At 39.2% G+C, this 144,179-nt stretch overlaps 1 protein-coding gene across 1 annotated transcript; it reads left to right on the top strand.

The window, feature by feature from the left end:
• The first annotated feature begins 24,897 nt into the window (after positions 1–24,897).
• LRP5 (LDL receptor related protein 5) lies at positions 24,898–130,690 on the top strand. Its single transcript, XM_018082033.2, has 22 exons — positions 24,898–25,288; positions 38,233–38,430; positions 41,892–42,088; positions 43,927–44,058; positions 59,781–60,177; positions 60,648–60,819; positions 100,578–100,794; positions 102,373–102,662; positions 104,640–104,866; positions 105,196–105,380; positions 106,998–107,321; positions 108,403–108,605; positions 110,956–111,167; positions 113,049–113,239; positions 115,060–115,269; positions 116,887–117,012; positions 119,703–119,939; positions 120,492–120,602; positions 123,158–123,394; positions 125,513–125,652; positions 128,493–128,590; positions 129,175–130,690. Exons 2-22 carry the CDS (start codon positions 38,237–38,239, stop codon positions 129,434–129,436), a joined length of 4,362 nt encoding a protein of 1,453 aa, XP_017937522.1. The 5' UTR covers positions 24,898–25,288; positions 38,233–38,236; the 3' UTR covers positions 129,437–130,690.
• Positions 130,691–144,179: the final 13,489 nt, after the last annotated feature.

The following is a 144,179-nucleotide window of genomic DNA, read 5'->3' as shown; positions in this document are numbered from 1 at the left end:
GTTGTTGAATAATTCTTGGCACTTTGGCTTTCTGAAGTGCTGTGCAAATTTTAGCTAATTCTGAATATTCTGCTAGGATAGCATGTGTTATTTATCTTTCATACATAAGAGAATCGAGCTTCCACAGTTAAAGCTCACTTACTTTAAACAGTAACAAAAGTTGTCTTTGTGGCAGGCAGAATTTTTGAACTCTCGTCTTCCAGTTGAGACTACGGACGGTAACCAGAAAATTGGTCGTTGTATCAAGTGTGCTGTTCCTGAGCTATGGTAAAAGATGATGCATCTGGAGAAATGAAGTTGCAAGTGTGTTAGGCTGTAACTCTTCCCTCTACTATGAAAAATAGAAAGATGGAAATTATATTTCTGACTTTTATTTGGTTACACAAAGGTTTTGATTTTAATTTTTTTCTCATGGATTTTTGTTAAAGGATGTGTGATGTTCTGTGAAAGTGTAGTGCTCTTAATTTGGTGGTTCTGTCCTTCTTACAGGACTCCTGTTGGCTTGAGTTTTGTCTGAGAGGGAGATGAATGATTGAGTTCCTTACCTTGACATCTCTTCATTTGATTCAGAATTTGGCAACATTTTGCGATGGTGATTCCCGAGGTTCTCTGTTGCCCTTTCTTTAGGTTACCTTGACTGTATATTTACTTTATTTCACTGTGTTGTTGCATTGAATGTGATTCATTCAACATTTATTAATACTGGTTTTTGGACGTGGCTTTTTACACGATTGTAAAGATGATAAATTAGTCCTGGGGGAATGTTGATCCTCAACCTGCAAGAATTAGATTGAAGGTAGGAGGGGGCAGTCAGTAAAGACAGAAGTTTGATCTCTTCTTTTTATGGTATTTAAGAGTAAAAGGAAGCTAGAGAGTGTGAGCAAGTGTTGTCTGCTTTGTGTTTCTGAACCTCTGGGCAGATGAGGAGTAGCAGTGGATTGAGTGAACCTGCTTAGTGAACTATTTAGCTTTTGGGTTTGGGAATCAAATAGTGTTACTATAATGTGATTTTACAGATGTTCTTTTTCTTTTTTGCTGTTCAGTGCTGGTTTTGACTAAATCAAAAGGAAAAAGAGTGGATGATCTTAGAAGACATGAAAGTGTACAGTGCTGCTGTAATCTACAGGTTATTGATAGGTCATTTGAGAACTTTTATGGAATGTTGTATGTACTTATGGCTTAAGCCATATATTCTAGGTTTTGAATTAGGCACAGATTACCAGCAGTAATGTAATTAAATCCTTGTCAATAACTTACATGCCTTCTGCAGAAATTGCAGTTTCATGGATTTCAGTGTCATGGATGCTTTGTCCAGTCCTTGTACTATTTTCATTTATTTTGCATGAACACATTATTTTCTGTTCTTCCAAAATGAAATTCTTCTAGCTGGACTTAAGACAGGGAAAAAAAAAATCTGTAGAAGACTAGAAATGTAATTAAATGGGTGGGGTTTTTCTATAGAGTATGGTTATCCAAAAGGTGAAGTTGCTTCCTTTTATACTTTTATAAATTGAGAGGGAGATACATCCCCATGCCTGCTTGTTGTACTTGTCTTTATATGAATTAAAACACCACAGAATGCCTAAGTGGCAATGTATATTGTGGATCAACCAAAACAAAATGATTTCCTGAGAGGTACTGCTTTGAGCTAGTCAGCATGTAGGATGTCCTCACCTGCAGCTGCACTTTATGATATGCTTCTGCCATTCTCTTTTCTCTAGATAACTCTTAAATACTTGGTTTTGGCCTTGCTTAAAGAGATGAAATGCTTTTTTAGTGAACTCTCTATGACGGCAGTGATCAGAAGTACCTTGTTTTTGTTTAGTATGTGCTCCTGAAGTAAACAACTGGGTTGTGCATAGTATAGGTAAGTGTTTTGCAGGTTTCTCACCATGACACATCTTCAGGAGCTTTCTGGCTTATGCCACCTGAAGCTTTACTTCTTTGTAGTGTGGATTTTTTCTTCTTGTTTCTTAGACTTTCTAAATAACGTACTTTTTACATCTGTCTTTACAGGTAAGACTGAGGGGTATTTTTTTGTGATGTTGAGTGAATATTCTGCCAGCTACTTTATTGTTATGAGGTTTTCCTCTGCCTTGCACCCTGTGAGGTGCTTAGGCACTCTGTCATGTTGTTTTCCATCAGCCCATCATTTCTAGGATGCTTCGTAGGCTGTGGCATATTCCTGTGTAATCAGACGTTGTCTGAAGAAGCTATCGAGGGTTGAAATCTCAGTGTGTTGAATTTTAGAAAGTCTTCTAACCTGATTTCTCTAGTTTTTGTTTTAAGAGTGGAACATACTTGATATTTGAGGCAAGGTGAAAGGCCATAGGTCTTTACTGTTATGTTTATTGTTCATGGATTACTTCCAAATAATTAGTAAGGGACAGTTTCTACAAGTATTTGTACAGATACAAAAGTAACATTTTTGGGGCAAAGAATGCTTGCTTTAGAAGGACAACCACAAAGCCACGGCATTTGGAGTAACTTAGGAAATGTTGCTGCTGTGTATCTGTCTTCAAAATACTGTTTTTAGTTCTGTGGTTGTTTGACCTTGGCTGGTTGCCAGGTGCTCACCAAAGCTGCTCTGTCATTCCCTTTCTCAACTGGACAGGGGAGAGAAAATATAACAAAAAGCTTGTGGATCGAGATAAGCACAGGCAGAGATCACTCACCAATTGCTGTCACAGGCAAAACAAACTTGGGGAAATTAGTTGAATTTATTGCCAATCAAATCGGAGTAGGATCATGAGAAGTAAAAATCTTAAAAATGCATTTCCCTCGCCCCTCCTTTTCTCCTGGGCTTAACTTAATTCCCAGTTCTCTCCCTTCTCCCCTCAAGTGGCACAGGGGGACATGGAAAGGGGGCTCAGTCAGTTCATCACACATTGTCTCTGCTGCTCCTTCCTCCTCAAAGGGAGGACTCCTCACACTCTTCTGCTCCAATGTGATGTCTCTCCCATGTGCTCCATGACCTTCTCCAATGTGAGTCCTTCCCACAGGCTGTAGATCTTCAAGAATGGCTCCAGTGTGGATCCCTTCCACAGGATGTAGTCCTTCAGGAACAGAGACTGCTCCAGTGTGGGTCTCCTATGGGCTCACAAATCCTACCAGCAAACCTGCTCCAGTGTAGACTTCTCTCTCCATGGGTCTACAGGTTCTGCTAGGAGCCTGCTCTGGCATGGGCTTCCCACAGGGTCAAAACCTCCTTTGGGCATCCTCCTGCTCCAGTGTGGTGTCCTCAACAGGCTGCAGGGAAATCTCTGCTTGAGTGCCTGGAGCAACTCCACCCCCTCCTTCCCGCACTGTCCTTGGTGTCTGCATGGCTGTTTCTCTCACAGATTCTCACTGCTCTCTTCTCTGGGCACAATTTGCTTCTACACAATAACTTTTTTTCCCTTCTTTAATATGTTATCCCTGGGACACTACCACCGTCATTGATGGGCTTGGCCTTGGCCAGTGTTGGTATTGGCTCTATAGAACACAGGGGAAGATTCCAGCAGCTTCTCAGAGAAACCACCTCTGTAACCCCCCTGATTACCAAAACATTGCCACACCAATGCAATACAAGTTCAGTCACTTAGACTAGTGTCTTGATGATGCCAGGAAAATATATTCTGAAACAGAGCTATCTTTTTATCTGTTTTATATTTCATTATAGAGGAAGAGAAAAAACAAGAGTTTGCCTCTAGGATAAGAAGCTGTCTCTGCTGATGACAGTGAATAATTCAAGGAAGAGAAGGAATGAAAGGTTATGAGATTTATTCTCTGTTGTGTAACTACAGGGGATGTCTGTATAACATGCTTAGTGTTCATTCTTAGCACTTGTAGCTTAATACAAAAGCCAGTATGCTGTTTCTTGAACTTCCCAAAGCAGCAGAATTTAAAAAAACAAAATCCTAATCCTTTTTTTATATAGAAGGTGTCACTTTTGGCCACTGAATCATAAATTACCCAGTGTTAGATTTATATCGGTCACTACATACATCGTGCATATTGTTCAAAGAGCTTTGGAGGCTTTGTGTAACTACTTATTTCAAATAAAGTGTCACTTATAAATTCTGTCCCACTGAAGTAAGGTTACTCGTGGCCATCCAGTTTCCTATTTTCTCTGTCACATTTTGCTTTCATTTCAGTCATTGAAAATTTTCTGGTTCTAGAACAAGAAAAAGCTCAGAATAGAGTTGCCTGCCGTGTAGGAATGACTTTTGACCTAAAATATGGTATAAATGATACAAATAGTTTTTATCTTTAAGTTTTTCTCTGATTATTTCCCCCTGCTTGAGATTCGGCAGCTTGAAGTACGATATGTTTAAACATCAATGTTTTTTTTCCAGAGGGAAAATGTTTTAGCCTCAGAAATCTTACCTGGATGTGTCTTTCCCAAAACATATGAAAGCAAATTAAACTGCTGAGTTATTCATGTTCCCATGTGAGAGCTAAGAGGATGAAAATGCTCATGGGTAGCATTTTCCACTTAGGTCTACACAGCTGTGCATGATTAAAAAAAAAATCTATACATTGTCTCCATCTTCAATAGCTGAGCAAAAGAAATACATAGTTAGGGGAAATTTTTGTCTGGGTTTTAGCAGTATGTTTTTTAAGTCTGGATAAAGTTGACTATTACATAGTCATTCTAAATCTCAAGTTTGCAGGTGTTCAGTGATAGAAAGAGTTACACATCTGGACTTACTTAAGCAAGCTGCACAGTGAGAGTTAGTAGGTAGGGTGTGGCTAATGCAGGCAAAATTATAGTGAAGCTTCAATAAATTGGAATTGAATTGTTGGCAGTCTTTCCTTGCCCCTAAAACCTGTATGAACTTGGATTTGCATCTCATTTGATCTACCTTCAATAGCCATTCCATACTAAGCCACAAAAGCCCCTGACACTCATTGTCAGCTGTGACTTTGGAATCTGTGTGCAGGAGGGGAAGATTTTCTATGATGCCCTTAAAAAGGTGCATTTTTCAATTGCATGTGTCAGGTATGGCAACTGCTAGAAGGAACCATGTATGCTTTGAAGAGTCAAGAGAATATTCCTGGAGGCTTTTTGAATTGAGTAACTGAAGTCTTAAGGAAGCTCAAAACCCAGTTTCTGTGAACATTGTAACTAGTGGGAAGGGACCTGGGGGTCCTGGTTGATGGCAAGTTGAATAGAGTCAGCAGTACCCTGGCAGCCAGGAGAGCCAACCTTGTCCTGGGGGGCATCAGGCACAGCATCACCAGCTGGTCGAGGGATGGGATTGTTCGCTCTGCTCTGCACTGGTGCAGCCTCACTTAGAATATTGTGTGTAGTTTTGGGCACCACAATATAAGAAAGATATTAAGCTATTAGGGAGTGTCCAGAGGAGGGCAACGAAGATGGTGAAGGGCCTTGAGGGGAAGATGTGTGAGGAGCAGCTGAGGTCACTTGGTCTGTTTAGCCTGGAGAAGGGGAGTCTAAGGGGGGACCTCATTGCAGTTACAGCTTCCTTGTGAGGGGAAGAGGAGGGGCAGGCACTGATCTCTTCTCTGTGGTGACCAGGGACAGGACCCAAGGGAATGGCCTGAAGTTGTGTCAGGGGAGGTTTAGGTTGGATATTAGAAAAAGGTTCTCCACCCGGAGGGTGGTTGGGCAGTGGAACAGGCTCCTCAGGGAAGTGGTCATAGCACCAAGCCTGACATAGTTCAAGAAGTTTTTGGATGATATTCTCATGTACCTGGTGTGACTCTTGGAGAGTCCTGTGCAGGACTGTGATTTAGACTCTATGATCCATGTGGATTCCTTCCAACTCCACATATTCTGTGATTCTGTATTGCTGAAATTTAGAGAAATGCGCACACACCAGCAAAAATGTAAGCAAGCATTGGATGATATTTGCAGTAAATAAACAATTATCTGCAGGTATTCTGTAAGAGCTGCAGACAACTGAAGTGAGCTCTGTAGTTTGTGTGTAGCTACCAGACCACTCAGTTTCCTGGAGCAGAGGCAGATTTTCTTCTAGTTCAGAGAAGTGCTGACCTAGGCAGTAGTAATTTCTTACAAGGTCCTGGCTAGTTTATGGTGAAGTATGTACATGTGGAAGGCTCTAAGATTTTGGAGGGGATGGGGTGGTGGTGGGGAAGTTTTCCATGTATGTGTATGTGTGAGCATGTATACAATATGTATCTGTGTTCTTACATGCTTACACACTTGGTTAACCAGTTTCTCCTGCTCTGTTTTTTTTTCCTTTCATTCTAATGGTTGTGTTATTGAATAACCTCCTGTTCTGAAAAAAAAACCCAACAAACCCAAAACCACAACCATGCTTTTTATGTACACTTTAACTCCTGATGTTAGATGTCAATACTTTACTTTAAGGAGAAAGGTTTCACAGTCACTAGGTATGAGACTGGAATTCAGTATACCCAGATTTGGTTTTGGTGTTGTTACTGAAATATACTTTAAAGTCTGTGAACTCCCTGCATTTTGTCTGAGAAAAGGTGACACTGATACATAAATGGTCTCTCTGAATGTATCTTGGAGTGTTTTACACAAGAAGCACCTCAGAGTGATCTTTTCCTGTATGTACGCTTTTAAAATAATCATCTAGGAGTAAACCTGCTTTGTTTGACTCCATCCTATTGCTCTCTCAATGACTGATGTTTCATTAGAGAGAAATGAAGCCACAAACTAACAGGATAGTAGGTAAAGTATTCCTGAGAAGGCAGGGCAACATGCATTTTATTAATCAAAATCAGTTTTGTGCGCCTAAATATTTGATCTTGCATAACCGCTTTCTGTACATTTTGCAATCATTATTTTAGAATTTCTGCATGTTGTATTGCTCTCTTGTATTGGTAGTATTTCTTCTTCTCTTGAAAGCTATTCTAGGCAGGGATCTTGTGTACTGTTTTTAAAGCTTTTACCTGCTTGCTTTGTATTATGTTGTCCGTCCCCCCCCCCGCCAACTGTCTGAATAACCAAGATTGCTGAAGGCTGAAATGTCTGTAGGTGGGTAATTAAAAACGGTGGTCAAGAGAGCTCTTGGAAACTTGTTGGGTTACTTACCTAAGTAGGATGATGAGGCAGCATCATTGAATGAAAGACAGAAAACCAAACCTTAAAGAAACCAAAACAAAAAAACCCAACCCCAAAACTCCCTCCTGTTTCTGGCAGTTTGGAAAGGCTGCTTGCTGTCCCTTTAGTGTGTGGCTCCACTAACATTGTCTGCTCATGACAGAATTGGTAAAACTGGAGAAGGTGCAACTTAGTGAGTTTTTGAGGAATGCTGTTTGTACTCAGCCTAGTGCACAATGGAGAGAAGATGAGCAGATAGAAGTACTTTACCCTTGTGACCTCTGTTGATATTATCTCTCAACTTGCATGGTCCAAATTAAGGTCTTCATTGTTACCTGCAAAAGATTTAAGTTATCTAGAATTCATTTACCTTGGGTATTACCACCATGACACATTTAGCCCTTCTCCATCCTGCGACAGTAATTAGAGTTCATGGAAAATAACTGGTTGCTGATCCCCAGGTGGTGGAACTCCTGGCATCTGGAGATAGAGCACATCTGGCACTGGTCCTCAAAGGCAGAATACAGCCAGCCCAGAGCTTATTGCAATGTGGGGAATGATGCAAGTGACTTGTTTTCTCTAACAATGGCTATGGGATCTTTGTAAGCATTGGCCTTTCGCCTGTTTTTTTAAATTATTTTTTTTCCTGAGGAAGTCTGTGTGCAATGAGGGAGGATGTGGAGTACTGTAAGTTTTTGATACAGCTGACTCAGTCCTCCAAGCAATTCTTGCTTCTTGACAATGGTGCTCTTATATATGCGAAATGCATGTTTAAAAGGTTTTGGTAGATACGGGTAAAGATTCTGGCATCCTTTTTTTTGTGCTTTTCTGATTCCTAGGATTTTGTGGAGTCAGTGTTGCAGGGACATAGAAGAAAGTTTTCTTTTTAAAGGAGTTGTATTGCACTGCTCAACTTGGAGCCTGTTAGCATCACCTTCCTTGTACTAGGGTAACAAAACTTGCTTCGTTTGAGCTTCGTTTGAATTCAAAACCTAACAGCTATTCCAGAATTACTTCCCCAAGGGTGTTTGTATTTTGGAATGGTTCCCCACAAAGATTAATTCTGGAATACTTTATTATAGTCCTTTCTCTATCTTGGTCCTGGAACTCATGTCACACTGTGGGGATTAAGAGTGAGTTACACACATTACTGCATCTGAGCATCTGCTGGTCACATCCTGATGTAAACTGTTTCATTGTCGTGGTTGTTTATAACAGGACACCTCTCCATGTGCTTGTTGATAGCCTTTTAGGACCCTTTTGTCCACAAATACTGGTTTCTGAGGGAGGATGTGTTCCAAGAGTCTGTGAGAACATTTCAGGTCATGTGGCAAAAGTGTCTTTCAGACAGGGTTTTGGCCCTTGATTGACAATAAGGCAGGGGTAGGTAGGAGGACTTTGAATAGATAACAGAAAAAGTATTGATTTGCTTGGGAGGCTGCAGTACAAGACAGGTGCACTCAACTGGTGTGCTGTATGGAGTAGGAATTTGTTCTTTTACTAGTAAATTCTGCTGTTCTTTTTTAATTACTGGTAAATTCTCCAGGTGTTTAGATCCTTGATCATTAACTGGGAGGAAGCTGATTTACACATTCTTTCCTATGCTCAGTTTGAAACTTTAGCAGGAGTTCTTTCTTTTTTTTAACTTATTTAATTTTTATAAATAAAACCTTGGTCTGTGTTGGGAACTAAAATGACTTCAGGTGTCTCATCCCTGCTGCAGAATTGTCACTGCTGTTGCAAAGCACTGTGTTGACAGGAACTCATCATTGGATCAGTAAAACTTCATAGCAATTGAGAGATGATGTACCAGTGCTAATGGAAAGCATCTGCATGGCTTCTGGAGGCTTGGACATCAACAGAAGATTGTGGAGAGGTTGCAGGGATAAAAATATGACCTGTCAGCTGCTGTGCTGTGCTCTGAAATACAGCTGCATGCAGTGCTTTCTCCTGTGTAACTTGTTTTCCATTTTATTGGGAGGCAGAAGCAGTACACCAAATTCTACAAAAACCTCCCAGTTTTCTCAAGGAACTAGAGTTTTGATAACTGGTGGTTTGTTTTTTTTTTAAACTAAAATGTTTGTATGCAAGAGTAGAGCATTCAAGCACAGTGGGAGATTTTTAAGCATTATGTGCACACACTTAAAACTGCAAAAAGAAACTTTAGCACCAGTTTGTTATTATAAAGTCTGAACTAATGTTGGCTGTTTATAAAAGGGAATGGACTTCACAGGGTTATTTTCTTATTTAAACTTCAGCAGGACACTGGGAACAGATTACTGTGAGTATTTGAGTAAGTTGTGTTTGCTTAGTGTGCTTGGCAACATTTCTTTTAATGAAAGTTTAACTTTTGAGCTATTCAAGTTCAATTTCAAAACTTTGGCCTTCACCAGGAGAGCAAGATGACTGGAAGAAAAAAAAATAGTGTTTTGGGGTTTTTTTTGCAGTTACTGATGTGTATGATGGCAGCTGTCAGATCACTGTTGTGTATGTGGCCAGAAGCGACTGTGTTTTTTTATCTTTATTCAGAAAGACTTTGAAACATGGAATGGTAATTTATTCAAAGTCCTGTCATAAATATTGCTTAATTCCAAGAGGAAAATTTTTGCTGGGATGATCCCAAAACATTAACAAATAGATCAGTCTACAGCAGATAGCATTCTATGCCTTTCTCCCACGTTTGGCTGAACATATGCCAAATGTACAATCAGACTCTTTTCTGGATGCTACAGATCTCCCAGCTTCAACTCCACCTGTTGCACTGGCTTCAGCAATTCACTGGCAAAGAAGTTATGGTTTCAAAATTCTTCCCAGTGTCTGAAATGGCATGTAACTTTCTAGTTCTGACAGCTGCAAGTTCATGTTAAAAAAACAAGAATTCCTGCTACTTGTCTATTAGCTACCTCAAAGTACATTTTTCTAAATAGTTGTAAAACTGGCACTAACAAAAAAAAAAAGCCCTGAATTTTGTTTATGTGTAGTTCATTGTTTAGTTTTTAGTTATTTTTTTGCTCTTCCCCAGAGGCTGATTTGACACTTAAACGGAACTGAACAACTGGGTCTCTTGTTGCTTCTTAAGTCCTGGAGAAGTGTTTGTTATTCTTTTGTTGTTGTTGTTGTTGTTTTAGGTTTTTTTGTTGGTGTTTTTTATACAATATTTAGGCAGAGATCCTGCAAATGAAGTTGCAACAGTGTCATGCCATTCAGTGAATTTACCGATTTCGTATATTCTGGAGTCTGTTGGGAACTTTTCGTGACTAATAGTGTTGCATTAAGCGTGAAAAAACGGAGCTTGTTTGCAACACCTGGCATAGATTAGGAAGGGACTGTGTTTCAAATGGAGCGTTTTGTCCAGTGGTTTTAGTTGATGCAGCATCCAGCTTCATACTCCACCCAGTGACAGCACAATAATGTGTGGCTGTGTAGTAAACTAGGGCCGAAAGTAACCTCTTTAGTTACCTTTTGTATTGTGGAATGTCTTCTCTGTGCTCAGTTATTTTTTTTAACTTCCCTCTTATCTCCCCTTGCCTCCCCTTTGCCATTCTCCCCCCTCCATCAAACATGTTCTTAATAAATACCTGTATCAGAGAGGAGAAGAAGAGAAGCTGGTCTATGATATAGGATAAAATATGATTTAAATAAATTTTTCTTTAGCTCAGTAGAACTGTGATACTGAAAGATCAAGTATTTGATGATTCTAACATATTAAACTTTGAAGGAAGGGTAATGCCACATGTTTCCATGTTGCACAGCCTGTGATGCGATGATTCTTTGTGTTGTTTGTTTTTTTAATAAAAAAAAATCTAAACTCAGTGTGTTATTTTTGCTAGTCTTTAATTGTTTGTGCTGCACCTCATTAGAGACAAGAATAGCATCTTGAATCGTCTGAACAATGCAGAAATGGAGCATGTGTTCGCATTTATAGTGTGATGTGATGTGAAAGAGGGTTAATTGTATGGATTAACTGTTCTCCAGAGTAATGGATGTTTTCTCCTTTGATGTTGTAGTGTCCTTGGACAATGAGCTGAAGTTTTTGAAAGTTTCAGCTTAAGTAGCCTTTAGAAATGTTTGGTGTCATTTGATGTCAACTCTTGTTACCTCATTAAGCGTGTCTCTATATATGTTTATCTATCTATCTATCTATCTATCTATCTATCTGTCTATCTATCTCTCTATCTACATGCTCTGCATTCTGAGGTTTTATAAAGGAAACAACTTAATGCTATGATCAGCGAAGCACATTCTTGAGGGGTTTTAGATGCCCTAACTCCCTCCAAGTTAAACTTAGGAAAGTTGATGTTTCTCACATGTTGATAACACAGGGGAAATAAAGCACATCTCACTTCAGAGCTTCTTGATGCAAAGCAGTGGATGGAGGATAATGGCTTCTAACTGGTCCCTCAGTGGCTTTTTTAAAATAAGTTGGTGGTTTTGAATCTCATTCCTGCTGAGATAACATGTATTGCACAGTACTGCTCTACATTGCAGGTATTGGTCACAGCAAAAGAGACAAAACCCCCTGAATTGTCCTCAGAAGTGAGTTACTTTCTGTCACCCAGGTGAAGTCTGCTGGTATCAAGGTTGACCCATATTGCTCATGGTAATTAACAGAGGACTGACATGAGCAGGGAGTTCTGGATTTTAAATTGCCTTTTTAAAGAAGGAAAAGTTTTCATTTTAATTTGCATCTTTTTTAGTTCATTTCTGCACTGGATGAGCTTGATGAAAGACTTACCTATTTCCACTTTGTACTACTTTTATTGTAATATTGCAGTACTTTCTCTAAGGAGAACATGAAGGTTTTGAGCAATTATTTAGTTACAGGAGCTGCCTACAATTAGCTTAGAAGTGAAGGCTTTTGTCAACAAGTTAGTGCTTGTTTGGTATGGATTTGGGTGTTATTGTTGTCGTTGGTTTTGTTGGTAGACACTTTTTTGCTTGTTTTTGAGGAGAAAGCTGTTTTTCATAAAAAGCAAGTGCTTTTGTGGTCTAGTTTACATCTAGTTTTTAGAGAAGGTAGGTTTTTCCTCTCTTAACAATATTCTGGTTGTTCAGCCTTCTCTTTCAGACAGTGCTTCAAAGGTTAGGTGGATGCAGGCAATATGTTCAATTTTCTTGCATTTCACAAATGAAATATAAGGTGTCTGCAGTTTGTTTTTGAAATTATGCACATAAGGCTTACATTTGGGGCATACTATATTTTCAGGCAAGTCTTCCATCTTTAGTACGTAGGAAAAACAGCCCTTCTTGTTAGCATGTAAATCTGTGGGTTAAAATGGGTTGGTTCATAATCCTCTGTTGTGTTATAAGAGGGTAGATGTCTACTTTTGTATTTAATCATTGTCAGTCATACCTGGAGGGAGTTACTTAAATGCATGTGGTCATTTCTTGCATGTATTTTCATCTTTATTAACAGTCTGCTGCAGGGTCTTAGTTATAGAAAGTTAAAATACAGTTGTTACTTGCTGACAGTGTGCAAGTGTCTGGCATGTTGAATGTGCCGTGTTTGTCACATTTCTGCATTGGAAATGTAGCTTTAGACTCATAGCTTTTTGTGTTAACAATTGTATTTTGCACTGTTTTTAATAAGTAAAAAAATATGCACGTGTTTAATAGGGAGGGCAGGATCCAGGGCATTTAAACTCTGAAGCAGTCTGCGACAGCTGGAAATAGAAGAGGTGTAAAAACTGGTTGTAATAAGCTTACTGTGCTTAAAAGGCTTTTACCAGAGAGCAGACACATGGCACTGATACTTAGTCCAGCTATGAATGTGTTATATGAGAGGCAGTGGTGAGTGTATTAAGTGTATTCTGCCTCAGACTCCCAGTCTGGCTTCTGAAGGATGGCAGTACTTATTCATTTTTCTCAACTACTGCATGTGGTTCAAATAGTTGTTTGGAATATCCTTCATCTGAAATGCCCTGGATGTTTTCCAGACGCCAAGAGAGAAAAGTTCCTGCTGCAAAAGTCCTGGGTCATGTCTTCATTGCTGAAACAGGTGTAATTATTAGATTGATACTGCAGTCTTGATGTAAAATTCCTGATAGAGTCAGTGCAACTCCATGCAGCTGATGAAATCTCAGGTGGAGCAGTGAAATAAAGACACTGACTTTTTGCTTGATGTAAAAGTTTCCAATTCTGTTCTGGCATTTTAGCATTGAAATAGCTGTCTCAATGTGATAATTACATCTTTCTCTTTAGCAATGAAGGCACAGCCAGATAGTGCAAATGAAGGATGGAGAAAGGGGATATGGTGCATAAAACAGGATGATCAGGTCACTCGTGGCCACATGTTGCTTCAGTTAGTTTTGTTTTAGTATAAACAAGTGCACTTTGTTCTGTCTTCGATGATATTGCTTCCTTGTGTACTAATAGCTTGTGCACTTCCTTCTGCAGAAATAAAGGATAGGATTTGGACAAAAAAGCATTTAGTTACACTTCCCTAGATGTGTTGTTTATCCGAAGTCCAGTTTGCAGTACACCTTGTCTAGGCTGCCAAAGGAATGGGAGATTTGGGGTGGCTGAGATCATTCCTAAGCTGTCCATTATGGTAAAACCTATGCCTTTTTTTAAAAAAAAGAACTGTGAGATAGCTTGATGGTATGAAAAGGATGTAGGTTACTCTGTCTGGAAAGAAACAATAGTTATGGTTCTACTAGGGTTCTGCTTAGCACACTGGGCTCTTGTCTTGGCTGTACCATGGACTGCATGACCCTCAATCCTCTGTGGCCTTCCTTTCAGTCTTTGCCTCATATTTCTAGACAGCAAGTTTTTCAGCTGTAACAATCCTTCACAATGTGTCCATATTGAGTCTTTCAGGGTGCGAATCTCAATTCTTACTTGTAGGTGTTTCCATAACATGAATGATGACAGTTCATGTTGTGTAGTTTGTGGTGTTTGTTTTTTTCCCCCTTCCTTTGCAGGGAGATTCTGATTTTGCCCCCCTTTTATGATGGACTTAAGGGTTTTTTAGACATTTACTTCCTTTATTGTTTGGGAAAGGCAGATATGCGTTGGGTTAAAACAATAATTAGGCTTGGCTGTTTATACAGGTGGGGAAACCACGTGTAGAAGAAAAAGGAAGAATTAATCTTGGAGTGCACTGGGAAGAAAAGAATAATTGTCTTTATTCTTCAGCTTGCTGTTGAAGTTGAGGTACACCATACTTTTCTAGAAGCACTCCTACTTTGTGGTTCTGTAAAATGAGAGTATTTGACAACGTTGTGACAGCTTCTCTTGCGTATGCATTGCAGACAGTTAATTTCTTATGCTGGTGGGATGTTATTGAGACTCACATGAAAATGTAAAGAGGTAAATAAGCCTAACTTGAAAAATAAAAGGTAACTAACAATTTGTCGTAGCTCCACATGGAAATATTTCAAAATCTTAAGTTTGGGCGTTTGTGCATGGCTAGGTTTATACTTAAAGCGTATGAGTAAAGCAAACCTGTGCGTGCCACGGTATTATTTTTCATAAGCGCAAAACTACCTCTGAAGTTCCTTCCCCTGAACACTGTTGTGTACAAGACACAGCAGCACAGAGATGGTGCTCTGCAGGTCTGCAGTTAGACAACATTCTGTCTGCAGCTGAGCTGGGCAAAGAAATTACCTTATGCTTTTTTTAAATCTGTGCCTTTTTAAACCAAGATCCTTTTGACAGGATCAGCTGAAGAAAAGAAACTGTACGAGCAGTCAAACTGGCAGATTTCAAGACACCAAAACATCTGTGATGTAGTCGGAGACTGGGGATGGGGAGTAATGTACTGCTGGGGATGGGCAGGAATGGGCAGCCAATTCAAACACACAGCAGAACAAAACACATCTGACCCAGCCCAATACGAAGGGCATATTTAAATCAGGATCCCTCCTAACACAACATAGCTGGAGTTCAATTTGCACAGAGTTTAGGGTTTGATCTGGAATACTGGGTTTGTCAGGAGTGTATGTACTGCACCCCACATTGCCCTGGGATCTTGGGGAACCCCTCCAGCTGCTCCTCATTCTGCAGTTTTATAGCCTTCCCTCAGTGCAGAGGACCAGCACTTCTTGAACATTGTTTTTAGTCTCCTTTTTTGGGATCTTTATCCTTGATTACATATCACACTGTCACATACATGTCACACAATTCTGCAAACACCAGAATTCAACAGACACTGAGAAGAGTGACCAGTTAATAATCTTGAGTTGATACAGAACAGTAATTATCTGCAAAAACAACAGAACAAGAAATGTTAAACAGCTCCTATTTAACTTCTTTTAAGGCTCCAAATTTCAATCTGTGCTGAGATTTTCTTCATTTTTAAATAATTATTGACACTCAAAACCTTTTCCAAAGAGCAAATGGGGCATTCCAGGGCTGAATTTCAAAATGTTTCCCATCTTGCACATGCACACTGCCAGTCTATAAATTTAAGTACATAAGACTGTTGCAACCTGCTTTTTTTAAAATATTATCAGTACAACTCCAAATGTGGAGACTCTTCTGTTCTGGAGGATTTGAGCTAACAATTGTGTTTTGTGTAAATGTCCTTAAATTCCATGTTATGAAGGGACAAACAAGAGATGATTATTTTGTGTTTCTTTGTCTGAGCTAGCATTTGTACTTCATTGCTCTTTATTAGGGACCATTTGTACTTAGGTCTAACAGAACAAACAATTTTTACCAGTTTATAATCTTCTCTAATTTGCAATACAGCAGAATTATGAGCAAGCTACATGCATCTCCAGTTTAAAGGGAAAATAATTTCATGGGCAAAACACTCAAGCTCTTCTGTCCACCAGTTACATACTACCAAGTCTGGTACTAATAGTCCTTGGGACTCAGTGTTGAAGTAAGTACAATCTCTGGGAAGACCTTAGCAAGAATATTTGGACTCAGGGATAAACGTGTCACAGTTGCAGATGATGGCTGCCAGATAAATGGTAATAGAATGTGATCTACCCTGTAAAGCAAGAATATAATCAGTTAATGAGCAATATTCACTTACCTGCATTACTCAGATCAATTCAAGCTAACCATGCGCTTTGCAAGTGTGTGAACAGCAATGCCATTGAAGATAATGCTGGCATTAATTTGCATTAACAGCAGAGTGCAGGCATGCCCCAAAGAGCATAGGATCCTATTCCATTACACTGATCACCAAAGGCACATTAAATGAGTTTATCAAAACAGCTGTATTAAATGACATTGTGACACCTCTTTAATTAGCAGTTCCCTCCAGACTTTGGAAGAGTTGATTCTTCAACTCAGTTTGCAATATACTATAATCATTTTAACTTAAAAATAAAACAAGTCAGATTATTTTTTTTCTGACTCATAGCCAACTTCTGACAAAAAATGGAAGTAAAGATGGTAGTATCCTGAACACACTTTCTTTTCTAACAAATCCACTATTTTTTTAATAACTGTTTGGGATAAAGCTAAATTATGAGAAGTGCCATGTCTTTGCCCCCACAGCACTGAAAAACAGATGATAATAATAATAATAATGAATAGAGCATAAAATCTTCCTTTTTGCTCCAGATAACTTACAGGACAAACATTGACCTTAAAAAGACAAAAGGAACCACAAGGAATTGATTTTGTTTGACCAATGTTCTTGGCTAAAGCAGAATCATCTCCAGCAAGCAGTGATTTGAAAAGCTTGCAGCAGGTTACTCTGTTTATTTGCTGCATTTGACGAGGTAAATTAAATATTATCAGTGATATAAATACAAGCACAGTGTTCCAGATTTTGTTATCTTAAATACTTCTTTTCACCTCATCTTCTTTTTGTACTCCTTCCTAACAAGCTCATAAAATCTCAGTCTTGAATATTTGACTGAAACATAGTCATGAGACTTGCACAAAAATCAGAAGTCCTGTCTACAACTTGGCACTAACAACTTCTCCCAAGTTCACACCCTTTAAAACCCAGTATCATGTGGCAGGTTCCATTTAACAAGGTTGTTTTATTTGAGATTATTCTTAAATGCTAGAAGAAAACCACACCAATTGTGGAACCAACATTCGAGTCTTCCACATCTGACTTGACTACACTTCTGTTCCAATGAATAACATTTGCCAGCAGCTGAATCCAGCACATGCTATTTCTGAGTCTTTTACTGCAGTGTGCAAATATATTACATTTTCAGGGGTACAGATTGTATGTTTAGTGGAGATAGAAGTAAAATATCTTTTTTCAGCTTTCTTGAGATTTGTGTCTTTTGGAGTTAATGTAACATCTGGAACTGGAACTAAAAATTGGAAACAATTCAGGTCAGAAACAAGCATACCTTTGTCAAGCCTGTATTTGTTCAAGTCCTGGAGAAAATTTGCAAGCCAAATTTTCCAAATTATGTAGAACCACTGTTTTATCCATTAAAAGTTTGGAACCCTCATAGCAGTGTAATCTACTATTATTGGCCAGACAGCTGTCTGCCAAACCAAGGAGGATTAAAACAAAATGAAAAAGAAAAAAACCCAACCAACCAAACCAGAAAAAAACCTTGCTCCCGTTGACATCCAGAATCTAAAAACGGGACACTGCAGATGTTTTTTCTGTTCATGGACTGACCTGATCTGTTATTCGCAGCAAAAGTCATGTTTAGATGCTCAAGGAAGTCACCCTTTTGTCTGCATTCCTCTAAACAACTTTATGCAGATGTAGGACAAATCTTCAGTTTCTTCTGCAGTGTTAAAACTCTACTGAGCATACCATGGGGGTGAGGGGAAATCCACACCTATTGCATTTAGAATAACAACAGCAAAATTATTGTCGTGCGCTCTGTATCACAGAATGTGAAATATCCAAGTGTATTTTTTTTTCTGTCACATCCCTCCCCCTATTTTTAAGCACTGCCTCTGCACTTACCCATTTTGGCAAAGTTACGTAAGAGACTACTTCAGTGCCACTTCTGCTTATTCTAAAATCAGAAAATACCAAAAATCTCAGTGGACAGGCTCTTTCCAATTTTTGTGAGTACAAGCAGAGTGCCATATTAATTTTCGCAAAGAAAACTGTCATGAGTTAGCTGACAGCTCCAGGTGTGGGTTGAATATGGTAAACACTGTTATGGAATTGAAGCTAGTATCCTATGGTATTAGACAAAATACAAGTTTGTACTTTAAAGAATCCTTAATTAAAATATGAAACTTTCTCACTGACAAAACAATGTAAGTATTTGGTTTTGCAGAATCAATGCAAAGAGGAGCAGTATTTGACCAGGGTGGTCTGGTAGAATCTACATCTACCAATTTTTTTCCCAGTACTGTCACCCCACAAACATCCATTTCTAACTCAGATCTCTGGATCCAGTATAGATACTCAATCCAATAAGGGATTCATTCACAATCCACCCACCACCTTTGCAAAGAGAGGGTAACAGGGTGGACTTTACTAGCATACTCATACCACATTGAGGCCCTTAATTTCCTATATTCAATCTCAGAATAGTTCAATGCAGACATGCTGTGTGACCAGGCAATAAACAAGTTAGTGTTTCCTATAACCAACCAAGATGTCTTAACAGGCTGAGGAGGGAGGTAGAGTCTTTGTTCTTTAGTTCTGAACAAGTACGGGTAACAAAAGTTTGAGCTTTAGATTGAATATTAAGATGAAATTCTTTACTGTCAGGGTGGTGAGACTGGGAACAGGTTTCCCAGAGGAGTTTTGGATACCCTATCCCTGGAAGTGTTCAAGGCCATGATGGATGAGGCTTTGAGCAGCCTATTGAAAAGTGTCCCTGCCCATGGCAGGTGGGTTAGAACTAGATGATCTTTAAGGAACTTTCCAACCCAAACCATTCTGTGATTCTATGACATCCAAGATCTAAGCCTCCTTATGCTCCAAAGAGTAGAGCTGGACAAGAGGGATCATTTTGTGCTGCAGAACTGGTTTCTTCAATTAATTTATAGCTGCTAGGACCTTACCTACATGGTCTTGTTTCTACATAGCAGCTGTTTTTAAGTATAGAAAACTGATGCATGCTTACTCCATATCCTGTCTTAGAGTTTCCGTAAGATGGTACACCCTTGCTTGCAAAAGTTTTGACATGTTTATTTTTTACCATCTTGTGTGCCTGTGGCAGGGGTGTGGGGGGGTTTTTGCTCCTTGGTAATAAGCGTTTTTGTGGTTTAGGACATTGACTGCTGCAAGAATTGTGCTGTTCTCTCTGTCCAGCAGTACAGATGGCTTAACCACAGAGGTCTCCATTGCAATTGTCCTGTTAAAAATTGAAGTAATATTTAAAATATAAGTTAGTGCACATACTGTAATTTTGGATGGCTGTTTTTGCTTGTATGCTTATTAAAATGAGATCTTCATTTTATGTTGTGTACCAGGCTCCCAAGATCCTCAGTCACTTTTCTTAAAAGCACAGTTAAACCTTTCCATGACCTTTAGCCTAGTTAACTGGTTTAAGAAATGTTAAGTAAGGCTTTTCTCCTGTGCTGTACATAGGGTTTGTGTTTGTTCTGTGCTTCTGGTGCTTTCAAGAGTAGAAATCATGCACGTGCCTCAGTATTCTCATGTCTTTCTATTTTGACTTTAAGGGGAAGGAGACAAAATGTAGGCATGTCAACAAGTATGAAGCAGTGTATAAATATAACTTTTTAAAACTCTTGCTCAGCTTGTCTTAGAACTGTTGCAGCTTTGCAACAAACCAACAACTGATGACAAATGCACTGTTGATTATCATTTGTGATCATCTGAGTCTTAATATGTATGGTGAGCCCTGTCAAACTGGTTTTTAGAAAACTATTACTGAAACTAATAACAAAGATCATGTAGTGCATTTTTTAGTTGTTTGTTCCATGTCACTTTGCTGGGGCTAATGGGTACCCCTGAAGCACTAAATAAAATGTAAATGCTCTAGGTGGGATTGGTACAATTAAAACAGTGAAAGTTAATGACTGAATTCAGAAGCAATCAGAAAGCGTGTTCTTTTGGAAGGTAGTTAAAGATGGGCAGATGGCAGTAGACTTGCCATACTTCTCTCAGCTTATGTTTTTAACAGAGATGGATGGAAGGCAGAGAAAAAGAAAGATCATTACTGTGCTTTTATGTATGAAGTGCAGAGGAGTCTTAAGCCTCAGTGCATTAAAAAATGATTTTTTGTATCACTTATGAATGTGATAGAGATGATGGTAAGGGAACTGTGGTAGTTGTGCTAAAACTGATTCTGTTTATAGCAGTCAACTAAATGAATTAGGGTGTACAAATTACGGTGTACAAATCCTTCAGTCTTATATTGTGTCTGCAGAAGACAACTTTCCTGATGCAGGTAAAACAATTAAAATTTAGTAACTGACCACAGACAAGGAACAGAAGATTTGCCCATGAGCATTCCAAGGGATCGAGAGCAAAGCTGGAAATTGAACCCTTGCTTGATTCCTACCCAGCCTGATCAGGAGTGTGTCCTGTTCTTCAGTTAATAGACTGATGAGAAGCTCTGTTTTCACACTGTTGCATAGTAAGCCTGTGTGTAGATAGCTCACTCCATTGTCAAGTCAAGGGTGTGTTTTCCAGTTAGCTGAAAACCACTGGAAAATTGGTGGGGTTTTGAATAGAAATAGTATGTCTTTCTAGAATGAAGTGGTTTTGATTGAGTACTGCACGATCCAAATAAGATTGTAGAATTGCTGCAAGAGGAAAGTCTATAACTTTCTATAGTTTAGGCTATTATCTGTTTAGAATTTATTTCATAATTTGTGAGATTTCAGGTTCTTTTTTTGCTTTGTCCGAGGCTTATGAACTCCATGTGTATACAGAGGTTTTAAATATTGCATATTATGGACAAATGAACTGTTCTAATTTTGTAGTTTTACTGAAAAAGAATGTATTTTTTTTTGAAACTACATTAAAATGTTGTCATTTCAATTGGGCAGTAATAGACTGAATATAAACAGTTTGTCCTCCACATCCAGTGTGCATCCTTTTACTGTTTATTTTTTTATTTTTTTCAAAATAGAAGCTGGTGTTTCCCTTTTCAAACAATTTGCAGTTGTCAGGAGTACTGCTGATCAAAATAGAGCATAACACTGAGCATTCCTTTGAGTCTCCTAGCTTTCTAACCACAGAATACCTTCTCAAGTAAGGGATATTTCCTCTTGTTGTGAAACAAATAAGCTCATTGGAAGGTTAATGGTAGTCAAAGTTATTACTAGTTTTTTTGGGTCTCCCCCACTCAACTTAGTCTGTTCAGCCTGGAGAAAAGGAGGCTGAGGGGAGACCTCATCACAACTTCCTCATGAGGGGAAGAGGAGGGGCAGGCACTGATCTCTTCTCTGTGGTGACCAGGGACAAGACCCGAGGGAATGGCCTGAAGTTGTGTCAGGGGAGGTTTAGGTTGGATATTAGGAAAAGTTTCTTCACCCGGAGGGTGGTTGGGCAGTGGAACAGGCTCTTCAGGGAAGTGGTCACAGCACCAAACCTGACAGAGTTCAAGAAGTGTTTGGATGATATTCTCATGTACCTGGTGTGACTCTTGGAGATGGTTCTGTGCAGGGCTAAAAGTTGGACTCAATGGTCGTTGTGGGTTTCTTCCAACTCCTTATATTCTGTGATTCTGTGATCTCTCTCTTCAGAAACTACTGTTAACTGCCCTTTCAGTTTGCCTTACCAAGAGTTTTGCAGTAAAGAATTAAATGCATCAAAGATAAGAGTGGTCTCTAGACCATCAGACCCAGTTCAGGACTGAGCATGTTTTGAAAGAAGAGTGGACTTTGTGTTCTTGAGAATGAACTGTTGATTCTACATACATGCAGGATTCAAAATAAACCAACTTGCACCATGTATCGGTGGGATGATCTTACATTTCTAGGATGGTTTATTAGTGGCACAGCAACTAAGTTTTTAGTCAATGCCATTTGTTTTGAAGTTTTTTGAGCTTTCTTTCTCATTCTTATGCCTTAAAAATCCTGTTGGTTGTAATTGCATAGAGTACGAATGTGTCCTTTGAATTTCTAAACTGTTGCATTTCGTAATTCTATGAAACTAAATGCTATGCATCGATCTTTTCAGAAATGCATTTGCTGTCTTGGCTGCCTCTTTCAGATTTACTGCTTACTAACTGGGAAAGTTGAAAATTTTAAAAGGTCTGTGAACTTTTCTTGGGAAATCTTGGAGGCTGTATTTAGTCAAAACTGCAGAGTTACCAGAACTAATTTTGCCTGCTAATGAGCCATCACATTCTGACCTGAAATGATAAATGCAAGACCATGGAATCAGAGCATTTTATTGCTCTTCTGACTTTTGCTTTATTTTCAAAGATGGGAGACACATGGTTTCTTCAGCAGCATTCCAGGCAAGAATTAGTGTTGAGAAGCAGTTAGTTGTTTTGGTCACTTTTTTTTTGTTGGAGTTGTTGTCTTTTTGTTGTTGTTTTGTTTGTTTGGGTGTTTTCCCAACCCGCTTTGGTCTAGAAGAGTTCTGTAACCACTTTTTATAAAATTTGGACTGAATAAAATAGGTTGGTGGGGAGGAGCAAAGAAGTGAATATAGTTTTCAAAATCAGAGTTCTGCCTTCTCTTTTTTATCTATTTCCAAAGGAAATTGAATACTTACTTGTTCTTAAAGGGAATAAAGTCTGGCCATTCTCAATAATCAATCAGTTTATGTGGGTGTGTAGCGCAGTAAAATTTTAACACAAGTGCAAGCAGGGCAGTGTGATTTCCCTGCTGGGTGTTCGTAGCCAACACAATGCAGCTGCACTTCAATCAGGACGACTCTGAAGCACAGAAGTGACAGAGGACATGGTGGTTAATGCGTTATCTGTATGCTGTTGCCCTACTGTGTACATCAGTGGGGAAGAAATCCCTTGAAAGGGAAAGGGAACTGGGATAATGTTGATACTGATTGGATTAGACATTGTTCATGTCTGATCTTTAGTTAAGAAGCTGTTGAGTTCCTCTGCTGTTGATTGGACTTGATATTTCAGGTTGCCTTTTCCTTTGTAGTAGCATTAATAATGGCTTCAGCTTGGAAATGTTCAAAGGAAAACCCATCTATTCATATTCCCCTAAACACATTTTTGGGACATTTTTTTTTTAAATTTCTACGTAGACTTTTTGCTTTTTACAGTTTTGATCTTTGATCGGATATGGGGCTGGTTTTGTGAGGCAATGTGCATAACTTGAGAAGTTCTCTGCCCCAAAGAATTTGTGACTTAGAGCCTGCTAACATCAGACTTTCCAAATGTTCAAATGGTTTGATACAGTGCCACTTAAAATAGACATCGTTATGGGGAACCAATGAGTTGCAGAGAACAAAACGAGGGTTTGGCATTCTAGACGCTTTTTCGTCTGTTTTCAATAACTAACCTGTCAGGGTCTCATGATACTATTCCTGGTGTTTTTAAAGATGGCCGAGAGAAGGACTTGGCATGTTAGGAAATTAAATATGAGGGATCCTGAAACTTCATTTCTTAGCAAGTAATTCTCCTCAAGCTGTATAAATTTTCTTGAGTTAAATATTGTAGAATACAAAGATACTACGTTTTCAGTGAAACATCAGTGATAACAGTTGATTGTCTTTGCTGTCCAAGATCCTCACTAAAACCACCAGCTGATTTAAATTTTCCTTATTACATCAGCATAGTGTTCCTCCGAAAAGAAAAATAAAACAATCTCTTTCCTGACTTGGGGGGGGAAAGAAAGGCCATGCAGAATAATAATAAAAAGTCTGAATTTTTATACATGTTTTTGAATTCATCTGAAGTTGAATTGTAGATGCTAACTGAGGTCCTTGGGCTGCACATAAAAACATAAGCATTTTTCAAAGATAAAGTTCACTTTTGCCTGTGCAGTGGCACACACACTCTCCAGTGAGAATGTAGCCAGAGCCAGACTAGCATTTGGCAGGGCTGCCAGCATCACAGACCTGCAACTCAGCCCCTCAGACAGTATAAACTGTCTTCTTTTAAAAGTGCAGGAGGAATTGAATCTAAAAGACAATATCAAGAGGTAACTCTCATATATTACATACAATAACATGAGTTTGAAACTAAACGTATTTATATAACAGGCTTGGAGCCATAGAATATATACTATATGCTGCTCTACTCTGTATGTTTTTCCTTGAGCTGAGTGGCAAGTAACTGGACCTCTGCAGAGTGTGGATTGGAAGCAGTGAAATGGTTATGTATGAAGCTAAGAGTCAGCAGTTGACTGGTGTAGAACTCCAGCAGCTACTGCTTGAGTTAGAAGAACTGGGGGGAGGTTGGGGAAGTTAGAGAACCTTTGTGATTTTGCTCTGGCTGCCTCTTGTAGCTAACAGCAGTCTCTACAAACTTCCACAACCCACATCATTGTCTGCCTTCAAACTCTGTCTCGAATTTCTCTTGCATTGTGGAGCAGTAGAGAAGAAAGTAGTTCTGAAACTGTCACAATTTTTGCCATCTGGGAGGGCACTTGGTAGGAGCATTTCAGGGTGTTGTGTCTAGTACTGTTAGCTTTCAGCCTGTTGCTAAAAGGCATCAGAACCTGCTTTCTGTGTGTTGTTACTAATTCAACTGGTTGAACCAAGGTTTTAGACCAGGAAGACTTAATTTGTTCTAAATGTGGGTTTGTGGGTTGACAGAAGGTACTGTTGAGAAGTCTCAGTTCGAACTCCCAACTGTGTTGAAGACACTATTCATGTCCTATAGATAAAGAATTGGGCCTGCTCTTCCATCTCACTTTTACACCTTTGTCTGACACATGGAAGGAAGAGGCTTTTAGATACTGTGCATTTTTCACTTATGTGAAACTTCTTCTGTAATCCATGCCCCACTGATCTGGGAAAACATATCCTCCTCTGCCACATACACTCAGTGCTTTAACATCTGTAGATGACAATAATACTGACATGTTTTTCTGTTTTTTTTCTTCTGTAGCATCTCCCCTTCTGCTTTTTGCCAACCGGCGGGACGTTCGACTTGTGGATGCTGGAGGCACAAAGCTGGAGTCCACTGTGGTGGTCAGTGGTTTAGAGGATGCTGCTGCAGTTGACTTCCAGTATTCACAAGGCATCGTTTTCTGGACAGATGTGAGTGAAGAAGCCATCAAGCAAACTTACATTAACCAAACCGGGAACGTGGTACAGAATGTCATCATTTCTGGTCTGGTTTCCCCGGATGGCCTGGCGTGTGATTGGATTGGGAAAAAACTTTACTGGACGGATTCAGAAACCAATAGGATAGAAGTAGCTAATCTCAATGGAACATCTAGAAAAGTCCTCTTCTGGCAAGACCTTGATCAACCCAGGGCAATAGCTTTGGATCCTGCTCATGGGTAAATATTAATTTGGCTTAAATGCTTAAATGGATACAGTAGTGATTTATGTTGACTTTTTAGTTCTGAAAAGAAAGAAAAACACAGCCTTTTGTTTCATTTTACATTTTCCCAAGGTATTTTTCTCAAGTTCTGTAACTGAACTCTGTATGTTTGAGCTTAAATATTTTGTGGCAAGTAATGGTAGCCCAGACACTGAGCCAAGAAGAAAAATAGAACTGTTCTTAGGTGCCAAGCCAAATATTCAACCGGTATAATTACTAACTTATTCCATTGCACTTCTGAAAGATAATTAAATTTCCAAGCATTTTTTGTATTATTATTATTTTCTCAGTTATCTTGTCTGGTAAGTTAACTTTGATTTAATATGTGATGTCTATTTAATGAAGATAGTAAAATGTGTAAATCTGCATGAGTTGAAACAGGAACTATGCTCTGGTAAACAAAATCAGAATATTTTTAAGTGATGATATTGAATAATCATGTTTGAGCCAGCAAGTAAAAGAGTCCAGGTGAAACTGGGTATTCCCAATGCTGTAAGGTGACCAGGTTAGTAAGTAATAAGAGAGCAGGCTGGATGTGCAATTTCTAGTGCTCTTGAAAATACTTGTGTATCTGTATGGTTCCTCCCTCCCTCTTCAATACTCCGCACCATTTCACATGTGCTGTTTGCTATCCCTGTGCACAAATAGTACTTTGGGCTTGGCATTTGTGTCAGTGATCACTGAAGATCTGCTGTGCTAGATGGACCCTTGTGATAACCATGAAAGAGAAGCGAGGTGCACTTCTCTTGTGTGCACAGATCTACACAAGTGAGGTGGTTTGCCACTAATTTGCTGCCATTTTCACAACACTTTTCTCATCAACTGCCATGCTACAGACTGGGACTTTGTCCAGTTGTTTTTGTAGTGTTTCCAGTATAAGACTTCCCAGTTGAATGTGTGGAATTATGGGTACATTTATGATTAATACGTAAAGGGCATACAAGTGCTAAATGAAATTGTGTGTACCCAAAGAAACAAAATCCTTAGTTTTGTTGACATGTCAAATGCTGGAAGCTACCTATATCCTTCAGATAACTGTTGGAAAGGTACAGCCATCATCAGTGAAAGGGAAAGTAGAGTGACTTTGTTGGACCAGAGGACTTTTCTAGAGGGGTTCTTGTTCTCTTAATTCTGTCTTCACTACACATGCCTGTACGTGAAATGAATTCTTCCCATAGCAAATTGCTGTATGAAGGTATTTTAAATAAATTAACAGGAATCCTGTGTTATCCTGGCAGCAAGTATTCTATGCAGAATTAATTAATGCTTAAAACTCACTTTAGATTTAGAGTTCAGTTATATATTTAAAGAGAGAATATAGTGTTGAGTATTTTATGATGAGATAGATCAGAGAGAGTGCATGACATGCCAATGCTGGGTTGACATCTCATAAGTGGATGCAGTGGATGCACAGGTCCATCCCCAAGAGTCATACCCTGTGCCTGAGAGTATTGTCCAAATGCTTCTTGAACTGCTGTCAGACTTGGTGCTGTGACCACTTCTCTGAGAGCATTTCTAAAATGTCTCTTCTTTAAGACACACTGTGAGACACTTGCAGGTCATCCGTGTGTCTCTGCTTTTCCCAGAGGTAGTGAAAATCATTAATTGTTCAGGATTTACTGATGCTCTTATACATTATCATAATTAACAGGTGGCTGCTTAATATGTAACATGGCTTTTTTTTCCCATACACCTTAAAACTTTCTTGGTGGATCCACTATATATTCTAGGAATCAAAGGAAGCAGAACATGCAATAATCCAATTATTCTTCCCTGAAATGAAGGATAAACTAAACAGACGGAGGAAAGTACAAAACATTTTTCTGCCAATTTGCTAACATTTTGTTTTGAACATTCAGATCCCAGTTCTGGTGTGTAGGTTATGTGAAGCTGAGTTTTTATAATGAAGGACATGAGGCTGAAATTCTTGGTATTGTTTTGCAGAACATTAGCATTTATATACATTCTTGCTAGGTAGACTGCTGGTGGGGGATTTGATAGTGTTGGTGGTTTATTAAGTTTGAGTTTGCAGCCTTTGCATAAGTATTACTGTGTTTTCAGAACAGCAACTTCTAAAAAAACTGAATTTATTGTATGTAAAGATTTTGCTTAAGCTCAACTAAAGAAGTAGCTCAAATTCTATGCAATGTAGTGCAAAGAACGTAAATATCATGGACAATGTCTGAAGAAGCTGGACTGCATGTTAGAAGCAAGTTTTTATCATGTGTCAAGGCAAGCAAACTTCAGTTTCCTGAAAAGAAATTTTCAAAAGATTGCATGAATGAGTAGCCAAAACAAATGACTTAATTCTCAGTCCTGTAGGGAAGTCTTAGATCTGAGCAACCTAGAATGTGTGTTGTCAAGGATCATTAAATCTATAATATATGAATCTCAAGGCTTGCTATGTTTTAAATGTTCTGATTCTGGGAAGCTGTAGCATATCCATAATCCTCATATCTGATTTTCACAAAGTGCTTAATGAAGTAGTTAGTTCACATTATTAAAGCCTACAATGTATTAGAAATATTTACTTTGGTTAATGTAAATCTTAAATTCGTTACTAGTTCTATGATTGCTGCTGTGTTACCTTCTGGACTGAGCTAACTGTTCAAGTTTAGGCTGTATTTTCTATAGCTTGGCCTATTCAACAGACAATAATACTTGAAAAATTTCTGCCCCCTTTGTTTGCTGAAGAACCAAGAGCTGAATCAGACATCTGTGAAATGATTGTTTTAAAGAAAGATAAAAATTAATTGCCTCAAGAAAAGGCATCCTGTCTTGAGTGTTTTTTGGTGGGAGTGTAACTGCAGTTATCACTTGGTATAGTCACTGGGGTTGTTGAATTTGCCATACCTAACTCTAGTGGTGTCTGTAGAAATGATGTTCGTGGAGGGGGAAAGCAAGGAACTTCAAATTGGTTTGACTTACTGGAGGAAAGCTGCAAACCTCTTTCTACATTTTCTCCCTCATTTTGGTTCTTAAAAGTCTTTCATGACACGGTGTGGGTCTGTTGGGCAGAGGCATTGCCAGTGCCAGTGGACTAGCAGTGGACAAGTGGGATATTAAAAAATGGATATAGAAGGGACAGCTATCACAAATAGAAAACTTTCAGTTCAGAACCTAAAATTAAATGCCTCAGATGTGCCTGGTTGTTAATCCAGTGTTTCCTCAGTGTCACAGCAAAACCATGAACCAGAGCTATTAGCTGTTCCTACATAACTCACAATGGTGTTTATAGTATCACTTTAATAAAACTGCAGTGGTGTTTACTGATGATTCACTGGGACCTTGGTCCCACACAATAGTAGATGGAAGGTTAAGCATATTGGCTTGCTGTGTTGAACTTACTGGGATCTCTGTATGCTGAAGCCTGATCTTCGTGAGCTGCAGTAGACTAAGGCTTTGAATATTTTGATTCAGTTGAGTGTGAATGATGAAATATTTTAAACAGTGATCTTCTTTGGAATAGTTGAGAGGAGGGGGAATACTGCATAAAAACTTGTGAATGTTGCAAATAATAGAGAAAAAAACCATGAAACATGGCATGAGTAAAGACTATGCTTTTTAGAACTTCTTCATTTAACTCATGGCTACTTGGTTAAAATGCATAAGATGCCCTGGTTTAGAGCTAAACGTGATTATTGCTGCCTTGAAAGCTAGAGATTAGTTATATCCTGTGCCTCTAGTAATTAATTGCAAGTAGAAAATTATTTTGAAGCTTTTGGTTAGTTATTTAAAACTCTGTAATGATGTTGAATGTATGAATAGCACAGTTGTTTTCTTAAAATGGAAGAAAAGTACTCAACTGTGAAATTGGTTAGGAGTCATATCCAGTATCTTGGTGTGGCTGAAATTTCTGGGAGTTGGAAAGCTTTTGATATGTTGTGTATCCAAATAGCTGCAAATGGTCTCGTGCATAAGAAACTTGAAGTTCTTGTGGGAAGTGTTATTTACTTTAATTTTCAGATAGGTGTCCTTGATGGTGACAGCCTTGCCTTAAATGTTTCCTTGGTCTCTTGCTTATTTCTCCCTTTCCCTGCTCATAGAGAAGACTAAAGCCCATAAATTGTTCAAAGACCTTTTGTTTATTTGAGAGCAGAGCTGTCTTTTCAGAGATGACAGAAAAAAGTGATTTACTTGCCTCCCAAATTGCATGGGAATGAGGTGGAAATGTGTAGACTTCTTTAACCCTGTTGAACTCCCTCCCCTGTTAGCACTCTCCTTTTGCTACAGGTTCTGTGATTCCTCATGTCCTGAATCCTGGAGACTGATCCTTCTTTGTCCTATATACATTGTCTTATTAAGCAGTGTGGGAATCGTATTCTTACCTTTTTGATTTCTACACCATTTCTTAAGGGAAGAGAAGGATGGCTTTAGTGGTCAAAGTGCCAGTGTGTGTTGCAGTGGTTTCTCAGGTGAAGTCAGGAGTGTAGGTTTGGCTCTGAGACCAAAGAGATGATGGAAGCTGGGATTCTCTTTGATTAGATGACTTGATGAGTGCAGTTTATGGCTGCACAGGGTGGAAATCATGGCATATACAACTTGTTGGTCTGACTGGACTGGCACCATTTTGTTTGTCATGAATGGGTCGCTTTGGTTTAAGTCAAAGCATGTTTCTAATTTTTTTTTTGTTGTAAAATTAGGCAATAATATAAGCTAAAGTAAAAATTTTTCCACATAATCTGTTGAAGGTGTACTTACATGGGGTTTTGTTTGTTATTGTGTTTAAAAATACAAGCATGCAAATGAATGTGCTTAGATTGCATGCCTTGACAAATTCCTGTCTGTAGCTGGAGTGTACTTTTCCCTGAACACTGAGTTAGACTGCATCAACACACTGAAGCATAAAATGCATTGGCTTGAGCTAAATGTTTAAAGTCGGAGATCTGTGGATAAGAGAGCCAACATCTGACTTGCACGATTGGATTACTGTTGTCCAATATGTTTGCTGGACCCCATCTTCTGTTAAGTCAGTACAATGTGTAGATGTAATTTCTTGGACTGTCCTGAAATGTTTTAATTCAATGTTCCTTATAGCAAGAGGAAGAAATCTAGGTTTAACTTCAGGTAGACTTAGTTAAGTCTAACTCACAAGCTGATGGAGAGTTCAGCAGTTCATTCTGCACTTTTTGATATGAGGATACCGTGAATTTTGAATGTCTGCAGTGTGTCTTAAAATAGTTTGAATGTAGTGAGATTTGAATTATTTTTCCCTTTCCTAAACTAAATCACATCTTGTGAAAGAAGAAGGGCACCTGAGGTCACTGAACTGAATATGAGCCAGCAATATGCCCTTGCTATAAAGCAAGCCAACAGCATCCTGGGCTTCATTAGAAGGAGCGTTGCCAGCAGATTAAGGGAGGTCAACCTCCCCTTCTGCTCAGTGGTGGGGAAACAATCCTTGTAGTCCTGTGTCCAGTTCTGTGCTCCTCAGCACAAGAGAGACATGAACATGCTGGTGCGAGCCTAATAAAGGGCCACAAAAGTCATTGAGGGGCTGGATCATCCACCACAGAAGGCAGGGCTGGTTGAGTTGGGATTGTTTACCCTGGAAAACAGAAGGTTCAGGGGATCTCATCAATGTGTATAAATACATGATGTGAAGGAATAAAGGTGATGGAGCTAGACTCTTCTCAGTAGTACCCTGTGAAAGGACTAGAGGCAACAGGGACAAACTGAAGTAGAGAAAGTTCTGCATAAGTGAAAAAAAAAATACTTCTCTGCTGAGAGAGTGATGAATCACAGGAACAGGTGACCAGAGAGGTTGTAGAGTCTCCAGCCTTAGAGATATTCAGAACCTGACTGGATAAGTTGGGTTTCTGTTTTCTGTAGTTTTTGCATATGAACGTGCTGAACGTTCTTTTAGAGGGGAAAGTGCATAACATGAAAAACATGTGCAACTTCTTGGTTTTTTTTCCCTGGGAAATCCTTACATATCATCTCCTTACTGCTGCCCTCCTTCTCCAACTTGGTGGTTTTGGAAATCTTGAGTCCCTCCCTCCATGGATTTTTTTCAGCTTCATGCTGTCATGTAACCTGAGTATTGAAGCTGTATTGAACGTGTGCTTGTCTAACTTTGAGAAATCACTAGGGTGTCTTACACCTTCCCATATGGGTGAGCAGGGAAAGATGTGCTCTTTCCTTGTAAGCACTTCAATAATATTTGAGCATCCATTAGTCAACAGGCAATTATGTCTTTCCTCTTTGTTCTCAGTTGCCAAATAGTATATATATGTATACTGTACTATATATGTGTAATGTATATATTTTGAAAGAATAAATCAGAATAAAAGACATTGTAGGAAAACTGTAGTGGAGAAGTGTGGTTCTTGAGGGTTTTGTTTGCTTTGCTTTAAGTACACATCTTTAAATGCAGTGTGATTAGTTGTAAAGACTATCTGCTGTGGCATACTTTTGGATTTGATGTAATGCTTTTTGTCAAGAACATCCAGGTCTCAAAATTCAATGCTTGAAAAAACAAAGAAAAAAAAAAGGTAGTTGGAGTAAGTAATTTGCAGCTTAATGCTATGCAAGATAGCCATTCTTTTCACTTCTGTAAACCATTGGGGCTATTTCATTTCACAGTGAAGCTTTTGTAATTTTGAAGGTGGGATGGGGGAAGTTAGTTTTAAATGTGCAGGAATCTAAACTTCATAGCAATTTCCTGTAAACTCCTGTTTTGTGCCATGGGCTTGTATAAGTTCGAGAACATTGTTGAAATTGGAGAAGTTTGTACTGATTTATATCATCTGTACAACTGGCCTCTTTTGTGTAAGCAGGTTATGTAAGGTTTGGCAACTGTACTGCATTTTGGGAGATGGAAAAAGTGTTTGGGCAGTGCTGCTTTTTATTATGTCTGTGATACCTTCCAGCTCAGACGGCTGATCAGCTGCTCTTTGAGGGCACAGCCGTGATTTCTAATCTTTGCAAAAATGAGGACAAGAGAAGCACCAGGAAATAAGAAATGACCTGCAGCTTTAAAACTGAAGGGAAATACGGTTTTCATCCTGGTTTTGCTCCTGCACCTGGAATTTTAAAATGAGATAAGCAGGGGAAAGAAAACAAAACAAACCAAACGGAAAAAAAAACCCTCCAAAAAACCCCCTAAAAAACCAACCCCAAAACAAAAAAGAAACCCACTAGGGTGCAGTTTGCCAACTTCAAAATCTGTTTATTTTTGCAAGGTGGCTTTCAGTCCCATTCTTGTGAAAGGACTGAAGCACCATTTAAGCCCTGGTTCAGTGTAGTAATTTATATGCCAAAACCTAGTGACTTGTTGACTGCAGTTGAACGGCATTTGTTTAATTAGGTTCTGACTAGAAAGTTTGGTAGTGAAGCTTGCAGCTACTGTGCTTACTGATAGAGCAGTAACTGAATTTTATGAACTCCATTGATCTGGTACTTCTGGCTACTGGGTGATGGACTGGATGGACTGTTAGTGGTTGTGTGTTCTTTGATGAAGCTTTGGCTTTTGCTCTACTTTGTTCCAGCTGGTTCCTTTAGTGTAGGAAAGTGCAGTTCAGTTTAGCGACAGAATTGGTGCAATTGCTGTGAAATTATTATTACATGTTAGTCTCTTCTTTCCCCTGCCCCTCCTTCTTTTTAACTTCCCCTGGAGTTAAGATTGAAAAACAACAAGACACTTAAACATCTCTGCAGAACTGAATATAGTAGCCTGTGAATTTGTCCAGGGTCTGCTTTTTGTTCAGTGCTTCTGTAGTACTGTTTCATTGGGGGTTTTTAAGAGTATTGATTTATGATAGCTGCTTAGCAGTGCATTTTGCCCACAATGCCTTTTTTAATTTTGTTTTCATTCGCTCTTAAGGAATTCATGTTTTCTTTCTCTTTTATAGCCTCAGTTTTACTGACCTGTTGCAATCCAATCAGGATACAAAACTCTTCAGATGCCATATCTCAGTCCTGAAATGTGATCAATCTAATGTGTACAAACTGGGTTTGATATTTTTAACTTCTTACAATTGTTATGGTATGCCCTGGCCCAGGGGTATTTAAAACTCTGTAATTTACATTTAAAAAACACCACCACCACCACCAAAATCAACCAAACAAAAAACCTACCCAAATACTTGCCTTAGACTCTTCATTATTATTCAATGTGCATCTTTTCGACTGGCTTCTGAAACTGGAAGGCATAATAGCATAGGTAGTACCGGACTGAGATTCTTTGCATAGTCTACTTATTTTCCTGAAACATTGTCTGGGCTAAATACCCATTTTTTAAAAATGGTGAAATGAAAATGATAGGGATTGGCAATGTACTGGACACCAGCAAAATAGGTTATATTTGAAAAACCAAAACCCCAGTCTAAACCATCATCTGTCCCAGAAACATTGATGATGTCTAGACTGTTTGAAAGTGCTTGTTTCTTGTTGAGGTGAATAAGAGATGTGGACTCTCGAGTGTTCTTTAAAAAAATAAATTTTAAAAAGCTTTCTTTTTTTCCCCTCTAAAGAAATAATATGCCAGTTACCACTCTAGGCTCCTGAATTTAGGTTAATTTAAGTCTGCTTGAATTAAATCAGTTCCTCACATATAAACTGTTCTGGCATGCAGACTGATTGCTTTCTCTGAGAAGCCACTTGGAGCTTCTTGTCATGTTCTCCCCTGTCCATAAAGCTCCTATCAAAATTATCTGTTCTTTATGTAAGAATTGATCCTGTGTACTGGGGACAGGACATTTGGAAAATGCAAGACATAATGGTTACCACTGGACATTACTAAAATCCTTAATTTCTCCACTGTTTTTCCTGTATGGCTCTTTCTGTGATGAACCCAGATAGTGCAAGAAGATTTCAGTAGTTTTGACAGAAGACTAATTTTCTTAATCAGATCCATGTGTTGTTTCAAGGATAGGCAGCCTTTCTCTTTCTCTTGGTAACTAATCACATCAAGAAAGCTCCCCCTTACCCCCAAAATTTTCTCTTGTTACTGTTCCAGTTAAGTTTGCAGTGCTGCTTTAGCTAAGCTTGTGTCATTCTTTCCGTAATAACCATGGATTTTTTTTCGCTAGGATTTGTAAGTTTTGCAAAAACATTTCTGTCTTCAGCTGACTCTCAGTGTATGGTGTCTCGGCTGGGACACTGTTCTTAATTTGGTTGGAACAAGGTTGGTCACTCAAAATAGAGGAGGGCCAAAAAAAGGGAAGCTTGACACTTTGTGCGGTCTTGGAAATCTCTCACAAGCGTGCAGTTAAAACATGATATTTTATGGCCTGTGGAGGTCTGATGTCCAGTGTTGTGTTGCACCTTATATTGACCATAAAATGTCAAAACAGCCTAGATGTTACAGTGGGAGAAGAGGGATGAAGGGAACTGCCCTAGGTAATTGTAGAGTCCAAAGTGAGTGACTTATCTAGGGGAACTTGATGAGAATTGCCTCTTTCTCCAAGGAAGTTTCATAGATGGCTTCAGCTGGGTGGTTGCTGCCTTGATTTGCTCCTTCTGTTTTAGCATCGCTGCTGGGAGACCACTGGTCAGACTGATCATTTTCTAAGCTGAAATGTTTGGGGTTTTTTCTTTTTGTTTCCTTGTAGGATGCTAATGTCAGCACCAGGAGTAGGAACCATGGAAGGAACTGTTCCATTTGGCAGTGGCATGGTTTTAAATAGGCTTAGGTAGACCAGAGACGCCCACTCCTGCTGCAGGAACAGATGATCAGCTGATCTCTTCTTACAGTGATACCCAAACTCCCAGTTCAGGATCTTGATCTGTTAAGAGATCCCCAAGCCTGAGCCTATTTCCTATAATTCATGGCAATTCAGCACCTGATACCTGATGAAAGGACAGAAGCCTCTTTGAAAAGGGGAGGAGGTTAAATGGAGACAAAAATTGTATTTGCCATTCCATGGCTTGGCTTGCTTTCCTGTGATGGACCATGGAGATTCTGTGTAGCACACAGAGGGAGGGAAACTGTTACCTCTTTAGGTTCTTGATTACTGCAGACTCGGTATACTCTGAAAAGTTCATCAGGAAGATCAGCTTTACACTACTTCAGGGACACCCTGCAATCGGGCAAGGTGATGACAGGGTATGTTGCTTTAAAAATGTCCAACTTGAGAGAAAAGTGCTTTGAAAGAAGGCTGCCTGCATTCAGGTTGTTCTACATGTCATCTAAATGCATATTGATCCTGCTAACCTTCCTTTGTGGTGCAGTAACTTTGCTAATACTGTGTAGTTTTAAACTTCTGAATGACACAGGCATTGAGCTTTGTATCTCTTTAATGAGCTGAAACATAGAGATATAATTTTCCTGTGACATATTTGTGCGTGGATTTGAAAGTTCTACTTTTGTACAGCAGTCTCTGTGTGGCCACAGGTAAATACACATCACCTATGAAATTATGCAACAGAATATTTTTTTAGGAGGAGGTTCTTGAGCTGGAGCTCCTTTAGTATCATAGAAAAGCCACGAGGACTCTTTGGCTTACAGACTTTTTTTTTTTTTTCCTTCATCTGAATGCACTGAGGTTCAGGACAGGCTGCAATTTTAATGGAAGGCTTGAGGAGAGGAATTTTGCTCAATGATAGTTTTGGGGATGTTTTTTCATCCTTTTTATTTCAACTGCTTTAAAGGTTTAATAGGCCTTAGCTAGTTTTGTCTCCTTTGTTTTTACTTTTAAATAACTGTCATGGGATTTTTTTTATTTTTTTCTAAGCTTGTTTTTAGTCTGCATTTATACATTTCAATAAGTATTTATAAGTAAGTGTGAGATTGTCATAGCTGTATGATATGGCACAAAGCCACCTTTAATAGCCAGGTTTTTCTTAATTTAACAGTCCATCTTTTGTCTGTCTTTATTCCCATAGAGTTGAATGCAAATGGTGCAAGCTAGTGCAGATGAGCTGGATCAGAGGACTGATTTGACCTGATCAAAAATGAGTATTTGGCCACATCAGTTTCACGCTCTGATTCACCAGTTGGTTGCGTAGACAGGTTTTTTTATGTCTGCTTTTCTCTGTCTTCCGTTGTTTGTCAATAGCTACTTCCCCACACAGTTTGAGTTGCCACAAATTACAGCCTGACTTGGTAAGGAAAACCAAAATGAGTGGCCATTTACATTCATAGGTTGTCCTGTGAAGTGGGGCAGCTCAGCTACTGCTGCTGCTTCTTCAGGAGCAGTCAGTCTGTCCTGGCTTCTGGAGCTGAGAAATTTTGGGAAGTTACCTGGGGACACGATTCTGCCTCAACCGGGCTAAAGTGAGCTCAGAAACCGGAGGACTCATCTGCATGGGAGCTTTACTATTTCAACTAGAAAACTTCTTGTTTTACCCTTGCACGCTCAGATGTATGTGTGTTGTGATCCAAGTGAGCAATTTCTATCTGTCTGTCTATCTATATTGTTGGAATGGTCTAAGAATGGTCTAAGTAGGTGCTGTGACTGCCGTGGAACTGGAGGTACGCCTGAGTCAGTGTGTACTATGTACACGGAGATCAAAACATTTTAGTTAAGTGAGTTGTGAGGGACATGTCCTAGGAATAACTGTACAGCTGCCTGTGCCTCCTTGCCTGAACTGATGGCCCCAGCTGCATGTAAAGCAGCTACAGAGCTACTGTAGTTTACAGGGGGATCTTTTGTTGTGAAGGGAAGACCATCCTGCTGAGGAACATGACAGCAATTACAGATGTAGTCCCCATTTCATCCCCAAAGTGGGCAGCATTCTCTTTCATTAAAAAAACAACCATGAAGCTTTTTGTGTGGATATATGTTTTCACAATGCACATTCATTTACTTCCTTTTTGGTTCCTAGTGTGGTTGCATAGCCAGTGCTGTCTTCAGGGATCTGAGGGTCTGGGATAATCCAGGTTGTGAAAAATCTGGCTAAGCATAGGTTTTGCAAGGCTGAATAGATAAATGCCTCTGTACCACATTTTCCTGGAGCTCCAGTGCCAGGAGGACTTGGCTTAGTGCACTTACCCAGGTGGTGCCCATCTGGCAGTCCTGTTGATCTAATACAGCACAGGGAGCCTGGGGAGTGGTCGGTCCAGTGCACAGACATCTAATTTTGTTTGAGGGCTCAGTCAGGTCAAACACTCCCTGACACAGACCCATGCCCCAAATAGCTGTATTGGCATTGGGAAAGCAATATATTTCTCTTACTGGCCTGAGGTAGCTGTGCTAGGAGTTGGCTGTGTTGTGTTTGCACCACTGACATGTTGAATTTGCAAGCTGGATTTATGATGCTGGGTAATGTTTACCAGCTGTGAACTGACTGTCCTCTTCTGACCAGACAATTTCTCTCCTAACTGCACACTCTCAGCTTTTCATGCAGATATTGTGTGATTTGCCACACCTTGATCTGGTCCTTTCTGTTAATGTCTATTCAGGCTACTTAAATTGTTCATAGGTGGAGTGACAGGGAAACTGCGATGTGGATGGAAGGGGGAAAAAACATCCAAAAATTTAGTGCAGTCTTTCCAAGTCTGGGATTCCTGTTTTATTTATTGGAGAAACAAATTTCAGGGCACTTGATTTTATTCTTTTTTCTCTATAGACTTGCAAAAGGAAGTTAAGCTGTGGTTATTGCCTTCTTGGATGGGTAATTAGTTGCTTCAGATTTAGGATTTAGGATATTAACATGTAATAACTGGCCACACCAGGATGATACTCACTTAAAAATGCTTATGATAATCAAGTACTGCCAAACATTTAAGAGAACAGTAACACAATATAGAGACAAAGCTTGTGAGAGGTGATCTCATGAAGGACTTCTTTTGTGCCCTGTGGAACTGGATTTTGTTAAAGTTTTGGGGACAAACATTGGTGTCTGTATGCCCCTCTATGTATATACCATTACAAGCTTTGCAAGGAGTTGCTATCCCTTCTGTTCCTAAAGCTAACCAGCATGTATTGTGGCTTAATTCGTGTGTGTCTTTTTCAGATACATGTATTGGACTGACTGGGGTGAAACACCCAGGATAGAACGGGCAGGAATGGACAGCAGCATGCGGAAAATAATTGTTGATTCAGATATTTATTGGCCAAATGGACTCACGATAGATCTTGACGAACAGAAACTTTACTGGGCTGATGCAAAACTGAGTTTCATTCATAGGGCAAATCTGGATGGTTCCTTTAGGTAAGTCTCCTTTAATCAATAATATGGTATAAGTTATTTCTCGTTTCATACATTCATTTTGAACTGAGACTTTTTTTTTTCAGTAGTCTGGAATAATGCCAATACCTTAATGTTCTGTTTAAATGCAATTCTTAATAGCCTTGCAAAAAATAGCCTCACATACTGTAAAACTGGTTTTAAAAGTAAGACTATTTGTATCAGTATTTCCCTATAGACTGTTCATTGCCTTCTTGTACAGCAGAATTTTTTATTTGTGTTGAAAATAGTTGGAGATGCTTATCCTTGATCCTAGGCAATACAACATTTAACTAGTGACTGGGATTTTACAGTATTGTTAATGTCTTTTTTTCCAGCAGGAAATACACATTGAGACACACTTGTCCTTAGCCCCATCCAAAGATGTCCTTTATGCCATGCCTATTAATTAACCAAATTCAGGTTGCTTCAGATAGCAAGCAATTAGGAAGCAGATTTTTCTAAAGATTGATGGAAAGCACACTGTGAAAGTTTTGTTTGGTGGCTCCTGTCCAAGTGTGCTGTTCGAGTTTTGGCTTTTGTAGACACAGAGAAGTGACACTTCAGACAGGGCAGACTTATGCATTTGAGATTGCATTTTCAATTCTGTGCAGTGTTCAATGGGAAGGTTGTATTGATCCTGAAGGGTGAGTGTAATATGCCATAAATGTCCTGCCAAAGCAATTTCTGCATTATGGTCTGGTTTTGGTCTTCAGATTGTATAAAATGACATTTTCATTTTCATGATTTTGTAACATTTAAAATGTCAGTGTTAATAAAATCATTTTGCCTTGGTAAAAAGTTGGAGGAGTTCTATTTTATGTAGGTCTGTATAATAAAATAATATGCCTCCCTCAAAAAACCATTGCATTTGCATGGTGTTTTTCAAATTTTTTTTTGTTTTTACTGAGATACGTTCTGTGCCTGATTTTCACAGTCATAAAAGAAGAATAGCAATATTGACCTTTATAAAGGTCCTTTATAAAACACTGAGGTTCCTTTGAGAGCAGTATGTAAGAGTTAGATAATGGTGGCATTGTAAGTGACAAGTACTGACTGACAGTCAGAAGTATAGGCAAGGAAAAAGGCCTTTACGGAAGGCAGTGGTAACTCAAAGGCTGGCTGCAGGTTCATAGACAAAAAGAAAGATTTTCATTTAACAACATGAATGTGTTTGTCTTATCTGGGGGTGAGTGGCAGAGTGTAAGGTTTCCAGGCTGCTTCTGCGGTTATCAGACATATATGCAAATTGTATAAACTTTACTTAGACGTTTGTGTAAACCCTAAAGTTGTAATTGGCAAGTGAAATCTATTCTGCTCATTTTAAGGTAGAGAAAGGCCCCCTAAAAGGGAGCAAGCCTTTGAATACACTAATTACATCAGTCTGTCCAAATTACTTTCTGATAGATCAGTGCATGTGCACCGCCTCTCAAGCAGATTTCTGTTGAACCATCAGTCCGATCATATTTTAGGAAAAAATAACATATTTTGCATAAAAAAAAAATTGGCTCACTGCTGCATATTTTACTCAGCTGCTAGAGTATGTAAATGCATTCTTGAGGTCAGGATATTCCTGTACAGGGTGCACTCTGAAAGTTCCTTATGTCTAACTGCATGTGAACTTTTAGGCATTTTTGAATATAGTAACTTGTGTAATTGTTCAGACTAGATGATAACTTTGGAAGTTGCTTCTGTTCCTTAAATATGGAGTAAAATAAGTTTCACTCATACATGTCAATAAAAAAATCTGTAGCGTTTCAAATGCTTCCACTCTTCTCATCCCAGAATCAATTCAGAATTACTTCAGAATTCAAATAAAAAGGAAATTTTTGTTCTGTGCAGTGGATTAATTTTACTGGAGCAATCTGTGTCTTGTGTCTTAGCAAGCTTCAGTTTGCAAGCACATTGACTGGAACTATTTCAAGGGATGTAATTACAGGAGAAGGGGAGACTTGATATCTAAGAATGATGGAAATAGGGCAATACATAGTGGAAAACAGCTGTTATGATATTAGAATACAGCCACTGCTGTTATTAGTCAAAAAGAAACAGCAAAGGTGAGAGTGGAAAGAGAAATTGGTGTTTATATTTATTCTATTGTGTTTTATGGTGAAAGAAGTAGTGATAATTTGAAAGAGAAATTTTAGAAGAGTTTCAGTTTTATCTCTAGAAGAGAAAGATTATTAATATTTTTGTTTTCTTTTTTCCACATTATCTGTGTTGTTCATGTATATGCTAATAGTTGTTTGCATGTGTCAGTCTACTTTGCACTTGTCCGTGTCTGAATATATGTCAAGAATTTTGGGGTACCTTTTTATTTCCCCTCCAACCTGGAAAAGGCAAATAAGTAACTATGCTACTCAAAATAAAACAGAATACTTCCCCTGCCAAATGTTAGCTGGTTTTTGTTTTTCCTAAAATCCCTTCAACTGAAAAAAATTGAATGCAGATCTGAATATAGGTATAAGAAAAATAAGTTTGTCACTTTCCTTCAGGATGACACTGATACTTCAGCTTTCTCAAAGTTGTATGGTGAATAACTTACTGGTTTGTTGTGTCATAGCACAACTGGTTTGAAAGGTGTGGGCATGCCTTTTTGTATACATAAAATGCATAATTTTTGTGAAAACTGACTACATAGTGTTTTGACTAAGGAATTGTCAAGTATCTTTTCTCTGACTTAATAAATGTCTCCGAAACTATTGGATCTAAATTATATGAATTTATTGCAATAGGTATAAACTTGGGGATCCTGTGAAAACAGGGTAGAAACATCATGTGTTTTTTGGCTCTCAGTTCAGCTAATAACCAATGTGAAAATATATGCATTCTCAGAAGTGTGGCTGAATGATGTCATTGAAGAAACATCTTGAAATGTTTCTGATTTGTATTAATTATAAATATTTAGCCTTAGAAAAAATATAAGTGACCCTTGCTCTACATTAGAAAAATAATCTGAAAAAATATTTGTTTCTGTTGCTGACTAAGTTAAAGAGGGGTTAATTTAATGAGACTCTTAGGTAATTTCTTCCTTTGTCTGCTACAAGAAAGGACTCAGTGCAACTGAAGTTCTGGACAAAGTTGTCCTGTAATGCTTTAATTGGAGGGGCAGTATTCGGCCTTATGTTTCATTGAAAAGTCAGTTGTGTTTGGGTGTTTGCACAGCTCCTGAAGTTAAGGATCTTCAGCTGTCAGTGTAGAACTGAATCAGATACTTTGGTGCTATGAAATCCAGTATGTTTGTGTCTTTATTGCTATGAAAGCATATAGCCTTATTTTACAGTTTTCAGTTTGTTGTCACTTTTATCACCAAGTGAATCTCTTGGTCCAGTGAATTTGTTAAAAGACGACAGCTTCTATATGAGTTTTACAAAGCCAGGTTTTCATTCTGCATGGTAACAAGTGGAAGCAATCCATTTTTAATCCTTGCTCTTTCTTTCACATAGGCAAAAAGTTGTTGAAGGTAGCCTTACTCATCCCTTTGCTCTGACGTTGTCTGGGGACACTTTGTATTGGACGGACTGGCAAACGCGCTCCATTCACGCCTGTAACAAAAGGACGGGAGAGAAAAGAAGAGAAATATTGTCTGCCCTCTATTCTCCCATGGACATCCAGGTCCTAAGTCCAGACCGGCAGCCATACTGTATGTTTTCCTTTTCCCTGAAGCTTTTTGCATGACTGTTACTTACCTGTCAGGAAAAATGTTAATCAGAAAAGTGGTTAGTGTGAAGTTTTAAGGTTGTGCACACTTGTGAGGGGATTGGTTGCTAAAGGTGTAAATGCTTGAATCCTGTACCTTTCTTTGAAAATTCCAACCTGAATTGGTATAAGCTCACTCACCATCCCATTTGTTAACAAAATCCAAAATCCAGTGCAGTACTTCAGTGACTTCTCTTGGTTTGGAAAATTTGAATGAGAATGATACTGATTCACCTGGCATCTTTTCAATGCCATTATTTTAAAGACAATTGAAAAAAGTGCTTACCATGACTTTTTTTTTTTTAATGAGTAGAATTACCACAAAATATGTCATGTTCATATTGTACTTATGAGTAGAATTACCACAAAATATGTCATGTTCATATTGTACTTATAAGTGCATTTTTTGCAGTCCAGACTTGATCGTGTTAATCTTCAATATGTAGCAAATAGTTTGTGAATGTTTTAGTATGGAAGGGATTTAGTTTTGAGCTTTTAGATGAACATGTATGTTTTTTCTTGATATTGTATGATGCTACTTCAGAGGAAATCACTGTAGAGTATTCAAGTAAGGCTGCATGTGTTTTGTATGTGCATGTGATTCCATGTGGCAGTTGGTCTAGGTTTTTTTTTTTTGAATGGGATTTAAAAGCAATGGTGTAGAAATGTAGCTCCGATGTAGCTCTGGGAAGAATCAGCTCTTGTCTAGGGAAGACATTCTTGCCATTTGTATTGGCTTCTTTATTTATACCAACTGTAAATTCTGCTTCCTTAAAGATAACATTTGTTATTCCAATAAAGTTTATGGGATGTGAGGAAACAGGCTTGAAAGTAAGCAAAAGGAGTTTGGAGATTATCTTGGTGATGGAACATAAGCAAGTTTTCATTATGGTTGCTGGGTATGCACAGCACCCTGGTTTATCTCACAGCTCCAGATAAGAGTTTGTCTATGCTGAATTCTTGTCATTGCTTTTAGCTCCAAGAATGTCCCAGGCTTGGGTCATAGTGTTTCTGAGTCAGTCACAAAGAAAGTATGGCGCATGGGGAAATAGCATATGCTGAAAATAGCTCAGATGCCATTGACTTCATTAAGATCAGACTTGGATTCCTTCCTCACCCTGTTTTTCCTCTGTGACTGTCAGTGGAAGTAACCAAAGTCAAATGAGCTGTAAATTTTGTTCTTTTATATTAAAGTAGTCCAGATGATTACTCAAACTGTAATTTTGTAGAGATCTTGCACAACTTGCAAGTATTTTTTTAAATAAGTGGGAATATTATCCATAATTATTTATTATTACAGTTTCATGTCTTGCTGCCATTTTTTCCCCATCTGAAGAGATAGGAACATTTGGTTATGTCCATCCCTCTCCTGTACACATCTCCTCCCCCACTTTTTTTCCTTTTATGTTGCTCCTCTGGATTTCCTGATGATTCAGGGATATGTCTTGCTGTAAAAGCTTTGCAAAAGAAAAAGGTATTTCCAAAATGCAACACCACTGTAATGTAGGAATTGTACAAATTATTACGTTTTCCTTTCTTTCATAGAACTGATCACCCCACCAACTGCTTACATCTCAGTTTAGGTACCCCTAGAAGTAGGATGCTGAGGGTGGGGAGGTGGGGAATGGTGTGGGAAATCAGACAGTTTGTGTTGTGATTCCTCTGTGTTTTAGCACTAAAGCTTGTGCCAGTTATTTGGTATCTATAATTTCTTCCTCATGGAGAAAAAAGGGCTTTAGGGCTTCCAGAAAAATGAAAATAAATCTTTTTGGTTTCTTGAAGTTCACACTCCATGTGAAGAAAACAATGGTGGTTGCTCCCATCTGTGTCTGCTGTCTCCAAGAGACCCCTTCTACAGCTGTGCCTGTCCCACTGGTGTGCAGCTAGAAGACGATGGCAGAACATGCAAAGCAGGTAAGAGCTTGGGTTTTCTACAGTCACAGTGTTGGCTTGTTTTGGGTTCAGTGCTTCAAAGCTGAACCTTGAAGAAATGAGCTGAGAGGAGCTGCCTGATACACTGAAATGTCATTTGCATCCAAACTTCCCACCAAGCTACCAAAAATGGTGATTTTTATGAACTGAAGTAATAATCCCTTGTAGAAATCAGAGACTTTTGACTGTGTTTAGTGTTGCCAGTTCTCCACAGGAATGAAGTAGTATGTGGAACCCATTGCTGAAGAATTTTATTAGAAGTAAGTTAGTGTAGGACATCTTTCCATTCAGACAGTGGACAAACTTCTGCTCCCTCCCATTCATTGTCCAGTAGAGGTCAATGATACAGAAGTGGTGGCTGAGTTGTTGAGATAACTGAGCTAGAGAAACTAATGTTCTAGGTGGCTGTTCCATGTTCCCCAGAAGAGGCTTGTGTATCACCAATAGAAAGCTGTTTAGAGAATAATAGCTAGAGTATATCCTTTAATTGAAAGTAAAACTAGATGCATATTTCATATCCACAGATTGAATGAACCTAGTAGTGTACTTTGAAAGCTTGATTCTGTCATTGATCAGGAAACCTCTTTTAAAAGTGCATCTTACAAAAGCCGGCAATGAACAGTGATATGATGGTAGGACAGTGGGAGGCAAGGTTTTGGAGAATGTTCTGCCTAGTCTGCTGCCTGTCTCCAGTGCATTTTTGAGTTTAGTCAAATACTATAATAGTTTTCTGCTGTTACTTGGTTTGTCTGTGTACTAGAGCAAGCGTAAAATAGATGCCTTTCATTTGTGAATTTGAATCACAATTTAAACACTGAACCTCCAGGGTTTAAGGGCCAGCTTTATTAGCTCATCCTGCTGCAATTGAAAGGCTTATAAGGTAGTCCTTGCAGCTGCTGAAAGACTTTTCTCTTTCCTCCTTCAGCTTTGGAAAGTTTCCCTTTCACAGTTTTTATAAAAACCTTGCTGAATGCTCAGGACAACCTTTTTAAACGTTCATATTGACCTTGTGTTTCTGGCTGCGGGAGTGAAGGTCACCCTGCTTTTGGCATTTTGTTGGATTGCACAAGCAGGAGCAACTGCTTGTACTGTGCTTTCACCTTTCCATTGTCAGGCGAGACAATCTGCCAAGGGTGTTCTGTCAAAGAGGGCAAAAAAGTGGGACGAGAACAGGAAATCTGGTTTTGCATAAGAATGTGGCCTTTTGGTTCAGTTTTATGGGTTATTTCTTTCCCAAGCTCCCCATGTTTTGTTGTCCTGTCTGCCTTATGCCAACATCCATGTGCTTCTCTTTCCCATCTTATTAATTAACTCTTGGGTTGCAAAGAACTGACTTTCTGTTCTCCACAGGAGCCTTTTGTAGTAAAGTTGTAGCGGGAGCTATGGATGTAAGGATGTTGACTGCCTCTTCATTTTGTTCCCTGTTGGCTTGGGCAAAAGTGCAAAAGTACAGAGTCACTTGGGCACTTGAGTTTCTTTGACTTCAGGCTTTTATGTGAATTACACAAATACTACTGAGGGTTCGTCTGCAAGAAGAAAAAGCATTCTGTTCTCAAAGTCTCTGTCCACATGGAGAGTTTACTGGTGCAAATGTAACTATATAATGTTACTGTATATATCTGTCTGAAAGAATTCTTGTACAGAAAAGCCCTGAGGCTCTTAGGCGGTTTCAGCTCTCGTAAATACTGAAGAATACATATGTTGGTAATGTTCAGGCAAGAGAGCTCTGTAGCTCTTTACAAAGGGTGTTGAATGGTAAAGGGCCTATGTAATTAACAAAAACCATGAATTTGAGGACAGGCTGTGCCAGTATTTGCCTTTCTGAGAGTTACATCTGTATGTATTGAAACTCTGAAACTTTGGATTTTTATATTTTTATTAAACATATAACTTGATACGCTGGAGCCATAACTATTGGGTCTATGTTAAAAGACTAGTTCATTATTCTGTAGTTTTGGCTTTTGGTGTTGATTCATTCTTGTGTTCTCTCTGTTCTAATTAGCTCTACAGTAGATATATATTAAATATATATAGATAGATAGATAGATTGCAACTGGCATCAAGTATATGTTCTTCTTTGGGAATGTGTGCTTGTTTTGTGCAGGTAGATGTTTTGTATTGCTGCCCACTAGATTAACCAACAATAGTCATGCAAACAGTAGCTCTGTTTCCTTTGTCTTCTCTGGAGTTTAGAGGGGAAGCTATTAATTTCTGTAAAGTCTTCCTTTTAATTTTGCATGATGTATTTTACTCTCTAATATGAAGGAAATTGCCTGATGTTACTTTAACTGCTCATTCTGTGCTGGGTGATTTCTCTGTTTCCTATACAACGTATGGCAGATGTACTTATCATGAATCAAACATTCCTGAGTGTTACACACATTTGTTGTATCTAAATTCCTCTCAAATCAAATTTAAGTCTCTATTAAGAGGAATCTTTTTGTACTTGCTTCCAGAAAAAAAAAACAGACCACACCAAAACAACCCAAACCTTTCTGTGACACTGAAATCTCTTGGAGATTTAATTTTACCCTGATTTATTGTCTTTCCAATTTTTGTGCTGAGAAAGGTCACGATTCCGTTCCCTTTCTTGTAGTTGAAAGCAATATGAGACACCTTTTGGTAAGAAGGCGTGGTTGAGGTATAGGTGTATTTGCATGCCATGCAAGCGATAGGTGACAAATGTGACATCAAGTGCAATTTTAATAAGTGTTTGGCAGGGGGGAAGCATTTAGTGGTAAACTGCATCAGCAGTCTTCCATTACAGCTAGACTGCTCCTGTCTTCTAGTGCTAAATCCAGGCTCTGATCTTTAACACCAGTAAGAGCCTGATGTCCATCTTTATGAGATAGCCCTTCTCTGTCCATGGCCTCCGAGTTTACCATAGTTTCAGAGAAATGCTTTTGGTATTTTGAAGCTTGCAGAAAAGAGTGATACCAGGAAGTAAGGGCAGTGCCAACTGAGGTATGTTCTTTTAATATGCTATGCATTGCTCAGTGTAGATCTAAGTTGGGGGGTATCTGGACAATGTTCTTGGTCGTGTAGTTTAGTTTTAGGTGGTTCTGCAAAGAACGGGGAGTTGGACTCAATAATCCCTATGGGTCCCTTCCAACTCAAGATATTCTATGATTGTAAGTAGGCTGAGCAAAACCATCTCCAGAAAGTGCAATAAAAACGTAAATGATCTTCTGCAATAGCTGAAGACAAATAATTTGGCTGCAAAAACAACAATATAGTAATGGTACCTTAGCTTCTGCTTACGTTGATATTATTACTGAACTCAGAAAAAGTAAATGCCTGTGTGCTGGGGACAGATTTGTGAGCTGATGCTGTACTTGCAATGCGCAGTAATGGATTGTATCTGTCAGGGCTGCTTCCTAAAGGCTGTGCAAAACAATTCAGCTGGTTAATATATTAAGGGTAAATATCCAAGATTACACTGACTCCTGCTAATGACTTGCTTTAAGATTTGACAGAGAGGAAAGTATAGAGCAGAAATAAAGGAAATTAGGATATATTTGCATCCCTCTGAAAAGCAGGAGGTATTAGATACTGCAGCTGAATACAGCTATAGAAAATTCTTTGGTACAGTGACAAGTGTCATTGGTCCACTACATGACTAAATGATACCATTTTGGTTGTTAACACATCTCTTTTCTTCTGTGACTTTTGCTTCTTTCAGTTTTATTTTTTGTCAGATGTTTTATATATATTTTATACATAAACATGTATAATATTTTTTAAAGACCTTTTAAAGTTTAAATTTCTTATTCTTAAACTAGAGATAATCTTGAGATGATTTGGTAAGTTGTGTAAAATGCACAGATACGTGAGTTGTCTGTTTCATGATGGCAGTGGAAACTTGACCCTACTGAGATCACAGGAAAACTCCTGTAACTTTCTCTGGGATCAGGAAATGCATTCAAGATCCTACCTGGATATTTTTTGAAGCCCTTTAGTAACCCTAAAATGTTTGTAGTTGTTATTTTATATTTTAAATTTCTTACATTATCATGAATGAAAGAGGATCAGCTTTATTGTCTTGGATTAAATTGGCTTAGGGTATGAGTGTTTTAAAAAAATGCTTATATATATATATATATATATACACACACACTTGGTGTATGCTATAAATGCTTAAGGGCAGGAACTGTTAGTGTTTGTGTGTCCCATGATACCTGTGAATGGCCTGCTGATGTAGCTGGCAAGTTTGACATTGAAACAGGTACCTGAGTTCTCAATTAACTTGGTGGCTTCTTTACACCTGCAAATCTACCCTTACAGAAAAGAGGGTTTACACTGCATGAGATATGGAAATTAAACTCATACTGTACATCAGTGTGAGCAGTCCTTTAAACCAGCATAAGAGCTGTTGCCGTATATTTAGCTTTAAGCATAGTGTGAGTCAAACTAAAAAAGTTACTCATTTTTAGAACCTTCTTTTAATTAATCAGTGTTAGGAGGTTGTTTTAAAGGAGTAACAAGGAGAATTTCTTCCCTTTTCTGCTCCCCCTCCTCCCAGTGATAGGTACTTTCTAAAAATCTGATTCCTTTCAGATATCTCTGTCCAGATGTTTAATTAGCCAGCTGCTTTTTGCAGTAGTCTTGTCCCTGGTATGTCAGAACGTAAGTGGTCATTTGAGACATGACACATTGACCTCAAGATACATAACATTTTAAAAAAAACCCAAACAACTGAACACCAGAGGTGCATTTCTGCAGTTGAAGGCAACAGTTATTTGCCTGAAAATGGGAGAGCTTTGGCTGTTGAGTCAATATCATGTGGTGATAGAAGCTGAAGGGTTTCTGCCAGGAAGGTGTGACAGCTGTAGTTTCTCAAAATAAATGGAGAAATTCTGTTTTCCCAAATGAAAAACAGAAAACCCACACACAATTTCATAATTGGAGAAAAATGTGCTAGCCTCAGTGTTTGAAGAGTTAACTTCTCCTGTCTATCCTTGATCCTGTTGTTGAGGCAGTTGATCAGAGTTGGCTAATATTCCCAGTGTCTTATTTCTCCTTTGCATTCTGCACATTGCAAAATAGAAAACAGTGGTTTTGGAACCTCTGGCAAATACTGCAGGAATTGTACTGGGGTTTTTTATGCAGGGGATAGGAGAGTATTGGAGGAAGAAATGTTAAGGCACTTCCTTCACATCTCCTGTGTGTTTCTTGGTGCACATTATACATTTTAAAAGTTTTGTCTGAGGTTCCTTGGCTGAGCAATCATTACCTTATTACAGCAACTAAGCCTCCAAGCAAGACAAGCAGGCAGACAAATACTTTCATTGTGAAGTATTTATCTCATGCGAACTAACCACTGGAGAAGGTCTCTTTGCTAAACATGTTTTCCTGATTTATAAAGAGGAACAGTATGGACTAATCCAGACCTTCTGATTAAGTAGATCAGCTGCTAATTGGTGATGAAAAGCCTCTTTGCAAAAGAGAAGGGTTAGGGAGACATTTGTTATCAAGGATAATTGCTGTAGAATCAGCTCTTTCAAGTACCTGAGAAAGCTTCTGCTGGCCTTGTGTGAATAATCTAAAATAACTGTCTGGAGTCTTCTAGCTTGGGGGGTGCTGGAAGAGAAAATTTCCATATCAGTAAATAAACTCTGATTATATTCTGGCATTGATTTGTGGCTGTATTGGGAAGCAGCACTTATGTCCTAATCCCTTTGTCACAAGATAAATAAACAAAAAGAAAACTGATTTTACCTTATTTACTAGAAGCTTGACAGCTGACTGGATACCTGTCTCTCCCCATTGGTAGCTCTGTGATTGAAATGCAGCTGTGGAAAACCATGGTCTTTTAATTGCAAGATACTTTTACTTCTTAGATGTCTTCTGTCCTGTGCCTGGTGTCTGACTACCATAGGGAGATGTTACTAGAAGGTGGAGGACTCTTTCTTCACTCCCTCTCTCCCTATTGCACTCCCAGAGGTGTTCTTTTGCTTATGTTGAATTGTTGAAACTGTAAGTTTGTAAGTAAATACTGTCCAGCAATGGGTACCTGAAGAGTCCAGGAAATCTAGAGGCTACCTCTTCTGTTTCTACTCCATTTAGTAAAAATTTCACGAGTGGTTTTTTTCCCCTTTCATTCATGTGTAGATGTTGTTTGTTTTGAGTCTGTTTCCCCCTTGCCTTTTTTAATGTATTATGTTGATTTTATTTGATTTATATCAGAAGATTGCATTACTTTCTATTCATAGCAACTTTTATCCTTCTAAATGGGGAGTACGTTGTGTAGCGAGCAAATGAAATTGCCTCATATGGAAATGGCCTTATTTCTAATTCCATTGGATAAAAGCCATTAGAAACATACTGTAAGAAACCTGGAGGGCGTGAAGAGCATTCTTGAAGGTCTGCCATATCATCTTCTAGTTCTGTTGTCAGTGGTTTTTAAGGGCTTAGTGAATGAAACTTTCTTTTCAAGCTTTGTTGGTGCGTGTTTCAAATTGATGACTACTTTCCAGGACTCTGAAACACTGTCTAGTTAAAGTTTATTTTGTTTGTGGTTAGGGTTTGGGGGGTTTTGTGTGTGTGTGTGTATAAAGGAAAAAGGGACACTCTCCCATTTCAACACTGTTGAGTCTCTGTATTGAAGCTGGTTTTATGCTGCAAAAGAACCACACCCTGGGTCTGCACTGAAAAGGCTTATGTGTAAACTTTGTTATCTTGCATTCAGTATGTGCTAGCTACATATATAGATAAAGTTACCAAGACCCAGTGATAACTTGTTAAGCTGCCGTAGTTTGACTGCCTCCTCAAACGTTGGGTGGTCAAGCTCTATTTTACTTCATCAATGTAGCAACTGTGAAATTGCAGCGCTCCCCAGATTTGCAAACCCTAATTTGCAAATGTTTGTATTTGTTTGTTTTGTTTTGGTGTTTTGTTTTTTCTTGATTGTGTCACTCAGAATTGAATTTTCTGTGGCTCCATCATACTTGGAACATAATAAATAATGCTTAAATTTCAAAGCATTTTACAGTTACCAGCTTCAGAGAGGGCTCGTGGGGTGTAAAGTAGTTATTTCTCTTTGTGTAAAGGAAGACAGCAGTGCAGAGAAATTTAGTATGTTCAAGGTCTCAGTGAGTGGGAAATGTCTGCAGTTAGAAGTCAACAGAAGTTGACTTCTTTTGTAGGGATTGTAGAAAAACTGCTGCATTTCTCTTCAGTTGTTTTTTTTTTTTAAATGTTATGTATCTTGTTGAGTTGTAATGAATTTTTGATCAGTACCTATTTGAAAGTGTTACTGCCAAAACTCTGCTTAAGAGAAAGTAGGTGGTGAAATAGATGTCACTTCTAAAGTCAGTGATACCTTACTCTGAGCCAGTGGAGTTGGATATCTCCAGTAGAGAATAGGTGCATGTAAACTTAAAAACCATGCTTTGTGAGGAAAAACCACAATCCAAAGCCTACCCTTTTTTGGTGGTAGGGATTTCTGACAGACTTTTTCTTGGCCTGTCCTTTTTCCTATGGCTTGCAATGTTATTAAGAATTCTGTGCAAAGGAATGTTCTTTTTTTTTGGTTAATAAAGAGTAGAAGCTGAGACTATGATATCCATAAGCTAATATTCAGATTTAGCACTTAACATTTCCAACTTTCCCTTCTCTTTCTTCAAATCTTTCTACATATACATACATATATATATATATACACAGACCTCAGGCTGGGTGGCGGTGCAGGGTAAGACTTAGTTGTTCAAGTGCTTTGAGGCCTTTGGATGAAACCTGTGTATAAGGGCAGATTCTCTGCCTGGTACAGTGATAGCCACAGGATTGTGCTGATCTTTGATTCTGGTTATTACCAGTGCAGTTATACTAATGCTTTTTTGAGTAAGTCTTCCTAAGAGCTAGCTATCTGATCCTCTGACAGTAGTAACTTTACAAAGCTTTGTGCTCTCAAGTATAGTACCAGGCGTGTACAAACTCACAGAAGCTCCATTCTAAACTAGAATAGGGTAACTGATTTCTGTGTTGCAACAGCTTTTTCTGGAAGAAACATTACGTTTTGTCTTAGTCAGCTGCTAATGATCTTATCAGCTGTGCAGTTTAACTAATATTCCATTTCTGGGATCTCATTTTGGTGGCTGTATGAATGTGTCAAAACTCTGATTTGTAGGTGTTTTTCCTGGTTCAGGCAAAGTAACTGTTAGAAGTCTGCTACTCAGATAATGGAAGAAACAGTAGACAATAGCCTTTTCACTGTAACATGCAGACAGATATGATGTAATTTATGAGTTACGTAAGTGCTCTGGTATTTCCTTTCTTTGTCACAAGTGTTAGTTTTCCTTATGCCTACTTACCTTTCAATTAAATCAAGTCCTGTCTGAATGTGGCCACTCAAAACATTCTTTCAAAGAAACCTTTCCTGTTTCTATTTTGTTGGTTGCATACTCCCACTGCACACAGTCCTTGGTTTAAATTGGTAACCCTGATGTGTGTTGCATGTGCAGTGTCGAGTTAGAGTACATCACCAGCCTTTTGCAGCCCACCACTATCACACAGTGAGAAGCAGTGCTGTCTTCCTCTCAGACTGAAAGATAAACGAAGGCCTAACTGGGATGCATAGTGCTGTTTGTGTTGCAACTGGCTCTGTTAAGGTATCCAAGGAGAATATAGAAAAAGAATTTTGATTTATTTCTAGGTATTGCCAAAGTTTGTTTAACTCCTTAAATATTACTGCTTTCTGAGGAAGTTGAAGAGCGGGAATGGGATTTTACACAGCGTTGTTGATTTAAACCTCTCACAGTTGGTTTCATTACACCATTTTTCTTGTGGTGTGAAGAGTGGCTAATACTGAACCCTTGTGCAAGATGTCATAGTTGTGGAAAGCTTATTAAAAAGCATGGCAGTGGTACCAATTTTCATAGGCTCCATATAGAATAATGAAGTTTTCTCTCAGCCCCATACTCTGGTCCCCTCTTCCCCCTTTTGCCTTACACTGAAACTTTGCCAGGTAATTCACTGTATTACAACAACCAAAAAAATCTCACACTTTTCTGAAAATCTTTTTAGTTTATCAGGACTGCTGAAATACTGCTGTACTCAAATAGCTTGTAAAGGAGTTGCCTTTAAAGCAGTTGAAGTGCTTTTAACACACTCTTTAAAAAAAAGTGTCTACCATTTTGTTCTTTAGAGAAGAGCTAAAAGCTTTCCCATTTTTACAGTTTACCTGATTTTCTCCCCACAAATATAGAGATTTCTGAAGTTGCTTGTGATGAGACTGAGTCTATACGTGCAGATACATGCACATGCATGTACATAAAGCTGGGTGATGAGTCCCACAGTAGATTGTTGTTCTAGCCTAATTAGCAGACAGACAAATGGGAAAGGAATAGCATGGCATTTTCTGACAAAGATTAGCAGAGGCAGCCACTGAAGTCTACATGTTTAGGTTGGGTGAATAAATTGGAACATTTGTTACTGTATTATAGATGTCTTGTTACTTTTCAAATGTGAAGGGGACTAATGGAAGAATAAAAAAAGCCCTTGTCAAGGTGGTGAGGTGGCCTGTTTTGCTTCTGTCAACTCTAATTGGAGTTAATTTTGCAAATAGAATATAGTCACCATTTCCAGCACTGAAGCATGAATTTTTAATAACAAGAGCACAAACCAACCAAAGCAAAGCAAAGACAATATCCTAGCGCAGATATTAAAAATATTGATTACTGGATATGGGAGGAAAGCATCACGGGTAAGTGAAAAAAAAGGCTCTTAACCTGTTTCTATAGGATTTATTGGTGGCAAATAGAACATATAGTCTTCAGGGATTGAGAATAAGTGCCTTGAGCAGTATTATTTTGGTTTCTGTTGTATTTTTTTTTTTTTAGTTTGTTTCTTTTTTGAAATTCAGATATTGCTCTGATGCCTCATCCCTGGAAGTGTTCAAGGCCAGGTTGGATGAGACCCTGAGCAAACTGATCTAGTGGGTGGCATTCCTGCCTATGGCAAGGGGGTTGGAAGTAGATGATCTTTAAGGTCCCTTCCAACACAAACCATTCTATGATTCTGTCTTAACTGTAACAGTTCATCAGCTTTTATGGATATTAGACATACTGAAAATTTCTTTTGAAGATCTGCAGAAACCTTGTGCTGAATTAAAAAGAGTAGAGAAAATAAATAGTTCAAAGTTTAAACCAGTTGAAAAAAATAAAACCATTTTAATTTGTGTATTTTAAAATGCTTTCTGAATTGAAACTTTAGAGGGACTTAGTTCCTTCTGGTTTTCTGGTCTATGATTTGCATAGCAAACTTTGCATAAGCTTTTTGCTGAAGTGTTTGGTTGCTACAATTGTGATGTTGGAATAGCTTGCATTCCCCGTTCCCCCCAAAAAAGGCTTTTGTTCATTGTGTGGTGTTATATGTGGCCATGTTGTAACAGTTAGCAATTTTGCTGGGAATCTCTTAATCATGTGGTTAGAAAAGTGACTGCAATGAGAGAGGATTTTGAAGATGATGTTAATTAAATATATGCCATAGCACTTTAGCACTAGCTGTAATGTATTAGGCAGGTTCTAGGATATCTAGGATAACATTAGGCAAGTCACAGCATAACACTTCTGTAGCCTTGAAAACATTCCTACCAACATTAATAATCAAAATACCTCCATGATACAGATAAAACTAATGAGCCAGACAAGCGTGTTTGTCCAGGTTTTTAAACAGAACCAATGTAAAGTTCTCATCTCTTTGTGATGTGCTCAGAGCCTGCTGCCAACTCTTTTTCTCTAGCAGAAATTTGTTAATGGAGTCAGATATAGTTATAACTAACACTGTAATTTTAAACTACATTGTAATAAAAGATGGGGGATTTTGCACCTATCAAATTACCCGCTATAATGATCTTTTACCAACTTTCAAGCAGGTCATGTAATGTAGTGATATACACTGCAGTAACGTTTTCCCTGTTCATGTGTTTTTTAACATTCAAGGATGCATGTCTGTCAAGGGTCCTGTTGTGTAATATTTGACTTAATGTTAAACATCTCTACAGTGGAAGTTGCCAAGAAGCCAGAACTTTAAATGGTAGCTCATTTCCCTTATTATTTCTTTTTCCCTTAAGTCTCAGTTAGAGGTATGTTAGAAGTTACCAAGAGGCATCCAGTTCAACCACCAATAAAACGTCCCAGTTGTCAAGTGAAGTGAATATTTTGTTGTTAGTGGTGGTTTTGTTGGTTGGTTGGCCAGCAGAGAGAAGTTTTCTTCTCTCTGTTCATTTTTAGCCATGTATGTCCATGGGACAGAGTTGAGGTTGGGAATATTTCTACAATAGTGTCTGCCTGCAGAAGAAGTCAGAGCAGCTGAATGTGTCAGAAACAGGTTGTTTTCTTCTGTTTTCAGGAAGGCTGTAGTCATGATGTAGTTGATTCATGGTGTTTGAGCTGTCCTGTTCCTGGTCAAAATACTGCTTGGTATGCAAATAAATGTGTGGTCTTATGCACAGGTGAACATATGACAGAGCTGAGATAAAGCTGAATCTAATTATTGCTGCTGTGAGGAAGTGTAGACTGTTTTGGTATTAATTATGAATTTTAGGGGGTGTTAAGAGTGTCTTTCAAACCATTGTCTCCTCAGCATCTCTAGACTCTGGGCCTTAGACTGCCAGTTCCATCCTCTGTCTCTGACCTTGTTCACAGTGAACCAAGGTGAAGCTGCAATCCCTTGTGTGAAGAGACAAAACATATGCAGTTGATTCTTATCTGTTTGTTCCCATGCAATGAGGTTTGTAATGTTGATAGTCCTAGAAATACATGTAATATTGGTAGTTGCTGTGTTGTCAGTTGCTAGGCATGTATTTGATGGCCCTCTGCTTCAAACTACTTGTACTTCAATATTAAGATTGATTGCAGACACATAAATATAGTAGAAATTCAGAAGATGGACATGAACCTGAGTGCTGTGGGTGTCTGAACAGCTGCTGTGCTGTTTCTTGACTATTAACCAGCTCTGTTGGACCCCTCTTTTCTCTAGGACATGTTCCCATGGGATTCTTCCAAGAAGATCCCCAAAGAGGCCAAAGTTAGCTTTCATCAGGACCTTTTTCATGGCCTTGCTTCTTCATTGCAAGATCCTGTACTGCACCATCTTGTCACTGCAGCCAAGGCTGCCCCCAGCATTCACATCCCCGGACAGCCCTTCCTTATTAGTACAAGGTCCAGCAGCCCACCCTCTACTCAGTGGTCTCTCCACCACCTGTATCAAAAAGTTGTCATTAGATCTCTGCAGGAACCTCCTGGACTGTGTGTGCCTGGGTGTGTTGTTCCTCCAGCAGAGATCAGGGTGGCTGAAGTCCCCCATGAGAACCAGGACCTGTGACTCTGAGGCTCCTTTCAGCTGTCTGTAAAAGACTTCATCCACCTCCTCCTCCTGATCAGGTGTTCTGGAACAAACACCCACAACAATGTCACCCTTGCCTAGTCTGCCCTTTAATCCTAACCCATAAAGTCTCAACTCGCTCATCATTCTCCCCGAGACAGAGCTCTGTGCATTCCAAGTGTTCTCTTACATAAAGGGCAACTCTACCACCTCACCTTCCTGGCCTGTCTTTTTAAATATAGAATTCAAAACTCTTCTGTGTTTGTAGAGCGCTTAGATGACCAGACACATCCCCCTTTCCATGTTGAGTTTTGAGACCTGAATTCTTACTTAACTTGGACTAAACAGGAGTTTTTATTTTGACTCCCACAATTGAAATATTTCAGAAACATAGAAGCTAGATATAAAACCTCATTACATGAGGTATTTGGTTCTGCTGTAGTTGCTGTGCTGCTGTAGCTTCCTCTCTGACCTCTGCAGTTGCAGGTCCATGTCCTAGTTTATAGGTGCTCTCTCTAACAGTGATTTCCCCCCCCCTTTGACTGTTAGAGTGTAATTCTAATTTGCATTAGAAAATCAAATGTTTTCTGTGTGTTTAAGTAAATGGGTAGGACCTTTGGAAAATTTTTCCTGTAAAGAGACTATCTGGTGGTGGATAATAATACTGTTGGAGGTAATATGGAGGTAATAGTAATTAAGATATAATATGCCATGAATTGCTTTTCATTTCTGCCATTGTGAAGCTAACACACTCTGGATAAACCAGTGTCTGGTGACACTATAAGTTCTTCAAAAATAGTAATGTTGGAATAAAACAAGCACATGTAATACTTAGCACCATGGAAATCGATACCAGTTAGGAACTTGTAAGAAAATGTCAACACAAACACGTTAATGAAACAGAAGAGTTCTAAAACCCTTTCTAGTCACACAATCTCCATAAAGACACTGGTTTTAACACTGCAGAGATCAGTGTTTGACTACAACTGATTTTGAAGATCCTCTCTTTCTGCATAGAGTTGATTCTCTCCATATTATCTAGGTTTTAACCTGTTTTCTAATCCAGAGATGTCATCATAGCCCCAAGACTACTGTTCCTGGGGTAATCCTTGAAGGAGAGAGTGAGAACAGTATCACAGAGTACGGACTGCTTTTGTTTCCAAATGGCTTTTTAAAATAGCTGTGGGGGAACTGTCTCGCATGTGATGTACTCTAAAATAGTTACCATGAAGTAGTTAACAGTGTCACCTTTTTTTCGTGCTGTTTGCCATTATAGATAGTTAATTTTTCAAAGATGATTTGTTGAAATCTGCATCTAGCAAAGAAGCATGGTAAAAGAGGAGGAGCTTTATATTGGATTTGTGTCCACCATGGTGTTTAAGAAAATGATCAATTGTTTTTTCACTGTTCAGGAAATAAACCAACATTTTAAAATATCATTTTAAATATCAAAAAGTGGTTTAGATATCCCATTGTTTTTATTTAGTAAGGGTTCTAAAATCCAGGACATTCATAAAGCTAGTAATGCCTTTTATGGATTGCTGAGGCATGTTGTTCCCTCAATAGAAAGGTTACTAGTTTTGCTATGTCCAGAAGAGAGCAGAAGTTTCAAGCATAAGAAACACTCTTCCTGAAAACCTGTTTTTATTTTGCAACCTTTGAAGTTAGAAAATGTGTTTTGTGGACAGGTGGTAGATGTCTCTCTTACTTTGCTGTCACGAATGTATGGGCTTCAACTCCTCCCTTTTCTCCATGGGGTTTGTGAGCCTTGAGTTGTTGTTTTTCTCCTTCAAGCCTTCCCTCAAAGTTTGTTGGTGCAAATTATGTTGTAGTTATCAAACCTCGTCAGCTGACACTGATTGGAAGAATCATTCTTGCTGGAGTCCCTCCCCGTGCCAGCACAAGTGTTTGTGGAGCTCTGCTGGTCTGGTTGTTAACTTGGGCTGATGGATTTATTTCTGTTGAGTTAGTTTTTGTTTGGATTAGCTCTTTACTGTGGTTTGCAACACACACCCATGCTGTGCTTGCATGTGAGAGGGGGAGATAGAGGAGTGAGAACAAGCAGCCCATGTCAAGGAGAAAAGCAGCACTACTTCATTCAGGAGCTGATTCTTGAGGTAGTTCTAAGTGTTTGGGTGATGTTACAACACTGCACTTCTAGATCCTTTCTTGCATTATACACTTGCAGGCTGAGCACTATTTCTTTTCAGAGCTTCTGAGATATTATTTGGAGACTAAGCTCTGATTTCCAAACCCAAAAGCAAATAGCACAGTCCAGCATCCATTATTAATGTGAATTTGGTTTTCATGTGCAATAGATTCAACTTCTGAGCCTCCAGAACTCCATAGGCATATCTAGGTGTGAAATATTTATTCTCATGAGGCTTTAAATTTCTGTTATTCCTAGGGGGCTTGAAAGATATGTCCCATAATAGCCATTTTCATTCAGTCTGGGCTGTTGGTGGGAACTGGAAGTTGCCGCCCTCTACAGGTGTTTGCTGGTCTGGATGAAATGCAACAAAGTACTTCTGTTCAGGTTTCCAGTTTTGGAGTGTTGCCAAACAATAAAAACTTCTTGTCAGTTTTCAAGCTACACAGCATCAATTTAATAACAGAGCAGGAAAAAGACACATATTGCTCTTTTTGTACATGCATGGGTGAGCGTGGGGAAACTTTGTTAAGCAACTGGATGTTTACTGCGCGTCCTTCTTTTGTACTAATAAAAGAAGCTGCCACTTCATTGTCAGACAACACTGAAGATGCCATTTGTCCTTGAAATTTACTCTAAGTTGTTGTTTGGCACCATTTCCAAAGCAGTGGGACTTTGCAGCAGGGAGGAAGAATAGAGGAGAGAAAAGAACAGCAATCCTATTGCCTTAGAATTAGATTTGCATCAACTTTGGCCAGATGATAAATACTTGTTGTGGTTGTAACTTGCTTGCTTGTTGGGCTGTCTGGAGCAAATCATTAATGTAATTTGTTTACAAAATACTTGAGTCTTCTGTAAGCCCTTTTCATTTATTATGCAGGGTGTGTGTGTGAAAACTGTCTAATGCACTGATACAGCTAGTGGGGAGTTTGGCTGAGCAATTCTGGGTAACATGGTGAAATGTTTGGACCTACACTCACCAATGCATTTATTTATTTATTTATTTATTAGATTCTAGATAGAGATTGCTATAATCCATATTAGATTAGAAGGACAGGAGAAAGCTGCTGTCATCTAAAATATAGACAAGTCTATACTTTAATGAAAGTTTGATGTCTTTATTTAAGGAAATCTCTTTTTATAGTGACAGTAGTAGTTCACAGCCTGCTGTGCTCTATTGAAATTTTCACATCAGTAGCAATGGAAGTGATACCGTGAATGGTTTTCTCCCCAGGTGCTGAAGAAGTCTTGCTGCTCGCTAGAAGAACTGACTTGAGAAGGATTTCCCTGGACACGCCGGATTTCACTGACATTATTCTGCAGATAGACAATATCAGACATGCAATTGCCATAGACTATGATCCTGTGGAAGGCTACATCTACTGGACTGATGATGATGTCCGGGCAATTCGTCGGGCCTACCTTGATGGTGCTGGAGCACAAACTCTGGTAACCACAGAAATCAACCATCCAGATGGTATTGCTGTGGATTGGGTGGCGAGGAACCTCTACTGGACTGATACTGGAACAGACCGCATTGAGGTGACCCGGTTGAATGGGACATCAAGAAAGATACTTATCTCAGAAAACCTGGATGAACCTCGGGCCATAGTGCTCAATCCTGTCATGGGGTAAGTTTTGTGTTTATTGGTAGCCTTGTGGTAGGCCTTTGGATCCAGTTTATGGTCTCCTGAAACTGAAAACTTATAAATTGGGGGGTGGTGTGTGTGCTGTTTGTCAGATATTGTGGAAATAACTGATTTTCCCTTGCTTTATCCCTTTAATACTGTGCATATAAAAGATGACTTCTAAACAGAGTGTTGTTCAATGAAGCTATATATTGGGTGTTAGGTTGAATTTTTTTTTCTCTGCGTCTTCAGTGTTATCCTAACTAGGAAAGAATTGGACCACCACACATTTTCAATAGTTTAATTTATTTAGTGCTCAAACTTTATATTGTCATTACTGATTACAGTTTGAGTTGGCTTGTTTGCTGCTGTTGGGGAAGGAGAAAGAAAGTTCTTTGAAAAGCAAGACAAATCTTGACACATTTTTGTCTTGTATGTTGAGTGCGTTAACTGTTTTCCCTCCTTTTTTACAGCTACATGTATTGGACAGACTGGGGTGAAAGTCCAAAGATAGAGTGTGCTTATTTGGATGGCTCAGAAAGGCGAGTTCTGGTGAATACGTCCCTTGGTTGGCCCAATGGCTTGGCACTGGATCTTGAAAAAAACAAGCTTTACTGGGGAGATGCAAAAACAGATAAAATTGAGGTGAGTAATAGAGCCACACTTGGGTGCATTTGTAGAAACCAAGTGCTGTTCTCATGTGTAGCTTTATTTCTTGGATGCATTTGTCTTTTTTTGGAGGAGTCTTTTGTTTCATTAATATTAACATGATATTTAGCATAACAAGACATATTTGAGAAGAAAGGAAGTACATTAATGTGGTTCAGAAAACCTCTGCAAGAAATGTTATATTTGTTATGTCTACATTGCTCCAAGTGTAATTTAATTGCTTGAAATCTCAGGTTTTACCTGAGGCTTTTGCAACAAATTGGGACACTCGGGTAAAATCTGTTTAAAAGGTGTTTTGACTTGTCTGTGGTGCTTGGAACTACTATCTAAAATTGCTGCATGCATAAGACTTGATGCAAAGTTCATGTACAGGAGCAGGTGGATGTGGGAGCCCTGGGGAGCCATATTTCAGGATGTTAATGATTATATGATGTCCAGATTTGTGGACAAGAAGTAATTTTTAATGTACTGCCTGCTTTGTAAACAATGGCATTATGTGCCTGAATTTGAAGAGGGAATTTTTTACTTTGGTCATGACCTGTGAAATCGATTGAGTTTTTATGTTGTTTGAGGCAGTAGCATATGCAGCATTTTTAGATAAATAATTTAGATAAATACGTTTTGAGGAATGACTGTGCTTTCTAAAGGTTTTGCCCTCAGGAAGAGGGGAAACAAGACTGTCTGCTAGCTCCAGAAATTTAACTTCCGTGTTTGGCAGTAGCTAATACTGGGCTTGATGACTGGGCTTGATGACTATCAGAGAGGTCCTGTCTCTCCTTACCTTTCAGCCTGCAGGACAGGGAACATTGCAGATGTCACCTTTTATATCTGGGACCAGGCAATCTGTTCAGTTTCTCACTTCATTGTAAGGCAGCAAAGCCAGTGATACTGTTTAGTTTAACATCAAAGTTTAGGAAAATCAGAGAACCCAAAGCAAGGACTTTTTATTCACTCTGTTTTTGTTTTGCTTATTGTACTTCCTTTTTTTGATTCTCTTCTATTTGCAAAAAACAGAAGAGAGTGGTTCACTTTGTCTTGCAAACAGAAGGTATGGTTTAGATGAAGTGAATTGTGACATCTGTAACTAATGTTGATTCCTACATATTGTGCAACCTCAATTTAATTGCTAGCACAAAGAATGAAATCGCCATGCTCCTAGCAATGGATTCCACATTTTCTTAGATTAAAACAGGTGTAAATATTCTTATTTTAATATTCTCCCCTCTATTTTTCCATTTTTGCACTTTTTCTCCTTATGCTTGGAGTTTACTTTTGATAACTATCACGGACTCCTTCTGAGACTGTACTTACAAATAACGCAGTAGGCCCATTTAGGATCAAAAATAATGGGGAAAAAAAGGTGTGTTTGCTCACTGTTATGAAGTGTGCTGTGAAAGGGTCTGTTGTGATCTGTTCTGGAGTGGCGTGAGTTAAAATGGCACTGGCATGTTATTAGTAGAAATGAATGTGTGTTGCAGAACTTTCATTAGAAAACAAATTTTCATTTTCATTTTGGAATATGTGCCAGTCACATTTGTATATTCTGCTCACTTGGGAAGGAGCTGTATGACTAACAGTCACTGACACAGCTAGATACTGGTCAGTTTGAGGTTGGTTTCTAATAGAGCTTCCTTTTGTTAATACTCCTCTACAAGATGAAAAAAGTGTGCTAAGAAAATATTTTAAAATAGAAGCAATCCAATGGATTGTATTTCACGTTTATTACTCCTTTTGCTCTATTTATAGCCTAACAGTCCTTTTCTTCAGGATTTGTGTTTGATAGGTTCTGTCAATACTCTAGATTTTCACAGTAAACCATAGTTTGTACTACTCTGGTAGCCCCAGTACACACAAAACCTCACTGTATGGTGTGTGAGGTGGGGCATTTCCACTTTCACTTGGTGCTGAAGTTATACAGCATAAACTCATTTTCTCATGCTTGTGTTCTTTTGTGAGGAACATGCCATTTAAGTGGCTCGCCAATGCAGTTGATGTGTCAGTGATTTGTTCTGTATGTATGTTGTGTGTATGTTGCATCCACAGCTTGTCAGAAACAAAAATCAGCTGACTGCAAGTCAAGGATACACATATTTTATACCATAGTTGACCAGACTGGGTATTGAGATTTTTCTTTTTCCGGGTAAGCACCTAAAAGTGCCTTGAAGCATGTTACTGGATAAATTTAGTTTATGGTAGCACCTAAAACCAGCGTGAGTGGGATAGTAGATAGTAGAGCTGTAACTCTATTTTGTAACTCATTAGGTAGCATTAAAAAAATAGCTGATAATGTTTTGGGTGGTTTACTCTCTTACTACACTACAAGAAGGGGGTTCTTGCTTCACCTAAAATGACATTCAGATTTATGCTGAGTGCTCCTGAAGAAGGAAGTCTTCAAACAACTGTTCAGCCCTTACAGAGTTCAGAGAGTTTCACTCTGCAGCTGCACTCTCCTGCAGAAGGCAAAGAAGGTGCTGCCTTGTCTGTGCTGAAGATGAGACCCCAAAGAGCTGTTAGATGGTAATGGAGAGGGACAGTGGCTGAGCTGGTATATTGCTCTGCATTGGAGCAGTTGACTGTTAAGGTGCGTTCTTTACTCCCATAGCCTTCTTTTCAGAGCAGTCAGTTTCTCTCAGGCTTTTGCAGAGCTGTCACTTGACAGTTTTCTCATCTAAAAACCACAACCCCAGATTTCCAGAAGAAATTGGAAATTTTCCAGAGTCCAAAGATCTGCAAAACGTGTAAGGTAAATGAGAAAATTCCCATCTCCACTGTTTTCTTCTATCCCATCTACTTTCACCTGCCTCAAAATGTCACAGCTCACTGTGTAGGTATTGCAAAATAGAATAAAGTGAAACCATTATCTCCACTCCTGTGCAGAGCACAGTTGATCTTAAAGCCCATCAGGAGAGAAGTAATATTAAGACTGATGTTCGACAATGTAAAAAGTGCACTCTTGGAGGCTTTTCTGTAGCTTTCTGACAAACTGCTTCTAGGTAAGAATTGCTTTCATCACATAGCATGCCTTCAAATGCTTTCCATATAGAACAAAACAAGAGTGAATATAGCTTGTGCATATTTGTGTGTATCTGCTTGGTATTCTGCTCTGGTTTCTGGTGTTTTAGATCTGCAGAGAGTCATCTTACTCTCACTGGGAAGGCCTATTCATATATAAACTTCTTAAGCAGTGACTGAACTTTATACAGCTTGGAAATTTGATAAGCTTAAGACATCTGTCCTATTCTTCCTGGACCTTGGGTTTGAAATATACTGTAAATATCTTTGGTTTGGTTGGTTGGTTTCTTTCGGGGGTGGTTTGGTTTCATTTTGGTAACACATTTTGACACTACTTTTGGGTGTGCTCTTCCACAGTTAGAAAATATGCTGCAGAGCTGTTGAGGGTACACCAAACATCATCGTGTACCAGGAGGTTGTGTTTTACTTGTGCGTGTAGCGCTTCACGGAGTGAAAACAGCGGTTAACCTTTCCTGTCAAAACCCCTTTTCTAACCTTCCCATCTGCAGCATTCAACTGCAACACAAAGGGCCCAGTCACTTTGCAAGCAGTTTGCATCCTGAAGAAACCACTTGGCAAGGCTTGTCAAAATTTTGCGTGACAGGAGCCTACGGGGCTTTCACTGCAAATTTGGCACCCTGTGGTAACATTATTCCCAGGTTTTAAATTATTTTTTTTTAATTAGTTTGACAAAGTGCATGGCAATGAAAAATAGATAGCAACTTTTGAGTTGTGTCTGTCAAAATCATAGCTTCAACTACAAGTAAGGGACATGAATTAATCCAGCTGAACTTTGGATTTTACTGACAGAGTTACTTTCCAGGAACAAACAGCAGATTAATAAGGATTACAGGGTTCCAGCAGAGAGAGAAGCAAAGACCCACGTGTATAGTTTCCTAATTCTCCTTAAAAAAAATTCTGTGGTAAGCCAGGTTTTCCCATGTATTATTTCTTCAGTGTATTTGCTTAAAGTGCCTCAGGTATAATTGCATAATGAGCAATTATGAAATTTTCAGATGCCTGTTATTATGTATGCATTCTACTTAAGCTTGTGCAATATTCTTGGAATAAATGTTCTGGCAGCTTCCCCTCCTCTCCCTCCTCCCCTTCCCCTCTGTTGACAAATGTCCTTCATTTGTTTTTCTGTGGAAGTTTCATAATCACATACAGTAATTCTTTGCAAGTTTAGGGGATGTTTAAAGTGCAAGTCAGCACCTGATGACAATCTTGGAGTTCACTGAAATTTTTTACCAAGGTGCAGTTATGTGGGCTGTCCTTGAAATTTAAGGAAACAAACTTTACAATTGTTGATTACATTATGCATAAATAGTGTAAAAGGACATTTGGAACAGTTTGCACCTTAAATAGGAGTAGGGTTTGTAGAATCAGTTGTACCGGGGAAAAAATTAACAATCAAACTAATTTAAGGCTGCTAGTTCTAAACAAGTCCAGGTATACTTTCCATATTACATTTTATTTTCCAGTTGTTTGACCTAAAAAATGCAATATTTAGGTCATACATGAGACATTTTCTCATAACCAACATATTTTTGTATGTGTGTTTCTTTGCATTGGGATTTTTCACCAAAGAATTTTAAAAACTGTGTAGTGTCATAAACTACTTGGAAGATATTGTGGACTGATTTATTGAAACAGGCAAATCTCATAGGGAGAAAAACTAATTTAAACTTATTGCTACATGCTAATTAGATATAAAAATCTCAAAGCATTATTTATCTATAAATATAACTGTATTTCAGAAGACTAAATTTATACTTATATTAACATAAATAATCCCCACACTGCATATTTATATAGTAATATATATGAGAACAGAAAAGTTAAATGGATATAGAAATAAGAAATACAGGATCCCTGAGACTGGAAGAATTGATCTAAGATCTTAAATTGTTGTAAGCAGGCAGGTGCATTAATTAGTCAGTTCAACTGATGATAGTGAGGGAGCCTTAAATTCAGTGATTTTTGTTTTAAACTTCTCAGTGACATTCGATTTTATTAAGAATCGTGGCAAAGAAATGCCAGCTAATATAATTGTTAGAAATGTTATTAATTGAAGCGTATACTGTGGTCCTTAGATAAATGATACATGTACTTTTTACTATATCTGATGCTTTTTACTTCGATAAATTTATAAATTATATCCTTTCTAGATGCAAGTGCTACATATCTAAAGTGATATGTATCACATTATGCTGACATACAATATGTTAAATTTGAATAGCATGTGTCAGAATTGGACTAGCAAACCACATGTTCATCCCTACTGTTTTTTTGTTAGGGAGTGACATGAGTGCGTGTTTGTGGCCATTGGGTATGTTTTTTTGTTGGAGGTTGTGTATGTGGTTTGTGAGCATTATATACCACTATGTTTTTATTAACTTTAAATAGCTGTTAGGCCTCTGTATTGCTATGTGTTTTGTAAACATTATCACAGAGACCTTTATTTGTAGCAATGTCCAAAGACCTATGTATAACCAACTACTTTTAGGGTTTTGAAGGGGAATAATCTATACTAGTGAGCTTGGGACCAGATTTTTACTAGGAGCCACACAGTCATTGTGGAATGGATAGGAGAAGTCATTTGGAGGAAAGACTATCTTAAAATGTTGTCACAGAGTTCTGGCAGTTCTCAGACTTTGGTGAGACTGTTGACAAATTAGTTATGTTTGTTTTTCCCAGATGGACTTAGATGGGTTGGAACACAGACTTTCTGGAAGGGAAGAAAGCTGTATCTTTGACCAAAACAGATTCTAATTCTACAAAACTATATAAAGCCTCAGAGGGGTGTGCACCTGTAGGAAGACCAAGGAAAGCCCTCGCACCTAGGCGAAGAGGGTCTTTTATTTTCTCTTATTCAGGAATCCCCACTCTCTTATCTGCCTCTTGGCTGTGTTCTGCTTGCACTGTCGGACTTATCACCAGACTTGGGGTGTTAGTGGAGTCTCAGCTTCCTCTGCTGAAAGAATCTAGAGTTTTCTTCTCAAGCATACTTGGAATTATCTTTCTTGACTAACTTGCTGTCATAGAAATAATGTTGCAGTTAGTCCAGCCTTGTACACACTGGCCTGTAGTGGGGAACAGACTGCTGAGATGACATACAGTGATCTGTAATGTTCAGCAGGTCAAACTGGTGAGTGATTTCAGATCTTAAGGGTTTCTAATTAATTTAAACCCTTCTGGGTGTGTTACATGTTTCTAAACCCTGAACTCTGGCTGAGGATTTCCTGGTGTGATACTACCTCTTTCTGGAACACAGAAATATAGCTATCCTCTACCTGCCAACAAACAATGTCCATATCCTGTTTCAGAGAATAGAGCCTTCTAGCTCCACTCTTCTGATTAAAAGATCAAGTTCTTTGTATTTTGCTTACTGTTTAATTAGGACTTTCAATATGTTATTTTATACCTGCACCACATAAGCTTTGTTTACTTTTAAAAGGACTGTTACCAAGTGTGGGAGCTGTTAAAGAAAGTCAGATCCAGGTTCACAAAATGAGATGCCTTAGATCAGAACAGACCTGTCACACCTTTCTGCTCTAACCTTTGCAGTAAGGAAGTGTCCACAGAGGATAGAGGCTCACTGACTGAATGGAAGAAGATAAACTTAAAAAGGTGAATTTCCTCCTGTTCCTTTTCAGAGTTGGCTACCAGGCAAACTTGTATTTGAGCCCTGAGCAAGTGAAAGGTATGACAGTACTGAAGAAGAAAGTATTTGTTAAAAGGAACCATGGCCAGTTAGATCCTGTGTTCAGTAGTGCTCTTGGAGATACATATAATTTTCCATTCTTCAGCAGTCTTGAGAGATTTTTTTTTTCTGCTGTTCTGGATAGGATAGAATGGCATGGGATGGGGAGTGCCTCTGCAGGTAGATGATGACCTAGGCTTAGTCTTGTCTTTATCGCCTTTGGGCTGAAATGAAGCAATCCAGTAGACAGGGGTGTGGAGGCTTCCGTCTGCAAGGCTTCTACCATGTCTCCTCAGCAGCATGTGGTGCCATGAGCACATTCTTAATTCTTTAAGCTGAAATTTCCCAGATAACTAACTACAATTTCAAGATGCCAGTCTTTTCTTCATGGTCCAGGCCATGCATATGAAAAAGGCAGCTACATGTCTGAAGTGAAGACTGCTGTCTGGGCTACTGTTGAGCATAAATGGATTTTCCACAATAAAGGCAAATCTTTTTTGTAGTAAAGAGAATTTTTTCTTAAGAGCTGTGCTGAGATGCTGGATTAGCCTGATCCCTTTCTACAATTTTCAGGAACTGAAAAACATCAAGAAGTTTTGTTTCTCTGTTCCAAGTGCAAGGTTCATATTAGTTGACCTTGCCTTCAGCATTGTAAATAATCAGAAATGCTCATCTGTAAAGAAGCAGAGCAAATCCAGCCTTGCAGCAAAACCCCCTTGTGTAGAAGCAGTTGCAGCATGGACCTCTTGTCCCCAGCAGATGATACAGGAGATCATGTGGCCTTTGTTAGTCATGGCAGTTAATGCACTAGTAGAAAATTCTCAAATAATGTTTTGATTGAATCACCATTCTGTGCAGGGACCTCTATAGGATGGTCCTGATCAGGGATTCTCCTAAACTTTTATATGCCCATCTTGGCACTGTATCCATTAGCTTCAAAGTGAAAAATCCACAAATATTGGCAGCTGCTAGTTTAAATACTGCTTTGAGTCTTTCCACAGTCAAATTTAGTATAAAGTTACTTTCGTTTACAACCATTTGTGATATATTAGGGTTGCTGAATTATCATAAAGACCTGTAAATCTTGTGGATTTATCCAGGGACTATATTGTTTTGTACTAGTTTTTTAAGGGGACAGCTTAAAAAACCAGCAACTGACAGGCAGCTTCTAAATTTGGTCTTTGTGGAGTGCTCAGGAATTAATTCTGTATGTGCAGCTTTTGCCATATTTATCGAGAGGAAATCCTGAGGATGTATTAAACTATAAAGTTGAAGAATTATTTGAGTTTTACATGTTTGGGACTCTCCTTTCTCCCTGAAGAATTATTTTAAGCTATCTGATATCAAATCATCCTTTTCTGCTGGCCCTCCTTTCTTCCTGAAGAAGTGTTTTAGACTGTCTGATAACAAATCACCCTTTTCCACTTGCTAGAGAGAGAATTCTGCTTTACTTCCATTGCTGGGATCAGCTTCCTGTACTTAAAAGAAGAATTTTATATATAGTGGTACAAAGGCTTGTGTACCTATGAAGTGTGGAAATGACCCCCCCTTTATGAGAACCTGATGTATTTTCTGGCGCAGCACAAGTGCATCTTTTCCATTTGCTGAGAAAAAGGTGGCTTCTATGGAAACTGGAGTAACTTTGAGTTCCCTGGTCAGACTAGCAGGTAGGATAGTTGAGAGAGGTTTTACCTTGGTAACCTTCTCAAAATTACTTGCTATGTTGTTTGCCAGAAGCTATGAGTAATTGTCTTTAAATACTGTTACCTTTTATGCTTTTGTTTCCCTACTTTCTTCTGTTCTTTTCCAAGAATAATGCTGAGTTTTACCATACAGCTTACCTCTAACCTAGAGGTAAGGTGATTTTTACTGTCCAGGAGTTATGATCCCACGAATACTGTGTTGTAGCAGTGTTGAAAGAGACTTGTTTCTCTGATATTTTGGGGATAGTTCTGTCAATGTGCACAGTATGCCCTAGCAGATAGGTTGGTCTTTCACCATACGGGGGAACTAACTTTTCGTTGGGAAAAAGTCCTCCCCCGCTCTACTTTGAACCCACTAGGGACTATGTCACACCCTTTCTTGGTGTTTAGTGACCTTAGGTTTGTACTTTTCAAATGAAGAGTGCAGAGTTTGTGCCACAAACACAAATTCCAGCCTCCTTCTATTTCAGCTTTGTTGGGTCATTTTTTTAAGGGACGTGCCTTAGTGACAATATTTCACAGCACCACAGCACCACTTTCCATCATATTGGAAAGTTCCAGCTGGGTCTTGAGCAACCCTGGGAGAGCAGGTGCCTATTGGCACAAATTTCTGCAACTTTTGGTTGTGCAACTTGTGAACCTGGATGCTGTAAGAAACAAGAGATTTGGCATGATGGGCTGGCCTGTTTAGGTTCCTGTGTTTCTGAAGAACACACACTAAAAATAAAGGTGTAGAACTTGCTTTTCATGCCACGTCTTATTAGTGAAATTTTGAAAGCTGTCAGTACTATTTTCAGTCTTGTATCATCCAGACCTAACAAGAAAGAAATCTAACAGACATACATGACAGCCACCATCAGCCTACCCTAGTTCTCCCAAGATTGCCTTTAGTGGTGGGAAATTTTTCTGATAAATGTCGGTAGTATAGATGAGACCAAAGGTTTTTGTGTCTATTTATCCTTTCTAAAAATTCTTCAGTGCACTGATGGGATAGCAGTCACTCAAAGGAGGACTTCCTTTGCTTGGCTTGATTGACCAGAGTCATTCTGTGGGAAAGGATGCTAACTTATTCTAAACTGAAGGTGACCCTTGCCTTTTTGTGAGCAATAAAGACATAATAGAGGCCCAGTTAGGGTTCAGCAGAACCCCCACAGCCATCTGCACACTTCATTGGCAGAAGTGGCTTTCACTTGAACTTGCATTTGACAAGTGTTTTCTGTCTCTTTCTCATTCAGAAGGGTCCTTCAAAGCCAAGTAATTGAAATGCTTTCACCCCTCACTCCTTTTTCTCCTTCCCTCAGACTTGCTTAAATTGCAGGGCAACCAGCATTCAGTGTTAAATGAGTAAAAATGCAGCGCTTCCAAAGCTCACACTTTCTTTCCTTCCCATAGGGATGTTTCTAAAAAAACTCCCACCCTCTTTTCCACACTTTCCAGCACCAGCTTCATAAAGGAAAAGTTGGGAGGGAAAAAAAAGTGTTTCTGTTGCATGATGCGTTTCTCTCCCTCCCCCTTTTTTTTCCTTTTTTTTTTTTTTTCATCAGGCTGGACTTTTTGAAATGAAACACAAATCAGGTCTCTGGAATAAAAGGTTGTGAGTATGCCTTGTGGCATTTGGAATGAGGCTATTCACTGCCTGAATGACTATAAATAGAAAGCAAGGAGCTGCGTATTTCTCAGTTCAGACTCCCTGCAAAGAAGCGCCCTTCCCAGTTAAAGGGTGACTTTTTGAAAGAAACCTTGTTCCTTGAGCTGAATTGAATTGCTCCAGGAATTCTACTCCTTGCAGCTTGCATAAAAGATGTTAATCTCTAATTTATTTCTCCTTTTAAAAGGCAGTGTCCTCCATCATAAATGTATATTCTTAGCCATGTTGCCAGATATGCCTGTCTCGTCTGTACCGAGTTGCATGTAAAATAATTCTGAGCGCAGAACAAACATTGTTGTCGACAATTTTTGTGCCTGAAAGCTTTCTTTTTGGCTCAGGGCCAGCTGTCGGCTCCCTTTTTATCTGGTATTCATTCTTCAGTGAGAAGGCTAAATTAGCAGCGCTCAGGTTTTTGTGGGTGTTTTGGGGGTTTTTTTAGGGATCGAGGAACAGAATGGGGATTGTGACTGATTTTTATAATAAAAGATGTGATTCTCTCAACACACTTGTGATGTTGCCGATGATAAGAACTCCAACAGCTTACTGTTGCAGTCCTGCAGACAATTTGTTTGGCTGATTTGGCTGTTAAAAAATGCTGATAAATCTTCCATGTTGTGCGGTTATGCAAATTTAGTGCCATAATTTTTCTTCTGCCTCCCCTTTTCAGAAGGACTGTAGTAATTGAAGAAAGAAACATAGTAGATGGGAGGAAAATGTCTGACAGGTTTGTGAGCTGGCAGTGTTAAAGATTCTAACGCTCAAGCTGTTGGATTGGCTTTTTTTTCTCTTTTCCCCACCTTTTTTCTTTTATTTTCCTCTTTTTTTTTTTCTTTTTCTCCTCTCCCTTTTTCTTATGCCCCTTCCCCTTTTTTCATCCTAGCACAGCAGCGTTTTGGGTGGTGTTATTTTGAAAGCTGCTTTTTATTTTCTCCTCAGACCCTTTGTTTCACATTTTTTTCTGCCTTCAAAAAACTAGCAAGGACAGTTTTTTTTATAGTCTTCTTTTCCCTGTTCATAGTTTTTAGAGAATGGGTCTATAGATTCTTTGCATTGCTCTTTCCATTACTTATGGATTCCTAGTGGGGTGGGTGGTTTTTCTCTTCCTTTGTTTAAAAAAGGAATTAAAAGGTTGATAAATACCTAATTTTTTAAAGCTTAGGCTGTGCATGGTTTGCAGTGGCTTTTGCATTAGTGCTAATATAAAAATGAGAGCAACAGTGAACGACAGGTAATAAGGGGAGCAGTATGTGGTTTCTGTTCACATTTCTAATAGAAAGGAGGAAAAGCAGAAAGAAATGTGCTCTTCAGCAAGACCAGGAAAGCAATTTTTAAGTGGTCACCAAACAGACTAAGGAGATAAGAGATTCTATAATATTTAATTTATTTGTAATTTTCTAAGTTGGAAGTTTTTTAGCTTAAAACTGATGGTCAGTGTCACTCAATAGGATTTTTCATAGGTGGACACGTGAAGAACAAACTTCATAGAGAAATATATTCAAGTTGGCCATTTCCTTTTCGTGATTCTGACTGTTGGGACATCTTGATCCTTGTCATTTTACATCTTGTTTGTGTGCTGGTGTCTATCTGGGGTATGTTTTCTTTGTCACCTTTATTGTATGACTTATGTCAGCTATGAAGGGCCTCTGCTGTCCTTTTGTATTTGCAGCTGGTGTAGGTATTTCTGTCACCTTTTTGCTTTCCCTTGGGAGCCATTGTAAGAACACATTGGTCTATTTTTCATCTTGCCTCGCCTCTAGAGATTTCAGTGCAACATTTAAAGCTACCTTGTAGATGTCACCTACTATCCATTCACAGTTGTAAAATTTGTGTGCTACTCTTCCTTTCTTAGGTTATGTTTTTACAGTAATTTCTTTCCTGCTTCTTAATTTGAAGTGACTTTGCTTCATGGGATGTTTTACTTTTATAAATCCCCTTAAACAGACCTCTTAGTTTAGAGAGACAAGTGATTGCTCAGACTATGTTTTGGCAGTTACTCATCTGACTTGCCTTTGAGTTCTTCACTTGACTTAAAGTTACTTTCTAGCTAAAAAAGCACAGTTTTTCTTAGATCAAATATTGCATTGGCTTATTTTTAGTTATGCTGCCCACTAGTTCATGATTATATGCAGTTTTGGATCACGTGCCTTTTTAGCTTATCAGTAAGATCTTTTTACATATATAGTAAGTATATTTAAAATAATTATATGTATATCTTGATGAAAAGTAAAACATCACAATTTGTGAAATAGGTGGCAAGCACGGAGTGCACCTTTCTCCTAGCTGTGAGTGTGATTTTATTCCTTGATAAAATACCAAACGTTTTTGGCAAATTTAAGGCAAGAAGAGACTTTACAGGAAGGACAGCGTTAGAATCTAGGTAGCTGCTTCTAACATAAAGCTGGCCTTCATTTTGTCATATGTATCATTAATATTTTAGTCTTATTTTGAATGCCTGAAAACCCCTTTGCTGTCACCTCTCAGGTGAAGCCTGGAGAGGCCCTAGTCACAAAAACTGTGTTCTTGGAGAGAAGGCAGGTGAGATCTGTCTCTAGGAGAGCAGAACTGGTTTTTGTTTCCCTTCCCTGAGGTTTCTCCTTATCAGACTGGTTAAATCAGTAAGGTTGTAGACCAAGCTGCCTGTTTTCATCTTCCATTGCTAGAGTGAGTCCAGCTGTTTAAGTCCCTAGCAATTAGCTTAATCTACATGAGCAAAGTCCCCACTCAAACCCCTTGTCTCTTGAAAACATCTCAGAATGGATCTTCGATTCATTGGATAATCAGAATTAACAAGCTCAAAGCATCAGTTTTGCCTGTGTCTGTGACGAAAGATCTGGTTTAGTTTGAGGCTTCCCTTCCCTTACTCAGATAACAACTGGGAGTGTTTTACAGACTGCTCAAACAGTGTGGATAGTCAGTCCGCTAGTTTACCTCCCATTCCTCTCTGTTTTTGTCATGGGATGGTTTCCTAACCCAGAAGCAGTGAGTGTTTGTCTCATCCAAATTCTGTGCTACCTGTGGACAATAATTGTCTTTTCCAGTCATGTAAGACATAAATAAAAATGTTCCTTTTACTTTAATACTGCTTTAACTGAATTCGTCTGTGCATTCCTTTGTTCTTTCTTTGCTTTACTCTTCTTCAATCTGACCTCGTGAGGCAGCACTATTGTTAACTCTCATGGCTTAGGGCTCCAGCTGCATTCCTGTGGGAGTCAGGAGGTTTCTGTGTCTCATGTATAACTGAGAAGACCTATTCACCGTGGCCACATCTGGAGGCATGACACTGAATCCATTGTGTGAGGTGATACAGAAAATCCTTTCTTCATAGGTACTTGGTGTGCCTTGTGTGTATATGCAGTCATAAGGATCTGGCCTTAGGAATGAATATTCTCTATAATTTGCTGTCCGACCTGACATATGGTCCTCTTACTGTCAGCTCTTCATAGAAGTGGGAGCAGTGCATCTTTGTGGCAGTGTTGGTGTCATCCACTTTGCCTGTGGCATGCCCATGGCTCACCTTCAGTGCCAGTAGAGAGAGCTTGGTGTGGAGCAGTGTATGAATGTAACTGGACCCCATGTTCTTAAATGATTTCAAGATTGACATCTGTGAACCATTTAATGAATTAGTGGATTTTGCAGGTGTTTGGTTTTTTCTTTGGAAGGCAAAGCAATTATGCTTCTTGGAAAAATAGTTCCCCGCTTTCCACTAGTAAATGGTGTCATCATATAGCAGCATAGGGTAATCTCCATATTCCCTGATCTCATTGTATAACTGTTTCTGAATGCTCAGTTTTCTGGTGCAGATTCATCTTCACTGGAAATAATAGAACTACCCAGGTCTGTTGTCAGATCAGAATATTAATGGGTTGCATATTATTAAATCAAATTAATAAAAATGCTTAAAAGAGAAGCCGCAACCAACAGCTGAATGTAGAGCCAATACTCCCTGCATGTAGCAACATGAAGCAGGACTTGGACTGAAAGCACAGAAATGTGTGTCTTTTTAAAGTGCGAGTGAAATATTTGTCATGAGCATTAAAAAGAGAATTTCTTGGGTTTGTTTGCACAGCTCCCACAGAAATAATCTCATCTTAAGCAAATTTTCAACACCCAACTTGTCACTGCCTCAACAGCTTGTGTAGAAATCACTGCAGCTGTGAATTTGTGCCTGTGAATTTGCGCTTAAGATTGGAAGTTACTCCTGAAGGCTGTGCTGTGCTATAGGAATATAATTTTTGCTAGTCCAAACTGATACAAGAGATGTCCTTTGCCCTGCTTTGCTCTCCTACTTTTAAATGGCAAAGCCCAGCCTAAGGTTGTGATGTTACCTTAGTAATTCTGAAATGTTAGGTGCAACAAGAAGAAGCAATTAATGCCAGGTTCCATGGGGAATCTGGGAGGTGACAGAGGTCAGAACCAGAACTTTATGAAGATTCTTCCAGAGTAGTAATTACAAAACCCTTGGGTTTGTTATTCTGTTGTTGGGGTTTTTTTTCCCTTAAAGGCTGGTTGTATTGACCCAGCAGAGATTTCATAAATTCCAGCCTTGGAATACTGTATTTTGAGGCAACTTTCTAGAGCATCCTGTGAGGCAGTGAAATATAAGTAATTTCCCTTTAGAGAAGGATTAAACTTTGTGCCACACACTTCTGTGAAGGTGAAGACCTCTTGTGAAGGGCAGTGATGCTCCCTACTTATGTTACAGATTATTAAATTATTATTACATGTTGCAGTTAAGTGAACTGCTTGGAGAGGGTTAGATTTGGGACTTGGGCCAGGTCTAAAAGTTGGGAGGGTTAGGAGTGTGGAAGAAGTTATGTCTCTCAGCCTATGGTAGAGCCAGGAAGGTCATTTGCTCAGAGTGCTTATGTTATCCAGAACCATCTCTCCTCCTTCTTTCGCTATGAGATGTTCTCTGCTAGTGGGTGTTTCTGGCAGAGCTGCACTGGGGAAATCTTTCAGCATAAAGTAGATCCCCAGGGGACACAAGTAGATTGTGCTTGTACTGACTTGCAGCAAGACCTTTGGTTGAATGTTTCAGTATCATGTGCCCCTGCAGTGGAAGACAGTGTTTTCTAGCTTGTTGAAGCCTGAGTAACTTAAGGTTTGTGAAATGCTACATAAATGCAAACTTACTTTTGCCAGGAACTGAGATTTAAGGCATCTTTGCAGAGTGCCACAGCCTCTCCTTTGACCTCTGCTCTTTCCTCCCTATGGTTTGACTTACAGTTTTAATGTTCTGATCTTGTGAATCTGCCTCTGAGGAATCAGCAGCAGACCAAATGTCAAAATTGTTCTTAGTACAAGCGTTTGCCTTTTGTCTTGTTTTATCAGCAGGCTTCTGGCACGGCCATACAGGCAGCAAAAGCAATGTCTTCTTCTCCTTGTCTTTGACATTTTGTAGTTGTGCTGTTATGGAATGTGAGTCTGTAGACTTTGTGTGGTGCTTATGCATGAACAGGATCTCCTTTTGGTGTGAGTTTAACACCCTCATGACAGTTCTACCTTGTCTGTCACCAGTTTGTTCCCACTACGGAGACAATTCACAGGGAAGAAGAATCCATTTGTTCTACAGAACCAGCGCACTTGATGCCATCCTTGTGTAGTCAAGAGCTTCTCAACCATGGTGTTTATTGTCTTCTGAGATGGGAAGGATCTACAAGATAACTACTCTTCTTTTGTCCTTGTAGTTATCAATAACCTGTTGATTGTGCTACAATGTATGAAAATCAATGCTAGCTGTTACTTACCATTTTTAAGAACGTAGTAAAGGTTACATCAGTCTGTGCCTTCATTATCTATTTCCTGGCTTTTGAAACTTTGAGCTTGTGATTGTAATAAGGCACTCAGTAGTACAGGACAGCTTTGTCAATGCAAAGTTGAAGTTTTTTCTGTTGGTGAATATCCCATCTTGTCAAAGAAGTTGAAAACATGTAACAAATGATTCTCAAAAGATAAAAGATTGTCAGTGAGGTTTGGGAGGGGAAAGATGGGCTGAAGTCAGAGTTAATTTGCTGTTACAGATTGATAATAAACCACAAATCATTTAGTGTTGGAACAACAGACTGAGTTTTTGAACATGTCAAATCAGTCTTCTCTCCAAAGTGGAGTAGAATACCCTATGCTATGAGTTGAGATCATTTTCTTTTTCTCCAAATTAAACTTGGTACAAATGTGCATTTTTTTCCATGCTAAAACAAGTATTTGTACAAGAGGCATAGGATGAAGAGGCCCTATGAATCTATATACTGTTAACACCTGTCAAGTTTATGTCAGCACATGAGACTTGGAACAATTTATTCTGATAACATCCAGGTCTTTGCTCATCTGTGAGTTCTTGAGCAACTAATCCATTGGTGAATCAACTTGAGAACCACTGTCTTTTTCAGCTTTGGTGCTTTAAAGTAAATGGACTCGAGCTTCTCCATTAGAGACCCCAGCAAAGACTGAAATGAAATTAATTTCAGTAAGTTCTCAGATATCTTCTGCTTTGGAGAGATGAGTACTAGACAAGCCAAAAGCATGTCGCTTGTCAACTTCTCACCCTGGTATCTTTCCAAATTAGTGGGTTAAAGTTTTCACCCTACCTTTTTGCAATCATTTTTGTCTCCATGATGCAGCTTCTTTGGAGAATTCCTTAAAGAAACAATGGAATAGGCAGTGCCAGCTGTTCATGGTCAAGGGATAAAAAAATGTCTTGTGTTGAATATACATTTGGAACTTAGACATCACATTGAGATACAGGCAATGGAAGGTCATGGGAAGTCTCATAGTTATGATCAAACCAGCTTCAGCTTCCTTTTTGAGAGGAATTTCCTTTGAGTATCTAATAGTTTACTATATAACAGCTGCATAGTCCAGGCATTCCCAAACTTTGAAATATTTTTCATGTGGAAATGGCAAATTCTTTTATAAAAAGAATTGGGGTTCGATGTACTGAACAAATTCATCACAGTCTTTGAGTAAATTTGAGTAAATTTGAGTAAATTAGTTTACTTACAATTGACATAAAATTGGTGAATATAAACACTGTAATCCCAGTCAGGAAACTATCTTATCTTTACTACAAACAAACAAACCAACCTCCCTCTATCCAGAGAAACTTCTCAGATGATAAGCCATCAAATCTAAATAGAGTCCCAAGTTTAAACAGGAAACTGATATTTTTGTAGTCACAGTGGTTGCCTCCTCCCATGTCCTTGTGCTTAAAAAACCCATACGTTTCCAATAGACACATGGAACAGTTGTTAAAAGTGCTGTTCTTTTATATCAACTTAGTGTCTAGGGGTAAAAAAATTATTATTTTGGTCTGTTTAGATACTGTCCCTTGTTTTCAGCCTTGTTTAATAAAACCAGGGGAAGAAGTTCTCCATGAGTCTGTACCTCTGCTGACACACAGGGTTCTTGGCAGCTTCCTTGTGACCTGGCTTGTCATCCTTGCTGGCAGTGAGCTGGGAACTAAAGCTTAGACATGGCCTTAAGCTGTTCTCTGTAGCAGGTGAGATGTGCTCAGCTGGAGTTATCGCAGTGCCAGGCACGTGGGACTGGGTGGGTGTCTTTCTGTCCTTATCCTCAGCTCCAGTGAGGCACAGTGACACCTCATCTTGGTCAGTTGGGTCGTAAGAGAATGATACAGTTGGGTCCTGTCCAGCAACAGTACTGGGAGGTTTTATTCAGATGACATTTGTATTCCTTAAATAAATGAGAAATTGCAGTAGCTTTCTTAGTGTCTAAGGAGCCCTTAGAATACGTGCTGCTCACTGGGTCAGAAGAAAGCACCAATTTTCTCACACACCCATGAGTGAAGAGCACAGTTCTGGCAGCCAGGAGCATCCGGGGTTCTTCGTGATAGTGCCTATGAGCCCTCTTCTTTCTGTAGTTCTGCAGTGTGTCTGACTGTTCAGAAGATGCTGAAAGGTCTGTAAAACTGCCTTTTGTACCAGATCTGGAGTGTTACACCATTGCTTTCTTTCCCCTCTACTTTTATCCTCATAATTTCTTTCCACCAGAATACTATAATGATCATAAACAACTAAATCAGTCAAAACATAATATTGAATAAATATGAAGAGACAAAGAAGATCACTTCTGAAAAGGAAGCTCTAGAGAGTCCACAAAGTATTCTGTAAAGGTCTTCTCCCATTGTAAGTGACAGATATTGTAATTTTTAAAGATCCTCATGTTAAAAGCAAATGATTCTAAGGGGAATTTATGAAGTTGAAATTATAATAATCCCTGCAACACTCTCAAAATGACAGCTGGGAAGCAAAACTCATTTTAGCAAGACAGATTTACTTTCCAGGCTATTGCACAGTAAGACCTGGTACTCGTTTAGGCTTAAATTTACATGGATGTGAGCTGTATTAGAAACTTCATTTAGTGGTGAGTTTGTTGGTTGGTTGTTTTTTCCCGGAACAGTTATCTCTGTCTTGGGTACTAAGTACTTGTCCCTGGAGATTAGCAGTGAGATATCATTTTTCTGTATTGTGGAGATGTAGTTTCATTCTTGCCTCTGACATAAATACCTGATTTCAAGAGTCCGCAATAATTTGTACATGGGCTTTGAGCTTCCAAAGGAAGAAGAAAGTAGTTTTGTGGTCTCAGCATTTGGAATTAGGAAGAGTAACAGGAGCCATACATACTCCCTTGGTTAAATTTTTTGTATTCCTTTTAAAAATATATTTGGCTAATCCTTCCCTTCAACTTTGTTCTTTCTGCCCTCTTACGCACTGTCTGTCAAGGATGTAAAAATTGTAGCTCCTTATTTCTGGTAGTTCTCGTGTGGTTTTTATAAAATGTGTGCGTGGCAGCATCAATCTGGAGGCAGCAGTGGATCCTGTGACTTTACTATGCTGCATTAACCATCCATATGACCTACAGCAGTGTGTAGTGGTGTCCTGATTGTTTCCTTGCATGCAACGTGGGGATAACTGATAGCTTTCTGTACAGTATTTGGATCCATGGATGGAAAGAACAGAGAGAGAGGCTAAGCACTATAGTTTGTGAGTGGAAAATTGACCTCTAGTTAGCCTCCCCCTACTTCTAAGTATACACTGTGTTTTGTTTGATAGTGGAAATCTAATCCTTTGGGAAGCGCAAATTCCTATAACAGCTCTGATATGTATAAATAAACCCATATTCCTTGTTACAAACAACATCAAAGCAATCACAGTATGGATTAAAATACACAACCCACCCTCCTCCATACTAATATGCAGCAATGTGGAGTTCAAATGAAGCCATTAGCAGCATCTCCAAGTATTTGGCAAAAGCAACCACACTTGTGTAGCTACAGGCGATGAAAGTCCCTACTACAAAAAGGGAGGGACAGGGGGAGTAGCTTGCTTTGGTCTAATTAGTCAATGAAGCACAAAGAATGTAAAATCTCATTATATATCACCAGGAGAATTTGGCTTGAGAAATAAAGAATATGTAACTGATTTGTCCATGGGTGGGTTATTTGGGTCTGTGAATCTTCCAACAGGAAACAGGATTTCTGAAAATGTATTAGAAACACACACATGCACATACATGCACACACATGCAAATATATATAAGTATGTTTATATCTGTGTTGATACATATGCACACGCATATATGTAGCCAGATCCTGAAACTTTCTCAGCCCCTACTCAAGGTGTGTTTTCATGAGAAAGTTCCTGATATGGATAAATTAGTTTTTTTGATTGCTAATGCCAGTCACAGTCTGAAAACACAGTGTGTGGCTGTTTAGTATTACTGAAGTTAGACCCTGGGTTTGTCCCATTGCCCCAGGCAGTGCAGCTCATGCATGTAATAGCTCTTCTCCCTAAAGAAGATCTGCTTAAAAATGGGGACTTAAAATGACTTTTTATAGCTTGCCTTTTGCCCTTATCTTTGAAGATTTTCAGGGATTCATGTTACATTTTTTGAATTTCTCTGAAACCCAGAACACTTGAAATATTTATATTAGAATTTAAGCCAAGTTTTCCTCTCAGCCGGTGTCTCTCAAGAGCTGAAGATTTAAGTAAAATGCCAAATAAAAGTTACAACCACCTCTCCCCACCCCCCAAAAAAGAAACCTGTAAAACAAAACCAAAAAAACACAAACCATACACAACACCCAAGGAACCACCCACCAAGCCCCAAAGCTAAACAGACAAAACAAAAGGGGAGAGGAAGACACAGAGGCACTGAAATGAGGAGACTAGTTCAGTCTTGCAGGTGGCCAGTAGCAGGAACAAAGGAAGAAATCTTCCCACTCTAGCATCCCATTTCTTCCACACATAGAGTAAAACAGAAGGTTTGTGAGTCGCCAGAAGTTTGTAGGATCAGGAGGGATGGTGTTTGGAGAAAATTGCTAGTGCAATTAGTGATTTAGCTCTTGATTGCAGGGTTCATTTAATGTTGGCTACGTTCCAACTGCCAGACTAGTAGGCTCATTTTTGTTGGCCATTTCTGCATCTGTTGCCGTGGTTCTGCTCTGCTTCTCTCCCTTGAGCTCTGCTGGGACACAAGTTCTTCACCCAGCTCCATCTTTTACTGTTGTTGAGGAGGTAATGTAGATCATGGTCGTATCAGCAGTGACTTGGTGAAGAGAAGATCTCATGACCCTCAGAAGTCGAAGTGAGCACAGTCAGATCCCACCGCTCTGCTTGGGTGTTGCTTGCAATAAACTGTAAAAAAAACCCCTCTTCTCCCCAAAATAAGAAGCGCGTATCTGCTGGTCCCTCTCAGAGACTGCAAACCATCCAGGTCCCATTTGAACCTGGATTTGCAGAAAAAAAAAAAGTACATCTGTACCACTGACAGTGGCACTAAACTACCAAGGGGTTATTGATGCTTCACAGCTACTTTGAGAATTCTGTGCTCTATGGGGAAGGACACACTAGCACATAGAGGAGTTGTAGCGAAAGATATTTCCTGGGACTCAGTCTCTGGTGCTCTGTTGCCCTGTGTGATACATGTGCCTGTCTGCAGATCGTTTTTACGTGACCCGGGGCAGCCATAGTTCAAATGCATTTATCAGCAGAAAGCATCCAAGTGTCTGCTCTCACGCATGTGGCTTTAATTATCCTTTTTTCTGAACCTACAAGTCAGATTCCTCTTTCCAAAGCTGAGGTGATTGAAATTAACTATATCACTGTTGAAATTGTACTGTTTTTTCAGTCTGTAGAAACTGAAAAACTTCAGAGACTTCAGAGGAGAAGTCTGCTAGGTGGTCTTTGGCTTGCAGCTCCCCATTGACATTGTTCTGTCAGCAGTGGTGAAGGCACTAAGAGTGCTTCAGTGGAAAATACTGCACATGGTAAATTGGTGTATAGAAATGAATCCCTTTCAGCTCATTATAAATAAATAATAATAAATAAATAAAGCTACTAAAAACCAGACATGCAGGTGGACATCAGGGATCTAGGATTTTGATGAGACTGGTCGCATCCCTGTAACACACCCTTTCATTCTGTGCTTTCCACTGAATGTTACAGCAGCTATAAAGCCAGGAGTTCTATGCAAGGTATGAGATTAAAAGGATAGCCAGAGCTAAAACAGGAATGCTGAGCTCTTTTTGGAACAGGGGTAGAATGCTCCATGAGTGTGGAGGCCCCGCCCTTTGAGCCAAAGCCTAAATCTAACTTTAGAAAAGAAGTTGAGTATTTGTGTCCATTTGCAGGCTTGAAAACTTCATGGGATTATCATAAAAATAAAAAACACTAGCAATTGCTGAGGTTGCTAAATGAGAGATTACTGACTGCCATGCAGGATTGGCAGAGAGCTCTGGTAAAGGGTAGGAGGAGTGTCTCCCTGGTAATGTGTTTCAGCTGGTACTGGGAGCCTAATACCTAGAGCCCTGTAGGTGGCATGTTTTCTAAGCCATGAACCTCAGCCATCATTTTATGGAGCTGGACTTGATCCCTGAGAGACTGGAGGAATTGAGTTATACTCATGAACTATGAATGCAGTACAGTGTCTCATTCTGAATATCTGGTGTGCTTTTGCAGCAGACTTCTTAAATGAAAAGGCAGAAGGTAGCTAAAACAGACTGTCTAGCCTTTTTATGAGCTGCTTTGTTTTAAAGTTGGCTGAAGGAATGAGTGGAGTATTAGCTGTGGTATGTTGAGGACGACTGCATCTTGACTACACAACCAAAAAAAAGGTGCTTGAATACTTACTCGGTACAGTTTGCAAAGAGAAAACAGTGAGTACAACACCAAATCAGATGTTACACTTCTTTTTTTGTTGTTTATTCCCTTATAAAAATAGACCTCTTAGAGGAGAAACACTTTTACATTGGTCACGTGTGTATGCGTAGAGGAGGAGCATAAGCTGCAGAGACTGGGGGAAATAAGTCCTGTAGTGCAGTGAACAGGGCACTGAGAGACAGTGGAGCCATGCTGTTTTGTTAGGAAACTCTCCCCTGCCCCCAGTCACGTGCCTTTTCTGTAATTCAGATCACAGGGCAGCTAAGTAATTTGCTTTCATTAACCACAAGGTCTAGGAAGGACAAACTTAGAGTATGCAAATGCTTTCCTAAAATTATCATAAAGGAAGAGAAAGGTAGTGATACATCTGAGAAATACTTGTTAACTAGTAGCCTGTTCTGTGACTTTTCAGAATGTCTCAAACTAAGATCGCAAGAATCTCCTGAGCCCATGCAGTACTGAGCAATGTATTTGTTTTCTACTTTGGTACCAGTCTGTTTTTGACAAGAGGTTATTTCATTACAGTGTTAAAATTACTTTCAGATCCAGGACAGCCTTGTATGAAGTATCCTACTGGTCTGATGTATGGCATGCAGGTTTACCCAAGTACTTCAACAATTCCTCACATTTTTCTAATATGTTACAGTGAGTTTTTTAATTCAGTGAAATCACACATGTATGACAAAATGTCTTGTGAGTATTATCTGTGATAATACTGCAGGCATTCTGACAAACTAAATGGTTTGTCAAGTGTATGAAAAGATGGGGAACAATGAAGAGAAATAAGATTTCAAGAGTGGGTTATCACCTATTATTGCTTAAAAATATGAAGTATAATTTAGAAGAAAAATTAGAAGTTCTGTAATTTGCCAAGGTGCAGCTTTTCTTTTTCTTAATCTAATTAAATCAATCTAAAGACAAAGAAAATGCAGAGAATTTTTTTGTTACTCTTATGGTTATGTTTGAGACTTACTAACATAATTGTGCCAAAACTGGGATTGAAGTTTCATATTTTATAGAAGTGTTGCTGTTTTCAGAGCTGGCAGACCGTCTGTTCACAGTACTTTCCATATGTGCTGGAGACCACAAAATGAAGGGATTTACAGGGTACAAGTTGGACTACAAATATGGAGGTGGGGAGCACCCATTTCTCCTTGTTTTTTAGAATAAAAGGGCTTCACAAAGCAGCAGTTTCACAGAATCACAGAGTGGCTGATGTGGCAACCTGTGCCAGTACTTGTTTTACTCTCACAGTGAAAAAGTGTTTCCTGATGTTCAGAGGGAATCACCTGTGTTTCAGTCTGTGCTCATTGCCTCTGGTCCTGTCACTGGGTAGCACCGAGCAGAGCCTGGCTCTGTCTTTTTTACACCTTTCCTGCAGGTATTAACATATGTTCATGAGATTTCCCTCCGAGCCTTCTCCAGGCTAAACAGACCCATCTCTCTCAGCTTTTTCTCATAAGAGAGATGTTTTAGTCCCTTAATCATCTTCATAGCCCTCTGCTGCACTCACACCAGCACGTCCACATCACTTCTGCTGAGGAGCCTGGAACTGGACACAGTACTCCAAGAGAAGCCTCACTAGTGTTGAGTAGAGGAGAAGGATTGCCTCCCTCAACCTGCTGGCAGCGCTCCTCCTAATGCAGCCCAGATTACCATTAGCCTTTTTTGCAGCAAGAGCACATTGCTGGATCATATTCAACTTCTTGTCCATCAGGACCCCCAGGTCCTTCTCTGCCAAGCTACTTTCCAGCTGGGTGGCCCTCAACATGTGGAAGTGCCATGGGATTGTTCTTCCCTCGATGCAGGACTTTGCAGTTCTCCTGGTTGAACTTTACAAGGGTGCTGTCAGCCTAATTCTCCAGACATCATGTATAACCTTTGAATAAACATCCAAACACAATTTAATTTTAGCTAAGGCATCATAGGATTGGCAAAAGGGGTTTAAGAAACTGTAGACATATTTTGGAACATTCTGTGTAGAATTGTGTTTCGTGTAAAGTGAGAGTGACCACGTCATTGACCTTACCATGGAAAAGGCTAAATGAAAAAGCAGTGTTATGTGGACCTCAAGTTCTACATGACTGTTTGTCCAAGGGTAATCAAGAAAAATATATTCATATGAAGAATGTACTGTTCTTGTGTCTCACAGTGGCTCAGTCTTTGGTTACCTTGCTACCTACAGTGTTTCTTCTACTGAACTTTAATCCCACAGCACTACAGCTGAGAGGACAGGAAAAGTTTCTGGTTTTAAGCTGAATCAAATCCTTAGTCTTGCTGCCTGAACAGCCACAGGAAGGCATCTGCTGGGAGAGAAGGAAATGAGAATGAGTTGCAAAGGCTGATGTGTAAGAAAGTTTCTTGAACCATCTCTTCCAGTATCTTAAAATGATCATGAAGTTTCTGCGCAATTGTGTAATAAATTTATAACCTTAGCTGTGTTAAGAGACCTAAATGAGCATCTTTAACCTTTACACTGGCTTCACTTTTCTCAAGTATGTGGATCCACATTCATCTAGGGAAGACTTTACACTTGTCATAGATGTCTGTTGAACAACACTGGCTTTTGCAGCTCTTAATCAAAAGCGAGGGGAGAATCAAATTGAAGAACTTTCTCCTAGGCATATCAAATAGTTTTGCACTGGGAACAACGAGATCCAGGAGAACCAGTTTCTTGTCTTCACATATCTCTTGAAGAAGCAAGGAAAAGGAACTGGAAATCTTCATACACATTTCTGGGGGTAACTTGAGAAGAAATAATATGGTTTGAATTACCATACTTCATTTTTTATTGGCTGAAAAATTGTAAGATTTCTTTTTCTTTTTACACAGAAATATTTTCAGGAAACCTTCTTTGATTATGTAACTGTTTTCATAGAAGCAGCTGTTATATTCATATTAGAATATGAATTCTAATATTAGATATCTGATTCCTGAATGGACTTCTGTGAATGCCCCTCCAACATCTTTCAGTTCTGCCATTGACCTCTTCTAAGCTGATAGAGGTTTCTCTCTAATTCCTTCATTAAAAAAAATGGAAAAAAAAAGTTTGCATTGCCTTCATTCTATGTTACTGACATGAACTAGTGCTTCTTTTTTTTTTCTTTTTTTTTTTTTTTTTTTTAAGCCTCAGTTTGGCCAAGACTGACATAGCTGGGTTGGAATTGAACACAAGAAAGGTGAATGCTTCTGTGTTACTCAAGCAAGGTCAGGAGTAGCCCTGTGACCAGCCCTCCTCACAGAATGACTGAAATTATAGTGTCCATCTGTCAGGACCAGATTAATGTTTTAGAATTTGAGGAACCAGCCTGGCAACTGAAGTAGCTGAGGATCTCTATAAAATATTAGTAAAGGCTGTAATTTTCAATTAAAGCTAAATCCATTTGTAAAGCTAAATAGCATTTGTATTAATGGATGAGGCCAGCAAAAGGCTGAATTTAAAATGGAGTCATGTTTTTTTACCTTGTTGCAGTTTGTAATTTTGAGTATGTGAAGTTTGACTCTTCTAACAAGGTTGAAATAATTACCTGTAATGTACGTTGACTAAATTGCCTTTAGGATCAAATTAAACAAGTGTATTTTGTTTGCAAATGTATTTGTGACTCAAATCCTTGTTCAGAAGTAACCTTTTTTTTGTGATTATTTACTGGTTTTGCTTCAAAATAAATACTTATTTCAAGAATTTCATGCATAATTATAGATTTTTGTGTGTGTTTTCATAGGCAGCTTACCAGTGATTTCTTTAAGCTTTTTTATTGTTGTCAGAAGTTCCAGTAACTTTAAATAAAGCTTAAGCATTTGTTTCTGATCAGTTGAAAGCTTTCTGTAAAAGTATTGGGAGATAGACTGATGATACAACTGCAAATAATTTTGTTTAACTTGGAATACACGATGTTCTACTGCTTTAAAAAAGAGGCACTGTTATGCGTTTATTCTCAAAGATAATGACATGAACAAGTGCAGCAGCAGGGTTATGCCTCTGTTACTGTAGCAGGTAAAAGTTGCATCCAAGTGCAATGCTGTTTGAGATCATATTTGGTAGAGTTCCTCCAAAGCCTCCAATATTGTACAGCACTGGCATTTGTCTCCAGTTCTCCCTTCCTTTTCACCTTTTATTTCTCTTATCTACTGAAAGTATTACGAACTAGAAGTGTCATGTCCATCTAGATGCAAGCTCTCTACTTCTAATGAGAGGTACAGTTTTGGGTTTACATGAATCAGCTCAAACTATCTGTCTCTCTTCTTGTACTTGAGAGTTGTATTGTTTGAAGAGGCATTTGTAAGATCTCGGCAAGGAGCAGTGGGTGTAGCTGATGATCTCCTGTGATCCCTCTCTTCCATTTGAGAGCCTGAGTACTGCTAAAATCATACTTGAGCTCAGGGACCTCAAGGATTCTAATTTGGAGATTCTTCCTTTCCTAATTAGGATCAGAAGGTAGGAAGTACTTTCCTCAGATGATCATTTCCAGTCTTTCTTTCTAAGTCATCTTTTACTTGTGTTCCTTTCAGGACTTCCTATTACATTATTGAGTTAGAACTTAGAAAAAGGCATTTGTGCTCAGGCCAAAGCCCATCTGCTCCTAGTTTCAATCTCAGACAGTGAACCAAAACAGATATCTACAGAGGAGGAAAAACCAGGTGTGCATACACTATTTACCTGAACTACTCTCTCATCTTTCAAATATTTTTAAGCTCAGGGGCTTTTACTTGACGTGGGAGGGCAATAATTGATCCATATAGTTTGGATGCCTGAGAGATGAGAGTTTAATGATCAGCATTTCTGCCTTTGCCTATATTAAAATGTACTGTTAGACGAGTGTATTTGTGGCTCACCTGAAATGCTTAATTTTTTTGTCTACCAGTCCATCACTGTTGTTCTAGCCTGAGCTGCCATGGCTGCAGTTGCTTGTATGCTTCAGAAACAACTGTTTCAGAAATAACTATCCTTCTAAAAAATCATGAAAATATCGTTACTGGTGTTTCATTGTCCTTTTCTTGTAAATCCAGCCTCCTGTAGTATGAAGTTTTCAGTTGTGCTAGCCTTCAGGGAAAGAAATACTATCATTAATTGATTCTTTTTAAAAAATGTATCATTCAAATTCATACAGATTTCCTACCCCTTTAAAACTGAATCCTGGTTTTCTGATGAACCTTTTTAGGCTTAGAAGCATCATGTGGCAATCTGGTAAAATGAGGTTTTGCCCCAGTCCAGTGTTTGCAAGGTCAACGCAATGCCTGAAAGACAAATCTTGGAGTGCAAGCAGGTGGAATTGTTGCCTTCTCTGCATGTTCAGGGTGAAAAAGCTGTGCTTTCCCCCATCACTAGGCTCCCCATCTTTCTCACATAATAATTTGAAAGTGAGCCTGGAGTTTTGGATTTTAGTTATTGTGGGAGAAAGTCGTTAGTTGACTTAGTTAGATTACAGATGAGATTGGTGTTGGCTCGGTTTTTATTTCTTGGCTTTGCACACATACCCTGTGGGTGACAGTCGCATGCACAGATTGTAATTTGCCCCTTTTACTTGGGATTGAGTGTCTTCAAATAATGCTGGTTTCACAATAAATATGAGCTTTTGGGGCATATGCATAGGATTAAGAGAGCACAAACTTTATCATTTGTTTCTTATTTAATGTCAATCCTCTAAGGTACAATTATCTACTCTATAACATGTAAGTCATCAATTATTTATATATTTATTATTTTAGAATATGTCCTTTGATTTTAAGCATAAAATCACTCCTACTGTGTCAGAGGGCAAGAACTCCTCGTGTTACCCAGGGAGACACACTGTAAAGATGTGCTTTTCCCCTGGGTCTATTACATTGCTGAATATAGTGTTACACAAGTTCTTTGCATCAATGCCTGAAGGCAGTCCAGGCCCTTTCTCTCACGGTGTGTTCCTGCTCTGTCTTGGCTGGCATAGCAGTCTGTTCAGCCACGTGGAAAAACAGAGCAGGGAACTGATCCAGCTGAAAAATAACCAGCCAAAAAGGTTTATATTTTTCAGTCTGATATGTTTTCTGCCACACAAGTCATTGTGCTGACATGGCAAGAAGATGTCAGGGTGAACAGGAGAATGAGGGGCCAGAAGCAAAGTGGCATCTGCTTGAACTGAACTGAGCAGCACTGCCTGCCAGATTTTGAGCTGTGCTCTGAAAGATGTATTAGCTTGCCTCCTTTCTTTGGTATTGAGGAGCAGTTTGAACAGACAAGGCAGGGTTCGGAAAAGAGGGAGAAATTTTATACATTTTATGCATGTGGAGAAATAGTGTTTGGAGAGGTATGGTGCCTCACTTGAGGGTACACGCTGGGATCCATCTTTGATCCATCATTTGAGCTGTAAGACCAAACCATCTTCTTGATACCTGAGTTAGCTGCTCAACCTCAAATAATAGGGACTCTTAGGTACTTTACTTTTGGAGGACAGCTCTTAATTATGATCTTAGAGCAGCTTATGAAAGCTTGCAAGTTGCAGTTGACTGTAGCTAACTGCCTGAAGACGTTGTGTATGTCTGCTCTTCTCTTATCAGTAGATGCTAAATATATGTTTTTTATTTACTTATGTGGGGGTGCAGGGAATCATGCCCTAAGAATCTGTCTTGTAAGCTAAAAGGACATCCTAAATTTCACCTAAACTCTTGACTCCTGTTTAATATTGGTTTGATCTAAGAAGCTCTTGATGAACAACCTTACTTGGATTTACTCTTAGGAACCTTCAGCCCTTCTCGCTCTGTGCTCATTAGGCCTAGGGCCAAGGATTGAAAATAAGCTGTGTGATGTGGACTGAAGAATTCATATTCTCTTGAGTGAAACCAGGCCATATGAACCGTGGGGAAGTTATTTATCTATTTATTTGTTTTTCTTCCAGTAGGTGGAACATGTTGCAGATTAGCCTCACATAAAGGGTTATTCTACCTGGCAAGTGCTCTCACTTACCTGAGAATGGGAAGAGAGGCACTGTTGTGTGGTGAATCCAGCGTTAGGTTGGCCCTTGAGTCTCTGGAGTACTCAGTGTTGCTTGGTGATTCAAGGCAGCTTCTTTCCTATGCTTCTCTTGTCCTATCAGGAGATCAGGACGGTGTTATTTTCCTTTTTCTTAAAATACACTGAACTCATCTGGCGAAAAGGGTTTCTAAGAACTGGGGTGGGACAGTTAGATCAGTTGTGAGATTTACATAAGAAATGTAACATTCTGGGCAATTTAGACCGTCAACTGATGGTCTGACCTCCAGAGAAGACTGATGAAGGGAGAGCAATGTAGTGGAGCATCTTCCTGTGTTATGTTTACCCCACAGGAGACTTTTTTGGCTGCAGAAGTGGTGGCACCTTCCCTATGTGACACCACAAAACTAATTCTGTACTACAGTAATTGGAGACAGGGCCTTCAGCTGTGCAGGACTTGGTTTCCTATGGCAAACTTAATGGGCTGAACTTCAGCTCGAAGGGTCTGTTTGTCTTGCCAGGCTTTGGCCTCAGAAGGAAAGGTAGCTTTTTTTGAGGGCAGATCAAGATTGTGCTGGACAAAAGTTAAGTGTTTCACCTTTTTAGACATATGCAGGGACTAGAGACCATCATGTTTTTTTGATAAACTCTCTGAATGCTACCTTGCATAACTTACCAATATTAATAGTGTCTTAGATAAATGACGGATATTGTTGCTTATCCCAAGTGACGGCGGAGTGCAGGCAACTTATCAAGGCAGGAGGCCTTGTTGTTATCTGTTCTTTCAGGAGGCACGTTTCAGCTGTGAGAGGGCTTGCATGTGTCAGAACTACATGGCTTAGTTCTGCAGGAGCTAGCAATGAGGTTGTGTTAGCACAGTATCTTAGCCTGGCCTCTGTACAGCTGTTGATACTCCAGTTAACTGGACAACCTAGTTTGGGTTTCTGTGCACAGCTTTTTGCTTACGCTTTGTTGACACACACACTACATGGTAGTGTGTAAGACTGGATTTATTGGATTAGTCCAATGCAGTGTTTCTATAAATGGTACAAACAGAAGGGAGTCATGTTCAGAATTTGCTGTTTATTTGGACCAAGAGGCTTCATGAGATGAGGAGCTGAATGAACATTTGTAAATGCATTCAGGACTCCTTAGACTTTCACTGCATCCCTCCAAGGAGATGTTGAATGCCCGCTGCCTTTGGTTGTGTGTTACTATTTCATCTGTCTTCCTCTGACAGAAATATTTAATGAGAGAACTTTGATTCAGTTTCTGAGGAATGACTAAGGAAAGTACATGAGACTTGGCTATTCCATTAATAAATGAGGATAAAAGCATCTATTCTTCAAGGTGTAGTGCCATGAATAGAGGGACATGTCAGCTAATCTGGGGTCTTTTCTTTTAACCTTTGACTTCCAATGGAATTTACATATGTGACACCTCTGGTGACTTAGAGCATAAGGGATTCATTATTGGACTCTTTGAAGCACTGTATGTGCCTAGCATGGTGTGAAGAGGGTGTGAAGGGCTACAAGTGACTTTTGATAATTGCACTGTGGTGAGGTTAAGAAAAAGAATATGTTATGATTCTCCAAGGCAAGAGTAAGAAGCTGAGTTCTGAGCAAGAGGTCCCACTGTGCTGGACAAAACACTAGCAGCTTAATCTCAGTTTACTGTGGACAGAGGCTGACTGCATGAGACCCAGCATTGTATGGCCACGGGAGGGGGTCATGACTTGACCAGCGTTTCTCGATCAATTGTTCAGGGACCTCTCATTGTCTCTAACATAAAAGATTATTTTCAAAAGATTTAAAATCTATGTATTTTTAGGTAAGCAAACAAGAAGGATAAATATAGCAGCAGTATGTACTACTACATCTAGATTAATTTTTATTTCATTATAAGTTAATGTTAGCATGGTAATATTGGACAGGATGCAAGTTTTTTCCTTGGAAAGATTGACCAGTACTGGTACCACTTTCTGCTTCAAGATTAAGTGTAGCTGTTATTTTTGGCATCCTTTTGACTTTTTAAGAAATTCCAGTTGGCTACTGAAATTGCTGACTTGTTTTTTGGACTCAAAAGTCTACCACAAATTTTTTCTCATATCAAGTTCATTCTGTTTTGTTGGTTTGTTTTTTTTTTTTTGTCTTTCCTCCATGTTGTACATACACCTTATAAATGTGCTTGCAGTCCCAATATCATCATCAGGAGTATAACATAGTAAATATTTATATGATGTGCTTTTTCCACAGACTTTTAGTTGTCTGTGAAGTTGAGAATATGTTTGGATTTGGAAAGGAGAAGGTAAAGATCTTAGGGGATTATTCCAATCCATTTAAAGAAATGGAAAATCAGGAGAGAAGTGAGAAAAACTAAGATACATGAGTTTTAAAACTATTACTGTAAAAAGTTTAAATTCTTCTTCAGCTTTCCCGGACTAGTTACCTAGAAGTTGGAAACGCATATTGTTTTCATAATGGGTGTTAGCTAAATTTCAGAGTTGTTGCATGCCCCTTTAAACTCATGGAGGTCAACATTTGAGAGTGAAAAAGTATTTACAGAAGGTAAAATTTCCCTGAAGTGCATTAAATAAGTGGCTCCTACCTATTTAAAAATAAAACTAGAATACTAATTCAGTAGTTTCTCCATGCTTTAAAGTCTAGCCATCAGTTGCCATAAATGATTTTTGTGTTTAACTTTTTCTGTTACTTTTTAAAGTAGTTTTAAAGTATGTGATCAAGTTCCTGCTTATGAGAGATAAGTTACAGAATTAACCAGCTGCAACCTTAATCTTCTGATATCCTGTAAGCAGAAAAAAGTTCTGGAAATGTCAGGCTGATGTAAATTGTGGAAAACATTTATATTTATAAAACATAAAACAAAATCACAATCATGTTAACACAACTTTTCCAACAAGAACTAATTTATCCATCTATCTGTTTTAGAGCGTATTTCATATTGAAAAGTCTGTCTGAAAATGCAATACTCTCCCTGCAACTAAAAAGATTTTGGGAAGCCCTAAGAGAACACTAGGAGTGATGGTGATTTGATATGGAGAAATTAATAGATCAACACTGCAAATAAATAACCTCTTCAAATGGTGATAATATGAGCAAAAGGATAAAAATGTATTTTGTGTATATTATTCCCAGAGAAAATGGGAAATCACTATAAACTAGTTTTTTATCATGTAGATTTATACTCTGTTGCATTTGTCATCTTCATAGGCGGTTGGATTGTTGGGTTTGTTTTTAGCAAGTCCCTACTTAACTATCTTACCTTCATTTATAAGTGTAGATTTTACTTTGTCTGAAACAGAACAAAGTGTTTAAGAAAATGTACTGGAGTGACTGCATTTGGAACAAGGTTTTAGAGTGTCCCATCAAGAAGCCGACATTGCTCGACTGTTGAGAGTTTTCTTTGTAGGAGTATCAGGAAATTTTGAGTGCAGGCTCTTTTATCAATGGCTATAATTTTGTATCACACACCAGCTACTTTGCTTTGCCTGTCTGAAGGGCTGAATGGCCCTACCAGCCACAGCAGGCCACCACCACAGCTGCAAGACATAGCCAAGCAGCAGGGATGGTTTGCCATTACTGCTGTGCTTTAGCTCCAGGAGGCTGTAAAGGTAGTTGTGAAGGAAGACTGCCAAAAAAAGAGTTCTGATGTTCAATAATCCTCCTTGGAATTTTCTTTGCTGAGCATCTCAGAGTGGCTTTTGTATTGTGAGTAAAAATATCACCCATCTGTGTAGCCATAGAGAAGTATCCTGTCATGCTGTGTCTTCAGCAAGCTAAAACGACATGTTCTACAGTGAGAAATGAGAAAATGTCTCTTAAAGAAAGGAAAAGAATATATGAGAAACGGGTGGTGATGTGTCACTCACTACGCGTATTTCCAAAGGACAGATTGTTATTCACAGTTCACTCACGGTATTGTATAGATTGATTCTCTGTTTTCATGGTACACAGCTTACTGTGAATGTAGGTGGCTGATGATAGTTTGCAATTGCAACCAATCAAGGAATGTAAGAATTCAAAAATTATAATATAAATCTATGTCATCATCAAAAGTTGCCTGAAAGAACCACAATAGTACATGTAGGATTAATCCATGAAATGTAATAGCAATAGAAGCCTGATGAATGTTATTTATGAGGCAGCTTTTACCAGGTAGCCAAAATATTGTCAAAGGGGACAGAAACTACTGACAACAATGAGTAACTGCTTTCTAAATTCTCAAGTGTTTGAAGCAACAGTTTGCTAAAACACTCAAGCAGTCTTTGTGGAAAATGACCAGTTATGGCTGTTGTCCATCTATGTCTTCTTTTTTGATTTATGGGTTCTGGTACTGTTTGTTTTAATATTGTTCCCTTTATTGCTTGCCAGTGTCTGCCATTACATGCCTGACATTTATGCCCTTCAGACAAAGGGGAAAAAAAAAGAAAGAGTGCACTTTTATCCCAAAGCATCGATGAAAGGTGGCTCTGTTTCAGCTGTTGGAAATGTTAACGAATGGCTTATACTCAGCTGAATATAGACTGTGGTACAGACTGCTCACAGCTGTTTCACTCTTTGCTCTTTGGGGTAGGCTTCTTTACCCTTCAGAGTTTTCTGTGTCATTCCAATTTTCTTTGTCTTTTTCACTCCCTGTTGACTTCCCTGTTTTCTTTTCCATGCCACCCACATGATTTGTCTTCACAAGTTCTTTCTCCAGCCAAAGAAGACTAGGCATTTTTCACTTAAAATGCCATTTTAGAGTCTGCTGGTAAGAATTGTTAAAAGCCATTCACAGAATGGTTGAGGTTGGAAGGGACCTCTGGAGGTCAGCTGGTCCAAGTGCCGCCTGGAGATGGCTGCTCAGGGCTGTAACCAAATCGCTTTTGAATAGCTCCAAGGGTGGAGAATCCACAACCTCTTTGAGCAACCTGTTCTAGTTCTCAATCACTCTCACAACAAAAACACAACTTTCCACAAGATGTACAAGAGAAGAATCACAGACCCATAAGTCCACTACATGAGTCTCCTAAAAATATGTCAGTCATGTCATTTTACTGTTGCGAACCTGTTATGTGTGGTGACTGCTCACATAGTAATTTAGCTCAGCCCAAGAATTGATTTCCATTTGACTACAGCTTTGTCTGTAGCAATCAAATAAATTTTGTTTTATCTTAATGAATGAAATATAGGGGTAAGGTCTCTGAGTTCTCTTTGTTGTTCTGTCAAAAGACATCCTGTATCTATGCTGAATAGTTGTTTTTCTCACAGATGCACCTGAAATATAACTTGACTACATGAATCATGCTGATGTGTAGAATTTAATTGCATTGTTTTACTTTAATCTTCTTCAAAGAGCCAAGAGCTTTTGAGTGTTATATTTAGAAATATTTGTTAAATCATTTGCATACATTGCAGCAGCATCTAAAAAAAAAAAAATCACACCTTATCACCTTACCGTGTTTTTTGTGTAATTCAGTTCATTGAGGTGTTTGATGTTGATTTCATTTTACCCACAGCAGATTTTAGCTGAGCTTGGCAGTGCCTCATTAGGAAATTTGTCATTGAAGTCTTAAGACTAATCAGGGGCTTTCAGTGTGTACTGCTGTTCAAGGGGAGCTTTCAGTGTTTCGTATGTAAAGCACAGCAGATTTAGTGTTGCATTTATCCTTTGAGATCCATTTATCAGTTATATAGAGAGAACGAAAACCCTGAGTAGAATAAAGCCTATTCTAGTCAATTTGTGCTAAATTATAAGGATTGCACCTTAAAGGCTTTCCTTTGTCTGCGACTGGCAGATATTAAATGATGAGTTAATAACAGTATTTTATTATCTGTGCTGTTTTAATGAAAGGAGTTGTGCTTTTGGTGAGGCCTGTTTGTAGATTTTTATTTTGCATCCCCGTGGTTTAAGTTACTATGCTAGAGTAGAGCTGGATCTCTGGGAAGATGGGTGGCAGCAAAATTTGAAGTAAACGCTATGTACATGTGCCTATACTGAAGTGCATGTGACAGCTCACTGTTCAAGCTTTGCTCTGGCTGCTACTAAAAGATAGTCTCATGGTTAGTTATCACTTCCTGCTTGTTGCCCTGCATTAACTGCCACTAAGAGGGCTCGACTGGCCACAGCACAGAAAAATCCTCCAAGTCAGAGCTACCCTTTCTGCATCCAAGGGAAGCCTGCTTGGGTTCATTGGTGTTCTGCCCATAGTGAGAGGGCAAACACTCCATCATTTTCTTAGCCAAAAGGTAAGCTATTAAGCATTTTAGTGCTGTCTGATTGCACATTTTGGACCTCCATTCCCACTATGTTAAACAGCCATATAATTTGGGAATGCCACAGTAAGGTCTCACCAGAGCCTCCTCTTCTCCAGGCTAACAACCACAGCTCTTAGCCTTTCTTCATAGTAGAAGTCTTCCAGCCCCCTGATCATTTTTGTGGCCCTCCTCTGAAGCAGCTCTCAGTCTTTCTTGTATTGGGACCCCAGAGCTGGATGCAATACTCCAAGTGGGGTCTAAACAGAGCAGAGTAGAGGGGTAGGATCCCCTCCCTCGACTTTCGGCCACACTGTTTCTTATGCAGCCCAGGACATCAGGACATGATTGGCTTTCAGAGCAGCAAGTGCACATTGCCAGCTCATGTAGATTTTTTCATCCACCAGCACCCCCAAGTCCTTCTTGGCAGGGCTTTTCAATCCATTCATCCTCAGCACCTTGCACTTGGCCTTGTTGAACCTCATGAGGTTCCTGGAGTTCAACAGCTTGATGTCATCTGCAACATCCACAGATGGGCATGGATTCAAATAAGTGTGTTTCTGCATCCTTGGATCCAACCTTTGCTGGTATATATTAGTCAGCAGCTCTAGTATTTGAATTATACTTTGGCTGTCCATATCTGTAAAAGTAGATGGAAATGTGGTAGATTGATCATCATCCTGCTGATGCAGTGCTGTAGGGGAAGTGGTGTCTTGTTTACTTAGTGTGGCACCAGTTTGGCTCCAGCACCTGAGTATGCATGACGAACTTTTGAACCTGCCGTATTGCCTGTGGGATTGATAGTTTTCTAAGTAAGTGAGCATTTGGGGTTTGCCTGGACATGATGTAATGACATAATTGCAGAGCCATTTGGCTTTTAACCACAAATATAGACTTTTTTAATGTACTCTATTTAGCTTAACAAAATAAAAAGATCTTAATCTTCAGTCTCTGCTACTCCATTAAGTATTAGAAGAATTGTAAGTTGACGAACTTACAATTGATAAAACTCCTCTGAAACTTAGTTTGCAGGAATGCTCGTGTTATTTTTAATTGTCTCCAGCAGGAGGCTTTTTGTCTGGAAGGAATCCAGAGGTTTACCTTGTAGCCTGTGTTCAAATTCACATAGGCTGCTAGATAGTCTTTAAGGTCTCATGAAGTTCTTTTCCTCTGCAGTTGAAGACATCTGCACTCTGTGTGGCAAGATTGTGTTATAGTGATGATGTTTGTGTACAGCACAGCTAGATACAGGATGCAGTAGTTGACTACTCACCTCTGCTGTTTAGCTGGAAGATCCAGTGCATGTCCCATGAGTGTGTAGTGGGTTGACCTTGGCAATGCCAGGTCCTCACCAAATGCCCTTTCTATCATTCTGCTCCCCAGATGGACAGGGGACAGAAAATACAATGAAAGGCTCGTGGATCAAGATAATGACAGGGAGAGATCACTCAGCACTTACCATCATGGGCAAAACAGACTCAACTTGGGGAAATTACTTTAATTTATGGCAAATCAAATCAAAGTAGGGTAATAGTAAATAAAAATTAATCTTAAAACATCTTTCCCCCACTCCTCCCTTCTTCCTGGGCTTGACTTCACTCCCAGTTTTCTCTCCTCCCTCCAGTGGCACAGCGGGACAGGGAATGAGGGCTATGGTCAGTTCATCACGCATTGTGTCTGCTGCTCCTTCCTCCTCGAAGGGAGGACTCCTCATACTCTCCCCCTGTTCCAGCATGGGGTCCCTTCCACATGGAACAGTCCTCCATGAACCTCTCCAACGTGAGTGCTTCCCAGGGGCTGCAGTTCTTCATGAACTGCTCCGTTCAGGTCCCTCCTGACCTCAGGGACTCCCGGGGTGCAGTCCCTCAGGAACACGCGGCTCCAGTGTAGGTCCCCTGTGGGGTCACAAGTCCTGCCAGCAAACCTGCTGCAGGGTGGGCTCCTCTCTCCATAGATCCTGCCAGATACCTGCTGCAGCATGGGCTTCCCATGGGATCACAGCCTCCTTCAGGCATCCACCTGATCCAATGTGGGGTCCTCCACAGGCTGCAGGTGAATCTCTGCACTCCTGTGGTCCTCCATGGCCTGCAGGGGCACAGGTGCCTCACCACGGTCTGAACCACAGGCTGCAGGGGAACCTCTGCTCCGGTGCCTGAAGCACCTCCTACCCCTCCTTCTGCAACCTTGGTGTCTGCAGGGCTTTTGCTCTCACGTATTCTCATCCCTCCCTCCCGCTGATGCTGCCTGGCAGTTGTTTTTTTCTCCCTTCTTTGCTACATTATCCTGGAGGCACTACCATCATCACTGATGGGCTCGGTCTTGGCCCGTGGTGGGTCCGTCTTGGACCCGACTGGCATTGTCTCTGTTGGACATGGGGGAAGCTTCCAGCAGCTTCTCACAGAAGGCGCCCCTGTAGCCTCCCTCCTCCCCAAAAACTTAGCTGTGCAAACCTGATACAGTATGCTAGCATTTAACAATTTTTTTCAGATAATATTCATATCTTATTTGTGTTTCTCTAAAAGGGAAATGTTGTGCCCATATAACTGTGTCACAGAAGAAATGCATGTTGTTTTCACAAATTTGAAAAGTATTACAAGGTTTCAAAGTGGAGATTTAGTTTTTAAGTTTATTTTGATATCTACCGTCTGTGTGTAAACATACTGAAATTCACATGCTGGTTTAGAAAGATGTAGTTGTCACTGGTCATGTTGAAAAAATAAATTGTAGGTGCTTCTGCTGTTTATGGTGTATGAACAGAGCCTTACAACTCTGTTAAAGTTGTGGTACAAATGATGGTTGATTTTGACTGCCCACATCATTTAGGTATTTAATGGTTTAATCTTACATTGCATTTAAGTTATAGATATTTATAATAAGAAATAAATATTGCTCAAGCAGTTAGTAATTTAAAAGTTGGGGAATACACTGTTCAAATGACCATAGGCCTTGAAGCACAGGACAATAGAAGCACTGCACAATGAAGGCAGCTTAATCACCTACAAGGTACAGGTTTAGTATGAGTCTGAATAAACAATTTCCAAATAATAGTAAAGAGGAGACTATTTAAAATCTCAATCACAGATCAGAGTAGCTTAAATTAGAGCAGTTTTCCATCTGTAAGTAGTTTCTAGCAACAAATGGAGATTTGACCTGATCACACTGCAGAATAAATTGTCTTAAGTTTTGGGTTTTTGTTTTGGTTTTACTATGATAATGAGCTTGATGCCACTCATGGTATAAATTTTCAAGCAGCCCCTTAAAAATAATGTAGATAAATTGCAGCTACCAATTGGAGTGGGGTGGAGAGAAATCTCAGGGTTTGTCAGATAAATATTTTAGCTTGGTCTTATAAATACACACTCCTTGCTGTGGGTAGGAGATGTCTAGATGATTGAAAAGATGATTGCAGTTTGTATAGCAGGTGGAGGTGACTTTAGGTGTGTGACATGTCAGCATTTTAATTTCCTGTCTTGCCCAGTGATTATTGATCTGATTATTGATCAGGGTCAGACTATATGAATGTCTTTCCTTTTCCTAAGCAAAGTGGGGTAGCACAAGATCATTGTAGTAATTGGTTATGAAATAATTAACCAGTAGCATATATATATACACACAGACACACACACACATACATATAAGTGTGTGTGTATATATATATTTGTGGAGCTTATCCCATCTCCAATACTATTTTGTCTTCTTTGCAGCTGTACAAATACAAATTTATATAAGGCAATACTTATTCCACATTTTATAGATGTTGCTTATCTTAAGAGTGAAAAAACCATAATTTTTTATGGTATAAAATACCCAAAATTTCAGAAAGTAAAGATTTTACATGTCCTTGTTGTTCTATGAAAGAATTCTTATGGCCTGTATTCCCTGTGATTGAGGGCTGAAGGTCACTGCAGCAATCCCTTGTTTCTGGGGAGAGAGTTCAGTAGTGAGACCAAGACATGAGTGATGTTGAAAAATCCCCTGAATCTCACTCTCATCCCCAAAAAATACTCCCTCTGCAGTGGTCTTTGCAGGTTTGAACTGATGCAAGTTAAATACAAGTTGCTTAGATTTTTTTCAATGGAGAAGGCATGGCAGAAGCCACTTTCAGTCATGTCATTTCAATATATTTCACTTTCAACAAACTTAGAGGTTTGTTCTTTTGAAAGGAGCATGCTGGGAATTTCAGGAGGTTTTGGCATAAAAACAGTTGTTCAAAATATGATTGATATTGCCATTTTAATTGTACCCACATTAGAGAAGATTATTTTTTCCTTTTTTTCTTGGGCATCCCACAGGTCATAAATGTTGATGGAACAATGAGGAAAACCCTTCTAGAAGATAAACTTCCACATATATTTGGGTTCACATTGCTGGGAGATTACATCTACTGGACTGACTGGCAGAGACGAAGCATTGAAAGAGTTCACAAGATAAAGGCCAGCAGAGATATCATTATTGATCAACTGCCAGATTTAATGGGCCTTAAAGCAACAAGTGTTACCAAAGTGTTTGGTAAGCATGAGCAATATAGGATGGGTCTGTAGGAGCTTCTAGGTGAGCTTGCTTTCATAAAGCAGCTGTTGATCACTTGTAATGAGAATAACTGTGGTCTGATTTTAATAATTTTAAAGGAAAATCACACCTATTATTTGTCAAGTTGGGAAAATACAGTGTTGCAAAAGAAGTGTGGGCTTCCTGTTTTTAGTGACATTTGACATAAGTCTTCCACAGCTCCCACTACACTCTTTGTATTTTTGTGAGAATTTTATTTTATCCCTGGGTCTACACTATAGGAATCATTATTCTCACAGAAATGCTTCATTTTCTGTTGCTCTTTCCTTCCAGTGCAAAGTTCCAGTGATGTTGAGTCAGCAGAATGCTTTTCACTATGTTGGGCAGTATAGGCAGTCAGTCGCCATAACAATGTTGCCCCAAAGCATGTGACACTTATATATTAACTCTAATGCCTCAATTGTACCTAAATCTTAACAATTAAACCTTGCCTTTAGCATGGGATCAGCAGCTGGATCTCCTTGTTCTTCCACTGCATCTGCTGAGGGTGTAGCCAGTGTTTTAGGTCCTCTGCTGGCATTCTGCAGCGAGTATGTCACAGGACCTCCTGGCTTCAGTAACTAATGAGAGATGCGTGTTCATCACAGATTTTTCTACTGCGTGGAGCGCTGGAGTCTGGACATAGCAGTAAACAGATTCATTGGTCAGCTGTTAAAATTACTGAGAATAGTCACAGTGGAATCACATAAAGTAGGTTGTCAAATTACACCCTGACAGTACATGGATTTCCAGCTTTTCAGGAAGCTGTACTTGAAGAATAATGAAGTCCTCAAGCTGCTAGTTATGCCATTGGTCTGAAATATGTATGCCCTGAAAAGGGAAAATGAAAAGAAACCTGGTTGAGACTGATCTTGGAGATCTTTTTTATATGTGGTAGCAGTCTTTAAATACCTAAATCCTTGATTCCAGCAGATGGAGAAAGGCAGTCATTTATCTGTTGGTCCTTACTTTCTCCTCCACATTCCCTCCCCATCACACAAAAAAATAAGTGTGAGATTGTGGTGATCTTGTTGGAACTGCTTCTGCTAATGTACCTTCTCAGCTTTAAATTAAACATCTGGGAAAGTACTGCAGTTATCCAGCTCCTTTCTCACCCTTTTGTATCACTGAATGTTTTTAAAAACTGATGGTTTCAAAGAGATACAAAGATGGAGTACTTGGCCAAAAATAACCAGCTAATTATTTGCCTTCAGTGACTGAATTTAATCTTTGGGGAGACAAGAAAGTTCTGTTTGTAGCTGGTATTTTTACAATAGGAGGGATAGCTCCAGCTTCGTTAGTCCTGGGTAGAAGAAAAGAATCCATTTGGAGTGCTTTTATTTTAGAATTCCCTGTTGACAACCCAGAGGCTTAACTTACTTTGAAAAATTATAGTGTTGCTGCTCACCCTCCCATGCTTCTCTTTCCCCTCTACCTTCACAATGCTTTTGTATCTGGTTTGGTTGTTTTGTTTGTTTTAAGGAACTAATTTAATGCACTAATATATGTTTTTGGTTTTGTTTTGTTTTGTTTTTTAAGGAACTAATTCATGTGCAGAGAACAATGGAGGCTGCAGCCATCTGTGTTTCTTTACACCCCAGGAGACCAGGTGTGCCTGTCCCATTGGCCTTGAGCTGTTGAGTGACATGAAGACTTGCATCATTCCTGAAGCCTTCTTAGTTTTCACAAGCAGAGCAGCAATTCATAGGATTTCTCTTGAAACCAATAATAATGATGTTGCTATTCCTCTTACTGGAGTCAAGGAAGCATCTGCTCTGGATTTTGATGTCTCTGATAACAGAATCTATTGGACTGATGTTAGTTTGAAGGTATTACTGACATGTGAATTCCTTGAGTATAAAGCCACAGAGCAGTTACTTTGATCTAACAAAGGTCTCCGTTACATGATCTATCCTGCAGTTGCTAGTGTTGTCATTGAATTGCATCCAAGGAGACCCTTGGAGATGAAGACAGTTGCATTGCTGAATGCACAGTAGGATGACAGGCATCTTCCCGCTTCAAATAAAAATCCAAAGTGGCGTCTGGTTGTACCGAATGCCTAAGTCTTGGATGCTGGATGTGTTGCAACCATATATGTATCTACTGTAGAAAAGCTGTTTTCATGTCACACAGTAGAGTAATTTGAACTTGGCAGCCCCCTGAGCTTTCTGTCCTCTTCCAGTTTTGACTTGAAAGACAATTGTACTCAATATTAACATTTGGCAAGTGAACTTTGGATTGGTTGCTGTTAGTCTGTGGCTCCAGCTTGGCATAGAAAAGGCCAGGGAACTTGTGCAGTGTCCTCCACTCTATGTTAAGGGCCTGCCTGCCCCTAGTTCAATCTCAGTCTGTTCCCCAAAAGTTTGACACTTCCTGTGATGTTTGGTTCACATCCACGTGCGTGCTAAAGTGTGTTGTGCTCTTCATCAGTGTTACTTTGCTTTCTAAAGTGAATTAAGTAATGGTAGAAAATTACAGATTCACTTTACTATAACTAAATTCTTCTATTTAGCCTCTTAATAGGTTTTCCAAGAGCAATAAAAGTTTCCTTGCCAATGTGCCCAAGCCATAATATGGAAAAGGTCAATTTTAAAGCCTGAAGGGCTTGTGCAGTTTCCACAGCCTCCCTGTGAGGTCTAATGAGGGCCGTGCTTCAGTGCCGGTTTTGCTGTGGGTACCTTTCTTTTGGGAAGAGTGCCAGTGTAATAAATTAGTGTAGTGCAGACACAGTTACTAAATAAATCTCACATAAGGACGTGGAGAACAGGAGTTATGGTCATCTTAACCATTTGTAGTGGAAAAAACATTACTTCACCTGCATAAGTATGTAGATCCCAGTCTCACACTGTGCAGAACTGGAAAACATTTTACTTGTTTTTAGCGCCCTGAATTATCTAGCATACTGTATTTTCACATATCAGGTCTGTTTCAGCACCTCTGGGTTCTCATTCCCTCTCGTCCCCCACATCCTGCTGCTTAGCAGCAGATATTATAACTTGAGAACCCGTAGTCATCTCCCTTTCCTTTGGTGACCACCACTTCCCTGATCTCCTCCAGCCTCTGGTTATATGAGGATGCATTTTCAAAAACTATACTACATGATTTCTGGTTTTGACATTTACCTTTAAAAATATAAAATGCCTCTTACCCTTATACATTCATTTATCAAATTATTAAGAAATCAATAGCTGAATTGTTGGCAGGCATGTAGAACGATTGCTCAGTGTTGATAACACAGGTAGATAATTGGTCCTGCGAGTTACCATTTCCCTGGCTGTTGTTTCAGTGCTTCAGTTCGGAGGGACTTATTTATATGTGTGCAGTCCTTGCCCTATGACTTGTTTTGATGAGTGTGCATAATTAAAATGTAGATGGCATCAGGAAATGTGCTCCAGGTGACTGGTTACGAGAAACAACTGAATTTAGATGTCTCCAAACTGAGATGTGTTTCTAAGATGTAAAACATTACAGTGAATTAAATAATTTTAAAAACAGCTTCTTGTGTGCAAATAGAAGAGAGGGAGAAGGGTCAAGGAAGAATCTGCAGCTACATACTGCTTTCTGAAAATCATACCCTTTTAAAATGTCTTGGTCTGGTCATGAGAAACCAGTAGCTTTCTGCAGATGTTTTTGTCCTGAGAATTTCTGTATCTTTTTTGACTATGTAAATTAATTTTTTAAAATGTAAAATGGCTGATTTTTTTGACTAATTTCTTTTTGTACACTAAACTTTGTAATTGTTATTCCTTTTTATTGCAATTGGGTATGTGTAAATGCTGTAATATTTTTACACGATTGTTTTTCAGACCATAAGCCGAGCTTTCATGAATGGGAGCTCTGTTGAACATGTGATTGAGTTTGGGCTAGATTATCCTGAGGGAATGGCTGTAGACTGGATGGGGAAGAACCTCTACTGGGCAGATACTGGGACCAATCGCATTGAAGTAGCCCGCCTGGATGGACAGTATAGGCAGGTCCTTGTGTGGAAGGACTTGGACAACCCGAGGTCTCTGGCTCTTGATCCTACCAAAGGGTAAGGGACAGTGTTGTTTTTCAAAGCTTTGTGTGCATATTCTTGTATGTGGCAAGTTATTTGGCAGCTTATACAGCTCCATTTCTTCAGAGTCTTTGGAAAGACAATAAACATTCCACAATCCCATGGGTTACAATGAAAAATTAATAATTGTCAAAAATATTATTCTGCCTTTCTCTAAAAAAGGAATATTATGATACTGCACATAATCACATGGGTTGTGGGGTTTCTTTTAAGAGCTGAAGAAAAAATTTAGAAAAGTCAAAGCATGCAGCTAAACCCAATCATACTTAGCTGATATGCTCTTTTTGTTCCACTTCTCATTGCAGATACATGTACTGGACTGAGTGGGGAGGAAAACCAAGGATTGTTCGAGCGTTTATGGACGGAACAAACAGCATCACTTTGGTGGACAAAGTGGGTCGTGCCAATGACCTCACTATTGATTATGTGGACCAAAGGCTCTATTGGACTGACTTGGACACAAGCATGATTGAGTCATCAAATATGCTCGGTAATCTAGTGTTTCAGTACACCAGCCAGTACAGAAATATGCACTGACAGTAGTAAAGCAATTGAATAATATGAAATTTGAACAATATAACTGATATTAAATCTGTGTGTGAGGCTCACCTGTCTGTAGTTCCTTGGGTCTTCCTTTTTATCTGTTTAAAAATAGGAGTGATGTTTCCATTTTTCCAGTCACTGTCAGCTTCATGGCTTTTCCTGGAGAGTGGCTTGCCAACCATATCAGCCAGTTGCCACAGGACACTGGGATGCATGTGATCAGTCCCCATAGACTTGTGCCTATTCAGTTTTATCATGTTCAATGTCTTTTTAGTTAGCAGGTTATAAAGACGCAGGTAGACTTCTAGCAAGTGAGCTCATCAGTTAAGATGATGTTATTGGATTTGGCCTTTGGTATGCAGTGCCAATGTCCTTGCCAGGATAGATCTAAATGAGTGTTGCTGATAAAAACATCTACCCCACCAGAGATGAATAAAGCACCCCTAAGTGGATGAATGAGTGTTCTTCCAGCTTAATCTTGGGCATTATAAACATTACCCAGCAGGAGAACAATCACTCTTTGGGGAGATTTTCCTCCTTCTACTGACTATGAAAATTGAATTATGCAGCTACCTCCTTCCTTCAGAAGAGTCTTTCCCCTAAATTTATTACTGTGGACCAGAATTGCTCTAAGAAGTATCTGAGAGTGTGCAGGGTATCTGTACCCGTAACACGGAGAATTCAGATTCCTAAAAGTTACATGGGGAGGTTGCCTCTATATTTAGTTCTGGTGGTTTACAGGGAAATGGATTCATGTTCTGGTTTATGGGTTTTTTATTCTTTCTCAAGTCTTAGTCAAACAGAAAGTAGAGCAGAGGAAGAAAAATGAGGTATTCTGTAGAATCTAGCATTGGAGGTTTGAGACAAGAGGAGATGATGCTGATAAAGTCTACATCTTCATTTGATGTCAGAGATTCGCAGAGGTTTATGCTTGAAAATGTTTAGAAAGGCAGTTTACAGTAAGAGTTTACACAGTAATGTATCTCTGGCAGTGGCCATGCTCTAGAAGGTGTTAAATCTGTTATGAATGTTGTGAACTGAGCCACTGAGTATGAGAGTATTGAGATTTCTGCCAAACAAATGGTTTCCTAAAGTCTCGGGATACCTGTATGTTAAATTGCACCACGAAAGATTTGTTTCTTGAGTGAAACACCATAATTTCTCGTAGCTGTTTCACTGTGAATCTCAAGTTTTGTTGCTTTCATGCGTAATAATTTATTGGCCTAAGTGATTATTGGAGCTGATGGTATTCTTGAATGTGTTTTCCAATGTCCATTTGGGACAATAAGCATGAGACATATAAAGTAGTATTTGTTTAAATTATGATACACTGACACAGTTTAAAATTGTTCTGTAGGCAAGAGGGTATCAGGATAACGTTTTTGAATGAAACTGTTTACATTGTCTCTTGAGCAGATACTGCTTGATAAAGAATCCCCTGATGCTGATTTGGGAAATGAGGTTTTATTTTAAAAAGAAGAAAACAATTTTTCTTAATGCCAGTCACACTCTTCATTTTATATCATGGGAATTGTCCTTTAGTTGATTATCCTTCTTTTTGCAGGACAAGAACGAGAAATCATAGCAGATGATCTACCTCATCCATTTGGATTGACCCAATACAGTGACTACATCTACTGGACAGACTGGAACCTTCACAGCATAGAAAGAGCAGACAAGACCAGTGGGAAGAACAGGACACTTATTCAGGGCCATCTGGATTTTGTGATGGATATATTGGTCTTCCATTCTTCACGTCAGGATGGCTTGAATGATTGTGTGCAAAATAATGGCCACTGTGGTCATTTGTGCCTTGCCATACCAAATGGATTTAGATGTGGCTGTGCTGCTCATTATACCTTGGATCCCAACAGCAGGAACTGTAGTTGTAAGCCTTTTTCTTTGCTACTATGTTCTGCAGTGCTTTTGGCTCCCAAGTGTTTAATGGGATGGGATCACAAGTCCATTTCAAAGGTTCTGACTTTAGAAGTGATCTTTAAGTGTGAGGATAGAGTATGGAATTTTATAGCCATTTTTGTGATGTGAGCTAGGATGAAGATATGTATTTCAGATCTTAGAACTGACAGCGCTGTCAAGTCTGGTCTTTCTTGTTTTACCAGAAGTGCTTTCTAGGTGATTCAGCTGTGTGATTGAAGCTTTCCCACTCCTTACCTAAGCGTGTGGGTGTGTGGAAGAGAAATTATCAACAAAAAATGTCTTTTTCTCCTAAGTGTTCAATAAAGTCAGCAAAAATAACATGCAGTAAAACTCCTAAGTAGTCTGCACAACATGCAGATGCAGTTGAAATTCATATAAGTTTGTTTTCTCCCTCCGTATGATATTAAGAGCCTTCTGGTTGACTGGTTGTCCAATACAAATTTAAGTTTCTAGTAAAAATAGCAGATTAATAGAAAATGGACTGTTGATTTTAAAAAAATAAACCAACAAAGCTTTGGGCATCCTGCACAGTAGCATATAAGGAATTTTAACTGGGTGACTTTTTGGAAGGCAGGTCCTGCAGACTAACCTGGTCTCCTTCTATAACAAAGTGACCCACTCAGTGGATTAGGGAAAGGCTGTGGATGTTGTCTACCTGGATTTTAGTACAGCCTTTGGCACTGTGTCCCACAGCATTCTCTTGGAGAAACTGGCTGCTTATGGCTTGGACCCGTGCACTGTATTGCCCACAGTCACTGGTGTTACTTAAATTCCACATGGGGAACACAGTTACTTTATAATATGAAAAGGAAATACTTTCTGGTTGAGGATGTGCATATTTACCTTCTGGAAGTACACAAAGAAACATTTTCAACTTACTAGCAAAAATGTCCAGTTTTATGAGTTATCTTAATTTTCATTGTAAATATTAATGTCTCTCTGGGATTTTGTTCTAAATATTCTTTGTCTTCTGTGGGGATATATTTTTGTGACTTGCATTTTCTTATGCATTCTGTTTTGTCTTGTTTCAGCCCCTGCCAGTTTCCTGTTATTTAGCCAGAAATCTGCCATCAGCCGGATGATACCAGATGATCAGCAAAGTCCAGATATCATCCTACCTATGCATGGTCTGAGGAACGTCAAGGCTATTGATTATGATCCCTTAGATAAATTGATCTATTGGGTGGATGGACGTCAGAATATTATAAAAAGAGCCAAAGATGATGGCACTCAGGCAAGTTTACATCTTGTATATAATTTTGAGTTGGTCTTTTTGTGTGCTTTTTACTTCATGCTTGACCTTCCCCTTCTATTTTCTGCACCAAGGGATCATCATTTTAAACTGTTGTCGACACTTATTCATTTATATTCTATTTTAGGATTGTGATTTCAATTTATACATGAAGAAGTGGGATAGAATAGAGTACATTATATATAGAAATTATAAGCCTTGAATTGCAATCTTTAGTTAAGGATGGGCGCTCAAGTAAGGCAGACTCGCTGTTTATACTTGGGACAGATAAACCGTATTGTAAAATCAATAATGTGGATGCCAGTTTTGAGATAATGTTGTCATCATTGTAAAGCTCTTTGAGAATGAAAATCCTCAGCTATCCAAGCTGTAGTTAAACCCTGAGGTAATGATGAATTGATTGCTGTGCCAGATATATGTGCATGGCTTATCCACATACTTAATGGTTTTAAAGTGTTGGGGACATTACTTTTTTGCACTCGACATTCACACAACAGTGGTAAGGAGTGCAATGTTCTTCCAGGCAGCATTATGTGTTAACATAATATAATTTCCAGGTCAAGGTAACAGATTCTTTGAAAATTATCATCTGAATAAGAATATAAAACAAAGCGGAAGGAAATGCTCTGGTCTCTTCATGCATCTAGCAACTCAGAGGGTTTACAGTTTCCTTTAAAGGTAGAGATGACAGCTTTGTTTTTTGGCCATTTCTTTTAAGATCAGGAGTAGATATGTTGAGATGAGCAGCTGGGTTCTGGATGAATTTTGAAGTTTTGCTCTTGCTTTTTTTATGCTAGGTGCTCGTTTTTCTAGTGTAGCTTCTCTTTGGTAATTCTAGGTTCAAATAGCAGTGGAGATTTATTTCCTTTGTGGTTTCTTTTACCTTGGCCACATAGCTTTGATGATACAGATATCCCCTGAAAATTCTGACTTTTGAATCCTCACTAAATATATTTACTTAGTTTACTAACATTGTACTGTTTGCGGATCGTGCATATAAATTTCATACCTGGTTAATGTTACCTTTGGTTTCAGGAAAATAATTATTTCTTTTTATTGCTAGGCACACTGTCAGTACAAAATAGCACACTGTCAGTACAAAAGCTTTATGTAAAAATAAAAAAACCTGTATATCACTATGCTTAAAATGAAATTGTGGAAATATAACTTTTCACAAGTGATGCTGTGTTGGGTGCTTCATTTGACTTAAGCTGAGTACGGAATGGTGTCTTCAGCTTTCTTGGTCCATATGAACTCTTTCTGGTACTCTTTTTGTGTTTGGATTGGGAACACCGCATTAAGACACTTAAGGAAACCACCACTTTCCCCTCACCAATGTTATGTCACCAGAGGCAGTCATCTTTGAAGACTACTTTGATGCTGGGAGTCCTGCCGTCGGTATCACTATCCCCATGGCACTGGGATTGGCTACATGCTGGTGGAGCCTGCACGATGTTAAACAGAGACATTTTTTCCCTTCAGGAATTTTTCTCTATACTCTAGTGCTCTTCAAAGAAATAAAGTATTGAAGTCTATGTTAGTATTCACAGTTGAACGCTATGTTGAAAAGTATAGTGAATTGTATGTGAGTTAGATTGGAAGGGTTTGAGGGTAATGACTCCAGAAACTTTGCAATAATGTCAAGTTTTGTAAACTCTAGCCTGAAGACATGAGAGTGAAAGCAGGTAATGTTGTTAGTAGAGGGTGAGGCAGAAGTGTAGCCATTTAACATGTAAGCAAACAGAACCAAGTTTTGTTAAAAGATTTTAGGTTTTAAGAGAAGATGGGACTTGAAGAAAATAAGTATCTACTACACTACAAATAATGAAGGAAGGAGGCTTTGGCAAGAGATGGAGATTAGTTAACTGACTGTATAACAGTGCAGATCTGTCCAGAAGGTTCCCTGGTTTCTTGCATTGGTTCATTCAAGCTTGTTCCATGCATAAACATTCACTAATGGTTTACGTGCTTATTGGGGGTTGTGACTAGATGATCTTTAAGGTCCATTCCAACCCCTTAACATGCTATGATTTTATCATTCATCTATCTCCTGGTAATAAATAATACTTACAGAAGTCCCCACAACCACCTTCTGGGGAGTAATGTTGCGTAATGTTACGGATTTTGTCCAGATGTTTTCCGTCTAATCCACAGTTTTAATCAAACCCTTTTTTTTAAGCATTATTTCACTCCTTATATTTGTTTCTTTTTGGTTAGTTTTAGGTGTTTCTGAACCATCAGGTTGGTAAACCATACTTTTTGTGCAATCAGTGTTCTTCAATCAAAAATCAGATTAATTACAGGAAATTGTTCCCTGTGTGTTGTCTTGCAGCCTTTCACTGTGATGAGTACTCCAAACCAAAGTCAGAACCCAGAGAAGCAGCCACATGACCTCAGCATCGATATATACAGCCATACCTTGTACTGGACTTGTGAGGCCACAAATTCAGTCAATGTCCACAGGCTGAACGGCGAGTCAATCGGGATGGTGCTGCGAGGGGACCACGACAGGCCCAGAGCCATTGTAGTGAATGCAGAGCGAGGGTGAGATTTCTTTCTGCACCACGTACAGAGCACTCTTGGGATGTATGTCAGCTCTGTGTGTGTGAATCTTGTGCTGCATCTAAGTATTTTTAAAAGGAGAATTTCTGAATATTTAATTGTTCAGGATGTAGGTGTTTGTCCGATTTTGGCTTTTGAAGGTATGCAGCTTTCTCTTCCTTTTGTCTCCTTTTCCAGCGTTCACACAGCCGTGTGTGAGCAACTAACCTGGATGGGGAAAGCAAAGTAAAACCACCTTATCCTGTTCTCTGTGTGAATGCACAGCCCTGCCACCTAATGGGAAAAACAGGAGAGTTTACATTGTGTCTGTATCAACTGGGAGTCTGGCACTTGGTCATCATAAAACAAATGTTTCCAGGGGGGAAAAGAAGGAACTTCTCATATGATGCAACTAATTCCTGCTGATCTAGTACTCTAACATTTAAACAAACACTTAAGCTGCTTATGTTCTATACATTTTTATAGTTAGTTCTGCCTTGATGTTATCTTAAAAACTTCTGAAACTGGTAGGATGCACTAGAGTGATTTCCCACAAGAAGAAAATATTTTGTTTTGCTACAAAGCAGTTTTGGTTAGATTCAGCAGATGCCATCTCCACTTCTGGTGCTTAGTAACTTCATTCTTAGGTGTCAGACATGGTCCTTTACCATTCTCTTTAATAAGTTAGGCGCTTAAATCTCAATTAACTACTAAATGGCTTACCATGCGCTTGGCAGATGTTGAATGACAATATTTCACAACTGTGTGGATACAACAGTACCTACAGACTTTATCTGGAGCATTTATAGGACTGGTATTTTATACCAGTGTGCTCTGCACAGTTCAAAAGCTGTTGTGGGGAGAGGGGGATTAGAGGAAAGATTCTAATCTTATTGAGACTAAGTCACTTGGATATAGTTTGTATTTATAAAAGCTTATCTGCTTTCTCCATTAAAATGGGAGTTTGGGTTTGTTGATCTCTAAACCCCTCAACTTTTGTAGTCAGGTTTTCAAATGATTAAAAGCTAAATCCATTTATAAATTAAAGGAATAAAAATGAAGGAGAGGCTATGCTAAACACTCTGACTATCTGGGGGAGCTGAATGAGTGAATGGTGTACTGAAGAACTTCTGCTATGGTCCCAGAAATCCTTCCCTTCACCTCTCCCTTGGCTGCATGTTCTGAGTGCTGCCTTCCCTCCTTGTGCCATAACAAAAGGCTATGCAGCAATGTAGCCCACTGTATTAGAGAGTTTGCCCATGTTATTCACCACTGAAAATATAGTGGACTTTTCCCTTAGAGAGTTTTCAGTTCATTATATGGATGCACAACCCTTTTTTTCAGGGCAGAGACTGCTTTTGTTTGCAACTTAGCCAGATATAAAGAATTCATGGAACTAAGACATCAGGAACATGCCATCCTCAGTTGTTCTTCTGTGACCTTTGTTCCTCTCAGGTTTGGTAGCAACTTCTACTTGCTGAGAAGGAAGGTGACACGGAAGGAAGAGGAGGTGGTCATTAAATTTTTTTTGTCTTCTGGACTTTGATTCAGAAATGGGGACAGCTTTACCCAAGGAGAGTTGCAGAAAGTGTGTGCTTGTCTCCTACAACCCCCACCTCCGGGCAGGAGCAGTGCTGCCAGCACAGCAGTGCTGAGGCATTTTATGGCCTGGTGACAAATTCTGTTACTTTCAGGCTTTCTCCATGTGTCAGTTAGCAAATGTTTGATTCTGCAGCTGACAGATCTGGATCTTTGCAGCTGGGAGCAAAGTCACCCAAGTCATACCTGTGAAACCATTCCCACTTACAACGTAGAGCCTGTGTGCAAAGGTGGGTTGCCTCTTTCTGAAGCTCTCAATCAAGAGGTTGGTGTCTTTGTTTTCAGGTACATGTACTTCACCAACATGCAGGAGCGAGCCCCCAAGATTGAGCGTGCAGCCCTTGATGGCACAGAGAGAGAAGTGCTTTTTACAACTGGGTTGATCCGACCAGTAGCGCTGGTGGTTGACAACAAACTTGGAAAGCTTTTCTGGGTGGATGCAGATCTGAAGCGCATTGAAAGCTGTGACCTGTCAGGTATGTGGTATGAGGTTAAACATTTGCAGCAAAGTGTTTGCATGAGTAGGACATCATTCCCACTTTGATGCTGGCTCTGGTAACTTTCATCTCCACTATTGCCAGTTCTGGGTAGACAGTCACAGGCAGTAATTGCTGGTGGACTACCATCTTTGATATAATTGGAATAAATGTCTGTATTAATTGACACCCTCCAAGAGAACCATTTGACTTTTTTTATGTTCTGAAAGCAACTCTTGCAAAATCAGATTTAAATAGATTTTGACAGTCATGGAACCACTAAATCACCTCCCCCATGCCCTTTTTTTTTTCCCTTATGGTTTGAAAAGTTTGCATACTCTTCAGTTTTTCTTTCTCTGGAGTTTACAGCTTAGTAAATCAAGGTAGCTTGAAAAAAACAGAAGAATAGTCAATGTTTTTTTCTAATTTTTCTCTTTTAGTTTAAAATCATCGCCCTTGTCCTATCACTATCTGCCCATGTAAAAAGTCAGTTTCCCTCTTTTTTTTTATAAGCACCCTTTAAGTACTGTGAAAGGCCACTATGAGGTCTCCCCACAGCCTTTTCTTCTCCAAGCTGAACAACTCCAGCTCTCTCAGTCTTGCCTTTGGACCTGCTAACAGGTCTATGTCTTACTTTGCAGGTGGTAATTTTATGTGCAAAACTAACAGGACCCGTTAATGTTACATTCTCATGCTTGGCTGAGCTCTAGATAATTTATGCAACAAATTAGTTGAATCCAGTTTTTATAGCATTTTTATTATCTATCTAGATTCTGTAATCTCATTTTGTGCAGATATTAAAAACTTACATCTTTTAAATGCAAGCAGACATAAGGTCTTAATTCCAAAACGAAATATGAGAGCAGAAGAACCACCAATTTAGGATTTTGTTTTGATTTTTCATTTTTAAAATCAAATATATCCAATTATATAGGCACACATAGGCTCAAAATAGTTTCTGTGAATTAATAGAATAATTTGGAATCTCTTGTTCGCCCCAGAAAAGCATAAAAAAAACAATTAAATGCCAGTAAGTGTAGAGTATCATGCAGTTTAAGACTACAAATAATTAAAGTAAAAAGCAGTAATAAATGCATTTTTACTTGACCTGATTTTTACACATTGGCTTAGAGCATATTTTTACATATTTCTGTAAAGCAGAAAACCTGAACATTTTATATTGTTCCTATTTAAGAGCATACTGAGTTAGAGTTTGGGTTTTCTGGTTGGTTACTGAATAAAAAGGAGAAGGTGAAGAAAGAAGTGTGGCTGGGAGAATATGAGCTTTTGATTTGTGATCATGTGTCTGTGGTTGTCACATAACCTATGACAAGGCTCTTGCTTTGCATGAGGGGTGTGTTTTGCTTGAGTAATGGCAGTGAAACTAATTGGTTGTATTTCAGTCTTTCTTGTAGATTCCAACAAAATGAACTGCTCAGTGTGTAAATGTATTGTAAAAATTTTGGCCTAAGAGTTGAGTGTGTATCAGCTTTTAGGGATGGCTCACAGTTGCACATAACAGAACACGTCGGCGTGAGGCTGATCATGGCTGGCTGAACAGTCATGCAAGGATGAGCTGTGTTTTGTGTTGTATCTGCTTGCCCTCATGACTTGGCAGCTGGTTGCATGTACCTCAGATGAGACTGAACAAGCAGAACTTTAGTCTGCATAGACAAATGAAGGCAATGACCTTATAGCTAACTATTTGAAAGGTTTGGTTTGGTTTTGGTTGGGTTGTTGTTTTGTGATTTTTTTTTTTTTAAAGAAATTACTTCAAAGTCAACTGGTGTAAAACTAGCCTTTGTTTTTGTTGATCTTAGGTGCTAACCGTGTGACCCTAGAGGACTCCAACATCCTTCAGCCCATGGGACTCACTGTGCTGGGGAATCACTTGTATTGGATCGATCGTCAGCAACAAATGATTGAGAGAGTGGAGAAAGTGAATGGGTACAAAAGGACTAGAATTCAAGGCCGGATTGCTCACCTAACAGGCATTCATGCTGTGGAAGAGCTTGATATGGAAGAATTCTGTGAGTTTATTTCAGTATTTGATGTGTCTCTGTCTTGGTCGTTGTCTCTCAAAGTCCTCATCCACCTGAATATTGTAATAATGTTGCCTAGTGGGCTTCTAGTAAGCCATGGAGTGCTTTCATCTTGTCCAGTCGGGATCCTGGAAGAGAAGGAGGAACAAGTTCCTTGTTCTTGTTGAGAGGGGTATTGCTGCACAGCTAGAATACGTGACATCGTAGCACTTAGTTACAGTCTAAAAGCTACTTATAATTGTGGTTGTTAATTTTGTTAATTTTGTAAGTACCAAGTAATAAGTCTTGGAAAAACCTGTTATAAGAGACAAAAGGATTGTACTTGCCTTTTCTCCAGGGGTTTCAGACTCCTGTGTAAAGTATGACTGGTTTGACTCGGCACAATGGATGATGTAAAAAGCCTCCAGCGAGGGAGGGAGAATGGGAAGGAAGCTCCTACAGTGAATTGTACCGTGGATGTAGAATTTCCCAACAGAGGTGGAACATTTTAGGTGCTCCCTTCTGAAAGGGATCATGCATGCAGGATGTTCTTTTTCTGGATTAGTGGTCCAAGTTACTGTGGTCTGAGGGAGAGTACAGAAACCTCTTAAAGTAGTCACTCCTCAAAGTGACAACCTACAGCTCCTCCTGCTTCACATTAATAAGTGTAGGTGAAAGCAGGTTGCTGAGAAGCCTGGACAGATGCAAAACAACTTCGGCAGAGAAATTATGTTATCTATACTGTTTCTTCCCCATGGAAATTCTTAGCAGTAGTAAAGAATGCAATGTTCAGCATCATCACAAATAACACAGGGTATCACCTCACAGATTGCTCCAGCAGATGCTCAGCTGTCAGCCTGAATAAGCAGGCAAGAGACTGGGTCTCTTCATACTCTGTTGGGCTGGGGTTGTCAGACAGTGACCTCCCTTTTCTGTGCCTGTTTCTTATCCACCTAATGTTCATTTAAAATGATTCTATCTGGAGCTCTCATGTGCTCAATGCTTCTGGGTAACTGATTGGGAACACAACCATGTAGCTTCCTATCTTTAAAAAAAATAAACTATGTGTGCCTATATTGCAGTTTTTTGAGTTGCAGGGAAGTTGAGGCATTGCATATTAAAGGAGAGTTGCTAGTGGGTTTATGAGTTGCATTCTGCAGTGACTTATGTTAATTCTTGATGCCCACCCTAGAAATGCAGGTGGAATGTCTAGGTACGATGTAAATGCAGCCTTCTCAAATCTGCCTTTTCATTTGTCTTCACCTCAGCTCCCAAATTCTTTCCAGAAGTCCTTTAGAGGTCTCCATATCATAGAATCATAGAATGATTTGGGTTCGAAGTGACTTTGTAAAGGTCATCTTGTTCCAACCCCCCTGGAATGGGCAAGTGATATGATCAGGTTGCTCATATCACTATGAGTTGAAGAAATGTAGTCTTTATGAAGTAGTAGATCAGCTTTTGAGCAGTGAACTGAAAAATCCTGCATTTATCTTCCTAATTATTTCTAGTAAAATCTTGGTTACTCAAACAGAAGTGATTTTTGAGTGGTTTTTGATTTTCCCCAAGCTAGGAATAGTTATAATTTCTTTTATGCTATGTAATATTCTTTTCTGTGTGTTTCACCAGCTGTGCATCCCTGCTCCCGTGACAATGGTGGATGTTCACACATCTGCATTGCCAAAGGAGATGGAACTCCAAGATGTTCATGCCCCGAGCACCTTGTGCTTCTACAGAATCTCTTAACATGTGGAGGTGAGTTATATTTTAGTGCTGCTGATCAATTTATATCAAAAATATGGGAGTTGATTTTTGCATTCCTATCCAGTATGTGAATTTACATGCAGTTTTCCTATACGTGTTGTGTTGCCTCTTGTTAAATTACCTTTGATTCTCCTACCAGCTGTTTTCTGCTTCAGGTTTTGGGAATACGTGACTTTTCATTGTGAGCACAATATTTTTGTTTGACCTTAAAATACTTTTATCTTCTACTGAGATTTTTATAATTGTATGGTGTGACAGGTTTGTACTTTAAATAAGTGCTTATAAGATGATGTTGCCTCAATCCATGATGACCTAGCAGCAGAAACTGTGCATATGAATCCCACAGTATACTTCAGTCTTTCAAATTAATTTGGCCGCATAACACAAAACACTGTACTAACTAGTTCTAAAATGTAGGCTCCATTGCAATTCTTTTTAATTAGGATAGCTCTCCTCTTTCCACATGGTAGACATTTCCTCTAGCTTTCCATTTCACAATCTCAGGATTTTTGAAAACTGTTAACATTACACTTGCAGGGGGGATTCAAAACAAAACATTGTTTCTTTTTGGGAGGCATTAAATCTTAAATCATTTGGCTCTGTTGGTCCTCTTGACTTCTTTCCATGTATTTATTTTGCTGTGGATTTCATTTTCTGGCTGAACTCTGACCTCTCGTGGGACAGTTATTTCCATGATAAACTGTTTTCTTTCCCATGACCACAACACACCATGTGGTTTTGGAGTAGTGGTGGTTACATAGGGGAGGCAGGGCGGATCTAATTATACTTCTTGCTGTAGTGTTGTTGCACAACAAGGCCAGCAAGAGACTCTTAAATTCCACCCCTTTGTATCCTCAGCTATAAATCTAAAAATTCAGGGACCTCCATTTCAGTGTCTGGTTTTTTTTTATTCTAATCATTCACTAAGCCTGCAACAACTTTTTAGCCTGTCTTGTCTGCCCTAGTAACAGCCAGTAGCCAGTGTTTCAAAATAACTTAGCTTTCTGGCTGGAGAACATTTGTCCGTGTACTCTTATGAATACTTTTGTCATGTTTTTAAATGTAAGCTTGTGCTTGCCAAGTACAACCATAATGCAACATTAAATGTGGCTTTACATGCAGAAGTAGTAATCTGTCTGTTGAATTACCTAAACAGCACACTCATATAAAATGTAATTCAAGAATTATCTTAATATGTGTATCCTGCATCTTTATTTTACCTACAGCCGTCAGGCTATATTTGTAGTTCTTATATTGCTATTCCAAATGACAAAAAATTGTAATTTTTTTCAAAAACCAAGAACGTTTGTATTTTTACTTGCGTTTTGTTTTTCAAGCTCTTGATTATACTTGAGTCTTGTTCTTGAACATTTCTCCCTAATGAAGGAAGGACACCAACACTTTAAAAATTGCACGCATGTAAATGCATAATTCTAGCATTTTTAACACCACCCTCAGAAGTAAAAATACTCATACAAAAGTCTTGCCATTGGTTACATCTAAGAAGCTTTCTTTATGGTGTGTTCTTTGTCAAGTCCATTCTTGACCCTGAATCTTAACAAAAGCTTGTTGGGTTTTCAGAGGAGTGCTGCCATTCAGTGTCAGAGCACATGTCCATCTTGCTCATATTGTTGTCACAGAGAGGGTATGATGTGGTACTTTGTTAATCCAAGTGGTAAAGCATCTACTTAGAGCATTGTTGGCAACAGCAGCTGTGGGACTAGTGACTGCCTCTGTTAACTGCTTCAATTACATCACAGGGTTTGGACCCAGTGACTTTTGAAAGCAGTGGAAGTGTGTCTGTTTGCAGCAGGGGTATTTTGAGATGTCCCTCTCATTTTCACCATAAACAGTTGCTACTGAGACACAACTGAATGACTTATACCTTGTCTGTTTCTTTCATTGATACTAATGGTGAAAAAGTGCGTGCTAACTTGCTGTACATAAGAATCTGGAGCGTTTTTTGCAATAGATTCTTGATCTGCATTACCTTTACCTTCTGACATTCTGAAGAAAGTAACTATGAATGCCTTATTACAGCATAATTGTTGCATCCCTGTATGGGGTTGTAGCTGCTGCTTAAAGCTGTCAGTGCATGATTGCACCTTAAGCTTAACAATATGGATGTGGAATGGAGTGATACCAGCATCTTGGGGTCCACGAAAAGTCACATTTGAAGGAAGTCTCAGCTTTGTTAGATCTAACAAACATAAAATTGGCTGTGCACAAGTTCCAGTGTTCTGTCTTTGTAGTGAAAGAATATAAGATTAGATCTGCTCCTTAGACTACTCTAACTTCCACTGACCTGCTGCTCGGAGACTTTCCAGCAAGAGGACTTAGCTTAATGTGTAACAGTCCTCTACATATATTTTTTTATCTATTCATATTTTTCAATTCATATCTGACTCAGGAATTTGTTTGTGGAGAAACCACAGGAAAAAAAGAGAAACAGATATTGTGCAAGTAGATATTATATGGTTTAGGTGTATTCCTTGCCAATTAACCCTGTGTGTCAGGTTTTTTGATGAAGAATTGACCCAGGCTAATATAATTGCAGGGATTAGAATTATTTAGAATGTGGTGTGCAATCAGAAATTGAGTATTCATTTGAATTTATGTCACACTTTGTTGTAAGGGATAAATTTGAATACACGAATATGGTTTGTTTTCTTTTTCTACAGAACCTCCAACTTGCTCCCCAGACCAGTTTACCTGTGCAACTGGAGAGATTGACTGTATCCCAATGGCATGGCGGTGTGATGGATTTCCTGAGTGTGATGACCAGAGTGATGAAGACAGTTGCCCCATATGCTCTGCATCCCAGTTCCAGTGTGAGAAGGGGCAGTGTATTGATGCACACTTGCGATGTAATGGAGAAATTGACTGTCAAGATAAATCTGATGAAGCAGATTGTGATAGTAAGATTAGTTTTCCTGAACTCGTGGTTCTAACATAAGCATTCATTTGGGATTCTAACTGTTCTTGAAATATATAGATACAAATCCTTTTTGCTGAGACATAGATTCCTGAATATAGATAAGAAATTCAGCAGTTATTTAGCAGAGTTTTATACAGGTCTACTTAAGATAGTATGGACTGCATAAGGTTTTATAATATGTCAAGTTACTACATTTTGTTAACATGTCAGTTCATCAGCTACACTTTGTTAGTTATTGTAAGACATTCTTGCTGATTCCTTTTCAGTTTTGCCTCAACAGGACTGATTTGATAAAGATAGGGATTATTTGGATCAGAATTTTGTTTTAGCCCCACTGAGTAGGATGTATAAGAACAAGAAGGACGATTCAGAGATCTGCAGACTTGCAATTTTCCCACAGCAGCAAAGCAGGTGTTCTGGTGCCTACCCGATCGTAATATAAAATGCACTGTGCCTTCATGTCTCACTTATTTTTGTTTTCTTAAGACACTGAAATGCTCCCAGTACTAATCTTTTCTCTCTTTCTGTGCAGCAATTTGTCTACCCAATCAGTTCCGATGTGCAAGTGGCCAGTGCATCCTCCTGAAGCAACAGTGTGACTCCTTTCCAGATTGTATTGATGGTTCTGATGAGCTTATATGTGGTGAGATGTCTTCTCTTGAGATTCGAGTGTTGTGTTCAATCATAATGTCCTACATCTCTATGCAGAGATGGTCTTTGCAGAGTAATATTCTTTCAGGGAAGCCCAGTGAATCAACACTACCTTCTTTAGATGGGTCTTTATATCTGTACTTAGGGGAACTTGATTCGACTGTGCTCAGTACCTTGGAAGTTGCAGAGCTGCTGCTAAGCTTGGGATGGCTTTTAAAGATGTGCAGCCCTATCCACTGCAATTACAGGGTCAAGCTAGAGGTTAATTATTTGGAGGAACTAGCATGCAATGAACAAGTGTCCACAAGAGACCACAAATCAGTCTCTTAAAGTGGAGGTGGGAAAAGAATATAAGGAGAGACCTTGAGTTTTTTGGGAAAAAATGTTAACTTTGAATTCTCATGGCAGTAGGTATGTGCAAGTTACAGACACACTCACGACAGTTGCTGTAATAGTCCTTAGACAGTCTGTTATTTTGCAGTTCCAAGTGGACAGTAAAATTCACTTGCTTGTGGCTCTCTTGCAGTTTCCATCTTTTTGCACTGTTGGGGTGACTAATGCATGAAATTTTCAGGTAATGGGAGAGATAAAGGGAGCATTTAGTAGCGCACAAGTGGTTTAGCAAAATATTTGAAACATAGCATTTTAGAATAAAAGCAAATACATCTGTCTATGGTTCATTATGAACAGGGTTTGTGTAGAGAAATGCTGCACTTATGTTGCCTATAGGACCAACCTTAGCTGATTGTGAAGGTTTTAACATCTTAGAGTCTTGTCGGGTTTTGAAGCACCATGTGTCGGAAGCTGTGCCACTGCTGAGATGAGAGGAGGAGTCACCAGGTTTGGTCCAGGGTAACCTTGGTTTTTCCTTCCATCTTCATGGTGGGTACTACAAGGAAAAGTATATTTCATGGATAAGAGTGGTGAAAAGAGCCCAAGTGGTGAATAGAAAAAAAAGGCTAAAAGAATGGAGACAAAAGGTCTGGGAAATTTCAGATTGAACCTGCTTCTCCCACATCTTCCATTTACCTCTCACCTTTCACCCAGTTACCCTAATTCCCTGGATAATACAAAGTCACTTCTTCCTTTTTTTTAGTTTCTTTGTGCACTTGGCAAACTTTTGTGCTGCAGTTTTAATGCAGCTGTTTCCTGTTTGCACTTTGGGTCCAGTCCTTCAATTAGATCTTAAATGATTTAAATGTGTCTTTATGTAGACACAAGATTGTCTCTTCTGGAGTCTCATTGTGGAACAGAGCATTCTGTGGTTTCCCATTTGACTGAGGGAAAGAACTCAAGTAGGGAATAAAAATGATTGCTACCTCCTAGAAAAGGATCTTGTATTCAAAAGAAACTAGGTTTAACCAAAATGAGATTTGTGTGTTTTAAAATAGCTTATTTGGGAACATGTTTTCATTTTGGTTTTGTTTTTTTCTGGTATCACAGCTGAACGAATCTGACTTTTTGAAAGTTAGGACCCTAGCTGACATAAAAGCTGTCATGCACTAATAAGTGTGAAAAGAGATAAAGATTTTAGGATAGCAATGAGTTCTTGATGCTGAAACTGTTAAGAGTTTATTTGTATTTCCCTTATATTCCTTCTCAAATTTCAGTTGTTTTTCATTCCCTTCCACTGCAGTGGAAACCAGAACCACTGGAGAAAAATTTTGTGAAGGGAAGTCTTGAATCTTATATAAACCCTTTCACTCTTACAACTTCTTTGGGGGGGGATCTATAGCTTAAACTGAGCACGTAAAATTGATAGGCTTTATTTTTATTTTTTCATTTTTTGAATATATCTATTTGTGGGAATCACATGGAAAAAATCACTTTCCCTGAAGAACATTGCATATGTGAAAACCAGAGGTGTGATGTTTATCTGACAAGAATTTTTAATGTGTTACCCATAATCAGGGAGAGATACGATGTGTAGCTCATCTCAAATACTGCAGCACTTTTGATTTTTTAACATTGGACTATAATGGGGGGGGAATAACAAGTATTTGAGATACTCTGGATTGTGTTTTCCTTACAATTTGGAAGGTGGGTTTTTTAAAAGCAAGTCATATTTTAGGAAGGAAAAGTATTCTGTTTTAAGACCTATATTAGCTAGGAAGAGATCCACTGGTTAATATATATGGTAGCTTCCCTACTGGTAAAGTTTCAAATTTTTTTAAATGTTATTGCTAGTCCAAATGGCTTTTGAGAGAGCAGATTCCTGACTAAGGACTTAGGAAGCATCCTGTATCTTGGAGGGAGGGAAAGAAAAGGAAACTTTATAAGTTGTTGTTATATCAAGATGACAAGTAATCCTGTTACAAGATTAATTGCTAGACAAAAAGGAGAGTACTTTGCTCATACTGCTTTATGGAGGGGGGAAGTCTTTTGCATTGAGTCAGAATATATGCCTGAGTGTGATGCAGATACTTTTAAAGACACTGTGTGAATGACTCTGAGCTGATTTGCTGCATGAGCTCCAGGACAGCAGCATATATACTGCTCCATGTTTAATGACTGACCTCGTTTGTTTTTTTTCTCCTCTCTTTCCAGAAAAATCAAAGCCAGCCTCAGATGAGTCACAGCCACACAGTAGTGCCATCGGTCCTGTCATTGGTATAATACTGTCACTTTTTGTCATGGGAGGAATGTACTTTGTTTGCCAGCGAGTGGTGTGTCAGCGCTACGCTGGGCCCAACAGTCCTTTTCCACATGAGTATGTCAGTGGCACCCCTCATGTCCCTCTTAATTTTATTGCTCCAGGAAGTTCTCAGCACGGCACTTTTACTGGTAAGGACCTTGTATTTAACCAGTACCATTACATTGTCTGGATTTCAAGTTTTACAGATCATTAAGAGTGCTAGCCTGTGGAGTTTTCAAAGAGCAGAAATTAGATGTTGATCTGCTCATGGGTTTTGGATATGCAATATTGGAAACTAAGAATGCATGTGTCATTCAGTGTCCTAGTGTGAGCTCTGTGGAATTGTTCTTTGTGTCTTGTACTCAGATGTCCTTCTGTTTGTCCTGTCCATCAGAGGTCTTTACACAGTTGTGTCCTGTCTGCTTAGGATGGGTAAATTAATCTACAGTGGAAAGAAAAGGAGTAAAGAAGTGAAGCAGCTTAGTTTACTGTAGCAGTTTAGCTTACTGTAATACCAAAAAAGTAGGAGATAAACCTCCCCCACCGAAGTTACAACAGCAAATGTGGAAGAACACAAGGAGTCTGGGTTTGTAGTCTGGCTGCTCATTGCCTGACATGTAATGAAAACATTCCCTTTGGTTTAGCCCATCTCTGAGACAGCTTTGCTGTTTGCTTTTGGACAAAGTACTTATTCTCTCTCTGTCTCAGTCCTACATCTGTAAAACTGCAAAGGATTGAAAACATCCATTTGGAGAAGTGCATGCATGCAGCCATGATGCTGACATCTTGAGAACTTGAAGGATAAATAAAAGCTCAGGACATTCAGAAAAGAATCCAGAAACACTTAAATGATGTCCCTCATTATTTTACAAATGTAAAATATATTTTGCATAGAGGAAATAGCAAATTCTTAACTACAAAGCCATGAGAAGGAAGAATATCTCTTCATATTTTTCAGGAAGCTGGAAAGTAAATGTTCACCTGTAAACCTGCCAGGCAAGAAATCCGTAATTCATGCAATCTGCTTTTCATGTCAGCTGAAAATCAGATAGATGATAAATACAAATGAAAAGATGTGGCACTTCTTCATATTAAACAAGTTTTTGAGATGTGCTAATTGTTGTTTTCTTCTGGCCATGGCTTTGAAGATAGCCAGATACAACTTGGGTTTAGCCTTTTTTGGACTTCAGTGGTGTGGTCAGCTATTCCTGCTTAACTTATGTTACTACGGTTATCAAGAGGGTTTTGTGGTAGGAAATAAAATTAGAGGATGAAATCATTGCAGGTGAAATCTTTGCAAGGATGTTTTAAATTGCACTTCACTCTGTAAAGCTTTTTTAATTAAAGCAAGTATCAGTGGTTTTTGTCTGTACTTCTGTAGGTGCTAAACCAAGCTGTCATTCTGATTCTCATTCATATTTGTGAGGGTTTATTTAATCCATATTGCTGTGACAAGTTACAACAGTTAAAAATATTACTATTTATGCTATTTCTAAAGAAAATACATAGGTTCCTAATAGCATGGCATTTCCAAGAAAGATGTATAGTCATAAATGATGGTTACAAATAGATGACTCTGATTGTAATAAATATTTCCTGCATCTGAGAAAAATTCTAAAAAGTTCCCAAACTAAACTCTTCCATTATCACTGAATAGTCTGACAGGAAGAAGCTGAAAATTAATTATCTGAATTAAGTGTACATTGGAGTAAAACAGATCGCAGAATGTTCTCTTCCCTTCTCCTGTAATCCAGATTTCCTTCCTTTTTTCTCTGCTGATTTTCAATTTTAGCTGTGATTATTTTCAATAAAAATAGTTGGGTTTTGCAGTTTTTCATGTACTTGAAATTGAATTTCTTGAGATGGAAATGAAAACTCTGAAGGACTCCAGCTTGTTTTTCTTGGGCATTGTATGGTACTTTTTTTTGCAAATGCCTAAGTTTGTTTAATTGGAAAATTTCGTAGTTAACGATTTGGGTGAAAAGTTTGAATCAGCTGTTCTGGAGATTCCTTTCTCATCAGGGTGAGAGTAGATTGTGAAAAGTTCGGTGCTTCAGTGAGACAATAGGTGGTCTGAGGGTGGGATGTTTTCTTTACAAAAAGTGTTTTTCATGGTAATCCTGAAGTTTTTACATAAAACACTCTTCCTAAAGTGACAACCATTATCACTGCACGGGTTTGCAAAGCTGTAGATTTGTTTTATGTTTTGCATTGGTAAATCAAATTGTGGTTTATCTAACCTTGTTTTCCTGTCTGTTTCAAAACAGGCATCTCTTGTGGAAAGTCCATGATTAGCTCCATGAGTCTCATGGGAGGAAGCAGTGGTGCCCCACTGTATGACAGAAACCATGTTACTGGAGCCTCTTCAAGTAGCTCATCCAGCACTAAAGCCACTTTCTACCCACAGGTATGTCTTGAAAGTGTACTTGTGAGTTAGGTATCTCCTCCTTCTCAAGAAAAGAAAGATGAAAATTTGTGCTACCAAATAGAATGTTAAGAACTGTTATTCTTGGGTGTTACAGTTTATGATATGGAGGCCCAGTTCAACACTGGATGAACTTCACAAAAGGGCTTTGTTGTAGTCCATCAGTATTATACAGTGTTTTATGGTGTCTAAAATGTTTTGTTATTAGAATGATACTCAGCTGGTTTACTCCTGGACATTGCTGTTCTTCCCTTGGAGATGCCACCTCCTTTGTTCTTTGTAAAGTCTGATGTCAGTGGCCCAGTGACATTTTGCACTGCATAATGCTGCAGGCACACATGGAATAATAAGGCAAACAAGATGCAACAGGACTGGAATGCAAACGCATGTGAAATAAGCTTGACTGGCTGTTTAGATAAAGTGTCGATTGTTGATTCAGAAAACCAAGTGCATACACTGGGGGAAAACACTGGTACAGCAGTGTAAAGCAGAAATTGCTTTGCTTGCATTTTTCTGCTACAAAAATTTAGCTCCATTTCTGGCTTTTAAGTGGAAGTGACAGAATTTTAGTCACCATATCACGTTTTCATGAATTCGAAGATGTATAGCAAGAATGGAAATTCTGTATGAATACATAGGAGAGGTACAAAAAGGTTACTGTTTGCCAGCATTTTGTCATGACAGTTTTTTTCCTGAGCGCTCCTGAGCAATACATTTGCTCTTACACTCACACAAGCTGCCAGAGATGATCTACCAGCTATGCAGGTGATTTTTCAGAAGTATTGAATTAGGAGCCCACATGAATGTGTGGGTATACTTGCATTTGTGTTTACTTGTAAACTATTATGCTGTATGTAGGCATTTTCATTGATAGTGTTTCAGCAAGTGACAAAGGTGCTCTCTATCCCCCTTAAGAAGGACAAAGATGGAAAAGAGAGGCTTGTGAGCTTATCTGTTGATAAGGTAAAATTAGTTACTTCTTGCATTGCCTTCTCTGTGAAGCCATCAAGAAGCTAATCACAGCTAGCAGACATTTGGAATTCAGCAGCCCTCCTAATTTAGCCTGTCTCATGCTTCACCAGTGTCTCTCTAACAAACTGAACAATTTCATGCTAGTACCTAATTGATGTATCAGTGCGACACTAAAAAGGATGAACAGAAAAAAAACTTACTTAAATAAAGCCTGAGAGAGAAAAGAAGCCCAAGAGCTGATCTGCCTGTGTGATTCTGTGGGATCTGTGTTACAGGTCAAAAGATCAACTGTTCCGTTTGATTTTTGGCCTAAGCTAATCTGACTGTTGCTGGGAATTCTTCTTCCTTGCTTTCCACTCTGGGCTATGTCAGCCAGGGCCTGCAAGGGATGATATCAACCTTTCCTTTATGAAAGGCATGCTGGATTCTTAGAAGGAAGCTAAAGTTACATTAAAGTTACTGCTTAATCCAAATGTTGTGGTGAGTTCTGCCTGGTAGCTGATTACCCAGCTTTATGTTAATAATCAAAAGGACAGATCTCAGGAGCTAGTTGTCTAGGCTTTTTCGTTTTGTTTTTACACATTTTTGTGTTAATGAGAGATGCTCCAGTGAATAGAGCCTGGAAAAGAATCAATTAAGTTATGCCAGTTTGTATACATGAGAACCTGGCCACAGGCATCCTGGCTGACATGGTTTGCTGCATTTAATCTCAACATGAAGTGATATTGGTGCAGCTCAGGGTTTTAGTAGGAGCAAATCCGAAAGTAGCATGCAGTGCTCCTCCAAGGAAGAGGATTTCTGGAAGATACTCTTGGAGCAATTACTCATTATTCCCCACACCTGGCAACAAGCTAGTCTCCTTTCACAGGAGTCTGGATGCAGGGCTTGTCAGTATTAGTAACGATGAGCTCAACTCAATGGTCAGGAATCATTTTGCTGCACAGTGAAGACGGAAACAATGATCTCCACTCCAGTGATTTTAGAGTATTATTATGGGAGAAAAGCAGAGACAGAGGAAGGATGGTGACTGTGGCAGGCCATGATTTGGCAGAATGCCCAGGACAGGCAGTGTACGAGATGGTCACATCAGTAGCAAGGGTCAATCAACAGCAATGGTGCAACTCTCCACACTGGAAGGGGTGAAGAAGCATTCTTCTTGGGTTTAGGCCAGTGTCCTTCTGGCCATGTCAGGGGTTCTGCTTCCTGCTAGAGGAAGAAGCCTAAATTATTCTGAATCATGCTGAACTTTTTTTCTTCTGTGAAGGTTACCAGCAACCAGGTATATGCACACATAGGCAGGCTATAATTATATTTTAGCTCATAGGCTTTTTGCATTGTGAACTGTGCCAAAATGATATGTTTAGAGAACAGCAGTAAAAATGAAACATTCAGGGAAGGGTGGAGTTGTATTATTATAGTAAAGGAACTTGGCTTCCTGACCCTATTATTGACCAGGGTATGTTTAGGGGCTGGGAGTGAAACATACTTTTTTTCCCATTAGCATCTGCTGAGGATGCTACCAGTCCTTATGTCCAAGTCAGTGCACTGAGGTTCTGCAAAATTAGGTCTAATTTCCAGCTTTACTGCAGCCTTCCAGCGTAATAATGGATGTGGCAAAGAAGAAAATGCCCTGTACTTTGAGAACTTTAAAGGCCTGCACTGTACCTAAGTCCAAAGTAAAGTCGTGTAATGAACTCTGATCTTTAAAAATGCATTAACCCATCCAAGCAGCAAGGAGAGGAAACTAGAATAAGGATGAGTGACAGGGTCACAGGCATAAATAATATTTTCAAACTAAATAAAGTTGTATAATTAATCCAGAATTTCACACTTCTTTTTCTTCTTCCTAGATCTTGAACCCACCTCCTTCCCCAGCTACTGATCGCTCCCTGTATAATGCAGAGATGTTTTATTCCTCAAACATTCCTTCAAACACAAGATCATACAGGTACAGTTCAGATAAAAAGGTTTGCCAAATTTTCTATTGATCTGCCTTTAATTTTAGATCCTAAGTAATATGTTCTTGTTCAGACATGACTTTATTTAAAAAATCCTTTTCCTCTTAATAAATGACCATTCAAATTATGTATGTTATATTGCTGTGCAACAGTTACTGACCATCCTGTATAGAGAAGGTTGGTGTTCTCTGTCCGTTTCTTCAAGCTTGTCTTAAAACTCTTTGATAAGTCTTGAGGATAAGCCTAAATATATATATATATTATATAATATATATTATATATTAAATAAGCCTATTTCTTAGTGACTGGGCTAAATGGTCATGGTGGTCTCCTCAGGCAGGTTGGGGGCTGGAAGAATATGCTGCTGGCTGAGGATACTTATGCCATTCAAATTTAACACAGTTCGGATACTTCCTGTTGGATTGCTCTGAAAGCCTGAATTAAGGCTCACATAGTATTAGTGAGCAGGCATCTTGACTGAGCACACAGAGCTGTTCATTCTCAATCTCTTTCTTTTTTCCTCAGATTGCAACTAATGCATGTGCTTTATTTTCTTTTTTTTTTTTTTTTGCAGGCCATACCTTATACGAGGGATAGCTCCACCCACAACCCCATGCAGCACAGATGTTTGTGACAGTGACTATACTACCAGTCGATGGAAGGCCAACAAATACTATATAGATTTAAATTCAGACTCAGATCCTTATCCCCCTCCACCCACACCTCGCAGTCAGTACATGTCGGCAGAAGAAAGTTGCCCTCCGTCTCCTGCCACGGAACGAAGCTATTTTCACCTCTATCCCCCTCCACCCTCTCCTTGTACAGACTCTTCATGACCTCAACAGAAGGAACTTTTCCTGTAAATATTTTAAAATATGAACAGATTTAAAATATATATTTTATGATTTAAAAATAAATCTGGGTGGGAATTAAACAAAACTAAATGTGAATAAAAATGGGTGGGAGGGATGGGGCTGTGAAAAATTGTACAGAGGAAGAATATTTATAAAATTGATTTTTTTAACTTAATTTCCATTCTTTTGTGCCATATTTGCCTTTTTGAAGTCATGTAACTGACTCGGTCTCCAAAGGATTTGGGGAGGGAATGTTGAGACTTTCTGCATTTTTAAGTCACCTTTTTACATGCAAAGTTTATGCAGTTCTTTTTATTAATGTGAAACAAGAAAAAGAAGTGGCTTGTGAGAGGAGGAGGTGTCTAAAGAAAGATGCAGGTTTATCTGTAGAGAAGTAATACACATTTAAGTACAGTTGTCAGTATCATCCCTTCACCACCACTGGGAGAAAACATGCATGATCACAACCCTTAGATGCTCCTGTTTGCAAGTGAGCTGAATGCTTGCCAGCAGAACTTGTGTGCCAAGACCTGAATTTTAAACCTCCTTCTGCATTTGCTTAAGCATTGAACTGAAAGAACTCTTCTTTTGACCAAACCTTCCAGCTTAACTAAACCCACAGGTGTCATGTCCTACCTCATGTCAGTACCACTCTGCACATGACCAATTCTGTAACTGATTCAAGTTAAATAAGATAACCAGTCCTAAAAAACTTTGTTTAGTTCTGATCAGTTCTCCACTTGACTAAGTGAATGGTAGCAGAAGCAGTTGTATTGATCTGTGGGTGAGAGCAAAGGTCAAGTTTAAGGTGGTATTTAAGGGAAGAGAAATGCCCAATAAACTGCAGATTTGGTCAGACTCACCATTTTAAATGTAATTAAACCAAGCTCCTTCATCCTTCCTTGGAAGCTCTGATGACTGTCTGGGAAGAGGCTGAAATAGTCAGCTGGTTCTCAAAAGACAGTGCTAGTTCTCTTTTTCCCAGAAGTCCAATAATCACTGTGCCAGGTCTCTGAGATATTCACTGGTGTTGATTTGATCAGAGAATTGCTTCATCTTTTAATGTCCATTTTCCAAGTGGAATTGTCACTTATATTCACATGAGGAAAGTTGTTTGAGTTTTAATCAGTGTTTGTAGAAAATGGTATCTGCATAGCTCAAATTAAAAATGCATTCAAACAGTTTAGTCATATTCCACAGAAATTTGCCACGTAATGCAGATTTAGAAATAGACAGGAAAAAAAAGAACAGAGGGAGAAAAGACAAATACTCATTTACTCTTTCTGTTGAAATACAAAAGATGAACTCTAACCTTAGGGCATCAAGATCAGCAAAGTGCTTGTGTTCCCAACTCCTAGCAAAAAAACCACTTTGGGAATGGGGGAGCTAGGATCAGTCCCTTTCAAATTCAGAAGATAAATTTTTGCTTTGATTGCTCTTTTGCTGTAGCAAAAGGGATTGGGTATTGTTATGGCACTTTATAAATTCAGTACTGGTAATGATAATGTGATGCCTCCTTGGGACATCTGAGGGAAGTTCTGAATATGCAAACTTGCACCTGTTTCTGCAGCTGCTGAATAACAGATGCACTGGGCCTCTGACAGCTTTAATATTGACGGCAACAACGAAAACTTTCCTTGTTTGAACTTAAATTGTAACTTGGTTTTGGGTCTTTTTAGCAAGTTACTTGAGTGCACATCAGAGAAACCCTACAACTCTGGGAGAGAGGTCTTTGTTGTGGTGGTGGAAGGGCTGGGACCACAGTGTTCTGATCTAGTTTGTGTTTATTACTCCAGATCTGTTCTTCCTGTCTGTATAGTTCAAGGATAGGATTTGTGCTGTCACTGACTGCTGTCAGTGAAGCTCTTAAAGTAGGTTTTACTATCTTATCACTAATTTTTCCTTGAGAAATTAAGCACAAAGAAGATGTCCATGGTTTTTCATAGAGAAAAGTACAGAAAGGGAGAATGCAGCACTGGAGTTTAAGAATGGATTCTTTCCTCATCCTCTATGAAGATTAGTAATTTTGTGGTATGCCATGATGGGCAAGATCATAGTTTGTTTGTGACTTGGTACATCTCTGAACTAGTGGTTTGGTGAAAAAAAGCAATTCTCACATGATCGTGTTTCAATTAACTAAATTAGGAATATAGATGCACAGAATATTTTATGAACCACTACAGTCATATAAAAGAGTATTTGTTCTGCATTACAGCAGTTGGTAGTCCAATATCATATCATATGTAATTTTCTGCATGATAACTATTCACTGTTTATAATGAATTCATTAGTTGTTTTGTGTTACAATTCTAGCTTAGAGAAATACTGCATTAATTTTCCTGTATTCCTGTGATGACACTGGATGCAAAATTACTTCAATTTTTTTTTTTCATTAAACCACTGATCTTTTTTAAGAGCCACAATTATAACAAGCATAACCACTTCATCTGAAGACTTGTATCCTATTACAAACCTTGGAATTGAGACCAAGAAAATTATCATTCTTGCTGAGAGCTAAACTCTCTTAAAAGTCACATTCTTTTGGAGCTTAAGTGTTCAGAAGGAAGGAAGCATTTGCTGAATGGGGTAAATTAAGTGTACATTTTTATTTCAGTTGAACATTCATAGCCTCTTGCTGCTGATGTTTGCTGAGAAATTCCCTCCTCTGAGGCATCTGAAGTTTGGTGAACAGAATCTAAGCCCCATATTGTTCCATAATACTGACATTAAAAGCCTCTTCCAAAAAAGATTGTATTCAAATTTAGCATCTTAACATTTAAATACTAAATACTGGATTTGATTGCTGTAGACTGCTGCTGCATTGTAGAGTGCAGTAGATTACTGCACTCCTTATGTTAGAAAAGACCAGAAAGAAAATTTGAGTGACAGGAGTGACTTCTCTCCAGAAATAACTTCACTGTGTACTTAGTGGTTTCTATCCTGTGAGCTTTCAGGCTAAAACATAGAAAATAGGTGCTATTTTCTAGATCAGGATGAGAGAAAGAGTTGCAGGGAATTAGTGAATACTTATGAGAAGTTGTAGCAGTTCAGGGATGAATAGGAAATGTGGGAGGGGAAGGTTGTATTTTTATAAGGTTTAAGCATAGTTTTATTAATGCAAAAGTTTTCTGTGAGAAAGTGGACTGAAATATTCTGAGAGTTCTACCCTAAGAACCTACAGGGGGTGCATCTAATTTGACTACCTGTGTGAGCTTGTGAGTACTTGAATCAGTGTTTTCAACCACTATTTTCCAAGCCCGTTATGACTGCATATTAGCACTTGGAACAACTCACGGTGTAGTACAGAATAGTGTCTGCAGAGCAGCTAGTAATGGACAAATGATACGATTGACTCTGTTTACATTTAAAGGAGAGATGTCCTAGAAGAGAGCAGCTTACCTGCCTTCCAGTGCAGTCATGAAAGCATCCACTTAGTCATCTTCTCTTTTGTAGAATTTGTCCTGTCTGCAGGGCAGGTGTAGCAGCAGTGTGAAGCTATAGGTAAATGGACAAGTAATCATCTTTGACAGTGAAGTATTCTTTAATTCCAAGGAGAGTTTTCTGTAAATTGTCACACAATTATGGCTTGACTTTACTTCAGCTGGACTGGTCAACAGCTGCTGCACCTTTAAATTTGCAGTGGAGGTAATGAGTTTGTTCATTATTGCTGGATGAGTTTGAGGAAATGTCATGAGCACTATCCCAGCTGTTTTACTTAGACTTCTCCTGTCTGGACAGATTGCTAAAGAGCATTTAGTCGAAGATTAGGCTAAATCTGTATGTATGACAAATAACATCTTCTTCAGGATAGCGTCAGTACAAAATGCTCCATGTCTAAAAATGAGATTGTGTCATTATCAGCATATTTGAAAGAGGAAGGCAAAAAAGAGTAGAAGAAAATTCTTTTGAAATAATGGCTTTGATTTTCAGTAATAAACCTTCATTTCTGTGGTTTGCAAAGGGTGCAAGCACTTCCCTAAAAATTCTAATTCTTTTCAAAGTAACAACAAAATGGTCTCTTCTTTCAATACTTGTTCTATACACTTAGGATAGGCTTTCAGGAAATCTCCAGGCCCATTTACCCTAGATCTGTTCTTCATCTGGTGTCTAGAAGGTCATATGCAAGATCTAGGACTCACCATATTCTCCTCATTTTATGCCAACTGGTGCCTCTTGGATTCTGGGTCTTTTGACATTCTAAAGCTCTGTACACAGCAGTGAAAAAGGATTTGGAAACAGGAGCACTCAAGTGAGGGCTGGTCATGCTGGACTGATGTCATTCCTCCGTTGTCTGCAGGGTCATATCCCTCTGCTAGGGAGAGCTCTTGTGCTGCCCTTCATCAGAGCCTCTAAAGCATGTTGTACTACTTTACAAGTGTGCACAGTTAAACTTCACAGATGTTGTGTGTGCTGTTTGCTTTGAGCATTTTTGGAGGCAGATCTTTTCTGTCAGTCATTTTGTTGGGTTTATGTTAAGTCAGTCCAAATGAGTAGCTGTGCTTACAGTTGTACCACAAGTGATATCCATTAATGTCAGGAAATGAAAACAGAAGGCAAGCATGTTCCCAGTAATTAATAACACACAAGACTGCCTGGCATGGAGCCCTGAATTGAAAGTAACATATTTGCTCTTAACAGTGCTGAAGGGCATTTTGTAAACATCCATGCCTGGACAGAGCCTTGGACAAGCCACTGTCAAAGATGATAACTGTTTACAGATCAGTCATTTGGTTGTTTCTATGTTTGTTATGACTCCATTATGAATTATGAGTACAGTCTTCACTGTAAATTTGGCTCATTGGTAGAAGATTCATTGAAGGCTGAATCCTAAACTCTGAGAGGTGTCTGCTGTTTCTGCTGCTGTTCCCTTAGGTACTGCAATACTTTCTTATCATCATTATATGTAAAACTCCCCTTCTTCAGCTGTTGTAAGTTTAGCTAAACAGCTTAGGGGATTTACTACATGTTAAAAGAAATACTAATATACATAGATATTTTCAATCCTGTCAGGTCTTCTACCTCTCCTCCTGAGAACACTCCAGTTTTTGTAAAGGGTATCTTCCTTTTATTTGTTTATTTTGAGGTTGGCCAGCTATGCTGTGGGCCTTTTCACAGCGGATCATACCCCTGTAGGGAAAAAAATGAAAAAGGAAAACTTTATTTTAAATCAATGGTAAGCCTGCTGATAGGAATGATGGAAACCAGTCTGACGTGTCTTCTGCATCCCACAACAAAAGCCTTCGAAATGCCATGTCGTGACACGCTGACAGTGCTCCCAGCCACCTCTGACAGCAAGCTGCCACATCCTGGCTGTTCCCGGCATGAACCACAGCCCTTGTTGCAGCCCACCACTGGAGTCAGGGGCTAGGTTCTCACCAGCCAACACAGAATCCTGGTGGATAGAAGACCACAATGGCTATTCCTAAATGGTCATTTTATATTGACAAAATACATGCAGATAATGAGCTTAGAAGGACTTATCAGAGGAGAAAAGTGAGTTTGACAGCTACAGTGACAGACTGATTCACCAACATTGACACTTTTGAAAAGCAAGTACTCCCAATGATGCACCTCTCTGTAAATAAGAATAATGCTACTGTTGTGACAGCATTCCTGGGGTAGCTGTGTTTGACAAAGGGAGCGATATTCCAGTTTGCTTTGTACCGAGATCCTGCAGTCTGTAAATAGTTGTAAATGGAATTCATCAGCCTGTGGAGATAAAAGAAAAGCTGTTGAAAGCAGGAGAACTGCTTTGCTGTTGTACGGGAAATTTGGAGGGCGTCATAAACAAAACTCTAACCTAGACCGCTTTCTTACTTACCTACTTGTATCGCAATTGCTGCTATTGTAAATGTACAGGAATATACAAAGAGTACCAAGAATTTTTATGATATAACCAACACATAATCTTTTTATATTTATATTAAAATGTGTATTCTGCAAACACCGTAATAATTACAGCTTTATTTGTGTATCATTTTGTAGCATTTGTTACCTCAAAAGACAACCAAACCCAATACTTCAGTGCCTTGTGTATTTTAAACAGATTAACGTATAAACTGGGGGGGGGGGGGGAGTATATTGTACTCCTCTGGTTTTAACAAAGCTTTGTATCATTTTTAGGGTTCTCTTCAGTTAAAATACATACAACCACAAGTTGAGGAACTAACTGAAAGCTTACAACTTTGGAGATTTTTAGAGCATGCATGTTTTGAATTTGTAATATATTGGAATTTCTCTCAAATGCATTCTTTCAAGTTAATTTTGATTTATATATTCATATCTATTTCAACAGAAATCCCAATACCTGTCAAAAATACGTAGCATTTTTTAAAATATAAATTCCAGTAACTGATACTTACGTATTTGGGGGATAAATTAATGCTCGTTTCAGCTCGTCACCATTTTCATCAGAGCCATAAAATCTTCATTGTGTTACAGAAAGTCTTTATCAATTATTTTTCCAAGCATAGTCTTCTAGCATACAAACGACTTGGTAATACTGTTGTAAAATAAACTTCTTTGAGGCTGTCATCACCTCAGATTATCCTACGTTAACAATTTTCTGGTCATGAAACTGCAATGTTTCTTTATGTTAACAAAACCAAAGGCTTGTTTGAAGTAACTGGTATTTTGTATAAATATTTGTACAGATAACAGACTCTGTATTTGTACTATAGATTATGTGGATTTTGTTTTATAATAAATACTTTAAAAAGATTTGGTTAGCAGCTCTTTTTATGAGCAAAGCTGTTTCATCACCTACAGTAGAGACAACCAGCCATATCACGATTGTTTTAGATACTATTTAAGATACAGATAGTGTTGCTGTCTCCTTGGTTTAAATTTTAAAATGTACAACAACAGCAAGAGCAGAAGAGTGAAGAGGGTGACTGGAAAATGAATCACCTTTAGAATTACAATTGTTAGCTAGCTAAAGAACTTACCACAAGTTTGTGAGCATCGTGACCTATAAAAATTGTTACACTCCATTGGAACAATCTCAAGTGTTTTGAGTAGACCAGATCTGATCTGTATTTCCTTTTTAATTGTATGGTATCTTTTAAATGAATGCTATAGGACATCAAAGTAAACTTTTTAACTAGTGGCTTCTCTTTTTCTGTGGTGAATGTACTTGAAAACTAGTTTCATGGGTCTAGTTTAGTCTTGATTTCTACGGTCAATATTAGTGGTCTCAGATTTGTGAGATTTACTGTTTAACCTTGAAGTCAAAACAATTTTCAATGGAGATATCCTTTCCCCTGCATGGTGGTTGGATTAAACTTAGAATGAAGCCTTTCTGAACAGTCATCAGCAGTCCTGGTGATGTCCAGTTCCATTTCTTTGGGCTTTTCCAGAGTAGGAAAAATTTTAGCATACAAATTCAGGGACATGCCTGTTTCCTGCAAAATTCTCTCAGTTTTATATTGTACTGAACTAGAAAATGTCAAGAGATTTTTCCTCTTATCCACATTATCCTTGCTAATAAAGCTTAATATAAATAGACCCTGGAGCCATCATATAATGACTGCCTGACCCTAGTGGTTTATACTGTCACTGTGATTAAGATGCATTTGTAGTTTGTAGGAAAAAAAATAATAATCTGAAGTTCCTGTGCTGTGTACAGCCTTCCATCATCCTATTGTGTTATAAAAGTGGTACCAAATTACCCAGAAGAACGGAAAGCTTTTTGGGATTTCATATGGCATGAAGCAGAACTCATGGCTGTATCTAGGCTTTCTCTCCTGAGAAGATGCACAAGGACTTTGCCTCTTGGAGTGGACCCTGTCTGATGTAGTGGCTGGTTGCAGAGAGGTGTGTGATACATATATCCCACACAAGGAATACAGATTTCTGCACAGCATACCTAACATTCCTGTTCCCCTAGTGCCTTAATCCCAGATGTTTTTTGAAAATGGAGGAGACAGTATTTTCTGTTTGCTCCAGAAAAACTTACTCAGTTGTCTGACTGGATTTTTGTAGTCTTACACTCCCACAATTTACAGATTCCTTAATGTGTTAATTGGGAAATAAAGCTCTGATATATCGTTGTCTGAATGGAACCTACATACGTTCCCAGGACCAAACCTGCAGTCACAAGGAAGGATGCCTAATTCTAAATCCACTGGTCCTGATCTTGTACAAAATTGCCCCAGCTGTTACTGTCCATGGCAGGGCAGGTAAGGGGTGTGGTTGATTTTGTGCAGCATCACCAAGGATTCAAGTGAGTAACTAGTTGCATCTGGATGCACTAGGAAGTGGCTTAAGTAGTTGAAATGTATTCTGTCACAGCATGGGTGACTCACAGCTGTGCTGGGGAAAAGCTTGGTCCTGACCTATTCAGCTATACCAATCTCCTTCCGTGCTTTATGCCAGCCTCAAAGCAACCTGGAGTGAAATGCTGCACATCAGAGCAGTGTCGAAGCTATCTGTGTTACAGACCCTAAAAAGGATAATTAGGCATGGGTGTGATGGGTTGACCCTGGCTGGATGCCAGCTGCCCACCAAGCTGCTCTATCACTCCCCTTCTCATTAGGATGAAGGGAAGAGAAAATAAGATGGAAAAAACCCTCATGGGTCAAGATAAAGGCAGTTTAATAAAGCAAAAGCAAAGGTCATACACAGAAGCAAAGGAAAACAACAAATATCTTCTCTACTTCCCTAAAGTAGTGCTTAAGTACACGTGGCAGTTGCTCCAGAACACAAACATCATCAATGACTAATGCCCTCCGTTCTCTCCTTTTCTCTTAGCTTTTATTGCTGAGCAGACATCATATGGTATAGAATATCCCTTTGGTCATTTGAGGGATGTTCCTTCCCAAGATCTTGCCCACCCCCTAGCCTAATAGTGAGGGGGAGAATGCTGGAGAGACAGCCCTGATGCTGTGGGAGCTCAGCAGTTGCCAAAACACGGGGGTGTTACAAACACCTTTGCAGCTGTCAATGCAAAACACAGCACTGAGAGCTGATATGGGGAAAATTAACTTCATTTCAGCCAGACCCAATAAAATGAGGTAACTGTGGCCACGTGTTGCCAAAAAGCCCACATAGAGTTATGGGGAGAAGAAAATTCTTCCTGCAAAACAAATGCTTTTTAGAACAGGTACTCCCCAGATGTTTGCTTTTCAACCACCTGTGCTCTGAGGGGTTTTACACAGGTTGTCCTTTGAGTGAGAGGCCAGGAGATGGTGGGGTGGCCTTTTGGGCAGTGCGTGCTGCTGTGTAGAGCATGGTGAGGGAAGGCAATCAAACACACAAGCTCCCTGGATTCTGCGTGAGAGACTGACTGCAACAGGCTGCCCACAGCCCTGTGAACAGCACAGGGCACTCCACACCACAGCCTTCTATTGACCAGTGCAGGTGGTTGCTGGAATCTGCTCAGAAAGCAGATAGGAAGAGGGTTGGTGTGCACAGGAGCCAATGCTGTTGTGGTTTTAGGCATCACGAAAGGGCCCCTGTCTATATTTAGGACTGGAGACAAAGGTAGTGTTTGAGAAATGAGGGCTTGACGAGCCAGGCTAATTGCTGGACTCTGAATATATTGCAGAAATGAGGCAAGGATAGTAACTGCAAGGGAGATTGCCAGATCAGCTGGCTAAAATCATAGCTACAGGGGAGATTAGGACAAGCAATTTACTTGGGTCTGGCCAGTTTGGGTTTTGATGGATTCCTCATGGAACACAAGAGCTGGAAGGGGCATGGGAGGGAGAGGATAAGACCTTGAATTTCCTCTTGCAGTTAGGGACTGGTCTCCTGTCTAAAATTAACATGAATAGTAGGCTTGAAGCTAGAGTTGGCTTTTGGGATAGAAAAATATCAACAGTTTACATATATTCTGGACAGCCTGTAAAGACAGGATCTCAGCTTTCCCTAATTCATTTTAATGCCTTCTGTTACAATTTCCTGAAGGCAGAGCTGCTTTGGCAATAAATCTGATTTTAAGGGATAGCAACAGCTTAAACAATCTATTACATAGGGAGTGATGTTTTTTACTGAACTACTCATGGACTAGATGGGTATAAGAAGGACTCACGAGAACAGCAACAATGCTTTCTCTTGTATTTTAATTTGGCTTATCAGGTTATTGTTACAGGTTTAATTAGGACTTAATTCTTTGATGATTTCTCTCATAGAGATCTGAATTCCTTCTAGGTTGTAGGGAATAGATTTAGCACTTATGTTCATTTTAGTGTAAGCATTGTACATAGGCAGTCACTAAAAATAAGAAGTATTCAAAATAGAATTTGGGAATCACAGTATCTAAAAGTTTGTCAGTTCCCATATGACACATAACCTGCAGCACTACAATTAGCTTCTCTTCTGCACTGTAGGCTGTCGTACAAAAAGCTCAGGTGCTGGGAACAACAGAGTGGCAAGAATTCAGTTGGTAGATTCTGTGGAGCTAGAGTAGGGAGAAATGCTCATGTAGGTGAGAGCTCATGAGCTGAGGTTCCCTCAGCTTCTCTTGCACAGCAGCTGTCTATCCTTTGCCTATAATTACAGGGAAATGATAAGGTTTAGAGATTAAAATAATAAACTTATTGTTGATTCAGTAGGATCCTGAAGCCGGGAAGAGTGCTAACTGATAGTGGCAAGCATCTGGTCTCTCAAAACTTTAGATTCCCTGGCCCTATACTAACCTAAATGCTGAGAACTGATCTTAAAAAAAAAAAAAAAAGGTAGCTCCCATTCAGATAAATCTTTCTTTTTAACTCTTGATTATGCCACAGGTGCCAACAATAAACTGAAGGCCAGGTGTTTTACATTTCTCAACCCGAATATTAATCCTAACCCTTACAGGAAGGTTGATAAGGAATCCTGATGGAGATGTGAGCATCTCATGAGCTCTAATCCTCATTCTTACCCCTTTGCTCTGCAGTTCTGGCAGGTGCATCCAGGAAATACTGAAGCATAAAATTAGGAGAAGGTATGCAAGCAGTCAGAGGACCTATGTGTCACAGTGCTATCCAGTTCCTTGAAAAAATGCTTCCTGAGCTTGTTCACATACAGCATACAACCCCAGCTTTCTCAGCCGCTCCTCAGAAGATTTGTGCTCCACATCCTTCACCAGCTCTGTTGCCTTTCTCTGGACATGCTCCAGCACCTCAGTGCCTTTCTTGTAGTAAGGGGCCCAAAACTGAACATGGGATTCGAGGTAAGTGCCCAGTACAGGGACAGACAATCACTGCCCTAGTCCTTCTGGCCACACGTGATGTTTATGGGGAAACATCCATGTTAAAATATAAATACTTTAGAGCTTAGCACTAAGCAAAGCCACAAGGTGGCACAGTCATCTGCTGTGAAGAGCTGCTCACCAGACTTCATTTCCCGAAGGAAACTCAGTTTCAGAGCTGCCCTTTTCAATGGGGAACTGCCCTGTCTCTCTCCATCCCTGCATTAGATTTCATAGAGTAAACGCTGATGCGAGTGTAGCTCTTCTCAGAGTGAGATTCTTATTACAGAATAAAGCCCTACTCTGGAAATACATGGCAATAAACATTTTGCTGCTTTGCTAACTTTTCTCAGCCCTAGAAAATGTAACAGCAACCCCCTCTTTTTTTGCTAGTGGAAGCAACATCTCTACGAGGCAGCAGTTTGTTTGGTGCCTGATTTCAACACTAATATCATGAGACTTATGCAGATTTTCAGAACTAAGTTATTAATCTGTTTATACATGCATTTTCTTCTTTGGAGAGAAACACGGAAGATACGGAAATCCAGAGATGAGAATCAGGAAGAGGCGAATTCCCAGAAGGAACAAATGATCTTTAGGGGGAAAAAAAAAAGAATGTCCTTATAGCACTTGTTTGCAGAGACACCTGCATGTGGCAGGGGCATGCAGAGGATTTAGCATTGCCAAGAAGAAGCATCACAGTAAAGGGAATTCTCAAACTGTCTGTCTTTCCCTCTCCTTCTCACGAACCATAGAGTAAATGCAGACACTTGGAGCTATGTTTGTTTGCTGACTGAGTGCTGTTTGAAAGCAGGTGGTAATAATTTCTCTCATATAGATTGTTCATTTTGCTTGTCTCTAATAGGAAATATGCCTGTACCCAACCTGCCCACAGGCAGCCTGATCTTTTGGCCTGGAGCAGCCCATGTTTTGCAGTTTACTTTAAACAGAAAGACACCCAGAAATGATGCATCTCTTGCTTGGTGTTAAACAGTTCTGACAACAGATCCTTTGGTGTTGTTTAATAGATAGCTATCTGTCTGTACACATATATATATGTTTGCTTCCCTGTCCCTCACTTCTACACTGTCTCTTTTTTGAAGTTATATATATAAAATTGCTCCACATATTGTCTCTCTCTAGATATATAATTTCTGCATATGCTTAGATGTGAGTGCTAGGGAATCTTGGGGAATTAACTAACTGTGCTTGACTCTGTCCAGTTGAAATCAACTCCGGCATATATCCCAAGTCAAGCCAGATTCCCATGTAGAAAATGTACATTTATTCCCCTGTTCAACACTTTTGTACTGTTCCTTCTTTGAGCTTTGCTCCATGCCACAGGCTGTGCTGAGCCTCCTGTCGTTGTGAAGGCTCCCTTCACGGGCAGATCAGGCCTCACAGACAGAAGTAGGATTCTGTAGGATCCCAAGGCTGCTGCAGGAGCTGGCAGAGCTGGAAAGAGCTAGACTCAGAGCTAGGTGCTTGAAAATAAACTGTTCAGGCAAAGCCTGCTCCAGATTGTGCTGTTTATCAGTTGTGTAAGTCCAGAGTTTATTTCAACAAGAATGAGATAAAATTTCTGGCACTAGTTTGTTTCTTCTTCCAGAGGGAAGGGATTTGCTTTGGGTGGCCTTTCTTTTTCTAATTAATGAAATAACTGAAGAATTCCTCCTCCTTGCATGGGAAATCAGAAGTTTGAAATGTCTGTGAACTCACACCCTGTACATGAGGCATACAGGATGCAGCAACTTTTTGCTTAAATGAGAGCATGTAAGTAGTTAGACCTCAGTGTCTGCTCCTGGCCCCTGTTGTGAACTCCTTCTGTATGTAAGCTTTCACCATTAAACTTCACCAAAAGTCTAAAGTGCAACAGCAGTGTGTCAGCATGGGCATATTCTCCATCTGACAAGCTGAGGTAGCTGAGCACATTCATCTGCGCTGCTGCAAGGGGAAATGCTACACGTCCCCTCATGTTGGACCATAACTAGCAAGAAGAGGCAGGACTGTCCAGTGAGAATTGATCTTTTTGGTGGCAGCTTGGAGTTATGATAAAAAATTAGTGAAAGGCATCTCTACTGCATTATTTCTTTCCCAATCACCGTGCATCTTCCCCTGCTCCCCAGAGTTTGACAGAGCAATTATATTCTTGATCAAAACATGCCCCCTGCTGTTTGTCAGAAGGGAGACATATAGTCAATAAAGCCAGTGCATAAACTAACAAAACTAGAAAAATATTTGCATTGCAAAACCAGTCAAAGGTCCTGAGTACGACAGGTTAGAGTCTGCTCTTTGCCAGTGTGCAAGAATCACCCTGCAACACTACGCTCTCAGAATCAGAATCATTAAGGTTGGAAAAGACCTCCAAGATAATAGACTCTAACCACTGGCTTAGAACCACCATGTTCACCACTAAACCATATCCCAAATTGCCCCATCCACACACATGCCTTTTAAGCACTTCCAGGGATGATGACTCCACCACTTCCCCAGGCAGCTTGTTCCAATGCCTGACCACCCTCTCAGTGAAGAAATTTTTCTTAATATCCAGTCTAAAGCTCCCCTCTTGCAACTTGAAGCTATTTCCTCTTATCCTGTCACTTGTTACCTGGGAGAAGACACCATCCCTACCTTGTGACAACCACTCTAGGCTGATAAGATCCGCATAAGCATCCTTTTCTCCAAGCTAAATAACTCCAGCTCCCTCAGCTGCTCTTCATAATACTTTTGCTCCAGACCCTTCTCCAGCTTTGTTGCCATTCTCTGGACTCACTCCAGCACCTCAATGTCTGTCTTGTAGTGAGGGCCCCAAAACCGCAACAGGATTCAAAGTGTGGCCTCACCAGTGCTGAGTGCCGGTGGAGGATCATCCCGCTGGCCACACCATTTCTGTTACAAGCCAGGATGCCATTGGCCCTCTTGGACATCTAGGCACACCTGGACACTTTTCAGTGGACAGCTTTTCAGCCACTTTTCCCCAAGCCTGTAGCATTACATGGGCTTGTTGTGACCCAAGGGCAGGACCCAGCACTTCACCTTGAACTGCATACCATCAGCTTCGTCCCATGGATCCAGCCTGTTAAAATCCCTCTGCAGAGCCTTCCTACCCTCCAGCAGATCAACACTCCCACTCAACTTGGTGTTGTCTGCAAATTGAGTGAGGGTGCCCTTGATCCCCTCATCCAGATAATTGATAAAGATACTAAGCAGGACTGGCCCCAGCACTGAGTCCTGGGGAGCAGCACTAGTGACTGGCCATCAACTGGATGTAACTCCATTCACCACCACTTTCTGGGCCCAGCCATTCAGCCAGTTTTTTGGTCATCAAACAGTGCACCCGTCCAAGCCATGAGCAGCCAGTTTCTCCAGGAGAATGCTGTAGGAAATGGTGTCAAAAGCTTTACTAAAATCGAGGTAGACAGCATCCACAGCCTTTCCCTCATCCACTAAGTGGGTCACTGGGTCATAAGGGGAGATCAGGTAGGTCAAGCAGCAGCTGCCTTTCCTAAACCCCTGATGGCTGGGCCTGATCCCCAGGTTGTCCTGCTTGTG

Source organism: Manacus vitellinus, unplaced genomic scaffold (genome assembly GCF_001715985.3).
Source record: "Manacus vitellinus isolate BGI_N305 unplaced genomic scaffold, ASM171598v3 scaffold_59_pilon, whole genome shotgun sequence".
In the NCBI taxonomy this organism is placed as follows: Eukaryota; Metazoa; Chordata; class Aves; order Passeriformes; family Pipridae; genus Manacus; species Manacus vitellinus.
This window is presented reverse-complemented; position numbering and strand designations above follow the sequence as displayed.

Coding starts and splice junctions, on each gene's coding strand:
- LRP5 (XM_018082033.2), top strand. CDS start 38,237: ATGTATTGGACTGACTGGGGTGAAACACCCAGGATAGAACGGGCAGGA. Junction 42,089..43,926: donor TCCAGACCGGCAGCCATACT/GTATGTTTTCCT, acceptor GGTTTCTTGAAG/TTCACACTCCATGTGAAGAA. Junction 60,178..60,647: donor GTGCTCAATCCTGTCATGGG/GTAAGTTTTGTG, acceptor CCTTTTTTACAG/CTACATGTATTGGACAGACT.